Source organism: Oncorhynchus masou, chromosome 30 (genome assembly GCF_036934945.1).
Source record: "Oncorhynchus masou masou isolate Uvic2021 chromosome 30, UVic_Omas_1.1, whole genome shotgun sequence".
Lineage (NCBI taxonomy): Eukaryota > Metazoa > Chordata > Actinopteri > Salmoniformes > Salmonidae > Oncorhynchus > Oncorhynchus masou.
The window spans coordinates 55156540-55280422 of NC_088241.1; the positions used below are offsets into that span (position 1 = coordinate 55156540).

Below are 123883 nucleotides of genomic sequence, written 5' to 3' on the forward strand. Positions count from 1 at the left end.
CAAAATGAGGTTCAGTAGTGTGTGTGGCCTCCACGTGCCTGTATGACCTCCCTCCAACGCCTGGGCATGCTCCTGGTGAGGTGGCGGATGGTCTCCTGAGGGATCTCCTCCCAGACCTGGACTAAAGCATCCGTCAACTCCTGGACAGTCTGTGGTGCAACGTGACGTTGGTGGATGGAGCGAGACATGATGTCCCAAATGTGCTCAATTGGATTCAGGTCTGGGGAACGGGCGGGTCAGTCCATAGCATCAATGCCTTCCTCTTGCAGGAACTGCTGACACACTCCAGCCACATGAGGTCTAGCATTGTCTTGCATTAGGAGGAACCCAGGGCCAACCGCACCAGCATATGGTCTCACAAGGGGTTTGAGGATCTCATCTCGGTACCTAATGGCAGTCAGGCTACCTCTGGCAAGCACATGGAGGGCTGTGCGGCCCCCCAAAGAAATGCCACCCCACACCATGACTGACCCACTGCCAAACCGGTCATGCTAGAGGATGTTGCAGGCAACAGAACGGTCTCCACGGCATCTCCAGACTCTGTCACGTGCTCAGTGTGAACCTGCTTTCATCTGTGAAGAGCACAGGGCGCCAGTGGCAAATTTACCAATCTTGGTGTTCTCTGGCAAATGCCAAACATCCTGCACGGTGTTGGGCTGTAAGCACAACCCCCACCTGTGGACGTCGGGCCCTCATACCACCCTCATGGAGTCTGTTTCTGACTGTTTGAGCAGACACATGCACATTTGTGGCCTGCTGGAGGTCATTTTGCAGGGCTCTGGCATGCTCCTCCTTGCACAAAGGCGGAGGTAGCGGTCCTGCTGCTGGGTTGTTGCCCTCCTACGGCCTCCTCCACGTCTCCTGATGTACTGGCCTGTTTCCTGGTAGCGCCTCCATGCTCTGGACACTACGCTGACAGACACAGCAAACCTTCTTGCCACAGCTCGCATTGATGTGCCATCCTGGATGAGCTCCACCACAGCCACTTGTGTGGGTTGTAGACTCCATCTGATGTTACCACTAGAGTGACAGCACCGCCAGCATTCAAAATTGACCAAAACATCAGCCAGGAAGCATAGGAACTGAGAAGTGGTCTGTGGTCATCCCCTGCAGAACCACTCCTTTATTGGAGGTGTCTTGCTAATTGCCTATAATTTCCACCTGTTGTCCATTCCATTTGCACAACAGCATGTGAAACTTATTGTCAATCAGTGTTGCTTCCTAAGTGGACAGTTTGATTTCACAGAAGTGTGATTGACTTGGAGTTACATTGTGTTGTTTAAGTGTTCCCTTTATTTTTTTGAGCAGTGTATTTGGCTAAGGTGTATGTAAACTGTACATTACTTTTAGTGACTGAAATTTTGTAGTTGAGCGGAATGCACGTAGCAATACTAGTTTAACCAGCAGCACCAGACACAATTTACTGTCACTCTTACACTAACATACATGACTGCATCTGATCTCTGTGTTCACTACTACTATTGTTGGTACGGCACACCAAACTATCAACGTATCATACACTAGCAGCAATCTCTTGATTACACATACAGAACATGCAGAGAAGACTGACATCTACTGAATCACACACAGTCACGACATTCACCGTTTTGTTTTGTTGCTTTATTTCGTTTTACACATTTTATTCTTTGGGACTCAAACACTTATCCTATTTTTATTTAACTAGGCAAGTCAGTTTAAGAATAAATTCTTATTTACAATGATGGCCTAACCCGGACGACGCTGCTGCCAATTGTGCACCGCCCTATGCAACTCTTAATCACGACCGGTTGTGATACAGCCTGGATGAGCAGTGGAAAGGAGAGGACAAGAGAGCCCACCTCTTACACACGTACAAGACTACACCACGTAAATCACTATCATAAGAAAAACAACAAACAACCAGCCCAGGCGATGTCCACATCACACACCTGCAATAAATAGTCACTCTGCTTAAGTATTTCATGTTAATCTTCTGTACAGATAGAGGGGGTATTGAACTATGATTACATCAACTGACATCGTCAGGTGCACAGCTAGGGCCAGAGACCATGTGCAAAACAAACGGGGAGGGATGGGCAGTGCAGGGGTTAAGAGTGAGATGAAATGTCTCACACACAAAGACATGTAAACATACACATGAAGGTAATGGGGCAGATCTTTGACCATGCTGGGGAAAAGACATGGAGGCAACATAATACAAGAACACAGTACATTTCCTTCCATTTTTGCCCACACAGACGCACATTGTGTAAACTAATGGCAGGTTGGGTGTAAACACAAGGAAATGGAATGTGAGGCTGCAGTGGAGGTATCTGCAGAGAGAGGGGGGGGGGCAGACATGCACTGCCCCTGGGATGAGGGGTCGGGGGCTCAGTCCTCCAGGCTGCGGAAGGAGTTCTGCATGTCCTCCAGCAGCTGGGCGTAGTCAGCCTTGATCTTGGTCTCTCCCTCCTTCACTGGGTCCTATAACAGACCAGAAACAGTAACACAGAGGCTGGGTTCTATAACAGACCAGAAACATATAGGACCCAGCCTCTGTGTTACTCTTAACAGACCAGACATACACTACCGGTCAAATTTTTTAGAACACCTACTCATTCAAGGGTTTTTCTTTATTTTTACTATTTTCTACATTGTAGAATAATAGTGAAGACATCAAAACTACGAAATAACATATGTATTCATGTAGTAACCAACAACAACAAAAAAAGTGTTAAACAAATCTAAATATATTTTATATTTGAGATTCTTCAAATAGCCACCCTTTGCCTTGATGGCAGCTTTGTAGACTCTTGGCATTCTCTCAACCAGCTTCACCTGGAATGCTGTGGTTGAATCTGTCTTTGAAATGCACTTCTCGGCTGAGGGACATTACAGGTAATTGTATATTTGGGCTACAGAGACATGGTAGTCATTCAGAAATCATGTTAAACACAGTCTATGCAACTTATTATATGACTTGTTAAGCATATTAGTACTCCTGAACTTATGTTGAGCACTAGTTGGCTGCTTTTCCTTCACTCTGCGGTCCGACTAATCGCAAGCCATCTCAATTTGGTTGAGGTCGGGTTTGTTGTCGAGGTCAGGTCATTCGATGCAGCACTCCATTACTATCCTTCTTGGGAAATAGCCCTTACACAGGCTGGAGGTGTGTTGGGTCATTGTCCTGTTGGAAAAACAAATTATAGTCCCACTAAGCGCAAACCAGATGGGATGGTGTATCGCTGCAGAATGCTGTGGTAGCCATGCTGGTTAAGAGTGCCTTGAATTCTAAATAAATCACAGACAGTGCTTCATGCTTTACGGTGGGAAATACACATGCAGAGATCATCCGTTCACCCACACCACGTCTCACAAAGACATGGCGGTTGGAACCAAAAATCTCCAATTTGAACTCTAGACAAAAAGGACACATTTCCACTGGTCTAATGTCAATTGCTCATGGTTCTTGACCCAAGCAAGTCTCATCTCTTCTTATTGGTGTCCTTTAGTAGTGGTTTATTTGCAGCAATTTGACCACGAAGGCCTGATTCACACAGTTTCCTCTGAACAGTTGATGTTGAGATGTGTCTGTTACTTGAACTGTGAAGCATTTATTTGGGCTGCAATTTCTGAGGCTGGTAACCATAATGAACTTACCCTCAGCAGAGGTAACTCTGGGTCTTCCCATTGGCAAATCTGGTGCAATCCATGAGGAGATGCATAGCAGTACTTAATGCAGCTGGTGGCCACACCAGATACTGACATTCTTTTGATTTTGACCCCCCCCCCCCCCTTATTCAGGGACACATTATTCCATGTCTGTGGAAATTGTTCCGTTTATGTCTCAGTTGTTGAATCTTATGTTCATACAAATATTTACACATGTTAAGTTTGCTGAAAATAAACAGTTGACAGTGAGAGGACGTTTCTTTTTTCCTGAGTTTACATGATTCCATATGTGTTATTTCATAATTTTGATGTCTTCAGTATTGAAAATAGTACAAATAAAGACAACCCTTGAAAGAGTAGGTGTTCTAAACATTTTGACTGGTTGTGTATTGAGTAACACAGAGGCTGGGTCCTATAACAGGCCAGACATACAGAGTAACACAGAGGATGGGTCCTATAACAGGCCAGACATACAGAGTAACACAGAGGATGGGTCCTATAACAGGCCAGACATACAGAGTAACACAGAGGATGGGTCCTATAACAGGCCAGACATACAGAGTAACACAGAGGATGGATCCTATAACAGGCCAGACATACAGAGTAACACAGAGGATGAGTCCTATAACAGGCCAGACATACAGAGTAACACAGAGGCTGAGAAACAGAGACAACACCACAAAGAGACCAAAATACCGATAAACAGCTAGAGAAACACTCAGATGGAGATTACATAGAAAGACAGACAGATCCAGGGAAAAACAGACATGTACAAGGAGGGAAGATAAAACAAGTAGAAAGAAAGACAAAGAACACACACAAAGATGGAGAAACTGTCAGACTGCTGCTGTACCTTGAACTTCATGGAGCTGAGTCTGTAGAGGATCTCTCCCAGGTGTTCTCTGATCATGGACCAGGTGATCTTGTTGTCGCTCTGAGCCGTGGTCTCCACTGCGTGCCGTGCCATGTCATAGAAGGCTATTATGTTGGACAGGATGCCAACAGTCTTATAGAAGGGACAGAACCTGCAGGGAGTTTAAAGGGCAGAGAGTTACAGTTGTAGTCTTTCGGTATTTGCCGGAAATATTTGAGTATGTCAGACAGTGACACTGTGTGTTACCGGTCATAGGGGGTGTAACCGTTCTGTTGCAGGAAGTCATCCTTGAGGAGCTTGGCCACCTCCAGGGTGATCTTATCAGTTTCGGCCAGTGAGGCCTGTCACCAAGACAGCAAGGACAATATTAAGTTCCATCCCCCCTTCAAATTACACAGAACTCAAAACGCTGGGCAACTGGAAATTCATACATATTCTCCATGTTTCTTTCATCTACTCAGGGAGAAAAGACTTCACAGCAAAAGAGAGCACAATGTTATCCCCATAGAAATAGGAATGAATAGAGCAATGATGGCATAATGGGTGGACTGGCGGCCATTGGTTACCCCTGCCTTCTCTTTCTTCACCATGCCCTTCGTTCCCCCTCACCTTGCCGACCAGCTGTACGATCTCAGCCAGGTCCTCCTCCTCTTGCAGAATCTCCTTGGCCTTGGTGCGCAGCGGGACGAACTCAGGGAAGTGCTTGTCGTAGTACTCGTCCAGCGCCCGCGTGTACTTACTGTAGCTGATCAGCCAGTTGACTGACGGAAAGTGCTTCCTCTGGGCCAGCTTCTTATCCAGACCCCAGAACACCTGAGAGTGAGTGAGTGAGTGAGTGAGTGAGTGAGTGAGTGAGTGAGTGAGTGAGAAACGATCGAGGCAGGTAGAGGTAGAGAAAAAGAGGATGAAGATAAGGATTGATAATCCCTAAAGCTGATCTTTATTTCTTTGCTCCATATGTATGAGTGTGGTCTATCAGAGCCAGATAGAAACAGGCTGTATTCATACCTGCACGATACCCAGGGTAGCCGATGTCACAGGATCAGAGAAGTCACCACCAGGGGGAGACACACTGAAGGGGGACAGAATAACAGTAACATGTGGTTATAGCGAGAGAAGAAGCACTCCACTTCTGTCTATTCCAGCGTGGATAGATTGTGTTGGTGGGTTAACTGTACTCACGCCCCCACGATACTGACGCTGCCCTCTCTCTCTGGGTTGCCCAGACACTTCACCCTGCCAGCACGCTCGTAGAATGACGCTAGACGGGCACCCAGGTAGGCAGGATAACCACTGTCTGTGGACATACACAAAATGTGTCTTCTTTATGACCAGCTGATTTAGACCTAGTTCACCACTAGCCTTAAAAGTTGTCCTTTACATTGCTTTATACATTGTATTTGGGTGTTACCAGCAGCTACTCACCAGCGGGCATCTCAGCCAGTCGACCAGAGATCTCCCTGAGAGCCTCGGCCCATCGAGAGGTGGAGTCAGCCATCATGCTCACGTTGTAGCCCATGTCCCTGAAGTACTCTGACAGTGTGATCCCTACAGGTACACACAGCAGATAAGTAGGTGATTGGTTAGGGGGTGTGCTCCATGTTTTGGTCTCAGGCCTGCTATTGGCTGGGAGGTGTGCCGTGTTGTGTTCTAGGCCCTGTGATGGGTTCTTACCGGTGTAGATGGAGGCCTCTCTGGCAGCCACAGGCATGTTGGAGGTGTTGGCCACCAGCGCTGTTCTCTTCATGATGCTCTCAGTCTTCCCATCCACCTCCATGGTCAGCTATTGGACAGACATTGTCAATCATCCTTATATCCAATTGGAAACAGGCTAAGGGTAATAGTGATGATCATGATAATCCAATAACATAACACCACCAACCTCGGGGAAATCTCGCAATACTTCTGACATCTCGTTCCCGCGCTCCCCGCAGCCTACGTAGACGATGACGTCACTGTTGGAGTACTTGGACAGGGACTGGGAGATGACAGTTTTACCACAGCCAAAAGCTCCGGGGATGGCTGTGGTCCCTCCCTGGACACACCTGGACACAGAGACAGACAAGTAGACAAGCAGAACAGACCAGGGGCAGGGAGATGGAAGCAGTGGTTGAGTATATTGGCAGAAACAGTTCAGAAGTAGTAATGGAGTTTCCTTGAAGCAGAATAGCAAATACAGATAAGAAAGGACATTCTGATAGTGTTCTTGAAGCAGAGATGGAGAACGAGGGAAAGGTGGAGAGGGAGAGTGGTAAGAGAGTTTCCCAGAAGCAGAGATGGAGAACGAGGAAAAGGTGGAGAGGGAGAGCGGTAAGAGTTTCCCAGAAGCAGAGATGGAGAACAAGGAAAAGGTGGAGAGGGAGAGTGGTAAGAGTTTCCCAGAAGCAGAGATGGAGAACGAGGAAAAGGTGGAGAGGGAGAGTGGTAAGAGTTTCCCAGAAGCAGAGATGGAGAACGAGGAAAAGGTGGAGAGGGAGAGTGGTAAGAGTTTCCCAGAAGCAGAGATGGAGAACAAGGAAAAGGTGGAGAGGGAGAGTGGTAAGAGTTTCCCAGAAGCAGAGATGGAGAACGAGGAAAAGGTGGAGAGTGAGAGTGGTAAGAGTTTCCCAGAAGCAGAGATGGAGAAAGGTGACAGAAAAAGAGGGAAAGGTGGAGTAAGAGAGAGGGGACTCACGGGAAGAGGGCGTCCAGTACTCTCTGTCCGGTCAGCAGTGGGTGATTGGCCGGTAACTTCTCTGTGACCGGGCGAATCTGTCGCACTGGCCAGACCTGGACCATGGTGAACTTCTCCTTCATACCCTCAAACTCCAGCTCCAACACCACGTCCTGAAACACACACCAGACCCTCAGTCCAAATACATCAATTTCCACACATGCATTACTATGGATTGATACTAGGGAGGTGGGACTAACCGAGACGTCATAGTTTCCGGGGGGAGCCACATAGGTGACGGTTCCTCTGTTCCTCGGGGGCAGCATGATCTTGTGCTTGATAAGGGAGTTCTCAAACACCATCCCGTAGATATCACCCCCTGTGATGTGACTGCCCACCTAAGAAAGAGAGAGCAGTGAGGAGGGGTTAATGCTGAACAAGTCAATGTTTTTGTTGTTCAGCATGGGCTCTAAGGCAGAGTTTCCCCAAACTCGGGTCAGGGGGTCCCGTGTGGGTGCACATTTTGGTTTTCGCCCTAGCACGACACAGTGGATTCAAATAATCAATCAAAGCTTGATGATGAGTTGGTTATTTGAATCAGCGGTGTAGTGCTAGGGCAAAAACCTAAATGTGAACCCAGGTGGGCCCCAGAACTAAGTTTGGGAAACTCTGCTCTAGGGTCACTTCAAACTTTGTATAATGTAAACCACGCAACACTTTTATTAAAACATTGACAGAGTAGGAGGACACACCCACCCGTAAGCTCTTGACGGGGGAGAACTCCCATTTCAGGTCTCGGTTGAGGGCTCCGATGTTGACTCCGCGGGGGATGTAGATGCTCTGTGTTAGGTCGTTGATGTCCTTTAGGGGGCGCTGGATACCGTCAAAGATGGAGCCCATGATGCCTGGGCCCAGCTCCACAGACAGAGGCTTTCCAGTGCGCAGCACTGGGTCCCCAACAGACACGCCCGCTGTGACAACGCTCAGGAACACACCATGTGTTAATGGATCAAGCCTGGTCAAGCATTCTGATCTCGTTCTCAATGATCAGTGCTTTATTTTTACATTGCTGTCCAGTGGATCTGAATTTGCCATGCACCTGACTCAACATTTTTCTGTGCATTAGCCTTCTGATTTGAACATTTGAAAAGTGTTGATGTGTGTACTATGCTATTTGATTGAATTTGTGTTACAGCATTTTGGTTTCACTAATAAATAAGTTGAAATGGAACCAAATTATCTATTTGTGTCTTCAGCCCTTTTCAAATAGGATAGATGGGCTATATAGTCTACAGTATAGGTTGAATGTGATGTTCTGCCTATAACCAGCCTGAGTAGGCTTATAACTCCATTCATATTCATAGATTAAAGAAATGAATTAAATTGGTAATGAGATATTTTTCAGACTACTTAATGCGATGCATGTCTGTTGAATTTGGAAGAATCCTCCTGCACTCGGCCCCCCAATCTACTCAGCCAATCAGGAGCCGCTACTGCGTTGCAGCCATGGCATACTGCATACTTTTAACTAAACGGTATGTGCTAAATAGTATGCAACAATGAGTAAATAGTATGCAGTTTAAGTATGTAGTACACTATTATGGGTATCTGGACATGACCCGCGTGTACAGTGGCTTGCGAAAGTATTCACCCCCTTGGCATAAATATTTTTATTGTGAAACAAGACAAAAAATAAATAAACTTCAGCGTGCATAACTATTCACCCCCCAAAATCAATCATTTGTAGAGCCAACTTTTGCAGCAATTACAGCTTCAAGTCTCTTGGGGTATGTTTCCATAAGCTTGGCACATGTAGCCACTGGGATTTTTGCCCATTCTTCAAGGCAAAACTGCTCCAGCTCCTTCAATTTGGATGGGTTCCGCTGGTGTACAGCGATCTTTAAGCATACCACAGATTGTCAATTGGATTGAGGTCTGGGCTTTGACTAGGCCATTCCAAGACATTTAAATGTTTCCCTTAAACCACTTGAGCGTTGCTTTAGCAGTATGCTTAGGGTCATTGTCCTGCTGGAAGGTGAACCTCTGTCCCAGTCTCAAATCTCTGGAAGACAAAGGTTTTCCTCAAGACTTATCCCTGTATTTAGTGCCATCTATCATTCCTTCAATCCTGACCAGTTTCCCAGTTACTGCTGATAAAAACATCCCCACAGCATGATGCTGCCACCACCATGCTTCACTGTGGGAATGGTGTTCTAGGGGTGATGAGCGGTGTTGGGTTTGCACCAGACATAGAGTTTTCCTTGATGGTCAAAAAGCTTCATTTGTGTCTCATCTGACCAGAGTACCATCTCCCATATACTTGGGGAGTCTCCCACATGCCTTCTGGCGGACCCCAAATGTGTTTGCTTATTTTCTTCTTTAAGCAATGGCTTTTTTTCTGGCCACTGGTGCCATATTCTTTCCATTTTTTAATAATGAATTTAATTGTCCTCCGTGAGATGTTCAAAGTTTCAGATATTTTTTTATAACCCAACCCTGATCCGTACTTCTCCCCAAATTTGTCCCTGACCTGTTTGGGGAGCTCCTTGGTCTTCATGGTGCAGCTTGCTTGGTGGTGTTGCAGACTCTGGGGTCTTTCAGAACAGGTGTGTGTGATTATATATATATATATCATACACACACACACAGATCAAGTCCACCTGTGTGCAATTTAACTAATTATGCAACTTCTGAAGGTAATTGGATGCACCAGATCTTTTTCAGGGGCTTCATAGCAAGGGGGTGAATACATATGCACCACTTCTGTTTTTTACTATTTAGAAACACGTTGTTTTTTTCATTTCACTTCACCAATTTGGACTATTTTGTGTGTGTCCATTACATGAAATGCAAATAAAAATATATTTAAATTACAGGTTGTAATGCAACAAAATAGGAAAAACACTAAGGGGGACGAATACTTTTGCAAGGAATTGTATGTACCAGAGAAATAGTTTCAGTAATGAACACATGGGTGTACACACACCCCTACCTATCTAAAGGGAGTATATAGACAGTCAGGTACAGTAAAACATTTTTATCCCAAATGACCCCTGCTCCTTTTACAGAACACTTTTACAGTAGTGCACTACGTACGGAATAGGGTGCCATTTTGGGACACCGCCACAGTCAAGTGCAATAACAGTGCAATATAACCCGTTAGGATACATGTCTCCTCGTAAACCTGGATGGTGGCCATGTCTCCCTCCAGCCTGATGATCTCTCCCACCAGCTCACTGTGGCCCACTCTCACCAGCTCATACATGGCCGCTCCCGCCATGGCAGTGGCCGTCACCACTACAGCACAGCCAGGGCACAACACAGGTCAGAGGTCACACAGCAGGCAAACACATGCGAGACAGATGTGATGTCTAGTCCAAACTTAACCCCCAGATTAGTGTAAGCAATATTGGTGGAAACAGCCTAGCCTACTACAACAGATATAGATGGGGCTCGTCATCAGCTAAAACCTTTGAAGGCTAAACAGAGGTACTGGTGACAGATCCATTTGAGTGATAGTGACCTGGGCCGGATACTCCATGGACGTATCCAAACTCGCTCTCCTTCTCCTCATCACGGATCTTAGGCAGTTTAGACAGGTCCATCCCGACAGGCTAGATCTGCGGGAGAGAGAGAATAATTGAGTGAGCGTGTGAATGAAGGCGATAAAGGAAGATTGTTTTTTTTTCTCTGTCTCACCCTGTTACTTTAATCTGGGAAGAATGGGGCACAGTTGAAGAATGCTTCTGGTTATTTCGAAGACGGAACACCACAGTGCTACTTTTAGAACAATTACACTGTATATACAAGTGTATTGATTTGTGTTTTTATGGTTGACTGCATCCCAGACCATAGTGGGTTACAGTCATGGCTGGGACACTTGACCCAGTCATTAGAAGGTCAACAGGCTTCTCATCCAACTCCCTATACATTCATCTAGTCACGAAACATGACAGTGCCTTCAATTGTGTACTCCATGTACATTTACATAGAAAGAACCTAAACGGCCTTTGTCTGTCACAAAATTATATTTGAAATTGTTACGCAGATTGTCCATGGTGGTGGTCCTTCAGCTGGTTGAAATTTGAGACATAATATCCACAGGAAAGTATTAAACAGACAGACTTCAAACGCAGGTCTGTGTGTTGTGGCTATTAAGGTGTGTCTGCTCATGACCAAAGGCACGTGCACAAGACCGAAGTGCATACTAACAGGCATTTGCATGGTTTTGAGCATGTGCCAGGTGGAACGTTTCTACTTCAGTACCTGAGCTCTTAAGTCAGGTAAACAATACTCTGCCGTGGATTGTCTTCATTTCAGCCTAATGAGTCACCAACCGTACAGACAACCGGCAGAGCAACTGCAAATGTAATTTTATTCAACATTTTGGCTTGTAAGGAAAATGTCCAAGATGTTACAGTGCTTTGTTTGACTGTATATCAATAAATATGACGGCTACTAGGATCATATTCTGTGAAATAACACCAAGTGCATAAATAAGACATATTAGTTAAATAAATATGGAACAGTAAATTAAACTGTTCAATACATCTTTCATTTTGGAGCAAGGTAGGATGTAGCTGACAGCAAAGGTTTCAACTAGAGATGACGTGCAGGGATTTGTAGTCTTGCATGATGTCTACTTTTATGCCAACAACATTTTCAAATCTGAGTAAATAAAACCTAATATACTGATGTCACATTGTCCAAAGAGATGTACAGTTATCAAAACACAGCCCTTATGTTAAGTGTCTCAAATCCACAATGGAGAAAATAAAACAATTGGAACCATTTCAATGTTTGACTGCGAGGTTTTATGACATCCAACATGAGGCTAAATTGGCTGGAAAACAATGCTTCAAGAAGCGTCGTTTCCTCCTCACTACCAGCAACTAAAACCCACACCAACTTGGTTAGGGAGTGAAAATAACCATGAACCAAGTCAAACAGGGAGACAAAATAAAATGCTTTGTATTCACAACCTTAAAGAGCAGCAGTCGAGCTCTTCCAACATCTCTCATGCCAACTGGAGCATTGGCTCTGCAGCTCTAAAATAGGGGTGGATATAATTTGTGGAACGTTCCAACAGGAATCTGTTCCTAAAAGTTTGTAAATAACAAGATTGCCAACAACGCATACAAAGTTGTATAGGGGCTGAATAAGAAATCAAATCAAATGTATTTATATAGCCCTTCTTACATCAGCTGATATATCAAAGTGCTGTACAGAAACCCAGTCGAAAACCCCAAACAGCAAGCAATGCAGGTGGCTAGGAAAAACTCTCTAGAAAGGCCAAAACCTAGGAAGAAACCTAGAGAGGAGCCAGGCCTCTTCTGGCTGTGCCGGGTGGAGATTACAACAGAACATGGCCAAGATGTTCAAATGTTCATAAATAACCAGCATGGTCAAATAATAGTAATCACAGTGAACAGGTCAGGGTTCCATAGCCGCAGGCAGAACAGTTGAAACTGGAGCAGCAGCATGGCCAAGATACCGAGTAGGGAGTTGGCAAATGTCATTAAGTTTTCACTCACCACGTTAATTCCGAAAAAATTCTCTGGTAGCTTATGGACAAACATTAAGAATTAAGCTACGTGGTGAGTTGATGCCTATTCGGCAGCTAGTAAGCTAAGTGAATTGATCATGCACCTTTGTATGTGTTGCTTGTACTTTACAAAAAAAATTGGAAGAAATTCCTGTTGTAACGTTCCACAAATTATACCCACCCTTAAAAATCACCTCGACTAACGAGGTGACGGGTGCAACACATCCTGAGGATGATTCCAATCAGTGCTCTTCCACAACTAAATAGAACCAGCCTCGAAATCAAAAACCAAAGCCTGTAAGAATACACACTACCAGAGTAGGACCATAACTAAACCATATGATTACACACAGAAAAATTCCATACCACACATAGGCTTAAAATTAAGCTTGCTGCAATTGAGAGACTTGCATATATAGCACACAATCAGAACCAGTCTGCACCAGTTTCCCAACCTCGGTCTTCAGGACCCCAACGGGTGCACGTTTTGGTTTTTGCCCTAGTACTACACAGCTGATTCAAATCAGCAAGCTTTAATTTTTTGAATCAGCTGTGTAGTACTAGGGCAAAAACACTGGTCTGCACATACAAATCGCAGTCGGTCTGTTACCATGGCAATAGCACCCCTTACCCGATCTGCAACCATGATGATATCCCAGAGACTACAGCCCAACATGAAGACTCACGATTTACCAGCATCAAAATGAGAAATAGGATACACCTCCCCGCTCCCTCTGGACTTCCACCCTGGTCGATTCTCACCGGGTGTGACGCAGTACGCTAACATTAGAGTGGAGATCCCAGGCAAGCATCACTGAATTTCTGTGCTCTTCTCTACCTTATGTGAAGGCTATGCTTCCCTCTTTCCCACTGTCTGTATGCTTCTCCCTCAAATGCTGCATAATAGCCTATGCTTCCCATTGTCTGTATGCTTCTCCCTCAAATGCTGCATAATAGCCTATGCTTCCCTCTTTCCCACTGTCTGTATGCATCTCCCTCAAATGCTGCATAATAGCCTATGCTTCCCTCTTTCCCACTGTCTGTATGCTTCTCTCTCAAATGCTGCATAATAGCCTATGCTTCCCTCTTTCCCACTGTCTGTATGCATCTCCCTCAAATGCTGCATAATAGCCTATGCTTCCCTCTTTCCCACTGTCTGTATGCTTCTCCCTCAAATGCTGCATAATAGCCTATGCTTCCCTTTGTTGTTTTCACACACACAATCTGTCGTGACTTAATGTCATCTATACAGGCAGGAAACTGCAGGTGCTCTATAACACAGGGGGCTGATGCTTCCTGATACTCCTGCATCTATACAATGGAGATTGAACAACCCCCATCACTCACTCTAGACACCATTCCTGCTTCAGTGCCCTTACCACCCTTTCCTCCTTACCACATATAGGGTATTTTCCTCCATGCTAGATGGGTCATCTGTGTAGAAATAGCCCCCCCAACAGGTCTAGTCTGTAGCTGCAGGATACAGACAACAATGGCTCAGGATGACCTCCAGTTCTCACCAGTGGACAGGACAGACTTAGTAAGCATTTATATGCGTTCTTCAGATGTAAGACCATCTTCTCTTCATCTCTTGATCTTAACTTGAATGTTCAATTCCCTTTGGATTACAAAAGGTTCAAACTTGTCTTGTAAAACAAGCTAAAGAACACAGATACAGAAAAAATAGACTGATTTAATAATTCACCCATCAATCACTTCCATTGTGATTTTGGCATAGAGACTATGAATATATGCATGAGGCATCACATGACTGTGGCACATGACTGGCTAAGTTATATGGGGCCATTTGAGGAAGTGGAAAATCCTAGTGTGGGGAAATATTGGTGTGTGTGTGTGTGTGTCTTGGTGGTTCATATGCTGTGCAAGACATACGGATTCACACACTCAGTCCGGTCTATAAAAAGCTAGATGAGTGAACTTGAATCCCTTGACACAAGTGTACTTGTCTGGTCTTATAGCAGCCACCTACAAAGCTCAAATCTCTGGTATGATGCAGGCAGAAGTTTCCCTTTAAAACAGATCTAGTATCAGCTTCATCTCCCTAAAGTCAAAACCTTTAAGGGGAAAAAGATTAATTTCAGGGGTAGGGGAAGTAGTCAGTGTAAAACCCAGACATGCTTCCAGGTTCTATGGACTCATTTTAAAATCGAGGATACACTCCCATCACGTGGGTACTGCAATGTTAACGTAAACAATCCGTAGTAAGGAAGGTCTTTCTGTGAGTGTAAAGGTAATAAACCACAATGGACCTTTAGCCTACTAAAATTGTTTCCTTAAGCATAATCAGTTTCGTAATGCAACTAGAGCAAGTGGGGGTTCCAAATTGTTGCATAATCCTGCAAATCCAACAGCTCATACTGAACTTCCTGTTTGAGTTTTAAAATGTTACAAAATAGTGCTAATCCACTCAGTGCATCCCTTGTCACAATGGATTCACATATTTACCAACAACTCCCCACAGGCTGAGATCCTTTGCCCCAAAGGGCAAGTCTAGGATCAAGTTCTCTGTTCTCAGTCCTGAATCAACACTTGGGGACAATCGTCCTCTTAACTAGCTGTTCTTTTTAACTATTCTGTTATTTCTTTGTTGTTAAGATAGAATACACAAAGGGTGGATCTCATTCTCAATAGTCCAGAAGCTTCCTTTCCCTTCCTTGTTGCATCTCCTTCCTTTGATACTGCACTAATCTATAGCACTAGACAGGTGAAAGAAAAATCCTCAGTGGGATTCCACAATATTGCTTTAACCTATCCTCACTTCTCAGAAAAGTACATTAGATGGAGGGGGGGATAAAATGGGAACCCACATTAGAATATTGAGATTCACCCAAAGAGGTCATATCCTATGAGCAGACACTTCTGATGAGAAATTCAACATACCACATCTCACATGCAGAGTATCTGGATTTTATAACATTTGTAGTATGCCTAATGGCTTACCTGCACTGCCCCAAAGATGTATGTCAAATATAATCACCTTGTAAACACCTTCGCTCACGCGCTGTAGGTATCGCCGTTCTTTTAGTTAAATGACACGTCTATCCCTGGCCATGTCATAGAAAATAACGCGTTACATTGTAGCTAGTAAAATAATTATCCATTGATCAAATGAAAGACAAATACATTACCTGCTGAGGCACGACTTCTACGCATTTTCTTTTTGCGGAATAACACCCGACATTTGAGAAGCTACTCTGCCAGCGATGCAATTTATTTGATTAATCAACCCAATAATGCAAACATGTTTAATTAATATAATTAGCTGCTGTTGATCCATGTTATTTGTCATTTTGTTCATTTAAATAGGCCTACACTTGAATGAAACACCACGACCAGAAGTATATGTATTTTCCAATTATTAAATTCATATGATAAACAATATCAGACTTAGTGAAATAACATGGTTATTTATGCAGTTTCATGGATAGCCATCGTTGGCTACATTGTAGGCGATTTAAAGCGTAAGTCATCTGTCAAAATCGCTTGCTCTGCCATTTTGATGCATTTCAAAAATGACATTGCATTTAATCTGATATGATGACAATACAATGAGATAGCTACCTTCAGAAATGAAACGGTCCACCGTCTTGATCCTCTGCCTAGAGAAGATGTGAGTGTCGGTCATGCGATAGCAAATGATCAGCTGACTTCATTCAAAGCGCAAAAACTCTATGGCGAGACTCACAACCACTGCAAATGATTCATTCCACTGTGGCTCAATCCGACTGCGCCGCCAAAGAATATAGAGGGAAAGACAATACTTTCTCTCGATATTCGTATATAGTTTGACATTTAAATAAACACCAACAATAGAACAGAACAGCTGATGAGCAGCATCACAGCATTTTATTCAGCAATTAGAAATGAGGCTCCACAATAGACGGAGGGCAGAAAAACAAACAGTAGAATTAAGTGGTCTTTTTTGAGAACATATCTTTGCATTTGAGCCAAAATGGCGGTAGACCCATAATTTTGCTGTTGCGTGTAAAAAAGATGGATTGCACTGTGGGACACTGTAGATTTGCATGACGATAGTTTACAACAATACTATGAATTTAAATGAAATATCAAGTTGCACCACAAATGATCAGAAATGGAATAATGAAAAACATGTGCTAAAATGACATTTAAAAATCTAACAAAAAATGTCAAAGGTCAGTCCATACTTAAAGAACAAACATCCCGAAATGTTTCAATATTTCAAACACAAAACCTGCTTTATAATAAAAACAGTAATATTTATGTAATTTCATCAAACTGACTAATAAAAATAACTGGATTAATAATAATATGTAGCCATATTAACATTCTGCGCATGCGGGGTCAGAGTTGACAGTCTGCCGTGGAGGAGTGCGGTAGCTAAGCTAACAGCTAGCAACACATGTGGAGGGTACAACGGGAGGCAACCCTAACTCTGTCAAAATTCCCACAACCGAAACGTAAACTACTCAGAACTTTAGTCACATCGAATTTAAGGAATAACAGTCGTTTACAATGAAAGGGTGAGTAAAGCCATTTAGAGACATGTCTGTGTTCTTATCACGAGTAAAGTTTTTTTTTTCTTGTCTCTTTTTTTTTTCTTTTTTCTACAGGCGGGGAGGTGGTTGCAATGCTGCTGCTAGCTAAACCCATTGCGCGGTTAGGGGTAAAATAATCTGCCAATGGTGGCACTACAGTGATTTTCGTTTCGCTAACCACCGTTTGCCATTGGCTGGCAATGCTAGCTAGCTAGTTAGCAAATAGCATCGTTAACCTGCTAAGTGTGGCTAGTAGTGCCTGCATTACCCATCAAAGTAACCATGCTTGAACAAAATTCGGACAAGTCCGTAACCTGCCTGTTTGTGACGTGTAGCTAATTAGCTAACCTGAAATTCAATGTCCTACTTTGTCGCTAGCTATAGATAATTACTACTCGGCTACTTTACGCCACTCTCAACTCCAACCTTGTTAAAACAACTAGCTAGCTACTTAACTAGTGAACCACGCGGCTAGGTAGCTAACGCTAACTTAAACATGGAACACATGATAACTGTCACTCCACCAATGCTCCTTCTAGTTGTGGTCACACTACCTAACGTTAGCATAATGTTCACGTTTGTCATCAGTTTATTTGAAGTATGTTGAACTAGCAGGGCAACGTTGATTCGCTAGCTAACTTGGCTAACTAGCTAGCTTATTAGGCAACCTAGCTAAATGATTCAATAACCCAATGGTTCACTGTACTGTTTGGTGCGTAAGCATCAACCATAAAACTAGGTGCTTTGTTCATCTTATGCAATTATCTGTCAAGCCTACAAAATATCAGTTCCCTCATTGCTGCTTTGCAAACACTAGGTACATTCTGCATCCCTTACTAATTCATGTAAGTAACACACAAGTAGCTAGTATAAGTGGAATGGTTAGAATTAGGAATTTAATAGGATCTTTATGGTGGAATGACACAAGGTAGCACATGTTTACTTCTGTATGTAGCCAACTACTTCGGGCATTTCTAGCTCTATTTTAAAGTGTCAACAGGAAAGGAATCAGTGGATCAACAAAGACTGTGTAGATTCGATGTTGAAACATTCAAACCAGTTTGTCAGCTTGATGTTTACTTAATAAGTTTTCCTAACATGACACCATCTTGTCTGCAAAGTCCAATGGGGTCTCATGATGTGGTGTCTCTGGTTTTTTAATTCGCAGAGCAGATGTCTTGGGTTTGAATATCTGCAATGTTGCATGATCTCTGCTGCCGCTCTATTCTGACTGCTGGCGAACACGTGAGCAGCAGCTGTTGTCGGCCTAGAGGTTTTAACATAAGGAGCCGCCCTATAAATACATCTGTGCTCTCCCCGGAGGGAGGTCAATTTGAGGCAAACAGTCAAGACACGAAAACAAACTCTTGGTTGCAGAGATTGACATTTGCATCTTGACTAATCTTAAATGATGCACACAGGAAAGTGTGTATACATAGATTTCTTCTAGTTGCAACTAACATGTCATCCAGGCGCCATTGAATTTATGATTTTACGTTAGGGGAAAGATTTTGTCTGGCGTTGTGGTGTATGCGTGTTGGCCTTTTGGGAGCAGCTGTCAGTGCACCTGGGCTGGTCCTGATGGCTCACAGTGGCAGGAAACTGGCTTCCCTGTCTGCTCCCTAGAAGTGATCAAAGCACAGGCAGGACCATGTCCTCAAGCAAACTGTTAGATATCTCTAAGTTTATCAACATAGTTAATGAGTTGTCTACATAGGCCAATGTATGGGTACGTACTACGCACCTGTGTAGAATTCACTCTGAATAGGAGTGCCACATTATCTATCTTTGTTGCTTGGAGTCCACCCCCACCTGTGTCCCCAGCTGGTTGACCGTTCTGCTCTTGTTCCAGTAGCCGGATCGAGCTGGGGGACGTTACGCCCCACAACATTAAACAGTTGAAACGCCTCAACCAGGTCATCTTCCCCGTCAGCTACAATGACAAGTTCTACAAGGACGTGCTCGAAGTGGGAGAGCTCGCCAAGCTAGGTAAGACGAGACAGGCTTGCCCAACCACAGTCTGATATTGACGCATTTGTTTTGGTAGTGAACTAATGGTGTAATATGAGGAAAAACTGCAGCATGGCACTAATGTAATACGCCTGCCCTCTGATCCCTCTGTTTGCAGCGTACTTCAATGACATTGCAGTGGGGGCAGTGTGCTGCAGAGTGGACCACTCTCAGAACCAGAAGAGACTGTACATCATGACACTGGGCTGCCTAGCGCCCTACCGCAGATTAGGCATAGGTACGGCTCAATCTTTTCTTGATTTCATACACCAGCAATAGCCAGCGTCACACCATTTTTCCTTATATCCTCTTACACTGTTTACACAGTATCAGGTCATGATAACCTGTGTGTATTGCATATTGTCAAACTCCTAGTCTTTTATTGTAACCAGGAACGAAGATGCTGAACCATGTGTTAAACATCTGTGAGAAGGATGGCACTTTTGACAACATTTACCTGTAAGTTTATATTCTCTTTTTTTATGGCTTTCTCTCCTTGTGTCGATGTGCATTGATGTGAAAGATCTGGACAAAGAAAATGCCTGGTATGGGGTGGCAGTGTAGCCTAGTGGTTAGAGCATTGGACTAGTAACCGAAAGGTTGCAAGTTCAAATCCCCCTGACAAGGTACAAAATCTGTCGTTCTGCCCCTGAACAGGCAGTTAACCCACTGTTCCCAGGCCGTCATTGAAAATAAGAATTTGTTCTTAACTGACTTGCCTAGTAAAATAAAGGTAAGTAAAAAATAAATAAAAATACACCATCTTGCTTAGCTCTCACCAGACCTATGTTTTCACATCAGTGCATATCAAGGAGGAAACCTTTTGAGATGGACCCTCAGTGTTCAGTTGAAAATGTCACCCACACATTCCTTCATCCCTGACCTTTAATTCACACGCTCCCTTCCTTCCTCCTGACAGTCATGTGCAGATCAGCAACGAGTCTGCAATCGACTTCTACCAGAAGTTTGGCTTTGAGATCATTGAGACGAAAAAGAACTACTACAAGAGGATAGAACCGGCAGATGCCCACGTGCTTCAAAAGAGCCTGCGCAGCCCTTGTGCGCCCCCTGGGGGAGAGTTGCAGAAGGCAGAGTAGCCTCTGGAAAGAGCATGGTCGTGCCCCGCCTCCCCAAGAAACAGAACTGTGACAGATGCCCATGGGTCGACACATTCACCACTTTCTTCAAAGGACGTTAAAAAGAGAAAACAAATTCAAAGTTTAAAAAACAAAACATGGCTGCATTTTGATTTAGCAACAAAACAAACACATTTTGCATTTTATTTTTACTATTTTTCTTCATTTAGAAATTTGAAAACAAAATAAAGGATTCAGAATCCAAAAGTGCTCAGAAAAGCTGCCGACTTAAGACAGTTTAGATATGGTGGGGGGTTTCTGTGTTTGCAAATCATACTGTTTGAGTTGTTTTAAATGCGGTTTGTGCTAAAAAATAACGATAGAACTGAATAGGGAAAATCTTTTACAGTAAGAGACTATCGTTGACAAAGGAAGTCCAACTGGCAACCATGGAGTGATGCTTCTTGTAATGGTGACACGTTTGGAACACTGAACTCATCCCCTTGTCACCTGAGCCCAGGGACTTATGGGAAGAGTTTTTACTGGTGGGTGAGACTTACTGTTTCTTCTTCTAGCAATATGCAAAGTGTGAGCCTTGCGCTGTGATGCAATGCCCCCTATTGACGTCAAAGCTCTGATGCCAGTCCAGAGGGGGAAAGGAGCACCCCACAGTGCGGGCATGAGGAAGGATGAACGGTTTCAAGTTGTGGGGAGATTTGAGGAAGTGGATTCCACTCTTTGTTTCTGAATGGTTTTGTTTCTCAACCCATCTATTTAATCCCCCCTTTAGATCTTTTTCTTTTCGGCTCTTTTTTAATATATATATATATATATATATTGATGCTGATTGGCTCAGGGCTTCTCCTGGGCTTGCCACAGATGCTGTGAGAGAGTCCAGGAAATCTTCAGAGAGATCAGGGTGTGAGATGGGCAAAGGTGTATGAGATCACAGGAAATAACTGGTTTATTACGATGTTGATGTTTTTGTCGAAGTACAAAGATGTGACAATGAACAAGATGTCAAGCAGGGATCGCTTGAGTACTTGGCCGTTCAGGAACAGGAGGCGGGTCTCTGTTTTAAGGACTAAAGCAGTTCAATTGACTGGATAAGATGGAGTTCTCTCAGCCTGGGTGAAGTGCATGAGTGAGATTGTTGTGGATGCTTCTGTTTAGATTGGCACTTTATAGTTAGCTGGAGTACTGTCTGGTACTGAGGCTAACCTTTATTGGCCCCTGTAGTAGGAAGTAGGAACCCAGCCAACTAGATCTTTCCACATGTATCTAACCTTTTTGTGCGCTTCACTCATGACCATTGTGGGAAGGTTGTGTGTTGGTTTGGTAGTTTCCTCTGTCTGTAGGGCCCCTTACAACAGAACCTGAAGCCCAGGAGAAACCTGATCCACTGCATGCTGGGAGAATACTGCCCTCTCCACTGTAGTAAAAGCATGTTTTGTTTTCTCCTTTTGAAAATGATCTTTTCTGGAGCTCTATATTGTAAGACTTTTTAACCTCTAAATAAAATAAATGCTATTTGCATTGTGGGTTCATTATTTCTATTTCATGATGTAGATCTGACTGTAAATGGTAATGTGTCTGTATATCCGTCATAGTTTACAATCATACATACCTTAAAGCATTCAGATCCCTTGACTTTTACAGCCTTATTCTAAAATGGATTAAATAAAAAATACCCCATAATGACAAAGAGAAAACAGATGTTCAGAATTTCCTTGTGAATTTAGGGGAAGGAAAAAAAACAGAAACCTTATTTATTTACATAAGTATTCAGGCCCTTTGCTATGAGACTCGAAATTGAGCTCAGGTGCATCCTGTTTCCATTGGTCATCCTTGAGATATTTCTCCACCTGTGGTAAATTCAATTGATTGGATATGATTTGGAAGGGCACACTCCTGTCTATATATGGTCCCACAGTTGACGGTGCAAATCAGAAAAAAAAAACAAGCCATGAGGTCAAAATAATTTTCTGTAGAGCTCAGAGACAGGATTGTGTCAAGGTACAACATTTTGCATCATGAAAGGTCCCCAAGAACAGTGTCCTCCATCATTCATAAATGGAATAAGTTTGGAACCACCAAAACTCTTCCAAGAGCTGGCAGCCAGGCCAACCTGAGCAATCGGGGAGAAGGGCCTTGGTCAGGGAGGTGACCAAGAACCCGATGGTCACTTCCAGAGTTCCTCTGTAGAGATCGGGGAACCTTCCAGGAGGATGACCATCTCTGCAGCGCTCCACCAATCAGGTCTTTATGGTAGAGTGGCTAGATGGAATCCACTCTTCCGTAAAAGGCACATGACAGCCCGCTTGTAGTTTGCCAAAAGGCACCTAAAGGACTCACAGAACATAAGAAACAAGATTCTCTGGTCTGATGAAACCAAGATTGAACTCTTTGGCCTAAATGCCCAACGTCACGTCTGGAGGAAACCCGGCACCATACCTACGATGAAGCATGGTGATGGCAGCATCATGCTGTGGGGATGTTTTTCAGCCGCAGGGTAGGGAGACTCGTCAGGATCGAGGGAAATATGAACGAAGCGAGGTACAAGAGAGCCTTGATGAAAATCTGCCCCAGAGTGCTCAGGTTCACCTTCCAACAGAAAAAAGGATTCTGAGCAAGAGTGGCTTCGGGACAAGCTGCTGAATGGCCCGGACTTGAACCCGATTGAACATCTCTGGAGAGACCTGTAAATGGCTATGCAGCAACGCTCCCCATCCAGCCTGACAGCGCTTGAGAGGGTCTGCAGAGAAGAATGGGAGAAACTCCCTAAATACAAGTGTGCCAAGCTTGTATTGTTATCACCAAAAGACGCGATGCTGTAATCGCTGCCAAATTTGCTTCAACAAAGTCCTGAGTGAAGGGTCTGAATACTTATGTAAATGTGATATTTCAGTTTATTTTTAATAAATTTGCAAACATTTCTTAGCCTGTTCTCGCTTTGTCATTGTAGGGTATTGTCTGTAGCTTGTTTTTTTTTGTGTTTTTTTTTTTTGGGGGGGGGGGCGATTTAATCTGTTTTTAAAAATAAGGCTGTAACAACAAAATGTGGGGGAAATCAAGGAGTCTGACTACTTTCCGAAGGGACTTTATACCCGCCATAGTTCACAATGCACGGGCAAAGTACTGGAAGAAGAGGAGACTCAGCATAGAATGTTTATCACTGAGACGCAATTTGCTCTATATAGGAAGTAAAATATATACGAACGACATGGTGTAAAAAAAAATATATAATACAATATTAAACAATGTCATACTTTACTGTTCAATTTGTGTACAATATGGATAAATTCTGCTTGATCCGTCAATCATTCAAATCACAATCCATGACTTCGTCCCAGTACACCTTTTGATTGGATCATAGCTCGAATCCCGATCGTTCGTCTCAGTTTACTTACGCCCCTTTCTCCTTACCACTTGATTTTTGCGTTAGGCTGTGAGTGGAGTTTATTGCCAGAGAACCAAAGTTTTGTCAGGAACGAAGTCCCATGATGGGGAAACTACAGGTAATTTGCTAGCTTATTATCTTTCCCAACTTTTCCAGGGTGTTTCTGTTTGCAATTTTGTTCAGCAAGTCTAGCTAGCAAGCTTGACATGTACCCAAGCTACTACATGGTGATCTAGCTAGCGAGCTAACATCTAGCTGGCTGGGTGGCTGTTTAGCTAGCACAATATGTTTATGTAATATGGTTATACCATCATGTATTGTGAGTGTGAACTGTGTTTTACGTCATTGTCGCTTAAATTCACTACCAAAATAGGGCTTATCTTCTGTGAAACTACTCCAACACCAGGATAGCAGTGCTAATGAGATAGCTACGTAGTTCTCGGCCCCCTAGCTACTACGTCGCTAACGTTACTGGGAAAGTATAGGTTGAAAATGGGGATGTTAGTGGGTTAACTACATTTTAATTGTTTTCCAATAGAACGCTATCCATTGCCCACAATATATTGAGTTCTAAACAATTTGTCCATATTAATTCATTATTTTCAGCTTATGTTTACTAACTGGGAAAACCGATTCACACAGCGTTGGACTAAGCTCATTGTTTACATGAAACTTGGCAAAGGTCTGCGTATCTTGTCCCATATTGTTGTGATGAGTAAAGGCAGCACAACATGAGGCTACTTGAATTTGGAAGTTGTGTTGTTGCTCAACAACCTTGTAATTTATGTTCCGTTACTTATTTGTAATCGATGTTTTTTTTCTATTGTCTAGTCCTCATACCTCCTCACTCATTAGTCTCTTATGACTGTTTGGGTTGCAGGTCGGCCAGGGAAGAGATTTAATGTTTGGCCTGCGAGCGTGGTGACTTGGCAGTACAGGATGCCAGAGATGACAGAGAACCAGACTCCTGGCCATAAACCACGGTAAGGACAAAACACGGATCCTTCTGACCATTGTTACGTCTACGGGAAGGATCCCTTGGCTTATGTATTGTCAGCGCTTTACCACAGAAACGCATACAGTCTTCTGCATTGATATGGGTATTGTTTTCAGACACACAACATTAGCTAACCTCTTCATTTTCTCTTGCAGGAAGAAAAAAAACAAGGAATCTCATAATGCAGGTGAGGTGTTGTTTTAGTGTTTTTCTGTAGTTTCTCAGGATTTTGTGGGAATAACTCGCTAAGGTTTTGTTTTTGTCCTTTAGTTGAGAGACAGCGAAAAGAGAAGATCAACGCTGGAATTAACCGTATTGGGGACCTTCTACCCTGTTCCCAGGCACTGAAGCAGGTAGGCCTAACCCATAGACACACACACACACACACACCTTAGTAAGTTTTTGGACCAAACCATAGAACTTACAGGCTTGGTTTGCTTTTGAAGGAGTAGTATTTATCTTTTGGTCTGAAGCTATTAGTTGGTCTTGTCTGTGAAGATCCTGTTGTTATCCTGCCATCTGTTTTGACTTGTGTTTGTATACATGTAAATCCCATGCTGACATCCTCCCTCCCTGTCTTTAGAGTAAGAACATGATCCTGGACCAGGCCTACCGTTACATAATTGAGCTGCAGAAACAAAATGATGCCATGCTTCTCAAGGGAGGAGACCTAGTACAAGGTGAGATGAGAGTTTGTGTGACATTTACAGGTATGTTTTGACGGTGCAGAAGTATTTAATTCCTTTGGGTGCGTTTTCCTATGTGTTTGCTTGCATTTGACAGTGTTTGTGTGTACTTGTTTGAGAGTCCTGTGTTGATGACCACTAGTCCTTGTTGTCTCCTATCTCTGCAGCTGAGGAGATCCGGCGACTGCGGCATCAGCTGGACGAGCTGCGGAAAGAGAGCGGCCATTACATTGAGCTGCTAAAAGCCCACGACATCAACTTCCTGGACGACCCTACTGTCCACTGGAAGGGCAAGTTGCGCTGTGCAAAGGTTGCCAAAGTAGCGCCCACTCACCAGCTCCCCAAAAGAATTATTGTCTACTCCAATGGAAATGTGATACGCCCAGCAGGAAAGGAACCTAGTCCAGCCTCCGATCAGGGGAAGCAACATGCTGAGGCTGTGATTGTTCAGTCATCTTGTGACCTTACAGCAGGGGTAAGGGTGAACAGGGTTCTTAAGCACGTCAGCGTCCCTTCCTCTGCCCCTCCGCTCCTCCCCGGGGCAACCCTTGCCCCTATAGTGTCTATACCTGGCATCAGGCTGGTGGAACAGTGTGTAGCAGAGGCACCTTCAGCCCCGAAACTGCCACCCTCTGTGTCCTACTTCACCCTCCAGGGTCTCTGCCCTCTCCCGACTGTCACCACCGCCTTGCCACAGCAGCCCCAGCCTGCCACCCCAGCCCCTAGTCTCAACGTCGCAGCCAGTCTGGCCACCCAACTCCCTCTCCAGCCTGTCCCCAGCCTTACAGCCCTTCCCCAGGTTATAACCACCCAGAACGCTGCCAGCAGGACGACTATCCCCAGCAGCTCAACCCTCCTCAGGGCCAGTGCAGCAGGGAGCACACAGACCACCTGGACTACCCTACAGCTGGCTGGGAACACAGTGCAACCTGTCTGCCAGTCTCTCTCCACACAGGAGACTACCACCACTGGGCAGCAGGTGTCTGTATGCCCCATGGGCACTAAACCATCAGTTCAACCTATTCATATTCAAATGAGGCCACAGGTACCCATACAGCTCCAGGCACCCATCACTGCCCATATCCAAGCCCAGCCCTCCATACAGAGGACACCCCAGCTTCGGCCACCTATCCTTGCCCAGCACCAGCCTCAGCCAGTCATGGCCCCCAAGCCACAGTGTGCCATCCTCCCTCAGTCAGCCATAATTCCACAGCCTGCTGTGGTAGCCCACTCAGCTATGATGTCACAACCTCAACCTGCTGTACTACAACCGGGAACAGTACTCCCCCATCCACAGACTGCCCTGATGAGTCAGCCCCAGCCCCAACCCCAGACATCTGTGATGCCCCTCCTCCAGACCATGCAAGTATTGCAAGTAAACCCTGTAGGGACAACAGTTGCTGGGGTAACGGCTCCTCAGAACACTAACAACCCGAATGTTGTCATCCTACAGCAGACCAATCCTTGCTCAGCCCAGTCGGTTGTCAGGGAGGACTTAACCAATCAGACGCCTTGCCAGCACATTGTCATCATCCAGGCCTCCAATCAGCCTCCACCTGCTCCTCCTCAGAACCCTCAGGTTGGCATGGTGCCCACTACAGCACCTGTCATGCCCAATCAGATTGTCGCAACCAGCTGCCCAACTTCCACTACTGGGCAACAGATATTTGGGGGTAAACAGTTGGTCCACATTCTACCCCGTCCTGTCCCTCAAACCCAGGCCCCCCCAGTTCCCCCGACCCCTCAGACCATCACTGTGAACGGCCAGGTGTTTTCCCTGCAGCCTATGAAGACCTCGGATAAGTATGGCTCTCAGGGTGGCCAGAGCAGTCTACAGCTTATCCAGCCCACCACTGTTGAGGAGCCCACCACCAACGTGGCTCTGCACACCCTGGGAGCCCTCAGCAGTCTCAACCAGAGCATCTCACAGGGCATGCCACCATGCATCTCCACCCAGAGTAACGTCCAGCTGACCCTTGCCCCACCATCCTACTCTATAGTGCCACAACAGTCATCTTCTGTCACGGTTTCAGCAGCTCCACACAGTTCCCCTGTCAGTCAGATCTCGATCCCCAGTGTGACTCCACCCAGAACAGGTCTGGCGGTGGGTACAGGGAAGGCCTCGCGGAGACAGCCTGGCACAGCTTCAATGCCCAGAGCTAAGAGAGACCACCAAGAGGACCAAGTTGGTTAGAAAGAAGGAGCCGAAACGGGGGCAGACTAGTCGTACTGTCACCATTGCAGCCAAGCCAGTGGCTGTAACAGGGGACCGTCAGGAACAAGAGGCCACTGTGGTTCAGGGAATCCCACCCTCTGCTGCTGGGACAATACAGCCAAAACCTGGCCCTGTCAGCACCACAGTGAACACCTCATCGGATAGTAGTATTGAGGCTTCCACACAGAGCAGACCTGTGAGTAGTGTTGGCTCTCCACAGTCCACACCTAAAGATGGGCGTGTCAATGCTGCTACACATAGTGGGCCAACTGTCTCCAGTGCATGCACAACACACAGTAGAGCCTCTGTGGCAAATGCCACTAGTGTCACTCCGTGTACATCAACAGTCGGTATCAGCTCCACACAGAGTCAACTCATTATCACTAGTGTTGTGAGTCTATCTGCAGTCACCACTATCACGTGTGCAGCAGATACTCCTACAGTCAGTGCTATTGTTTCTTCCCAGAGTAAACAATCTGCTGTCGCCCCTAGTGACAGCTCCACTCACCTTAGACCTATAGTCACACAGAACAGACAGCCTGTCACTACTACTGTCAACACAATGCAAGCTAGATTAGCTGCCACCAATGGCAGTTCTAGACAGAGCAGATCTATGCTGATCAGTGCCTTTTCCACAGAGACTAGATCCACATCTATAGGTGTGACGTCGTCAGCAGCATGTCGACCCTCAGTCAGCACTGTAAGCTCAATAGAAAGTACACCAATGGTGTCTCTCCAGTCTGCTCAGCTCACCTCATCAACGGGTCAGACCAAGCCAGCCAACAGCCAGGAGTCTCAGCCTACAACCCAGACCCAGTCCCAGCCTGTGGCTTTTCCCTCGGTCCCCTCCACACCAACCCCCTGCTCCGGTGCACTGTCTTTCTCTTCAACCTCTCTAACAGTTCCCATGACCTTGCCATCAGAATACAGGAAGCGGGTCACCTGCAATAGACCCTCAAACCAGCAAATGACCATGCCCACTTCCACCCCCAAACCATCCCATCGTGCTGAGCTGAAAGTGACAGCAGTGTCAGGCAGGGAGAAGGAGCCTCAGGCAGAAGGCCACCCCAGTGCAGCGATGGAGAAAGGGAGTGTGAGGAATAATTCAGCGCCCTCTAGAAAGGACTCCACTCTCCCACAGCAGGTGTACACACTAGACAACGAGGCCCCGGATCAGCCTCAGGCTCCCAGCAGACAGACTGACTCACCCATGTCTGGTGGAGCAGGTGGCGGAATGGGCTTCTCTGTGGCGTCCATGCTTCCTACTGGCCACAGTGTCAGTTCCTCGCCGAGTCATTTTGGACCATTTACTTTTACCACAGAGCAGGCTGATATCCTGGCTATGTTGGAGCAGGACAGTCCTGGGAGGAGGGTGGGGGGCTACACTGTGGACAACCCCACCGGCTCCACAAACAACCCAACGCCTGCATGGGAACCCAACCCCAAGTCCCAGCAAGCCTCCAGCAGCAAAGAGAGGGGGGCTGGACAACAGACGAAGCTCACCAAACAGATGGAAACTCCAGCGGCTAAACCACCATCACAGTTGTCTGTCAGGGGCCAGGCTGGAGAAGTAGCAGGCAGTGCAGCCAGCGGAGTCAGACATCCGCAGAACCTCTCCTACTCCCAGTCCCAACCCCAGAGCCATGCCCAGTCTGGTACTGCCAGCACCCTCAGTGTCAACAACCTGATCCGGCCCAGCTCCCGTCAGCAGCAGGCCTACCCAGGCTCCCCCAGTCTGGCTGGGCAGCAGGGCTCAGTCCCATCCCCTGTGGGGAACTCAGCCCATGTCTCCCAGCCCTCCACCCCTGGCCTTCCTCCCTGCTCGGGCTCAGTCCAACTGAACGAGTACACTCCCCTTAAGAGTGCCCATATGAGGCCCCAGGTGGGGGTGGGTGAGCCACGACACATCAAGGACGTGTCCAAGCGGCCAGCCCAGGACGATGTGATGCTGTCCAGCAGTAACAAGCGACATAAGGCCTGCCCATCGGCCTCCAACGTGGGCTGCATGGAGGTCAAACCCCTGGACCACAGCCAGATGATGGTACCCCAACTTCCCCCTACCTCCTCATCCATCATGACCAGGATCAACCCTGATGGAGTTGGCACCCTGTTCTCAGGCAACACCTTCATGAGTACGGTGCTTAGACCCACCGAGAGCCACTGTACCCCCCAGCTGCCCGTACAGGAACACAACCAACCAGGTGTGCTCCACCTGCCTCAGGGCAACCCCCAGCATGGTGCACCCCAGCTGGGCCAACACCTCGGGGGGAACCCCTACCTGAAGCAGCAGCAGCAGCAACAGGAGCAGCAGAGGCACCACCTGTACCAGCTCCAGCACCACTTGACCCAGCCTGACCCTGCACAGCTCCACAGCCTCCACCAGAGGGCGCTGCAGCAGGAGCAGCACGTCCAGAAGAAGCGGGTGCTGGTTGGAGGGGGTCATGGCGGCCCTCCTGTGGGCCTGCAACAGAAACAACACCACCTGGAGAAGACTGGAGTTCAACAGCAGCAGCATCATCAACAATCACACCAACAACACCAACAACAGTCTCAACAACAGCACCAACAGCAAACACACCAACAGCAGCAGCACCAACAACAGTCACAACATCAACAGTCTCATCACCAACAGCAAACACAACAGCAACACCAACAACAAGCCCAGTCACAGCAACATCATCAACAACACCCTCAACAGCAGAGCTCCCACTCCAGACACCAGCACCTCCAGCAGCAACAGATCCAGCAGCAGCAACAACAGCAGCAGCAGCAGCACTTTGGGTCGCGGCACCAGGAGAAAAGCTGTGAGGGCCAGCCAGGGCCAGTAGGACCCAGAGCTCACCACAGCAGCCACCTGGCCCAGCAGGAACACCTCAAGGTACAGGAACTACTGAGGCTGTCTTGAATGATAGCCATAAAATGATAGGATTACATTTACTTTGAGTATGTACTCTTGCTATTCTATGGTAGTATATTTGTGCTATAAATTGTATGCATATGCATGATAAAGCATGTTTTTGTATTTCATGTGTTATCTAATTAAGCAATAAAGCCTGAGGAGGTGTGGTACATGGCCAATATACCACGGCTAAGGGCTGTTCTTATGCACGATGCAACGGGGAGTCCCTGGACACAGCTCTTAGCCGTGGTATATTGGCCATATACCACAAACCCCTGAGGTGCCTTATTGCTGTTATAAACTGGTTTCCAATGTAATTAGAGAAGTACAAATACATGTTTTGTCATAACCATAGTATACGGTCTGATATACCACAGCTGTCAGCCAATCAGCATTTAGGGCTCAAAACACCCAGTTTATAATATCAAATCATTTATTCTCTCCTATCCCCTCCCTTCAGTCTGGTCAGGACCACAGTACCATGCAGAGGCTGATGAGCTCTAGAAACCTGGAGCAGCAACTGACTTCCCAGCCCAGCAACCCTGTCTCTCGGCCCTCCGACCTGGGCTGTGCCCCCTCGCGCCAGGAGCGCCACCGGGTCTCCAGCTACTCAGCAGAGGCTCTCATTGGGAAGAGTTCCTCCACTGGTGAGCAGCAGCAACAGCAGCGCATGGGGCTCCATCTCCAGGCCACCCGCGGTACTACACAGGAGCAACCAGACCTACGGGGCTACCTGGACACATCCAGAGTGAAGGGCAACGTCGCACATAACCCTCAGAGCAGGCTGCCCCCAGACCACCCTGGTTCTGCAGACGTCCAGAGGATTTCTGAGTGTCCTCCGTTTAAAACGCTGAGCGGTGCAGGAGGGGGGCATCAACTGGGGGGCTTCGAGGTCCAGGTGTCCCGTGGCGGGGACATGACACCTAAATCAGGTCCTTCCTCTCAGAGAGGCCCTCAGGGGCAGCAGGGGGGATTCCGAATGGGACTGGGGCCTCCAGGGGATGGGCGTCCCCGTGGTGGGTACAGTGGACCCCATCCTGGGACACAGGGGGTGCATATTGGTGCTCCAGGGCTTCCTCTGGACCAGGAGGGGTGTCAACAGAGCTTCATGCAGAGTCTCCTGGAGCAGACCAACCACCAGAGGGCAGTCCAGTGCTGTCCTCCGGTCAGTATGGAGTACGGCTGTGTGCCTGGCAGCTCTGCAGGGGACATGCAGGCTAAAGCATCCAGCCCCAGTGTTCCTCCCACACAGAAGGCCTCAGCTATGAGGCTTGGGGAGGGCAACAAGGGCCACATCCCTCAGGGTAGTGGGAACATGGGTGCCCACCCAGGGGTACGGGCAGGCCTCCCCCACCCTCCTACCCCCCACAGCAGCTCCGAGCCAGGCCGCACCCCTGCCCCCTCCAGACCCCCCACCTCAGTCAGCCAGCGCTCCCGCCACATCACCCAGGAGGCCCAGAGCGGGAAGCTGAGGCCTGGGGAGCGACAACGGTCAGGCAGCCTGAGACCTGGGAATCCCTTTGAGCCTGACGTCCACCTGCTGGGTCGACCACAGTCAGGGGGTGAAGCACGGCGCAGCAGTATCGTCCGCTTTATGGCAGACAATGCCCAGGTTGCTGGGGACAACAACCTTGTGCCTGACCAACACCTGGCCCAGAACTTTGGCTTCCCCTTCATCCCGGAAGGAGGGATGAATCCCCCCCTCCTATCAACGCCAACTCTACCTTTATCCCTCCTGTCAGCCAACCCAACTCCTCCCGCCCCTCGGCCCTGCTACCCGTAGAGCCCCAGAACACCTTACCCTCCTTCTACCCCTCCTACCCCTCTGCCGCCCACCCCAGCGACATACCCCTCCAGTACTTCTCCAACCAGATGTTCACCAGCCCCGGCACCGACAAGAGCAGCTCTGCTCCCCTCAACAACCGCTTCGGCTCCATCCTGTCCCCCCCGCGTCCCGTAGGGTTCGCCCAGGCCAGCTTCCCCCTACTCTCAGACATGCCCCCTATGCCCATCAGCAACTCATCTGGCATTACCCCACACCTGTCCAACTTCAGCCTCACCTCGCTGTTCCCAGAGATCGCCACAGCAATGCAGCCTGATGGTTCTGCGATGCCCATGTCCCCCCTGTTGTCCCTCTCCAACACTTCCTCTGCAGACTCGGGCAAACAGCCCAACCGCCCCGCCCACAACATCAGCCATATCCTAGGGCATGATGGGAGCTCTGCCGTGTAGGTGAGAGGACTTGAGGTGCCAACGTGGTAGTCAGGAATGTTCTGTCTCCATTCCATTTCAGTGAGAAATGTGTTCAATTGAATTACGTGAAGAAATGTCATGGCCAATTGAATTGACAGGAGTTCCAACTCTTTTGTGTGGATTGAAGCGGTTGTAAGGGCTGCTGATCAGTTCTGTATGTTAGCTGACTTGGTTGGTATCATGTTATTATTCATGGTTAGTGAACCTACTCTCACATTCAAGTGTTTTCTACTTTGACAGCCTGTCAGTTCAATTGATACCTTAACATGGCATCAGATTCCCGAGTTAGTGAAGTCATAGCATTTCACTGAGCATTCCCCTCCTATACATCTATGATGGGGGAAATAAAGCTTCTAAACCATATGGTTTGCAAATGTGTCTGATGTGATGACATATCTGCTTGTAACATGCTACAAAGAGTTTTGTACTTTCATTGACTGTGACATTAAAATTGCACAACATTCTAAATGTAACTTAATCATGGTGGCTGTACAGAACCCATTTGTGTAGAGCTATTTTGTAAATATATTTCTTATGACAATTGTTAGTATAATATGTATGTATCTGTAAATAAATAAAGTGGATTTATTAACCTTTATTTATTGTTAAACTTGGTTTGTTTCAGAAACAGGATGTCCTCCAGATATCACTAGTTTCCCTTTAACAGTACTTTATGTGCCTTCAGTTGAGTGAGGGACAAATCAAAGCAAGCTATCTGAAATGGCTTCTTGCAAGAATATTTGCGATTATACCTGCTTTATTTCAATTCCCGACAAACCATTTAACAGGGTTAAAAAGTAAACGCGAAAACAAAGGTAATTTCATTATGAGCTTTATTTACATGCAATAGTGCTCCAGCCTGTAACCATGCCAACAGCTACACACACAAAGATGGATTACAGATTGAGGAACTCCTTCATTTTGATCTCTGATGCCTCACAGGGAAGGCTAATACTGATGCACCAATGTGTGAGGGAAGGATAATATTGACACAGCCGTCAAAGATCCTCTCACAAGGCACAGTCATTTGGAGTAGTGACCAGCAGAAACAGACTGTCATTTCAGTCTAAAATGGAAATCTGCTTGGGTGTGGCTAGGTAACAAAACTTCCAGAATCTTTCCCCTCCTAAAAATAAATAACTATACAATATATCTCTTTGTACTCTAAACTACTGAAGGCAGAATGATTTTAAGTTGTATACATTTAATACTTTTGATTAAAAAATCATTTTTCTTTATGAAACGGCGGACACTTGTACCATTATGACAACACTGAACAGAAGAGGGAGTATATACAACACGGGGGGGGGGGGGTATAAAATGCATTTCCATTGAACATAGAGGTAGTGCTCCCTCAAAAAGCTCTACTGAGCAGCACAACCCTGTCCATTTGTCTTTTTTCTGACATGCGACTATCAGGATCGTATAATAACCAGATGTCTGTTTGAAATAAGGGGAACATAGGAGTTCTACAGGGAATGACTTAAAGCAGACTGGTAGATGTGCTGCTGGTGCCTAGTCAGAGGAACAGTGGCATGCCAGTCAGATGAAACCTTCAACAGAATGGGCTAACTGACTTAAATCAGCACCAGGATTGGAATCCCCCTCCTTTCCTCAAGCTATACAGACATGAATATACAATCACATGGCAGGATTACAACATCACAGGAACTGACATACAGATACATGTATTTTTCAATGTGAACATATCCTTATATACAGCATAACAAAACAATGTTTATGTACAAAAGCATAAATATATAAATATCTGTGATACAAAAATAAAGACTTTTTTGTTTTATGTTTTGCTGAGAGTGTTTTTCAAGCATCTGTTGAGTCTGACGTCCCTGTTTCACTCTGGAGTGGAAGTGCATCTTGGGATTCTGGCGTTGTAGCTGTTGATGTTGTCGCCGTGGAGTTCTCCTCCAGTGACAGCAGAGGAGAGGGAGAGCAGGGTAGAAGGTCTACACAGACAGACAGTGGAAGAAAATACATGGTTATTTGACATCTGCAGAGGGCATACACACATTCACAGCTGAAGTGTGAGGTGAATGCATAAGTTTTCCTAATGTTAAAGTTGAGAGAACAGACACGTACCTAGATTGATGTCCCCATTTTGAAAATGGGCATTGCCCGTCAGGTTCTGAGTGCTGATTGGCTGTTCAGAGGTGTTGAGGAGCTGGAGGGTGGAGTCATCGGGCAGACAGCAGTCCTCACCATCTCCAGGCTCACTGAGAGCGAGAGAGAGATGTTTGGGTGAGAATGATTGTATATACACATGTAAACCCAACAGGAGGCTTTGTGACTTTAGGCCGTCATTGTAAATAATAATTTGTTCTTAACTGATTTGCCTAGCTAAATAAAGGTTACATAAATACATATAATTAAAATAAACACAGATGGACTGACAAACTGAGGGTATGTGAGAACAGTACTGTGCCTACCTGTTAGAGTAGTGGTAGCCTGGGGCGTGTCCATTTGACATGGTCTGTGCTAGCAGCGTGTCACACTCCATATCATACTCCACATCCTCCTGCAATAGGAACAAGAGACATCTGTTAGACTTCTGTTACACATGAAAAACAAATGAATAAGGTGCCCAAGGCTAATACGCTCCCAACAGACACTTATTGGGCACAAGACATGACCTTGACATGTTGATGGAACTCACCTGGCATAGTCCTGGCAGACGGTGTGGGGGGTAATGGTGTTTCCCATTGGGTGTGCACTCTCTGTTAGGGGGGTAGATGGCATGCGGTGGGGGCAAATGGGGGTCCAGCGGGCAGTGGCCAACCAGAGCCAGGCCCTGCAGAGGCACCATGGTATACTGGCATGAGGAGACAGGGTGTGCCACGGCTGGGAAACACAGGTCTGATGTTTGCTCTGGAGAGGAGAAAACACAATCACTGTTGTTAGATATGGACAAGACTGACACGCGACAAGAATGTGGATATACATTCGGGCGGCTGGGTAGCCTAGTGGTAAGAGCATTGGAATAGTAACCATAAGGTTGTTCAAATCCCCGAGCTGACAAGATACAAATCTGCCGTTCCGCCCCTGAACAGGCAGTTAACCCACTGTTCCTAGGCCATCATTGAAAATAAGAATTTGTTCTTAACTGACTTGCCTCGTTATATAAAGGTAAAAAAAAAAAATGAATTACTAGTCAATTCAAAATTGCAGGTTGGTCAATTCAGATGGACAACTGTTCTGTAGCGCTGAAGAGCCGCTCAATTGACGATTAAAGGCGATGTTCCCGAGACCACATTCACAGTAAACGCTGCATATGAAGCCTCAATCAGGAATTATCTTTACATTTTAATGTTGATCTTCTGCAATACATTGGCGATACGGATTGAATCCAGCCCAAAATCGTAATTGATCCAACAACTACTACCACTGCCCTCCCATTATCATCATCATCATAACTACTAACTCTGTTTGGCCCAGGCTCTCCACAGGCAGAAGGGGATGAAGGCTACAATGATGAAGACGAGGGCCCCCAGGACCACACCCACTATGAGGTAGGGGAGGTCGCTGGGGCGGGGCACAGGCCCCCCGGGGTGCTCTGGTCTCTGGGATGACGCCTCCGATGGAGAGGGCCGCTGGTTCAGTCGAGCTGGGGGGAGAGAGGGTTTGTTTACTTGATATAACAACATGTATTACAGTCAGGCTATCAAATTAATTATATGAAGAATTGTACTTTTGTTGTTTATTGGATAGGATAGCAAGAGAGACAAGTTAGAGGAGGCTGGTGGGAGGAGCTGTAGGAGGACGGGCTCATTGTAATGGCTGGAACTGAATTGATGGAACGGAGTCAAACATGGTTTCCATGTGTTTGATACTGTTCCATTTATGTCATTCCAGCCATTACAATGAGCCCGTCCTCCTACAGCTCCTCCCACCAGCCACCTCTGGCTGCAGCAGTATGTGTGTTCTGGAGGCTTAGACTGCTGGACCACACTAGCCACGTATGATGTTTTTTAACAAGCATGCTATAGTGTTCCTCGTCCTCACCTCGACCCCCCTCAAAAAATAAAATCTTTAAATCTTGACACATGCCTGTGATTTGTGGTTGTCCCATGAATGTAAGTCTCTCTGGATAAGAGCATCTCCTAAATGTCTAAAATGTACAGTGCCTTGCGAAAGTATTCGGCCCCCTTGAACTTTGCGACCCTTTGCCACATTTCAGGCTTCAAACATAAAGATATAAAACTGTATTTTTTTGTGAAGAATCAACAACAAGTGGGACACAATCATGAAGTGGAACGACATTTATTGGATATTTCAGACTTTTTTAACAAATCAAAAACTGAAAAATTGGGCGTGCAAAATTATTCAGCCCCCTTAAGTTAATACTTTGTAGCGCCACCTTTTGCTGCGATTACAGCTGTAAGTCGCTTGGGGTATGTCTCTCAGTTTTGCACATCGAGAGACTAACATTTTTTCCCATTCCTCCTTGCAAAACAGCTCGAGCTCAGTGAGGTTGGATGGAGAGCATTTGTGAACAGCAGTTTTCAGTTCTTTCCACAGATTCTCGATTGGATTCAGGTCTGGACTTTGACTTGGCCATTCTAACACCTGGATATGTTTATTTTTGAACCATTCCATTGTAGATTTTGCTTTATGTTTTGGATCATTGTCTTGTTGGAAGACAAATCTCCGTCCCAGTCTCAGGTCTTTTGCAGACTCCATCAGGTTTTCTTCCAGAATGGTCCTGTATTTGGCTCCATCCATCTTCCCATCAATTTTAACCATCTTCCCTGTCCCTGCTGAATAAAAGGAGGCTCAAACCATGATGCTGCCACCACCATGTTTGACAGTGGGTATAGTATGTTCAGGGTGATGAGCTGTGTTGCTTTTACGCCAAACATAACATTTTGCATTGTAGCCAAAAAGTTCAATTTTGGTTTCATCTGACCAGAGCACCTTCTTCCACATGTTTGGTGTGTCTCCCAGGTGGCTTGTGGCAAACTTTAAACAACACTTTTTATGGATATCTTTAAGAAATGGCTTTCTTCTTGCCACTCTTCCATAAAGGCCAGATTTGTGCAATATACGACTGATTGTTGTCCTATGGACAGAGTCTCCCACCTCAGCTGTAGATCTCTGCAGTTCATCCAGAGTGATCATGGGCCTCTTGGCTGCATCTCTGATCAGTCTTCTCCTTGTATAAGCTGAAAGTTTAGAGGGACGGCAAGGTCTTGGTAGATTTGCAGTGGTCTGATACTCCTTCCATTGCAATATTATCGCTTGCACAGTGCTCCTTGGGATGTTTAAAGCTTGGGAAATATTTTTGTATCCAAATCCGGCTTTAAACTTCACAACAGTATCTCGGACCTGCCTGGTGTATTCCTTGCTCTTCATGATGCTCTCTGCGCTTTTAACGGACCTCTGAGACTATCACAGTGCAGGTGCATTTATACGGAGACTTGATTACACACAGGTGGATTGTATTTATCATCATTAGTCATTTAGGTCAACATTGGATCATTCAGAGATCCTCACTGAACTTCTGGAGAGAGTTTGCTGCACTGAAAGTAAAGGGGCTGAATAATTTTGCACGCCCAATTTTTCAGTTTTGATTTGTTAATTTTTTTTTAAATATCCAATAAATGTCGTTCCACTTCATGATTGTGTCCAACTTGTTGTTGATTCTTCACAAAAAAATACAGTTTTATATCTTTATGTTTGAAGCCTGAAATGTGGCAAAAGGTCGCAAAGTTCAAGGGGGCCGAATACTTTCGCAAGGCACTGTAAATATAAATGTAAGTCTCTCTGGATAAGAGCGTCTGCTAAATTACTAAATGTTAATGTAAATATATGTCTCTCTGCTAAATTACTAAAATGTTAATATAAATGTAAGTCTCTCTGCTAAATAACTAAATGTTAATATAAATGTAAGTCTCTCTGGATAAGAGCATCTGCTAAATGACTAAATGTTCATATAAATTTAAGTCTCTCTGCTAAATGACTAAAATGTAAATATAAATGTAAGTCTCTCTGTTAAATGACTAAAATGTAAATATAAATGTAAGTCTCTCTGCTAGATGACTAAATGTTAATATAAATGTAAGTCTCTCTGGATAAGAGCATCTGCTAAATGACTCAAATGTTCATATAAATGTAAGTCTCTCTGCGAAATAACTAAATGTTAATATAAATGTAAGTCTCTCTGGATAAGAGCATTTTACAGATAAGAGCATCTGTAAAATGTAAATATAAATGTAAGTCTCTCTGCTAGATGACTAAATGTAAATATAAATGTAAGTCTCTGCTAGATGACTAAATGTTAATATAAATGTAAGTCTATCTGCTAGATGACTAAATGTTAATATAAATGTAAGTCTCTCTGAATAAGAGCGTCTGCTAAATGACTAAAATGTAAATATAAATGTAAGTCTCTCTGCTAAATAACTAAATGTTAATATAAATGTAAGTCCCTCTGCTAAATGACTAAAATGTAAATATAAATGTAAGTCTCTCTGTATAAGAGCATCTGCTAAATAACTAAATGTTAATATAACTGTAAGCGTGTGTCACCAAGATGACTATGAGATCTGCTCACCTTTAGTTTCTAAGATAACCACGTTGCCAAACTCGCTCTCTCCCCCCTCGTTGAAGCTCTGCATCTTGATGTCGTAGGCCGTCTCAGGCTGCAGGTCAGTGATGGAGTGCCAGTAACGGTCCCCCTCCACCACGTCCTTCTTATAGTCACTGTCGTTGTCACTGTCTGTCGGCCGGTAGAAGATGTAGAAACCGTAGACAGGGGTGTTGTTGACGGCAGTGTACTGTGGAGAGAAAAAATATGAACGGTTTAATGTTAGCATAACAACAGTAACAAGAGTTATAGCCATACTTATATCACGATAACACACACACACACACACACACACACACACACACACACACACACACACACACACACACACACTCACCGTCCATTTGAGGATGATGGTGGTCTCGTTGATAGCTTCATTATAAGTGATGTAGGGTCCATCTACAGGGCGTTCGTTGGGCCTGCCACCCCCCACCACCGTGTAGGCCTTAGAGGGGGCACTGGGGGGGCTGGCGCCAATCACATTTACCGCCAACACACGGAACTTATAGGACATGCCTATAGGGAAACAGAAAGCCCACGCGGGTTAAACTAACTAAACACCAGTTACACAGCCTCTCTGTTTCTCCATTCACACTAATGGTTACCATCTGGTCACCATGTTGATTACAGTCATTATTAAAATAGCTAGGATTATGATGATGACTGATCGTGTAATGCCCATGATAATGAGAGTCATGCTAATGATGATGATGCATTTGTCATAATGAGGAATAACATTATGATGGGAACGACGATGATGATGGTGATGAAGCTCACCTTTGTCCAGGCCAGTGATCTCCACAGACAGTCGCTGGGGGGGAATGTTAGTGACGGCCTCCTCCCACTCCCCACCTCCCTTCCCCTTCAGCTTCTTAAACTCCACTCTGAAAGACTGGATGGGGAAACCACGGTTACCGCGGGGGATCCATGTCACGTATGCAGATGTCTCAGTCGCCATGGAGATGGTGGGCTTATCAGGGGCCTCAGGAGCTGTGGGAAAGTGAGAGCGGTTAAACGGATATCAAATCTAATATTGTTCCCATATTAAGGCACACATGAACAGACACTCTCAGAAACACAAAAGCCCAAACATGAACAGACACGAACAGGTACAGTAACAAACTTACTAAGACTTACTGTGAGCTCATCCTTGAGTGTTAAAAGTGAAAGAGAGATCAAGACAGGTCACATGTTAGTACAGTGTAGAAATGTGGGGGGTTAACAGCTAGTCAAACAGCTTGATAAGGGCTTGGTCAGGATGTTAGAGATCTAACTGTGTGTCATCTATGGAACAACCACACTGGTTAGTTAGAGTGACAGTAGGTGAGGGGCAGGGGACTTACGAGAGAGGCGAGGTGATGGTACTGGAGGAGTTTTAGGGAGCTCGTTCTGACCTCCTGGACCCCTACGACCTGTTGGCACGGGGGAAAAAGAGTGTTTGCAAAAAGACACAAATACGGTAGTGGGATATATGATAATCATTGTGATGATAGATAAATTAATGGATGTACCTTTGCCTGTCCTGAAGGTCATCATGGCGGGTTGTCCCAGGCCAGCACAGTTCTTAGCAGACATCTCTACCTCGTACAGACTGGCTGGCTGCAGCTTGGCCAGGGTCAGCTTGTGGAGAAACCCAGAGATACTGCTGCTGGTCCACTCACCTGGAGGGTCCTCTATCTGTGTGTGTGTGTGTGTGTGTGTGTGTGTGTGTGTGTGTGTGTGTGTGTGTGTGTGTGTGTGTGTGTGTGTGTGTGTGTGTGTGTGTGTGTGTGTGTGTGTGTGTGAGAGAGAGAGAGAGAAAGAAAGATCAGTCAGTGTGTGAGGATGATGTAAGAATGAGTCATGTCTGTAGTTGTAGACAAATATCAATCTACACTGAATGAGTGTAACATTGTGTGTAGAATACGTGTGTGTCCATGAGTTAACTCGCCTGTACCTTTCTGTACTTGACGATGTACTCCATCACAGGAGAGCCTCCATCGTGTCGAGGTTTCCAGGTCAGATCATAGAAGTCAGCCTTGACGGTCCTGGGCTGGCTGAGGATGACAGGGGCCTCTGCCACAGAGATCTGCCCAGTCAGCTCAGAGCAGTCCAGGGTCAGCACGCTCCCCGTGGCCCCGGGCTTCACTGGGACCTGCTCCCGCAGCACCTTGTCTGGGCTCAGTGGACGCAGAATGGAGGGCAGCTTCCCTGACCGAGACGGAACACCGGTTGGCAGGGTGACCAGCCTGGCGGCAGCCTGCGAGCTACCCACACCGTTCTCAGCCATGCACTGGTACAAGCCGTTGTCCTGCGGGCCCACGTTGATGACACGCAGCACGCGGGCAGACAGGCGGTGGCGTGGTGACGAGGCCAGGGGGCGGGCGTTGTGGAGCCATACCACAGATGGGGTGGGTTTACCCCTGGCCAGGCAGCTGAAGCGCACACTCTCCCCCCACGACACCTCCTGCTGCTGGAGCTCCATGGTTACCTGGGGAGGCTCTGCAGAGAGAGAATGGAGAGGGAGAGTTAGTCTGTGTGTGTGTCGGTGAGTGAGTACACTGTAAGGTAATGTCTAGCATATAAGCTTGAGTAATGGTTGATTGTGAGTGATGGCTGGTTGTGTGGGAGTGAGCTTGATTAAGTATGTCTGTATCGGTGTGCGTGCCAGCATGTGTATGTGTGTGTGTGGGGCTGTGCCGTGCGGAGACAGGCCAGTCAGTTGATGGTTGGCTGGTCGTGACAAGCCAGAGCTCATTAACGCTACAGCAGCACACACTTTAATTAGAGGCTGCTGCTGAGAGGAGACTCACTGGAAAAACAGTCATCCATAACGGAGTCCTGCTCTATAAAGTCCTCCACACACACTCTAAAATAACCCTCTATACTATATATATACCAACAGGGCTCTGCCAAGCTCACACACACACACACACACACACACACACACACACACACACACACACACACACACACACACACACACACACACACACACACACACACACACACACACACACACACACACTTCTCTCGCTCCACCAAACGTGAGTCAGTCTAATCATCAAGTCTATGATGCAGACAAAACCCAAAAATCCCCTAAAATGGAGCAACTCCATAAGTTTCAAATCCTTTCAGAACTCTTAATTTTGTACCCATCATACAGGAGTGTTAGCACAGTGTTTCTCCAACCTCTCCCCCGGGACTTCCAGCCGTTCCATGTATTTCATCTATTCCACAGCTAGCACACCTGATTCAACTTGTCAACTAATCATCAAGCCCTTGACTAGGTGAACCAGGTGAGCTAGTTCAGAGTTAAAACAAAATGGTGAAATGTCTGTCGGTCCCCGAGGAGAAGTTAGAAGACCACTGTTTTAGAGGAACAGAAACATGCATAACACCTCATCCTAGTATCATCCTACTGAACACATATCATCCTACTGAACCCAACCTAGTATCATCCTACTGAACCCATATCATCCTACTGAACCATCCTAGTATAATCCTACTGAACACAACCTGGTATCATCCTACTGAACCTATATCATCCTACTGGACCCCTCCTAGTATTATCCTACTCAACCCATCCTAGTATCATCCTACTGAACCCATATCATCCTACTGAACCCCTCCTAGTATCATCCTACTGAACCCCTCCCAGTATCATCCTACTGAACCCAACCTAGTATCATCCTACTGAACCCATATCATCCTACTGAACTGCCCTAGTATTATCCTACTCAACCCATCCTAGTATCATCCTACTGAACCCACATCTTCCTACTGAACCCCTCCTAGTATCATCCTACTGAACCCCTCCCAGTATCATCCTACTGAACCCCTCCCAGTATCATCCTACTGAACCCCTCCCAGTATCATCCTACTGAACCCACATCTTCCTACTGAACCCCTCCTAGTATTATCCTACTCAACCCATCCTAGTATCATCCTACTGAACCCATATCATCCTACTGAACCCCTCCTAGTATCATCCTACTGAACCCCTCCCAGTATCATCCTACTGAACCCATATCATCCTACTGAACTGCCCTAGTATTATCCTACTCAACCCATCCTAGTATCATCCTACTGAACCCATATCATCCTACTGAACCCCTCCTAGTATTATCCTACTCAACCCATAAGTGAGGACCAAAGTTTGGGGATATATATACACTTTTTTACACTCACAGGTTGGCACTACTCACCGAACACCTGCACATCGTAGAGCACAGTAGCGGCGCTCTCTGATCCGATGCCGTTGTCAGCGTGACACTTGTACGTCCCTGAGTCGCTCTCGCCCGCCGCGTCGATCAGCAGGTTGCTGAGCAGGAAGCGCGTGTTGTTATGGAAACGCAGGTCCTGACCGTCCTTGGCCCATGTAACCTGTGGGGTCGGGATGCCGCTGGCCACACACTCCAGGACCAGACGCTGTCCCTTAGTGACCATGATGGTGCGAGACACTGGGGGGTAGATGATACGGGCTGCCTCCGACATCGAACCTAGAGAGAGAGATGGAAGGAGGGGGAGAGGAACTGTGTTTATGCAATGGGTTGTTTTTCAGTAAAGCATCTCACTGGCCTTGTTATAATCTTATTAAGAGGTATTTGAAAGTTACAAATCACATTACTTAGAAACAAATCAAATTAGCTAATAAAATGACTCAATTTGCCTGGGGGGTTTCTAAGCTAACATATGGAATTGTTTTAAAATGGTCATACCAAGGATCATTTATCTATTTGATTTAGAATGTTAAGACCTCTTAAGGTATCACATTTATTTATTTATTATTATAGGATGAAACATTTAATTTGGACTTAATGCTATTAGCCAATAGAAACACACTGAATAGCAGATTCAGTACATGGAGCCACAGATAGTAAGAGATTGCTCTTTAGTGTCTGTCTTATATCTTAGAGATAAAAGACAGATCAGGAAATCATATATATATTTTTACATGTATTTATCCCCTTATTTTAGGTACTAAACTATCTCAATATACAGTACCAGTCAAAAGTTTGGACACAACTACTAAGGGTTTTTCTTTATTTTTACTATTTTCTACATTATAGAATAATAGTGGCGACATCAAAACTATGTAGGCCAAGAATTAAATGATCGAAATGACTTAGATCGAAATGAATTAGACATTTACAGAGGTAGGTGTGTATGCTGTATCTTTGACGCTATCATGTTCATGGTCAGTGTTTGATCAGTGTTTGGTCGTGTTTGGTCAGTGTTTGGTCGTGTTTGGTCAGTGGTTGGTCAGTGTTTGGTCAGTGTTTTGTCGTGTTTGGTCAGTGTTTGGTCAGTGTTTAGTCGTGTTTGGTCAGTGTTTGGTCAGTGTCTGGTCAGTGTCTGGTCAGTGTCTGGTCAGTGTTTAGTCGTGTTTGGTCAGTGTTTGGTCATTGTTTGGTCAGTGGTTGGTCAGTGGTTGGTCAGTGGTTGGTCAGTGTTTGGTCATTGTTTTGTCGTGTTTGGTCAGTGTTTAGTCGTGTTTGGTCAGTGTTTGGTCAGTGTTTGGTCGTGTTTGGTCAGTGTTTGGTCAGTGTTTAGTCGTGTTTGGTCGGTGTTTGATCAGTGTTTGGTCAGTGTTTGGTCAGTGTTTGGTCAGTGTCTGGTGTGTCTGGTCAGTGTTTGGTCAGTGTTTGGTCAGTGTTTAGTCGTGTTTGGTCAGTGTTTGGTCAGTGTTTGGTCAGTGTTTGGTCAGTGTTTGGTCAGTGTTTGGTCAGTGTTTGGTCGTGTTTGGTCAGTGTTTGGTCAGTGTTTGGTCAGTGTTTAGTCTTGTTTGGTCAGTGTTTGGTCGTGTTTGGTCAGTGTTTAGTCTTGTTTGGTCAGTGTTTGGTCGTGTTTGGTCAGTGTTTAGTCTTGTTTGGTCAGTGTTTGGTCAGTGTTTAGTCTTGTTTGGTCAGTGTTTGGTCAGTGTTTGGTCAGTGTTTGGTCAGTGTTTAGTCGTGTTTGGTCAATGTTTGGTCAGTGTTTGGTCATGATGCGCTCACTCACGGCGTATGCGCAGGCGGTCAGTGGAGGTGGAGGTCTTGACCTCCTGTGTGACAGGGTTGTAAGCAGCACACTTGTAGGGCCCCTCGTCGTCCAGAGTGGCGTTGGCTATCTGCAGGTTCCCTGATGGCATGATCAGGTAGTTCCCTGTTGACACAGACAGACAGTAGGTGGCTTTAATCATCGAGACTGGGCTGGCTGGGTATTGGTACTGGTCATTAGAATTGATCCGAGAGACAATTCTGTGGTTGTTATCCTTGGGCATGGACATGTATATAATATAAAATAGTTTTTAAAGTCCCAGATCAGTTTTTTTAGTAAAGATAGTAAGTTGAGTAACCTGAGCAGGCTTTAGCATTAGGCCTACGACAGTCTCTTTCACCAGCAGAGTGCACTGTTAGCACCAGCCACATGGAGGCGCCCTGGAGTTTTACTGAGAGCCAGCCAGTGAACTCTCCTCAATGTGGTTATCATTTCCCGCTCTCTGATAAGCCACACAGCCCTGCCTACAGCCCTACATACAACCCTACCTACAGCCCAACATACAGCCCTACCTACAGCCCCACATACAGCCCTACCTACAGGCCAACATACAGCCCTACCTACAGCCCCACATACAGCCCTACCCACAGCCCCACATACAGCCCTACCTACAGCCCTACCTACAGCCCAACATACAGCCCTACCTACAGCCCCACATACAGCCCCACCTACAGCCCTACCTACAGCCCTACCTACAGCCCAACATACAGCCCAACATACAGCCCTACCTACAGCCCTACCTACAGCCCAACATAGCCCTACCTACAGCCCTACCTACAGCCCCACATACAGCCCTACATACAGCCCTACATACAGCCCTACCTACAGCTCAACATACAGCCCTACCTACAGCCCTACATACAGCTTCCAGCAATCTATATACCAGCCACAGAGGAGTGGGGATTTTTTTCTCAAAAAGAGCTCAAGAAATAAATGGTTGCAAAACAAACAAGAGTATTCCCATGTTTCAACATTCCCCAGATAGAGCTGCCTTATCTGCAGTTGTATGATGGGCCAGATAGCAGGATAGATACAGCATTCCAGGAATCCAGGGAAAGAGATAGTAAAAGAGCGAGAGAGATAGCGAGAGAGAAATTACTAATGAGAAGGACAGAGGAAGAAAGGGGGGGAGCGAAAGAGAAAGAATGACAGAGAGAGAGAGAAAGTACTAATGACAATATCAGAGAGAGTAAGAGGAGAGAGAGGGATAGAGAGGGATAGAATGCTAATTGAGGGGTAGAGAACATAGGCCTGTAACAGAATGATAGATCCATACCTTTGGAGGTCTCGAGCCACTCCTGTTTGACACTGTAGCGAACCTGTGCCTTGGGCTGGCTCTCAGGGAGGTGACACTGGATCACAGCCGTGTTCCCCTCATCCACCTCAATGTCCTGCTGGTTGTCTTGCTCAAAGTCTCGCAGCTCTAAGGTACACAGAGAGAGAGAGAGAGGAGGTCAGGACAGACATTAATACACGCAGATACTGGGGCGGCAGGGTAGCCTAGTGGTTAGAGCATAACCGGAAGGTTGCAAGTTCAAACCCCCGAGCTGACAAGGTACAAATCTGTCGTTCTGCCCCTGAACAGGCAGTTAACCCACTGTTCCTAGGCCGTCATTTAAAATAAGAATTTGTATATAAATATAAATAATACAAAAATTAACATGCAACCAACAGATTGGTTAGTGGTTGGTTACTGTGTTAGTGGTTGGTTACTGTGTTAGTGGTTGGTTACTGTGGGACAGAGACTGAGGGCCTGACTGGTTAGTGGTTGGTTACTGTGGGACAGAGACTGAGGGCCTGACTGGTTAGTGGTTGGTTACTGTGTTAGTGGTTGGTTACTGTGTTAGTGGTTGGTTACTGTGGGACAGAGACTGAGGGCCTGACTGGTTAGTGGTTGGTTACTGTGTTAGTGGTTGGTTACTGTGTTAGTGGTTGGTTACTGTGTTAGTGGTTGGTTACTGTGTTAGTGGTTGGTTACTGTGGGATAGAGACTGAGGGCCTGACTGTTTAGTGGTTGGTTACTGTGTTAGTGGTTGGTTACTGTGTTAGTGGTTGGTTACTGTGGGACAGAGACTGAGGGCCTGACTGTTTAGTGGTTGGTTACTGTGTTAGTGGTTGGTTACTGTGGGACAGAGACTGAGGGCCTGACTGGTTAGTGGTTGGTTACTGTGTTAGTGGTTGGTTACTGTGGGATAGAGACTGAGGGCCTGACTGGTTAGTGGTTGGCCTGACTGGTTAGTGGTTGGTTACTGTGTTAGTGGTTGGTTACTGTGGGACAGAGACTGAGGGCCTGACTGTTTAGTGGTTGGTTACTGTGTTAGTGGTTGGTTACTGTGGGACAGAGACTGAGGGCCTGACTGTTTAGTGGCTGGTTACTGTGGGACAGAGACTGAGGGCCTGACTGGTTAGTGGTTGGTTACTGTGGGACAGAGACTGAGGGCCTGACTGTTTAGTGGTTGGTTACTGTGTTAGTGGTTGGTTACTGTGTTAGTGGTTGGTTACTGTGGGACAGAGACTGAGGGCCTGACTGGTTAGTAGTTGGTTACTGTGTTAGTGGTTGGTTACTGTGGGACAGAGACTGAGGGCCTGACTGTTTAGTGGTTGGTTACTGTGTGGGACAGGACAGTGGAGTTACTGTGGGACAGAGACTGAGGGCCTGACTGTTTAGTGGTTGGTTACTGTGGGACAGAGACTGAGGGCCTGACTGTTTAGTGGTTGGTTACTGTGTTAGTGGTTGGTTACTGTGTTAGTGGTTGGTTACTGTTGGGGACAGAGACTGAGGGCCTGACTGTTTAGTGGTTGGTTACTGTGTTAGTGGTTGGTTACAGAGACTGAGGGCTGACTGTTTAGTGGTTGGTTGAGTTAGTGGTTGGTTACTGTTTAGTGGTTGGACAGAGACTGAGGGCCTGACTGGTTAGTGGTTGGTTACTGTGTTAGTGGTTGGTTACTGTGGGACAGAGACTGAGGGCCTGACTGGTTAGTGGTTGGTTACTGTGTTAGTGGTTGGTTACTGTGGGACAGAGACTGAGGGCCTGACTGGTTAGTAGTTGGTTAGTTAGACTGGTTGGTTACTGTGGGACCTGACTGAGGGCCTGACTGGTTAGTGGTTGGTTACTGTGTTAGTGGTTGGTTACTGTGGGACAGAGACTGAGGACCTGACTGGTTAGTGGTTGGTTACTGTGTTAGTGGTTGGTTACTGTGTTAGTGGTTGGTTACTGTGGGACAGAGACTGAGGGCCTGACTGGTTAGTGGTTGGTTACTGTGGGAAAATGGAGAGGGATTACTGGAGGGCCATGTGCTCCCACTCTGTTCCGCACACAGTCTGCACAGAACAGACACTGGGCTGACCCCTGACCTCTCCTCCCCCTCCGAGGGGGCTACATGGGCTGGGCCAGGGTTAGAGGTGCCTCTAGAGTTTCAAGGAAAGAACAACCAGCGTGGATTGGGAGGAAATAGCATTGCTAGACTTTAGAACGCTAAGTGGGGGAGTAGAGTAAAGGACATTAAGGTTTAGGGGGGAGGGGGGGTAGAGAGAGAGAGGGGGTAGAGAAAGAGAGGGGGGGAGTAGAGAGCGAGAGAGACAAATAAGGTAGAGAAAGAACGCTTAAAAAGAAAGTGAGAGAGAAAAAGAGAAAACCCAAAAGACAGAGGGGGGAAAGGGGGAACATTCAACATAACAAATGATCAGAGCTGTAGTGTATGCTGGAGGCAGGGAGTCCATCAGTGAAATGAAACACAAATACAACTCCCTAACCTAATTAAATGTCTACCAGTCTCTGTTGATTTATTATGTTTCACAAAGATGGCGGCACTCCATTATTTTCAGAGGTGCACGGCTGGCTGTTATTCTAGGACCGCTCGACTCTTTGGCAAAACAGACGTAACCAAGCCACTCATACACAATGAACTGACTAGACAACCAGATACGTTATATACATTTCTAAGTAGATGCTTTGAAGTGTATATTCACTTTAGATGCTGAACATACCAACTTTACCATGGGTGACAGACAGTGTTGGAGGTTTTTCATATCTGATCTATTCCCCCAGCAGGCAGTGTGGGCTGTCTGGGGAAGTTTTAATGGGAGAGGGGAGCGACAGGGGGCCTTGACAGGTGCCCCCCCACCTCCATCCGACCTGCTACCAACCCCTATACCAAGAGATATGAGAGACACAAGACATGTCATGCTGGGTAGTGTGTGTGTGTGTGTGTGTGTCTGGACAAGGGGGAGGAGTCTCGAAGAGACACTGTGTGATGCTCCATTTGCTAAATCAATCAGGCCCTGTTTTTACAGCTACCCCCTCCCTCCCTCCCTACTCCCCCTCTTCCCCACACCTCTACCCTTGCATTCTTCCACTGAAAAGCCCCCTATGTGCCTCTCAGGTGTGTGACAGAAAGAAGAAATACAAAGAAAGAGAAACAACTATATAGGAATAACTATCCAACAACTATATGGGAATAACTGTAGAACAACTATATAGGAATAACTGTAGAACAACTATATAGGAATAACTGTAGAACAACTATATAGGAATAACTGTAGAACAACTATATAGGAATAATTGTAGAACAACTATATAGGAATAACTGTAGAACAACTATATAGGAATAACTGTAGAACAACTATATAGGAATAACTGTAGAACAACTATATAGGAATAACTGTAGAACAACTATATAGGAATAACTGTAGAACAACTATATAGGAATAACTGTAGAACAACTATATGGGAATAACTGTAGAACAACTATATAGGAATAAATGTAGAACAACTATATAGGAATAACTGTAGAACAACTATATAGGAATAACTGTAGAACAACTATATAGGAATAACTGTAGAACAACTATATAGGAATAACTGTAGAGCAACTATATATGTGTTGGTGCGTGACCATAAGGTGGGTTGGTGGTCAGTGTCAGAGAGAATCTGTGTGAGTGCAGTCTCAGCACAGTCATCATTTGTTTAGGTTAAGTGTGTTCACATGAATGTATGTTTGTATGGGTTACTGTTTGGGTGTGTGTATGTGTCTGTGCTCTTCCTGTATATGTACACACGTGTTCCCGCATGCTTGTGCATGTGTACTGCTGTCCCTGTGTGAGTGGGATGCTGCCACCACAACACTATATAAAGAGACACCAACACAACACTATATAAAGAGACACCACCACAACACTACATAAAGAGAGACACCACCACAACACTACATAAATAGACACCACCACAACACTACATAAAGAGACACCACCACAACACTACATAAAGAGAGACACCACAACACTACATAAAGAGAGACACCACCACAACACTACATAAAGAGACACCACCACAACACTACATAAAGAGAGACACCACAACACTACATAGAGAGACACCACCACAACACTACATAAAGAGACACCACCACAACACTACATAAAGAGAGACACCACAACACTACATAAAGAGACACCACCACAACACTACATAAAGAGACACCACCACAACACTACATAAAGAGACACCACCACAACACTACATAAAGAGACACCACCACAACACTACATAAAGAGACACCACCACAACACTACATAAAGAGAGACACCACAACACTACATAAAGAGAGACACCACAACACTACATAAAAGAGACACCACAACACTACAGACACCACAACACTACATAAAGAGAGACACCACCACAACACTACATAAAGAGAGACACCACCACAACACTACATAAAGAGAGACACCACAACACTACATAAAGAGAGACACCACAACACTACATAAAGAGACACCACCACAACACTACATAAAGAGACACCACCACAACACTACATAAAGAGAGACACCACCACAACACTACATAAAGAGAGACACCACAACACTACATAAAGAGACACCACCACAACACTACATAGAGAGAGACACCACCACAACACTACATAAAGAGAGACACCACCACAACATTACATAAAGAGAGACACCACCACACTACATAAAGAGACACCACCACAACACTACATAAAGAGACACCACCACAACACTACATAAAGAGACACCAACACAACAACACCATAAAGAGAGACACCACCACAACACTACACAAATAGACACCACCACAACACTACATAAAGAGACACCACCACAACACTACATAAAGAGACACCACCACAACACTACATAAAGAGACACCACCACAATACTACATAAAGAGACACCAACACAACAACACCATAGACACCACCACAACACTACACAAATAGACACCACCACAACACTACATAAAGAGACACCACCACAACACTACATAAAGAGACACCACCACAACACTACATAAAGAGAGACACCACAACACTACATAAAGAGACATCACCACAACACTACATAAAGAGACACCACCACAACACTACACAAAGAGAAACCACCACAACACTACATAAAGAGAGAGCTAAGACAACAACACAGCATGGCTGTGTGTTCTAGGGAACTGTCCGTCTGTCTGTTAGGAGGAGGTTGGTTGTCTACTAAGGAATTCAAACAGGGACTTTTAAATAATGTGAAAACAGCTTGGTTCCAGTGGGAGAGAGCTCAGAAAGACTCTTCAGAGTGAGATAGCAGGAGGGCCAGAGCCCAAACACACACCAGGAGGAAGAGCTATGGACTGCAAGGATGGAGCCATGAGACAATGTTTTCCTTCCTACACACACACACACACGCACACACACACACAAAAGACAGCGTCTGTCTGTCTGGCTCCACAAGAACATACATCCTTATGACTCACACAATACACATTAATCAATGACATGTAATGCTGCATGGAGGAAGTTTGAGCATGAAGTTACACACACACACACACACAGCCCCCCCCCCCCCACACACACACACACAGTCCCCCCCCCCCACACACACAAACACATAGTTGCACATGCACACACAGAAACACAGAGACACACTGATATACACTGCCTGATATCCAACAATGAGAATGAGAACAAATAAAATAATAGAGGGGACAAGAGGAAGTGAGAGAATGAGAGAATGAGAGGATGAAGAGAGACAGAATGAAAGAGAGACAGAATGTAAGGATGGTGAGTGAGGTGGAGAGAGGGAGACTGTGACATCATGTCTCATCTTGTGAGGGGATTCTGTCTCAACTGGCCTAAAAACACCTCCTGTTTCTCAACAGCTACACTACACTAAAACATCTCCTGTTTCTCAACAGCTACACTACACTAAAACACCTCCTGTTTCTCAACAGCTACACTACACTCTAAAACACCTCCTGTTTCTCAACAGCTACACTACACTCTAAAAACACCTCCTGTTTCCCAACAGCTACACTACACTAAAACACCTCCTGTTTCTCAACAGCTACACTACACTAAAACACCTCCTGTTTCTCAACAGCTACACTACTCTAAAACACCTCCTGTTTCTCAACAGCTACACTACACTCTAAAACACCTCCTGTTTCTCAACACAGCTACACTACACTCTAAAAACACCTCCTGTTTCTCAACACAGCTACACTACACTCTAAAAACACCTCCTGTTTCTCAACAGTTACACTACACTCTAAAAACACCTCCTGTTTCTCAACAGCTACACTACACTAAAACACCTCCTGTTTCTCAACAGCTACACTGCACTCTAAAACACCTCCTGTTTCTCAACAGCTACACTACACTCTAAAACACCTCCTGTTTCTCAACAGCTACACTACACTAAAACACCTCCTGTTTCTCAACACAGTTACACTACACTCTAAAAACACCTCCTGTTTCTCAACAGCTACACTACACTCTAAAAACACCTCCTGTTTCTCAACAGCTACACTACACACCTCCTGTTTCTCAACACAGTTACACTACACTCTAAAAACACCTCCTGTTTCTCAACAGCTACACTACACTCTAAAACACCTCCTGTTTCTCAACAGCTACACTACACTAAAACACCTCCTGTTTCTCAACAGCTACACTACACTAAAACACCTCCTGTTTCTCAACAGCTACACTACACTCTAAAACACCTCCTGTTTCTCAACAGCTACACTACACTAAAACACCTCCTGTTTCTCAACAGCTACACTACACTCTAAAACACCTCCTGTTTCTCAACAGTTACACTACACTAAAACACCTCCTGTTTCTCAACAGCTACACTACACTCTAAAACACCTCCTGTTTCTCAACAGCTACACTACACTCTAAAACACCTCCTGTTTCTCAACAGCTACACTACACTCTAAAACACCCCCTGTTTCTCAACAGCTACACTACACTCTAAAACACCTCCTGTTTCTCAACAGCTACACTACACTCTAAAACACCCCCTGTTTCTCAACAGCTACACTACACTCTAAAACACCTCTTGTTTCTCAACACAGCTACACTACACTCTAAAACACCTCCTGTTTCTCAACACAGCTACACTACACTCTAAAACACCCCCTGTTTCTCAACAGCTACACTACACTCTAAAACACCTCCTGTTTCTCAACAGTTACACTACACTCTAAAAACACCTCCTGTTTCTCAACACAGCTACACTACACTAAAACACCTCCTGTTTCTCAACAGCTACACTACACTCTAAAACACCTCCTGTTTCTCAACAGCTACACTACACTCTAAAACACCTCCTGTTTCTCAACAGCTACACTACACTCTAAAACACCTCCTGTTTCTCAACAGCTACACTACACTCTAAAACACCTCCTGTTTCTCAACAGTTACACTACACTCTAAAAACACCTCCTGTTTCTCAACAGTTACACTACACTCTAAAACACCTCCTGTTTCTCAACAGCTACACTACACTCTAAAACACCTCCTGTTTCTCAACAGCTACACTACACTCTAAAACACCTCCTGTTTCTCAACAGCTACACTACACTCTAAAACACCTCCTGTTTCTCAACAGCTACACTACACTCTAAAACACCTCCTGTTTCTCAACAGCTACACTACACTCTAAAACACCTTCTGTTTCTCAACAGTTACACTACACTCTAAAAACACCTGTTTCTCAACACAGCTACACTACACTCTAAAACACCTCCTGTTTCTCAACAGTTACACTACACTCTAAAACACCTCCTGTTTCTCAACAGCTACACTACACTCTAAAAACACCTCCTGTTTCTCAACAGCTACACTACACTCTAAAAACACCTCCTGTTTCTCAACACAGCTACACTACACTCTAAAACACCTCCTGTTTCTCAACAGTTACACTACACTCTAAAACACCTCCTGTTTCTCAACAGCTACACTACACTCTAAAACACCTCCTGTTTCTCAACACAGCTACACTACACTCTAAAACACCTCCTGTTTCTCAACAGCTACACTACACTCTAAAAACACCTCCTGTTTCTCAACAGCTACACTACACTCTAAAACACCTCCTGTTTCTCAACACAGCTACACTACACTAAAACACCTCCTGTTTCTCAGCACAGCTACACTACACTCTAAAAACACCTCCTGTTTCTCAACACAGCTACACTACACTCTAAAACACCTCCTGTTTCTCAACAGCTACACTACACTCTAAAACACCTCCTGTTTCTCAACAGCTACACTACACTCTAAAACACCTCCTGTTTCTCAACACAGCTACACTACACTCTAAAACACCTCCTGTTTCTCAACACAGCTACACTACACTCTAAAAACACCTCCTGTTTCTCAACACAGCTACACTACACTCTAAAAACACCTCCTGTTTCTCAACACAGCTACACTACACTCTAAAGACACTACACACCCCCTAAAAACACTACACACACTCTCTGAAACACTACACACACACACTCTCTAAAGACACTACACCCTCTCTAAAATCACTACACACACGCTCTCTCTAAAAACACTACACACACACTCTAAAAACACTACACTCTCTCTAAAAACACTACACTCTCTCTAAAAACACTACACACAAGCTCTCTCTAAAAACACTACACACACACACTCTCTAAAAACACTACAACACTTTAACAACACTACACACACTTTAAAAACACTACAACACTTTAACAACACTACACACTCTCTAAAAACACTACACCCACACACTCTGTAAAACACTACACACACACACGCTGTAAAACACTACACACACACACTCTCTCTACAAACACTACACACACACACACTCTGTAAAAACACTACACACACACTCTCTCTACAAACACTACACACAATACAGTCTCTGTAAATACACTACACACCCTCTAAAGACACTACACCCACACACACTTTAAAACACTACACACACACACTCTCTCTAAAAACACAACACACACACTCTCTCTAAAAACACTACACACACACACACTCTAAAAACACTACACACACACACACACTCTCTAAAAACACTACACACACACTCTCTAAAAACACTACACACACACTCTCAAAACACTACACACACACACTCTCTAAAAACACTACACACACACACTCTCTCTAAAAACACTACACACACACACACACACACACACTCTAAAAACACAATACAGTCTCTGTAAAGACACTACACCCACACACACTTTAAAACACTACACACACACACTCTCTCTAAAACACTACAACACACACTAAAAACACACACACACTCTAAAAAAAAACACTAAAAACACTACACACACACTCTCTAAAAACACTACACACACACACTCTGAAACACTACACACACACTCTGAAACACTACACACACACTAAAAAACACACACACACACTCTAAAAACACTACACACACACACTCTAAAAACACTACACACACACACTCTCTAAAAACACTACACACACACACACTCTAAAAACTTTACACACACACACTCTCTAAAAACACTACACACACTCTCTCTAAAAACACTACACACACACACTCTAAAAACACTACACACACACTCTCTAAAAACACTACACACACACTCTAAAACACTACACACACACACACTAAAACACTACACACACACTCTGAAACACTACACACACACTCTGAAACACTACACACACACTCTGAAACACTACACACACACTCTGAAACACCACACACACACTCTGAAACACCACACACACACACTCTAAAAACACTACACACACACACTCTCTAAAACACTACACACACACTCTGAAACACTACACACACACACTCTGAAACACTACACACACACTCTGAAACACTACACACACACACTCTAAAAACACTACACACACACACTCTCTAAAACACTACACACACACACACTCTCTAAAACACTACACACACACACACTCTAAAACACTACATACACACACTCTCTAAAAACACTACACACATACTCTAAAAACACTACACACACACTCTAAAAACACTACACACACACTCTCTCTAAAACACTACACACACACACACACACACACACACTAAAACACTACACACACACACACACTAAAACACTACACACACACACTCTCTAAAACACTACACACACACACTCTCTAAAACACTACACACACACACTCTCTAAAAACACTACACACATACTCTAAAAACACTACACACACACTCTCTCTAAAACACTACACACACACACACACACACTAAAACACTACACACACACACTAAAACACTACACACACACTCTAAAACACTACACACACACACTCTAAAACACCACACACACACACTCTAAAAACACAATACACTCTAAAAACACTACACACACAGTCACACACTTACAAAATACCAGAGACAACGTCACAAAACATCACACACAGATACAAACACAGGCCTAACACACAACCTCACACACAATCACACAACCATCACACACCCTCACAAAAACGCAGCCCTCTCCCTAAATTACGGAGCCATAACTCCCCCGTTAGAGGAATGTGGTGGGGGGAGGTGGGGAGCACTGAGATATAACAGACCTAGAGAATGTGTCCAAGATGTCCAACCTTTGTTTTCAATCTAATCTACTCACGTTCGCGTACGGCAATTCATGGACCGTCTATATTTTTGGGTTGCTCCCGGTTTACATGTTTTTTATTTCACCTTTATTTAACCAGGTAGGCTAGTTGAGAACAAGTTCTCATTTACAACTGCAACCTGGCCAAGATAAAGCATAGCAGTGTGACACAGACAACAACAAATAGTTACACATGGAGTAAACAATAAACAAGCCAATAACACAATAAACAAATCAATGACACAGTAGAAAACATAAACTCTATATACAGTGTGTGCGAAAGGCATAAGGAGGTAGGCAATAAATAGGCCAATAGGAGCGAATAGTTACAATTTATCAGATTAACACTGCAGTGATAAATGAGCAGATGATGATGTGCAAGTAGAGATACTGATGTGCAAAAGAGCAGAAAAGGAAATCAAATAAAAACAGTATTGGGATGAGGTAGACAGATTGGGTGAGCAATTTACAGATGGACTATGTACAGCTACAGCGATCGGTTAGCTGCTCAGATAGTTGATGTTTAAAGTTGGTGAGGGAAATAAAAGTCTCCAACTTCAGCGATTTTTGCAGTTCGTTCCAGTCACTGGCAGCAGAGAACTGGAAGGAAAGGCGGCCTCATGAGGTGTTGGTTTTGGGGATGATCAGTGAGATATACCTGCTGGAACGTGTGCTACAGGTGGGTGTTGTTATCGTGACCAGTGAACTGAGATAAGGCGGAGCTTTACCTAGCATAGACTTATAGATGACCTGGAGCCAGTGGGTCTGGCGACGAATATGTAGCGAGGGCCAGATGACTAGAGCATACAGGTCGCAGTGGTGGGTGGTATAAGGTGATTTGGTGACAAAACGGATGGCACTGTGATAGACTGCATCCAGTTTGCTGAGTAGAGTGTTGAAAGCTATTTTGTAGACAACATCGCCAAAGTCGAGGATCGGTAGGATAGTTAGTTTTACTAGGGTAAGTTTGGCGGTGTGAGTGAAGGAGGCTTTGTTGCGAAATAGAAAGCCGATTCTAGATTAGATTTTTGATTGGAGATGTTTAATATGAGTTCGGAAGGAGAGTTTACAGTCTAACCAGACACCTAGGTATTTATAGTTGTCCACATATTCTAGGTCGGAACCGTCCAGGGTGGTGATGCTAGTCGGGCAGACGGGTGAGGGCAGCGAACGGTTGAAAAGCATGCATTTGGTTTTACTAGCGTTTAAGAGCAGTTGGAGGCCACGGAAGGAGTGTTGTATGGCATTGAAGCTTTTTTGGAGGTTAGTTAGCACAGTATCCAAGGAAGGGCCAGAAGTATACAGAATGGTGTTGTCTGCGTAGATGTGGATCAGGGAATCGCCCGCAGCAAGAGCGACATCATTAGAAAAACCAAGGCTATTGAGTCTGCCGATAAGAATACTGTGATTGACAGAGTCAAAAGCCTTGGCCAGGTCGATGAAGACGGCTGCACAGTACTGTCTTTTATTGATGGCGGTTATGATATTGTTTACCTTTGAAGAGGGGGATGACCGCAGCAGCTTTCCAATGTTTAGGGATCTTGGACGATACGAAAGAGAGGCTGAACAGGCTGGTAATAGGGGTTGCAACAATGGCGGCGGATAGTTTTAGAAAGTGATTGGACATGGCAGACATTGGATGAATATAACATGTTAATATCTTCGACGATTCAATGGATGCTTTGTGCACAGAGGTGATGACTAAAGTGTCTTATTACGATTTTTTTTAGATATCGGACTTCTCCATGTCTTTCTGGGCCGGGCGTCAGTTAAACTGCAGTACCGAAGCAGGCCTATAGGAACAGTCAAAACCGTGCTTCTAGACCAGAACCGTGGCCCCTTGTTGGAGAGGTTGTGTCCTGGGGAGCTGGGGAGAAGAGTTGAGAGCCAGGGAGGAGGTCCCATTCACAACGACCCCAGGGTCTCCTTCCCTCCCCTGGCCACCTGGCTTCAGGGTCACATTACACTGCTCCAGGCAGACCCCCTCTCAGTCCCCTGACAGACACTACCACTTCTCTACCATTATAGTACCACTACACCACCAAGCACTACACTACTACACACCACTAGATGGCTAAGCACTACACCTCTACACTAAACTACACCACCACACTACTATTCTACTACACCACACTACTATTCTACAACACTACTACACCACACTACTACACCACACTACTATTCTACTACACTACACTACTATTCTACTACACTACTACACCTCTACACTACACTACTACACCACTACACCACCAAGCACTACACTACTACACACCACTAGATGGTCAAGCACTACACCTCTACACTAAACTACACCACCACACTACTACACCACACTACTACACCACACTACTATTCTACTACACTACACTACTATTCTACTACACTACACTACTATTCTACTACACTACACTACACTACTACACCTCTACACTACACTACTACACCACTACTACACAGCATTATTATTCCCGTGTCCCCACTATGGAGACAGATGACACTACCATACAAAGGTCTTGCTGACTAATCTACATCTACACACTAAACAACACAATGTTCTTTCATAAAAACAGTTTTATTATGACTGATTGTTTGTAAGATACATGATATGCTCACTGTGATAATTGAAAGTGACGCTGTTTTTCCAAAAGGCCTAAAATGAAGAGAAAAAAACACACTTACAGAACACTACCAGACTCACTCACTATTGAAATGAACCAGAAATGCATAAACAGCTACTCACTGGCAGCGGTGACGTTGGCCGGCACACTGGCCAGTCCCCCTGCATTGGTGCTGGCCACACACTGGTACCTGCCCAGGGTGAGGTTGGTGAGGGCTGGGATGAGCAGCGTGCCAGGCTCCAGTACCACCCCCAGGTCCCCACCAGCCCCGGCAACCAGCTCACGCCCGTTCAGCCGCCAGCTGATGTTGGCCGAGGGGGGTCGGGCGCTGCACCTCAGGGTCACGCTACCACCTAACTTCTGCACCACCGACAGAGGCTCCTCTGTGAACACTGCCACTTCATCTGGGAGAAGAGAGGGATGGGAGAGAGGGAGAGATGGGAGAGAGGGATGGGAGAGAGAGATGGAGGGGGAGAGGGAGGGATGGGAGAGAGGGAGGGATGGGGAGAGGGATGGGAGGGAGAGAGGGGGAGAGGGAGGGATAGGAGAGAGGGGGGAGGGATGGGGGAGAGAGAGAGGGAGGGGAGAGAGAGAGGGAGAGAGAGAGGGATGGGAGAGAGAGGGAGGGGAAAGAGAGAGGGAGGGATGGGGAGAGAGAGGGAGGAATGGGAGAGAGAGGGGGAGGGATGGGAGTGAGCGAGGGAGGGAGGGATGGGAGAGAGAGGGAGGGAGGGGAGAGAGGGGGATGGGATGGGAGAGAGGGGGGAGAGAGGGATGGGAGAGAGGGAGGGGGAGAGAGAGAGGGATGGGAGAGAGAGAGGGATGGGGGAGAGAGAGAGGGAGGGGAGAGAGAGAGGGAGGCATAGGAGAGAGGGAGGGAGGGATGGGAGAGTGGGAGGGAGGGGAGAGAGGGAGGGATGGGGAGAGAGAGGGAGGGAGGGATGGGAGAGAGAGAGGGAGGGGAGAGAGGGGGGATGGGAGAGGGGGGAGGGGAGAGAGGGAGGAGGGAGGGGAGGGAGGGAGGGGGAGAGAGGGAGGGATAGGAGAGAGGGAGGGGAGAGAGGGAGAGATGGGAGAGAGGGATGGGAGAGAGAGATGGAGGGGAGAGAGGGAGGGATGGGAGAGAGGGAGGGATGGGGGAGAGGGAGGGATGGGGGAGAGGGAGGGATGGGGAGAGGGAGGGATGGGGGAGAGGGAGGGATGGGGGATGGAGGGATGGAGAGAGGGAGGGAGGGATAGGAGAGAGGGATGGGGAGAGGGAGGGATGGGAGGGAGAGAGGGATGGGATGGGAGAGAGGGAGGGATGGAGAGAGGGAGGGAGGGATGGGAGAGAGAGGGATGGGAGAGGAGGGATGGGGAGAGAGGGATGGGATGAGGGATGAGAGGGATGGGAGAGAGGGATGGGGAGAGGGAGGGATGGGAGAGAGGGATGGGAGGGAGGGATGGGAGAGAGGGAGGGGTGGGAGAGAGGGAGGGGTGGGAGGGAGGGAGAGAGGGATGGGGAGAGAAGGAGGGATGGGAGAGAGGGAGAGATGGGAGGGATGGGAGAGAGAGAGGGATGGAGGGGAGAGAGAGGGAGGGGAGAGAGAGAGGGAGGGGGAGAGAGAGGGAGGGAGAGGGAGGGATGGGAGGGGAGAGAGGGAGGGATGGGAGAGAGAGAGAGGGATGGGAGAGAGGGAGGGAGGGGAGAGAGAGGGGGGGAGAGAGGGAGGGAGGGAGGGGGAGAGGAGGGATGGGAGAGAGAGAGAGGGGGGGAGGGGGAGGGAGGGAGGGAGGGAGGGATGGGGAGAGAGAGGGGAGGGATGGGGAGAGAGGGAGAGATGGGAGAGAGAGAGAGAGATGGGAGAGAGGGATGGATGGATGGAGAGAGGGAGGGATGGGAGGGAGGGGAGGGATGGGAGGAGGGAAGGATGGGATGGGAGGGATGGGAGAGAGGGAAGGATGGGAGAGAGGGAGGGATGGGAGGGGGATGGGAGAGAGGGAGAGGGATGGGAGAGGGAGGGAGGGCGGGAGGGAGGGATGGGAGAGGGGGGGATGGGGAGAGAGGGAGGGATGGGGAGGGAGGGAGGGGGAGGGAGGGATAGGAGAGGGAGGGGAGAGAGGGAGAGATGGGAGGGAGGGAGGGTGGGGAGAGAGGGAGGGGAGAGAGGGAGGGATAGGAGAGGGAGGGAGAGAGAGGTAGGGATGGGAGAGGGAGTGATAAGTCCCACTGCCACTGTGAAGATATCTTATTCTCCTTCCACCCACATAGGGTTGAATCCTTACTCTTGATGTGTGCAAAACAACTTGGCATAAACCTCCATCATTAATAACACATTAGTTGAGATAGATCCCTGTTATCTCAGACATGTTAGTATCTCTATGACTATCCCTGGTTCCCTGTTATCTCAGACATCCCAGTATCTCTATGACTATCCCTGGTTCCCTGTTATCTCAGACATGTTAGTATCTCTATGACTATCCCTGGTTCCCTGTTATCTCAGACATGTTAGTATCTCTATGACTATCCCTGGTTCCCTGTTATCTCAGACATGTTAGTATCTCTATGACTATCCCTGGTTCCCTGTTATCTCAGACATGTTAATATCTCTATGACTATCCCTGGTTCCCTGTTATCTCAGACATGTTAGTATCTCTATGACTATCCCTGGTTCCCTGTTATCTCAGACATGTTAGTATCTCTATGACTATCCCTGGTTCCCTGTTATCTCAGACATGTTAATATCTCTATGACTATCCCTGGTTCCCTGTTATCTCAGACATGTTAGTATCTCTATGACTATCCCTGGTTCCCTGTTATCTCAGACATCCCAGTATCTCTATGACTATCCCTGGTTCCCTGTTATCTCAGACATGTTAGTATCTCTATGACTATCCCTGGTTCCCTGTTATCTCAGACATGTTATCCCTGGTTCCCTGTTATCTCAGACATCCCAGTATCTCTATGACTATCCCTGGTTCCCTGTTATCTCAGACATGTTAATATCTCTATGACTATCCCTGGTTCCCTGTTATCTCAGACATGTTAATATCTCTATGACTATCCCTGGTTCCCTGTTATCTCAGACATGTTAATATCTCTATGACTATCCCTGGTTCCCTGTTATCTCAGACATGTTAATATCTCTATGACTATCCCTGGTTCCCTGTTATCTCAGACATTCTAGTATCTCTATGACTATCCCTGGTTCCCTGTTATCTCAGACATGTTAATCCCTGGTTCCCTGTTATCTCTATGACTATCCCTGGTTCCCTGTTATCTCAGACATGTTAGTATCTCTATGACTATCCCTGGTTCTCTGTTATCTCAGACATGTTATTATCTCTATGACTATCCCTGGTTCCCTGTTATCTCAGACATGTTAATATCTCTATGACTATCCCTGGTTCCCTGTTATCTCAGACATGTTATTATCTCTATGACTATCCCTGGTTCCCTGTTATCTCAGACATCCCAGTATCTCTATGACTATCCCTGGTTCCCAGTTATCTCAGACATGTTAGTATCTCTATGACTATCCCTGGTTCCCTGTTATCTCAGACATGTTAATATCTCTATGACTATCCCTGGTTCCCTGTTATCTCAGACATTCTAGTATCTCTATGACTATCCCTGGTTCCCTGTTATCTCAGACATCCCAGTATCTCTATGACTATCCCTGGTTCCCTGTTATCTCAGACATGTTAATATCTCTATGACTATCCCTGGTTCCCTGTTATCTCAGACATGTTAGTATCTCTATGACTATCCCTGGTTCCCTGTTATCTCAGACATTCTAGTATCTCTATGACTATCCCTGGTTCCCTGTTATCTCAGACATGTTAGTATCTCTATGACTATCCCTGGTTCCCTGTTATCTCAGACATTCTAGTATCTCTATGACTATCCCTGGTTCCCTGTTATCTCAGACATGTTAGTATCTCTATGACTATCCCTGGTTCCCTGTTATCTCAGACATCCCAGTATCTCTATGACTATCCCTGGTTCCCTGTTATCTCAGACATTCTAGTATCTCTATGACTATCCCTGGTTCCGTTATCTCAGACATGTTAGTATCTCTATGACTATCCCTGGTTCCCTGTTATCTCAGACATTCTAGTATCTCTATGACTATCCCTGGTTCCCTGTTATCTCAGACATGTTAGTATCTCTATGACTATCCCTGGTTCCCTGTTATCTCAGACATGTTATTATCTCTATGACTATCCCTGGTTCCCTGTTATCTCAGACATGTTAATATCTCTATGACTATCCCTGGTTCCCTGTTATCTCAGACATGTTATTATCTCTATGACTATCCCTGGTTCCCTGTTATCTCAGACATCCCAGTATCTCTATGACTATCCCTGGTTCCCTGTTATCTCAGACATGTTAATATCTCTATGACTATCCCTGGTTCCCTGTTATCTCAGACATTCTAGTATCTCTATGACTATCCCTGGTTCCCTGTTATCTCAGACATGTTAGTATCTCTATGACTATCCCTGGTTCCCTGTTATCTCAGACATGTTAGTATCTCTATGACTATCCCTGGTTCCCTGTTATCTCAGACATGTTAATATCTCTATGACTATCCCTGGTTCCCTGTTATCTCAGACATGTTAGTATCTCTATGACTATCCCTGGTTCCCTGTTATCTCAGACATGTTAATATCTCTATGACTATCCCTGGTTCCCTGTTATCTCAGACATGTTAGTATCTCTATGACTATCCCTGGTTCCTGTTATCTGTATCTCTATGACTATCCCTGGTTCCCTGTTATCTCAGACATGTTAATATCTCTATGACTATCCCTGGTTCCCTGTTATCTCAGACATGTTAATATCTCTATGACTATCCCTGGTTCCCTGTTATCTCAGACATGTTAATATCTCTATGACTATCCCTGGTTCCCTGTTATCTCAGACATGTTAGTATCTCTATGACTATCCCTGGTTCCCTGTTATCTCAGACATGTTAGTATCTCTATGACTATCCCTGGTTCCCTGTTATCTCAGACATGTTAATATCTCTATGACTATCCCTGGTTCCCTGTTATCTCAGACATGTTATTATCTCTATGACTATCCCTGGTTCCCTGTTATCTCAGACATCCCAGTATCTCTATGACTATCCCTGGTTCCCTGTTATCTCAGACATGTTAGTATCTCTATGACTATCCCTGGTTCCCTGTTATCTCAGACATGTTAATATCTCTATGACTATCCCTGGTTCCCTGTTATCTCAGACATGTTAGTATCTCTATGACTATCCCTGGTTCCCTGTTATCTCAGACATCCCAGTATCTCTATGACTATCCCTGGTTCCCTGTTATCTCAGACATGTTAATATCTCTATGACTATCCCTGGTTCCCTGTTATCTCAGACATGTTAGTATCTCTATGACTATCCCTGGTTCCCTGTTATCTCAGACATGTTAGTATCTCTATGACTATCCCTGGTTCCCTGTTATCTCAGACATGTTAGTATCTCTATGACTATCCCTGGTTCCCTGTTATCTCAGACATCCTAGTATCTCTATGACTATCCCTGGTTCCCTGTTATCTCAGACATGTTAGTATCTCTATGACTATCCCTGGTTCCCTGTTATCTCAGACATCCCAGTATCTCTATGACTATCCCTGGTTCCCTGTTATCTCAGACATTCTAGTATCTCTATGACTATCCCTGGTTCCCTGTTATCTCAGACATGTTAGTATCTCTATGACTATCCCTGGTTCCCTGTTATCTCAGACATTCTAGTATCTCTATGACTATCCCTGGTTCCCTGTTATCTCAGACATGTTAGTATCTCTATGACTATCCCTGGTTCCCTGTTATCTCAGACATCCCAGTATCTCTATGACTATCCCTGGTTCCCTGTTATCTCAGACATGTTAATATCTCTATGACTATCCCTGGTTCCCTGTTATCTCAGACATTCTAGTATCTCTATGACTATCCCTGGTTCCCTGTTATCTCAGACATTCTAGTATCTCTATGACTATCCCTGGTTCCTTGTTATCTCAGACATTCTAGTATCTCTATGACTATCCCTGGTTCCCTGTTATCTCAGACATGTTAGTATCTCTATGACTATCCCTGGTTCCCTGTTATCTCAGACATCCCAGTATCTCTATGACTATCCCTGGTTCCCTGTTATCTCAGACATGTTATTATCTCTATGACTATCCCTGGTTCCCTGTTATCTCAGACATCCCAGTATCTCTATGACTATCCCTGGTTCCCTGTTATCTCAGACATGTTAATATCTCTATGACTATCCCTGGTTCCCTGTTATCTCAAACATGTTAATATCTCTATGACTATCCCTGGTTCCCTGTTATCTCAGACATGTTAATATCTCTATGACTATCCCTGGTTCCCTGTTATCTCAGACATGTTATTATCTCTATGACTATCCCTGGTTCCCTGTTATCTCAGACATGTTAGTATCTCTATGACTATCCCTGGTTCCCTGTTATCTCAGACATGTTAGTATCTCTATGACTATCCCTGGTTCCCTGTTATCTCAGACATGTTAATATCTCTATGACTATCCCTGGTTCCCTGTTATCTCAGACATGTTAGTATCTCTATGACTATCCCTGGTTCCCTGTTATCTCAGACATGTTAATATCTCTATGACTATCCCTGGTTCCCTGTTATCTCAGACATGTTAGTATCTCTATGACTATCCCTGGTTCCCTGTTATCTCAGACATGTTAATATCTCTATGACTATCCCTGGTTCCCTGTTATCTCAGACATGTTAGTATCTCTATGACTATCCCTGGTTCCCTGTTATCTCAGACATGTTAGTATCTCTATGACTATCCCTGGTTCCCTGTTATCTCAGACATGTTAGTATCTCTATGACTATCCCTGGTTCCCTGTTATCTCAGACATGTTAATATCTCTATGACTATCCCTGGTTCCCTGTTATCTCAGACATTTAGTATCTCTATGACTATCCCTGGTTCCCTGTTATCTCAGACATCCCAGTATCTCTATGACTATCCCTGGTTCCCTGTTATCTCAGACATGTTAATATCTCTATGACTATCCCTGGTTCCCTGTTATCTCAGACATTCTAGTATCTCTATGACTATCCCTGGTTCCCTGTTATCTCAGACATTCTAGTATCTCTATGACTATCCCTGGTTCCCTGTTATCTCAGACATCCCAGTATCTCTATGACTATCCCTGGTTCCCTGTTATCTCAGACATGTTAATATCTCTATGACTATCCCTGGTTCCCTGTTATCTCAGACATCCCAGTATCTCTATGACTATCCCTGGTTCCCTGTTATCTCAGACATGTTAATATCTCTATGACTATCCCTGGTTCCCTGTTATCTCAGACATCCCAGTATCTCTATGACTATCCCTGGTTCCCTGTTATCTCAGACATGTTAATATCTCTATGACTATCCCTGGTTCCCTGTTATCTCAGACATGTTAATATCTCTATGACTATCCCTGGTTCCCTGTTATCTCAGACATGTTAATATCTCTATGACTATCCCTGGTTCCCTGTTATCTCAGACATGTTAATATCTCTATGACTATCCCTGGTTCCCTGTTATCTCAGACATCCCAGTATCTCTATGACTATCCCTGGTTCCCTGTTATCTCAGACATGTTAATATCTCTATGACTATCCCTGGTTCCCTGTTATCTCAGACATGTTAGTATCTCTATGACTATCCCTGGTTCTCTGTTATCTCAGACATGTTATTATCTCTATGACTATCCCTGGTTCCCTGTTATCTCAGACATGTTAATATCTCTATGACTATCCCTGGTTCCCTGTTATCTCAGACATGTTATTATCTCTATGACTATCCCTGGTTCCCTGTTATCTCAGACATCCCAGTATCTCTATGACTATCCCTGGTTCCCAGTTATCTCAGACATGTTAGTATCTCTATGACTATCCCTGGTTCCCTGTTATCTCAGACATGTTAGTATCTCTATGACTATCCCTGGTTCCCAGTTATCTCAGACATGTTAGTATCTCTATGACTATCCCTGGTTCCCTGTTATCTCAGACATGTTAGTATCTCTATGACTATCCCTGGTTCCCTGTTATCTCAGACATTCTAGTATCTCTATGACTATCCCTGGTTCCCTGTTATCTCAGACATGTTAGTATCTCTATGACTATCCCTGGTTCCCTGTTATCTCAGACATCCCAGTATCTCTATGACTATCCCTGGTTCCCTGTTATCTCAGACATTCTAGTATCTCTATGACTATCCCTGGTTCCCTGTTATCTCAGACATGTTAGTATCTCTATGACTATCCCTGGTTCCCTGTTATCTCAGACATTCTAGTATCTCTATGACTATCCCTGGTTCCCTGTTATCTCAGACATGTTATTATCTCTATGACTATCCCTGGTTCCCTGTTATCTCAGACATGTTAATATCTCTATGACTATCCCTGGTTCCCTGTTATCTCAGACATGTTATTATCTCTATGACTATCCCTGGTTCCCTGTTATCTCAGACATCCCAGTATCTCTATGACTATCCCTGGTTCCCTGTTATCTCAGACATGTTAGTATCTCTATGACTATCCCTGGTTCCCTGTTATCTCAGACATCCCAGTATCTCTATGACTATCCCTGGTTCCCTGTTATCTCAGACATTCTAGTATCTCTATGACTATCCCTGGTTCCCTGTTATCTCAGACATCCCAGTATCTCTATGACTATCCCTGGTTCCCTGTTATCTCAGACATGTTAGTATCTCTATGACTATCCCTGGTTCCCTGTTATCTCAGACATCCCAGTATCTCTATGACTATCCCTGGTTCCCTGTTATCTCAGACATGTTATTATCTCTATGACTATGACTGTTATCCCTGGTTCCCTGTTATCTCAGACATGTTAGTATCTCTATGACTATCCCTGGTTCCCTGTTATCTCAGACATGTTAATATCTCTATGACTATCCCTGGTTCCCTGTTATCTCAGACATGTTAATATCTCTATGACTATCCCTGGTTCCCTGTTATCTCAGACATGTTAATATCTCTATGACTATCCCTGGTTCCCTGTTATCTCAGACATGTTATTATCTCTATGACTATCCCTGGTTCCCTGTTATCTCAGACATCCCAGTATCTCTATGACTATCCCTGGTTCCCTGTTATCTCAGACATGTTAATATCTCTATGACTATCCCTGGTTCCCTGTTATCTCAGACATCCCAGTATCTCTATGACTATCCCTGGTTCCCTGTTATCTCAGACATGTTAATATCTCTATGACTATCCCTGGTTCCCTGTTATCTCAGACATCCCAGTATCTCTATGACTATCCCTGGTTCCCTGTTATCTCAGACATGTTAATATCTCTATGACTATCCCTGGTTCCCTGTTATCTCAGACATGTTAATATCTCTATGACTATCCCTGGTTCCCTGTTATCTCAGACATGTTAATATCTCTATGACTATCCCTGGTTCCCTGTTATCTCAGACATTCTAGTATCTCTATGACTATCCCTGGTTCCCTGTTATCTCAGACATGTTAATATCTCTATGACTATCCCTGGTTCCCTGTTATCTCAGACATGTTAGTATCTCTATGACTATCCCTGGTTCTCTGTTATCTCAGACATGTTATTATCTCTATGACTATCCCTGGTTCCCTGTTATCTCAGACATGTTAATATCTCTATGACTATCCCTGGTTCCCTGTTATCTCAGACATGTTATTATCTCTATGACTATCCCTGGTTCCCTGTTATCTCAGACATCCCAGTATCTCTATGACTATCCCTGGTTCCCTGTTATCTCAGACATGTTAGTATCTCTATGACTATCCCTGGTTCCCTGTTATCTCAGACATGTTAATATCTCTATGACTATCCCTGGTTCCCTGTTATCTCAGACATTCTAGTATCTCTATGACTATCCCTGGTTCCCTGTTATCTCAGACATCCCAGTATCTCTATGACTATCCCTGGTTCCCTGTTATCTCAGACATGTTAATATCTCTATGACTATCCCTGGTTCCCTGTTATCTCAGACATGTTAGTATCTCTATGACTATCCCTGGTTCCCTGTTATCTCAGACATTCTAGTATCTCTATGACTATCCCTGGTTCCCTGTTATCTCAGACATGTTAGTATCTCTATGACTATCCCTGGTTCCCTGTTATCTCAGACATTCTAGTATCTCTATGACTATCCCTGGTTCCCTGTTATCTCAGACATTCTAGTATCTCTATGACTATCCCTGGTTCCCTGTTATCTCAGACATGTTAGTATCTCTATGACTATCCCTGGTTCCCTGTTATCTCAGACATCCCAGTATCTCTATGACTATCCCTGGTTCCCTGTTATCTCAGACATGTTAATATCTCTATGACTATCCCTGGTTCCCTGTTATCTCAGACATCCCAGTATCTCTATGACTATCCCTGGTTCCCTGTTATCTCAGACATGTTAGTATCTCTATGACTATCCCTGGTTCCCTGTTATCTCAGACATCCCAGTATCTCTATGACTATCCCTGGTTCCCTGTTATCTCAGACATGTTAGTATCTCTATGACTATCCCTGGTTCCCTGTTATCTCAGACATGTTAATATCTCTATGACTATCCCTGGTTCCCTGTTATCTCAGACATCCCAGTATCTCTATGACTATCCCTGGTTCCCTGTTATCTCAGTCATGTTAATATCTCTATGACTATCCCTGGTTCCCTGTTATCTCAGACATGTTATTATCTCTATGACTATCCCTGGTTCCCTGTTATCTCAGACATGTTAATATCTCTATGACTATCCCTGGTTCCCTGTTATCTCAGACATGTTAATATCTCTATGACTATCCCTGGTTCCCTGTTATCTCAGACATGTTAATATCTCTATGACTATCCCTGGTTCCCTGTTATCTCAGACATGTTAATATCTCTATGACTATCCCTGGTTCCCTGTTATCTCAGACATGTTAGTATCTCTATGACTATCCCTGGTTCCCTGTTATCTCAGACATGTTATTATCTCTATGACTATCCCTGGTTCCCTGTTATCTCAGACATGTTAATATCTCTATGACTATCCCTGGTTCCCTGTTATCTCAGACATGTTATTATCTCTATGACTATCCCTGGTTCCCTGTTGGGATGCTGTGACATGACCAGCGCTCTACTCACCAGTGACAGTGGCGCCGCCCTGTAGGCAGCACAGTAGCACAGCACCCAGAGCACACAGCACTCGCGCCCGTCGCTTTTTCATCCACGAAGTCCAGTCTGTTCCAGACATCTTCCATACACTACCCCCTGATGGAGAGAGGGGGTCAAATGTCATACATTACCCCCTGATGGAGAGAGAGAGGGGGTCAAATGTCATACACTACCGCCCGATGGAGAGAGAGAGAGGGGGTCAAATGTCATACACTACCCCCTGATGGAGAGAGAGAGGGGGAGTCAAATGTCATACACTACCCCCTGATGGAGAGAGAGAGGGGGGTCAAATATCATACACTACCCCCTGATGGAGAGAGAGAGGGGGTCAAATGTCATACACTACCCCCTGATGGAGAGAGAGAGAGAGGGGGGTCAAATGTCATACACTACCCCCTGATGGAGAGAGAGAGGGGGGTCAAATATCATACACTACCCCCTGATGGAGAGAGAGGGGGGTCAAATGTCATACACTACCCCCTGATGGAGAGAGAGAGAGGGGGGTCAAATGTCATACACTACCCCCTGATGGAGAGAGAGAGGGGGGGTCAAATATCATACACTACCCCCTGATGGAGAGAGAGAGGGGGTCAAATGTCATACACTACCCCCTGATGGAGAGAGGGGGAAGTCAAATGTCATACACTACCCCCTGATGGAAAGAGAGAGGGGGGGTCAAATATCATACACTACCCCCTGATGGAGAGAGAGAGAGGGGGTCAAATGTCATACACTACCCCCTGATGGAGAGAGAGAGAAGGGGTCAAATGTCATACACTACCCCCTGATGGAGAGAGAGGGGGGTGGTTAAATGTCATACACTGCCCCCTGATGGAGAGAGAGAGGGGGGGTTAAATGTCATACACTACCCCCTGATGGAGAGAGAGAGAAAGGGGGATCAAATGTCATACACTACCCCCTGATGGAAAGAGAGAGAGGGGGGTCAAATGTCATACACTACCCCCTGATGGAGAGAGAGAGAGAGAGGGGAGGTCAAATGTCATACACAGATTTACAACACTCAAAACAAACAATATGAATCCACTCATTCCCACACACATTCTGTCACTAAACCAACAACCACTCTAACTACCATACCACTGACAGATCCCATGGCAACATCATAAACAAATCTCCACACACAGCGGAAAACACTTAGACACATACAAACACCCCACTGAAAGGTAGAGACCAGGTGAGGGTCCTAGTCACAGCAGAGGCCCGCCCTCAGAAACACAACTCCAGCCCAGACACAAACAAAACCTTTATTTTCCATCAGCCCCCATCCTCCTTTCCTCACGCACCCATCAGCCTCTCCCTTCATCATTCTGCGCCTCTCCACCCATTCAGGTGGAGCAGATACAGGTAGAGGAAGGGGATACACAGAGCCTGTATTCACCACTCAGTACAAAGAACAACTGACTACAAGGAGGAGAGGGGGGGGGGGGTTCTAGTAGTGCAGCTGTGGGTGTGTGAGCAGGAGCTCATATGAATATTCGTGTGTAGATTGTGTGTATGAGATATGAGAGAGGGAGAAATAAGGCAAGAAATCAGGGGGGAGAGAGAGAAAAAAAAGAGAGAAAAAGAGATTGGGGTAATGGTCAGTCTATTAACAGTTAATGCCGAGCGGGGAGATTTTCTCTCTCCCTCGTGGCTCTCTGCCAAGTTTCCCAAATTCTTCCCTGTCAGGTTAAACTAACAACTTCCTGTCAGGATGAGGAGGGTGGTCCACACAGCTCCCGGACTGGAAATCTCTCTCTCTCTCTCTCTCTCTCTCTCTCTCTCAGCAAACACACATGCACTCACACAGCAAACTTACATGCACCCACACAGCAAACTTACATGCACTCACGCAGCAAACTTACATGCACCACACAGCAAACACACATGCACCCACACAGCAAACACACATGCACCCACACAGCAAACACACATGCACCCACACAGCAAACACACATGCACCCACACAGCAAACACACATGCACCACACAGAAAAACACATGCACCACACAGAAAACACACATGCACCCAGAGCTGGACAGGGGAAACACACATGGGACCCACTAAGCAAAAATCTTCTGTAGTTGTTCACTATTACTATCCTACCCTTCTCTCTCCACCCAGAACCCCCATGGCCACTTTCCTTATCTCTTACCCTTCTCACCCACCCAGAACCCCTGGCCACTTTCCTTATCTCTTACCCACTCATCCACCCAGAAAACCCCTGGCCATTTCCTTATCTCTTACCCAGAGCTGGACAGGGGAGAACCCCTGGCCTTCTTTGGGAACAGGGTTCTACCCTTCTCTCTCCAGCAAAAGAACCCCTGGCCTTCTTTCCTTATCTGTAGTTGTTCAGAACCCCCTGGCCTTATTCCTTATCTCTACCCTTCTCTCTCCACCCAGAACCCCCTGGCCTTCTTTCCTTATCTCTTACCCTTCTCTCTCCACCCAGAACCCCCTGGCCGTCTTTCCTTATCAATTACCCTTCTCTCTCCACCCAGAACCCCCTGGCCTTCTTTCCTTATCTCTTACCTTTCTCTCCACCCAGAACCCCCTGGCCTTCTTTCCTTATCTCTTACCCTTCTCTCTCCACCCAGAACCCACTTCTTTCCTTATCAATTACCCTTCTCTCTCCACCCAGAACCCCTGGCCTTCTTTCCTTATCTCTTACCCTTCTCTCCACCCAGAACCCCCTGGCCTTCTTTCCTTATCTCTTACCCTTCTCTCTCCACCCAGAACCCCCTGGCCGTCTTTCCTTATCAATTACCCTTCTCTCTCCACCCAGAACCCCTGGCCTTCTTTCCTTATCTCTTACCCTTCTCTCTCCACCCAGAACCCCCTGGCCTTCTTTCCTTATCTCTTACCCTTCTCTCTCCACCCAGAACCCCCTGGCCTTCTTTCCTTATCTCTTACCCTTCTCTCTCCACCCAGAACCCCTGGCCTTCTTTCCTTATCTCTTACCCTTCTCTCTCCACCCAGAACCCCTGGCCTTCTTTCCTTATCTCTTACCCTTCTCTCTCCACCCAGAACCCCCTGGCCTTCTTTCCTTATCTCTTACCCTTCTCTCTCCACCCAGAACCCCCTGGCCTTCTTTCCTTATCTCTTACCCTTCTCTCTCCACCCAGAACCCCCTGGCCTTCTTTCCTTATCTCTTACCCTTCTCTCTCCACCCAGAACCCCCCTGGATTTATTTCTCTCCTCTCTTTGATCTAAATAGGCTGTCTGGATCACATGAGCTCTGTCTACAACATACTGGAACATGCACTTTAACACTGAGTCTGGACACATCAAGAGCTTCCTAACAAACACACACAAAGCACAAGCATACACACCCAGGGGCTAGACAACCAAAACTGGATTTGGCTAACTAAGACTAATACCATAACCACATGGATATAGTTAGGCTACACATTAACCGTTGGACATAGCTAGGCTACACAGTAACCGATGGACATAGCTAGGCTACACAGTAACCGATGGACATAGCTAGGCTACACAGTAACCGATGGACATAGCTAGGCTACACAGTAACTGGTGGACATAGCTAGGCTACACAGTAACTGGTGGACATAGCTAGGATACACAGTAACCGATGGACATAGCTAGGCTACACAGTAACCGATGGACATAGCTAGGCTACACAGTAACCGATGGACATAGCTAGGCTACACAGTAACCGATGGACATAGCTAGGCTACACAGTAACTGGTGGACATAGCTAGGCTACACAGTAACCGTTGGACATAGCTAGGCTACACAGTAACTGGTGGACACAGTAACTGGTGGACATAGCTAGGCTACACAGTAACTGGTGGACATAGCTAGGCTACACAGTAACCGATGGACATAGCTAGGCTACACAGTAACTGATGGACATAGCTAGGCTACACAGTAACCGTTGGACATAGCTAGGCTACACAGTAACTGATGGACATAGCTAGCTACACAGCTGGACACAGTAGGCTACACAGTAACTGATGGACATAGCTAGGCTACACAGTAACCGTTGGACATAGCTAGGCTACACAGTAACTGATGGACATAGCTAGGCTACACAGTAACTGATGGACATAGCTAGGCTACACAGTAACCGATGGACATAGCTAGGCTACACAGTAACCGTTGGACATAGCTAGGATACACAGTAACCGATGGGCAACCACTGTTGGACTACTAACCTAGAACTAACCACTGTTACTACTAACCTAGAACTAACCACTGTTACTACTAACCTAGAACTAACCACTGTTACTACTAACCTAGAACTAACCACTGTTACTACTAACCTAGAACTAACCACTGTTACTACTAACCTAGAACTAACCACTGTTACTACTAACCTAGAACTAACCACTGTTACTACTAAACTAGAACTAACCACTGTTACTACTAACCTAGAACTAACCACTGTTACTACTAACCTAGAACTAACCACTGTTACTACTAACCTAGAACTAACCACTGTTACTACTAACCTAGAACTAACCACTGTTACTACTAACCTAGAACTAACCACTGTTACTACTAACCTAGAACTAACCACTGTTACTACTAACCTAGAACTAACCACTGTTACTACTAACCTAGAACTAACCACTGTTACTACTAACCTAGAAGGGACACCACACGGCTAAGACTGTGGACTTCAGGAGAGAAGTGCAGCTGCCGCACACACACACAAACATACACACGCGCGCACATACACACACACACACACACACACACACACACACACACACACACACACACACACACACACACACACACACACACACACACACACACACACACACACACACACACACACACACACACGGCAAGGAAAGAGACACGCCCCTGTCTCATCTAGTGAACCAACCACCTGTGGGTCCCACTGGGAGGTACGAATCCTCAAACACAAAGTAGTAGAAAGACACACACACACACACAGCAACATGTCCACAACAGACTAACGAAACTCACACTTGTGACTAACAAACTTGTACACACACACACACACACACTCTAGTGTTTCACATGCTTTATCATGGCTTTACAAACACTTGTTATTTCATGAGAACCTCTCCCACGTCAAGCCTCCCTAAACGCAGCCTCATCTTTGGCTCGGTCTCTTCTAGATCCATTAATCAGACTGGATTTGCTTAGCAGATACCCTGCCTCATGATGACAAGCTGGCCTCAACACAACTTTTTCCATCAATCCATTCCAGCAGAGACACAGAGAGAGACAGGGGGAGGAGAGAGAGAGAGAGGGGGGGGAGAGAGAGGGAGAGACAGGGGGAGAGAGAGAGAGAGAGAGACAGGGGGGAGAGAGAGAGAGAGAGGGGAGAGGGAGAGAGAGAGACAGGGGAGAGAGAGAGAGGGGAGAGAGAGAGAGACAGGGGGAGAGAGAGAGACAGGGGGAGGAGAGACGGGGGGAGAGAGAGACGGGGGGAGAGAGAGACGGGGGGAGAGAGAGAGAGGGGGGGAGAGAGAGAGACAGGGGGGAGAGAGAGAGACGGGGGGGAGAGAGAGACGGGGGGGGAGAGGAGAGACGGGGGAGAGAGAGAGACGGGGGGAGAGAGAGAGAGACGGGGGAGAGAGAGAGACGGGGGGAGAGAGAGAGACGGGGGGAGAGAGAGAGAGAGAGGAGACGGGGAGAGAGAGAGAGACGGGGGGAGAGAGAGAGACGGGGGAGAGAGAGACGGGGGGGGAGAGAGAGAGACGGGGGGAGAGAGAGAGACGGGAGAGGGGGAGGGAGAGAGACGGGGGAGAGAGAGAGACGGGGGAGAGAGAGAGACGGGGGAGAGAGAGACGGGGGAGAGAGAGACGGGGGAGAGAGAGAGACGGGGGAGAGAGAGAGACAGGGGAGAGAGAGACGGGGAGAGAGAGACGGGGGGAGGGAGAGACAGGGGGGAGAGAGAGACAGGGGGGAGAGAGACAGGGGAGAGAGAGAGACAGGGGGAGAGAGGAGAGAGACAGGGGGAGAGAGAGAGGGGGAGAGAGAGAGACAGGGGGAGAGAGAGAGACAGAGACAGGGGGAGAGAGAGAGCGAGACAGGGGGAGAGAGAGAGAGAGACAGGGGGAGAGAGAGAGCGAGACAGGAGGAGAGAGAGAGGGGGGGAGAGGGAGAGAGAGAGAGACAGGGGAGAGAGAGAGAGAGGGGAGAGAGAGAGAGAGAGAGAGAGAGGAGAGAGAGAGAGACAGGGGAGAGAGAGAGACAGGGGAGAGAGAGACAGGGGGAGAGAGAGAGACAGGGGGAGAGAGAGAGACAGGGGGGAGAGAGAGACGGGGGACAGAGACAGGGGAGGAGAGAGACAGAGATGGGGAGAGAGAGAGACAGAGACAGGGGGGGGGAGACAGAGACAGGGGGAGAGAGAGAGAGGGGAGAGAGAGAGACAGGGGGAGAGAGAGAGACGGGGGGAGAGAGAGACAGGGAGAGAGAGAGACAGGGAGAGAGAGAGACAGGGGGAGAGAGAGAGAGACAGGGGAGAGAGAGAGAGGGGGGGAGAGAGAGAGACGGGGGAGAGAGACAGACGGGGGAGAGAGAGAGATGGGGGGAGAGAGAGACAGAGACAGGGGGAGAGAGTGAGACAGAGACAGGGGGAGAGAGAGAGAGAGAGAGGGGAGAGAGACAGGGGGAGAGAGAGAGAGCGGGGGGAGAGAGAGAGACAGGGAGAGAGAGAGAGACAGGGGGAGAGAGAGAGACAGGGGGCGAGAGAGAGACAGGGGGAGAGAGAGAGACAGGGGGAGAGAGAGAGACAGGGGGAGAGAGAGAGACAGGGGGGGAGAGACAGACAGGGGGAGAGAGAGAGACAGGGAGAGAGACAGACGGGGGAGAGAGAGAGACAGGGGAGAGAGAGAGACAGGGGGAGAGAGAGAGACAGGGGAGAGAGAGAGACAGGGGAGAGAGAGAGACGGGGGAGAGAGAGAGACAGGGGGAGAGAGAGAGACGGGGGGAGAGAGAGAGACGGGGAGAGAGAGAGACAGGGGGAGAGATACTACTCCATCCTTCTTCTTTCCTCTCTCTCTCCCGTCTCTCTCTCTCTCCCGTCTCTCTCTCCCCCCGTCTCTCTCTCCACCTGTCTCTCTCTCCATCGCATCACAGAGCAGATGGTGGTTGATGAAGAACAGAGACACACAGAGACAGCTCCTCTGATTTAGGACAGACACACAGAGACAGCTCCTCTGATTTAGGACAGACACACAGAGACAGCTCCTCTGATTTAGGACAGAAACACAGAGACAGCTCCTCTGATTTAGGACAGACACACAGAGACAGCTCCTCTGATTTAGGACAGAAACACAGAGACAGCTCCTCTGATTTAGGACAGACACACAGAGACAGCTCCTCTGATTTAGGACAGAAACACAGAGACAGCTCCTCTGATTTAGGACAGACACACAGAGACAGCTCCTCTGATTTAGGACAGACACACAGAGACAGCTCCTCTGATTTAGGACAGACACACAGAGACAGCTCCTCTGATTTAGGACAGAAACACAGAGACAGCTCCTCTGATTTAGGACAGAGATGCAGAGCATGTTTCTCCTCTGATACAGGAGTAATAAAGGCCTAGATCACCCATTTAGTAGAATGACTGTTTTATTTATAAAAACATATAATCAAACTATTTATCAGAGGGGTCCTCTGATTTAGACAAACACAGAGACAGCTCCTCTGATTTAGGACAGACACACTGTAGTTTGTGTGTGTCTATACGCAGACTTGTGAGTACAGAGATGGGTCCTCTGATTTATAATATGTGTACACAGAGATGCATGTGTGTTGGGTGCATGTGTATGACTGAGTATGTTGTTTCCTCTTGATGAGATGGGGAGATTGCAAACAGTATGTATGAGTCTTGGATTTGCATTAGTACTATGGGCATAGACAGTATGGGGTTTAGAGTATGACATGGTGAAAGGTATTAGACAGTACACAGATACAGCTCCTCTTTTGGACAGACAGGCAGGGTTCCTGATTCCCTATTGTCCCCCTGCCTCCCAGGATAAATTCATTTGACAAGCCTGACTGTTTTGGATAAAAACATATATAATCCCTAATAATAACATTCCATCTGCTTTCTGGCATGGATCAGGGGGTGGACACAGGAGGGGTGGGAGAGAGGACATAGGAGGTGTCTATGGGGGTGAGTAGGAGAGAGGGGAGAGAGGACACAGGAGGGGTGGGAGAGAGGACATAGGAGTTGTGGGGGAGAGAGGACACAGGAGGGGTGGGAGAGAGGACACGGGAGGGGTGGGAGAGAGGACACGGGAGGGGTGGGGGAGAGAGGACACGGGAGGGGTGGGAGAGATGGGGGACACAGGATGGGGTGGGAGTTGCATTAGTACTATGGGCAGGACACAGGATGGGGTGGGAGTAGTAGGACATGGGAAAGGTGGGAGAGAGTATGTTGATAAAGCCTCTTTGTGGACACAGGAGGGGTTCCTGGGAGGACTATTGTCCCCCTGTGGCCTCCCAGGATAAGGATTCATGGGACAAGCCACGGGAGGGGTGGATAAAACAGGGGAGCCTCCTGGGGGAGCACTCACATTCCATCGGGAGGGGTGGCATGGAGAGAGGACACAGGAGGGGTGGGAGAGAGAGGAGAGAGAGGACACAGGAGGGGGGTGGGAGAGAGGACACAGGAGGGGTGGGAGAGAGGAGAGGAGAGAGAGGACACAGGAGGGGTGGGAGAGAGGACACGGGAGAGAGAGGACACACGGGAGGGGTGGGAGAGAGGACACGGGAGGGGTGGGAGAGAGGACACGGGAGGGGTGGGGGAGAGAGGACACGGGAGGGGGTGGGGGAGAGGACACGGGAGGGGTGGGGGAGAGAGGACACGGGAGGGGTGGGAGAGAGAGGACACGGGAGGGGTGGGGAGAGAGGACACGGGAGGGGTGGGGGAGAGAGGACACGGGAGGGGTGGGGGGAGAGAGGACACGGGAGGGGTGGGGGAGAGAGGTCACGGGAGGGGTGGGGGGAGAGAGGACACTGGAGGGGTGGGAGAGAGAGAGAGAACACGGGGAGGTGTGGGGAGAGAGGAGAGAGAGGGGTAGGAGGTGTGGGAGGGGTGAGAGAGAGGACACGGGAGGGGTGGGGGGAGAGAGGACACAGGAGGGTGGGGGAGAGAGGAGAGAGAGGAGGAGGTGTGGGAGAGAGGGAGAGAGAGGACACGGGAGGGGTGGGAGAGAGAGAGGACACGGGAGGGGTGGGAGAGAGGACACGGGAGGGGTGGGGGAGAGAGGACACGGGAGGGGTGGGAGAGAGAGGACACAGGAGGGGTGGGAGGGAGAGAGAGGACACGGGAGGGCTGGGAGAGAGAGAGGACACGGGAGGGGTGGGAGAGAGAGGACACGGGAGGGGTGGGGAGAGAGGACACGGGAGGGGGGGGGAGAGAGGACACGGGAGGGGTGGGGGAGAGAGGACACGGGAGGGGTGGGAGAGATAGGACACGGGAGGGTGGGGGAGAGAGGTCACGGGAGGGGTGGGGGAGAGAGGACACGGGAGGGGTGGGAGAGAGAGGACACGGGAGGGGTGGGGGAGAGAGAGGACACTGGAGGGGTGGGAGAGAGGAGAGAGAGGACACGGGAGGGGTGGGAGAGAGGACACGGGAGGGGTGGGGAGAGAGGACACGGGAGGGGTGGGAGAGAGAGGACACGGGAGGGGTGGGGGAGAGAGGACACGGGAGGGGTGGGGGGAGAGAGGACACGGGAGGGGTGGGGGAGAGAGGACACGGGAGGGGTGGGGGAGAGAGGACACGGGAGGGGTGGGGAGAGAGGACACGGGAGGGGTGGGGAGAGAGGACACAGGAGGGTGGGAGAGAGGGAGAGAGAGGACACTGGAGGGGTGGGGAGAGAGGACACTGGAGGGGTGGGAGAGAGAGGACACGGGAGGGGTGGGGGAGAGAGACGGGAGGGGGTGGGAGAGAGAACACAGGAGGGGTGGGAGAGAGGACATAGGAGGTGTGGGAGGAGGGGGAGAGAGAGGACACGGGAGGGGTGGGGAGAGAGGACACGGGAGGGGTGGGGAGAGAGGACACGGGAGGGGTGGGAGAGAGAGGACACAGGAGGGGTGGGAGAGAGGGAGAGAGAGAACACAGGAGGGGTGGGGAGAGAGGAGAGAGAGAACACAGGAGGGGTGGGAGAGAGGAGAGAGAGGACACAGGAGGGTGGGAGAGAGGAGAGAGAGGACACAGGAGGGTGGGAGAGAGGAGAGAGAGGAGGACACAGGAGGGGAGGGAGAGAGGAGAGAGAGGACACAGGAGGGTGGGAGAGAGAGGAGGGTGGGAGAGAGGAGAGAGAGGACACAGGAGGGTTGAGGAAGAGAGGAGAGAGAGGACACAGGAGGGTTGAGGAAGAGAGGAGAGAGAGGACACAGTAGGGTGGGAGAGAGGGGACACAGGAGGGTGGGAGGAGGAGAGAGAGGACAGTAGGGTGGGAGAGAGGGGACACAGGAGGGTGGGAAGAGAGGAGAGAGAGGACACAGGGAGGGTTGAGGGGACAAGGAGGGTGGGAGAGAGGAGAGAGAGGACACAGGAGGGTTGGGAGAGAGGGAGACAGGACGGGAGGGTTGAGGAAGAGAGAAGAGAGAGGACACAGGAGGGTTGAGGGTGGGAGAGAGGGGACACAGGAGGGTGGGAGAGAGGAGAGAGAGGACACAGGAGGGTTGAGGAAGAGAGAGGACACAGGAGGGTTGAGGAAGAGAGGAGAGAAAGGACACAGTAAGGTGGGGGAGAGAGGAGAGGGGCTAGGGTTGTTGGGTAGGCAACTCCTTCTGAGGAGCTGAACTGTTGAATATTCACCCCCCTCCTCGTCCATCTCTCTCTCCCTACCCACCATTTTACGTCCTTCACTACCTCCCCCCCCCCCCATCCAAACATCACAATGGCCCCCCTTTAGATAAACACATGCGGTGTCAAGTGTGAGGAGTACTGGGTTCAACTGCTCTGCTCGGGCCCGCCAGCCCACAATGCCGCGCTGCATAGCTGCCATGCGGGAGGCCGGTTGCCCCTGGCGACGCTAACAGGCAGAACGCACCTTAATAGAGTGGAGAGTCATTGTGAGGCAGTGAGCCGGTGGGCAGACAAAGACCCTGCAGACTCCCAGAGAGAAAGGGGAGATACTACTCTGAAGGGCCCCAGGAAGAGCTGATGATGGGGGCCGCTCAACGGAGGAGAGGAGAAGTGTGTGTGAGAGGGATGGGGGGGTTTGATAGTAGTGTGGAGAGGTGAGTGGGGTGGTGGTGTGGTTCAGTCTTAGATGGGTGAGGGTTGGGGGTGAAGGGGCTGGAGAGGGGTTGACTGAGAAGCAGAATGGGGTCTAAATGAATAGAGGGGATGTCAACTGGCAGGCGAGCAGGAGGACACAGGGTCTTGTCAATGAGAGGGTGTGTGAGTGTGTGAGCGCGTGTGAGAGCGTTGTTTGAATGTGTCCAACATATTTTCCCCTCACTCAGTCAATCTGGTTGCTGGCCCTTTGGTCAGGCTGGGGCTGAGTGGAGAAGACAAGACGAAAACAACAGCTACAGCTCTGCTCTCAAGTGGAAAATGGATCCCATAGTAGTAAAGAATTTGAGATGAATTACTTAGCCCGTTCCCTCAGCTGTTTACCAAAACAAGTGGCGGGGCTGCCGTTTTGTTTTTGTTTTTCATCCTAGACTGTAGCTTTAAAAGCATAGACTTTACCTAAACAACCATAGCTCTAGTCAACAGGAAACAGTTTCTCCCAGGGCCTCAGCATTCTGGAGAGGTCTGGGTCCTGTTCCATGTGCTACAACCAATGTTATAAAACGGTCAGATAGAAATGCATTAGGTACATAGGACACACACAAGTCTATGTCATGTAGATGAGGGAGTCCATATGTTCGCTACACTTTACAAGGCATTTCCATCAGAGCGTTCTGCCTTCCTGAACATGCCCCCCAGCGAGGTCTGAGGTTGGCAGATGATCCCGCTCCAGCAGGTGGAACCCAGCCGGCCACGCCCCATTCATACCCCTCTCTCTGAGCTGAGCACCCACAATCCCCCTCTCAACATCTCTAGACATCAACCGCTCCTATGCCCCAAAAATTACACATCAAAAGCATCCTCTAACGAGGCTGGGACCCCCCCACACCCTTCACAAAGTATTAGTGAGCTACCCCCCCCCCCGCCACAGCCCATCCACGCTAACGAGCACCAGGCCGTCTCGGGGATTAACAAGTGAGATCAAGCCAGGCCCAGGGGGGGCTCTAATCAATTAGGCACCACGGCATTTGCATATTTGATATAACAAGGCAGAATTAACCAGCCAATTCTAATTATGGGGCTACTGCAGCATTCACAATGCCATGGCTAACTAACACATACTGTCACGTCCACTTTCTTCCTGGTCCTGACGGACACTGGATGGATGTCTTCCTGTGTGTCCTCCCAGGCCATGGGAACTAGCACCACCTGACTGAGCCCTACCCACTACCCCCCTGGGCATTACTTCCTCTACAATCAAACACAGTTTATAAGCAGGCAACAGGTTGGGATGAGAGGATGGATGTTTCATAAAGACTTTACTAGGCCGATATATGTTAAAGGGGCAATCTGCAGTTCAAACAACAACGACAATGCCACTGTTTTGGTAAAAAGGGGAGGGAAGGAGCAGGAGAAATGTATCCACTATCAAATCATAAACACAGCCATGGATGTAAGGAGTGACCTTCCATGTTATCAAAATTATACATTTTACCATGTTTTGAGGTTATACAGTGTTTGTTTACTATTACATTTTCTGATGCAATTGGGGCTACCGACTGGCGCAGCGGTCTAAGGCACTGCATCTCAGTGCTTGAGGCGTCACAACAGACACTCGAATCCAGGCTGGATCAAAACCCGCCGTGATTTGGAGTCCCATAGGGCGGTGCACAATTGGCCCAGCGCCGTCCGGGTTAGGGTTTGGTCGGTGTAGGCCGTCATTGTAAATATAGATTTGTTCTTAACCAACTTGAGTGGTTAAATAAAGGTTACATTTAAAAATGTAAGAGCCTTTAATATGTGTGTGTGTGAGAGAATACACCAAACTATTGCCCATTATCAGTCACACACACACTACACTGTTAGAAAAAGTGTACTCACAGAGGCATCAAAAAATTCAAACCCTTGAAGCTAACTCCAGAAATGTTTCCATATAGACTATAAAAACAAGACCACTCCAATCCTCAAAAACTCACCTAACAAACATACAAACGTAGGATCTTAATTTGATCGCTCTTTTGTTGCTGAGCATTTTCATGCACAGCAGGAAATGCAAGCTTATAGTGTATTCAAGGTTTAAAAAGGCTTCTAAAGTTTGTAATTTCCACTTTAAAATGACTAGATTCACCCTAAAGATGAATGCATCAACCCCTACAAAAAATGTCAATTAATTATAATCCACATAATACTAATAATAACACTAATAATAACAATAATAGTAATACTAGTAATTCACATTTCCTGTTCCTGGAGGATTATTTTCCTGCTGTAGGAAATTGGATAAAATAAAGATCCTACATATGTACAGCCATGTACATGGATTATAGGGCTGGGAATTGCCTCACGATACCATATTATCAACATACTTAGGTGCCAATACGATACGTATTGCGATTCTATATGTATTGTGATTCGATACTGTGATTTTATTGTGATTTGATGTTGTTTCAAACATATTGCTCACCATAATATTGCAATAGTCAAAACAATACGAGATATTTTTTTTTTTAAATATCCCGACATCCCCAAATGGATTTCTTTTTATTTATTTTATTTTGTGGGTGGATCGGCTCAATATTGTGGGAAGATTGTTGCTTCCATCAATGTAATTGTCTGTATAATTTCCAATCCCCCATAAATTTTGGGGGTAAATATATATATCCATATACATACATACCCATATATATATAAATATGCTTACATAAACATTCATTCATACATACATACATACATACATACATACATACATACATACATACATACATATACATACTTTTTTAGAATATACCTTTATTATTCCCCACAAGTCTACCACCCTTCCCCCAACTGGAGTAAACTAATAAACAATAACACTTAGGCTTCTACCTTCAGTTTATACATATTACACACATTTTACAATCTATTTTACAATAGTTATATTTTGTTTGTTTTTAGTCCTTCCTTTATTTCTGATGTCCATCCAGTTTGATTTCTATTTGTAACTGTGCTATTTCACAACATTTCTGAACCTATATACATTTTACAGACCCAGTATGTTTTACGTTATTTATCTTGTTATTAGTCCCACCCTTCAGCTCCATTCAACCCCTCCCATCTATCGCTCAACACCATCCATTTTGGATTTCTATTTGCCATATATTTTTCAACTGTGCTGTGATGCTTCACAAAATTGCTATCTGCAGCGTTAGTTCTAGACAAATGTTGCAATTCTTCAGCCATTCCTTGACCTGTGACGAAAAGCGAGCTACTTATGGACAATACTAAAATAAATTATCTAATGACTCTGCCTCCTCACAGCAAAATCTGCAGAGCTGGGAAGATTGTATATATTATAACATTCTATTGGTTGCAAGAATTTTGTATAATAATTTAAATCAAAAAATTCTAAGTATTGACTCCGGCGTTGAGTTGCGTGTCAATTCATAAACCATGTGCCATGGAATCTATATATTGAAAATCTCTTCCCAAACTATTTTTGCAATTTATATGGCACAGCTATCAGTTTTTTGGTCCTTAAATGAAATTGGTATATGTTTTTATTTATCATACTTTTCTTTAACCATTTATGTTCTTTAATACAGGGCCGAAAGACAAGTTCCTTACTTTTTCCCCTTCTACTTGCCTCTTCCATTTTTGTGGTAATGCTGCAATTAATTGGTTGTCATTTTGGGTAGAGCAGACATTTCCATATGTCTGTGTTAGCTGCATGTGTGACATAACTCCACCAGTCCTATTTATGATATAATTTACAAAAATATATATATATTTTTTTACATTTTATCGAAAAATATGTTTTTTTAAATCGATTAGTATATTTCGAGTTCAACCACAATATTTGCTGTATTATTTGTTCTGTCTTTTCAGGTGGATTAAACTGAAATTGCAACCAACTTTCTACGGCTTGTTTTTAAAAAATAACAACATTTTGGAGATGATTTCCTTTTCAAAACAACCGAAAGTGAGCAGGTCTGAATAAAGGGAAAAGGACATTCTTGAACATAGGATGAGACATTCCTACCAATTTACTAGAGAACCAGTTTGGATTTAAGTATAACTTTTGTATAACTGATGCCTTTAGTGAGAGGTCTAATGCTTTAATATTTAATAATTTCTGCCCTCCATATTCATATTCGTTATATAAATAGGCCCTTTTAATTTTGTCTGACTTGCCATTCCAAATCAAATGTAATATTTTTTTGTTCATATAATTTAAAAAGCAGGTCACTATTTGTAGGCAAAACTATGAGCAAATAGGTAAACTGTGATATGACTAAAGAGTTAATCAGGGTGATTTTTCCAGAAATTGACAGGTATTTCCTTTCCATGGTAGCAAGATCTGATATATTTTTGCTAACTTTCTAAAAACATTTATTAGAGTGAGATCATTTCTTTCTTTTGGGATTTGTATACCGAGTATGTCCACATCCCCATCAGACCATTTTATTTGTAAACTACACAGTAATGTAAAAGTTTGATTGTTTTTGTGATCCAATACATAATATTGTACACTTATCATAATTTGGTTTTAATCCAGAGAGGTTAGCAAATGTATCTAGATCCTCTATGAGGCTGTGGAGGGATTCTAAATGTGGTATTAAAAGAAAACATGAATCATCTGTGTACAATGACACCTTTGTTTTTAAGCCACGGATTTCTAATCCCTTAATATTATTGTTGGATCTAATTTTAACAGCTAACATTTCAATGGCAATAATAAATAGATATGCCGATAGTGGACAACCTTGTTTTACTCCTCTTGACAGCTTAAAACTTTCTGAGATGTAGCAGTTATTTACTATTCTACACCTAGGCTTACTATAAATAACTTTAACCCATTTTTTAAGAGATTCTCCAAAGTTCAAATATTCTAAACATTTATATATAAAATCCAGTTGCACTTTATCAAAAGTATTTTCAAAATCAGCTATGAAAACCAGGCTGGTGTCCCCGATATTTCATAGTATTCTATTGTTTCCAGTACTTGTCTTCTATTATCTCCAATGTATTGTCCATGTAAAAAACCTGTCTGATTAGGATGAATAATATCTGACAAAACTTTTTTAATTCTATGTGCCAAGCATTTAGCTAGAATTTCTGGCCTCCAAATTTTTTTAATTGTCTGGATCTTTATATATACACCACTTGGATCCTGTTTCAGTAATAACTTCCTGACTGATGTCTTGAGATGTTGCTTAAATATATCCACGTAATTTTCCTCCCTCATGATGTCATCTATTTTGTGAAGGGCACCAGTCCCTCCTGCAGCAAAGCACCCCCACAACATGACGCTGCCACCCCCGTGCTTCACGGTTGGGATGGTGTTCTTCAGTTTGCAAGCCTCCCCTTTCCCTCCAAACATAACGATGGTCATTATGGCCAAACAGTTCTATTTTTGTTTCATCAGACCAGAGGACATTTCTCCAAAAAGTATGATCCCCTGTGCCGTTGTAAACCGTAGTCTGGCTTTTATAATGGCGGTTTTAGAGCAGTGGCTTCTTCCTTGCTGAGCGGCCTTTCAGGTTATGGTGATCTAGGACTTGTTTTACTGTGAATATAGATACTTTTGTACTTTTGTACCTGTTTCCTCCAGCATCTTCACAAGGTGCTTTACTGTTGTTCTGGGATTGATTTGCACTTTTCGAACCAAAGTACGTTCATCTCTAGGAAACAGAACGCGTCTCCTTCCTGAGCGGTATGACGGCTACCCGGTCCCATGGTGTTTATACGTGCGTACTTTTGTTTGTACAGATGAACATGGTACATTCAGGCGTTTCGAAAATCTCTTCCAAGGATGAACCAGACTTGTGGAGGTCTACAAAAATGTTGGCTGATTTCTTTTGATTTTTCCATGATGTCAAGCAAAGAGGCACTGAGTTTGAATGTAGGCCTTGAAATATATCCACAAGTGCACCTACAATTGACTCAAATGATGTTAATTAGTCTATCAGAAACTTCTAAAGCCATGACATCATTTTCTGGAATTTTTCAAGCTATTTAAAGGCACAGTCAACTTAGTGTATGTAAACTTCTGACCCACTGGAATTGTGATACAGTGAATTATAAGTGAAATAATCTACTTGTGTCATGCACAAAGTAGATGTCCTAACCGATTTGCCAAAACTAAGTTTGTTAACAAGAAATGTGTGGAGTGGTTGAAAAACAAGTTTTAATGACTCCAACCTAAGTGTATGTAAACTTCCGACTTCAACTTTAGCTACGTTCAGTCCGCCATCTTGCCACTTCCGAAAGTTTGTCATTCTTACAGATGTAGGATCTTAATTTGAGACAGTTTGCTACAACAGGAAAAAAATAACCCTGCATCCAAAGGAAATTTGAATTATTACGTGGATTATAATTAACAAACATTTTTGTAGGGGTTGATATAATTTTGTTAGGGCAGGTCAAGTCTGAAAGTTTAAAGTGGAAATGACAAACTGTAGAACATTTTATAAAACTTAAATACACTACAAGTTTGCATTTCCTGCTGTGCAAGGAAATTGTCAGCAACAACAGAGTGATAAAACACATGTGCATACACCCATGTACATTTGCACATACATACAACCTACTCCCTGTGAGTTCTTCCAAGGCTGCAGTGAAGGGAAGGGAGGGAGGGAGGGAGGGAGGGAGGGAGGGAGGGAGGGAGGGAGGGAGGGAGGGAGGGAGGGAGGGAGGGAGGGAGGGGAGAAGACGGATGGGAATGGAAGGGGCCCCTAGCTCCGTTGGCAGCTCATACATCAGAGTGAATAGAACCAATTATAAATCAAGAGACATTTCTCCCTATTATTCAGTAGGAACCAGGAGAGCTCAGCCCAGCCCATCCTGCCTCCTCCTATACTGCTCTCTCTAAGGAGGCAGGGAGACACGACAGAAAAAGACAGAAATTGAGAGAGAGAAAGATACATATAGAACAAGGCAAAATTAAACAGTGCGTCCCCCTTGAACAATCCAGTGCTCCTCTTGGGCCGATCAGGCAATTTTGTAAATGACGCATCTCTATGGCAAGACTCATCATTCACCCAAATCTCATCAAAATCGGGCCAGTGGTGTTTGAGATATAGTCTAGGTTAGCTAGACTCATATCCCTGAGCATGTGTGCCTAATTTCATCAGAGTCAAACAGATCAAGTTATAGCACCACCATGAGGTCAATATGAATGTTCTTGCCTATGTTAAGTCTTGACAGTGTTTGCAACATGCATACCAAATTTAGCTGCATCATTCAACCAAGTTTTGTCAAAATCAGGCCAGTGCTGTCTGAGATATCGCATGTGACTAATGTACGAACAAACATACTAACGGACGGAGACAGATCCACAGTCCCTTCCCTGATTTCATCATGGGGGACAACAAGTGGGCATCTAGCACAGAGGTGATAGAACGGAGATATAAGAAACAGCCTTGGGAAAAATAGGAGAAAATAAAGGAGGGAGAAAATATAGGGCTATGGAATAGAGAAAGGAGCGAGATGTCTAAGAGATAGGGGTCATGTACTATAGAGAACTACTAGAATGCTGTGTGTGTGTGTGTGTGTGTGTGTGTCGCCTTGAGCTCTAACTGCCACAGGAACATATGATGGAGGCTCATTTCAAAAGGAGCGTTGAGTGTCAGAAGCTGGATTACAGCTGTGTGTGTGTGCGCACGCACGTGTGTGTGTTTGAGACTCTCTGACAAACGTTATAGCACGGCCAGAGGAGTTCCATGTGTCCCGTCACTCAAACGATATTGATGTCGTTCCAGACTAAAAGAGAAGCAGGCCAAAACGCAGGACTGCGCATGTGCAGACAGACAATACACAAACCTGTGCCAATTAGCAATAGACAAACGAACACAGGCAGAAACTGGGATAATCTGCACAGGAAGACCTGTGCAGCTCGCTGTCACACCAGGACAAGATAGCATCACAAACTACTGTGCTGCTGTTCTCAGACCAGTTCTTCTGATTTATGAGTGAAGCAACAGAAATAGACTAGTGGTATTATCCCAGGCCAGGGAAAGATGCCATACTCCATCCATCCAGTTAAGAGACAGGTTTCCACATGTCTGGGAATAATGATGACTCGCAGTCCTGAGAAATAGATCAGTTTTATCACCTTTGCCTATGATGGTAGTAGGACCCATATCACCATCACCTTTATTCCTGATACTAACTGAAAAATCAAATCATTATCACCTTTCTTCCTGATACTAACTGAAAAATCATTGAGTGACAAAGTGCACGTCTTTTGAATCAGAGAACAAACTCAACAACCCCGGATCCTGAAATACTACTGCAGGGTTGGTAGGTTACTTTCTAAATGTAATCTGTTACAGTTACTAGTTACCTGTCCAAATTTTTAATTTGTCACATAACGTTTGGATTACCTAAACTTATGAATGTAATCCGATTACTTTCCCCCTAAGAGGCATTAGAAGAAGACAAAAGGGATCCATCAAACACATTTGGTGTGTCATCACAGTGGTCTCTGACTTGTGGTCAGACTCGCTCAGGTGGAACAAACTTAAACTTGCGCCTTTTTTCAATGCTGATTAAATGTCATTGAGAAAATAGAAAAGTGCCATAATGTATTTTTTCACAAGCATCCTTTCTAAATTTGAATGTAATCATCTAGTTTCTCAAAATAATCTGTAATCGGATTACAATATTTTTGCTGGTAACGTAACTGCTAAGTTTTTTTATAATCAGTTACTCCCTTTTCAACTACTGGACAGAGAGAGACTCCTAGCCACAGAAACAACCAGATATGCAAACAATAACCAATGAAAAACTACTTTGAGCGTAACTGAAGAGCAAGACATTGGTTGATCCCTCCCTAGAGCAGACATTCCACTGCCTGTCATAAACAACAGTAACATTCCGAGAACTGTCCCAGAGAGTGATGGATTATTCAGTTAGAACTCAGTCACAACACATTGGCACAAGATGGTGTGCAAGAATGGAGGGAGAATAAATCATTGGGAACCAAAATAAGTTGATGGCTCCGTGGGGTTCTGTTCTCACAAACTGTTCAACAGTGTGTGTGTGTGTGTGTGTGTGTGTGTGTGTGTGTGTGTGTGTGTGTGTGTGTGTGTGTGTGTGTGTGTGTGTGTGTGTGTGTGTGTGTGTGTGTGTGTGTGTGTGTGTGTGTGTGTGTGTGTGTGTGTGTGTGTGAGAAAGAGCAAGGGGGAGAAAGAGAGAGAGCGTGAGGAGAGAGAGTGAGTGAGAGAGAGAGAGAAAGAGCAAGGGGAGAAAGAGAGAGAGCGTGAGGAGAGAGTGAGAGAGAGAAAGAGCAAAGGGGGGAGAGAGAGAGAGAGAGCATGAGGAGAAAGCATGAGGAGAGAGTGAGTGAGAGAGAGAAAGAGCGAAGGGGGGAGAGAGAGAGACAAACAAGACAGAAACAGGGAGAGGGTACTACTGTACTGAGCGGACTAAGCGGTTTCAGTCAGAGTGCTGCCGTGCTAGGTGGTGCTCATGGAGAATGGCCTTTGAGAGGGTGAACAAATATCTACCTAGTCTGTGGAGTTTATCAATGATCTGACAACACTATGCCAGTCTCTCACAAACAGCAGAGTGTGCGTCAACTCGACTAGGGGTCGCTAATGCAGGAGATCACACATGCTGGAGATACACATGCAGGAGATCACACATGCTGGAGATCACACATGCAGGAGATCACACATGCAGGAGGTCACACATGCAGGAGGTCACACATGCAGGAGGTCACACAGGCATTTATTCAAACATACGGGTGACTTCTAGTCAAGTGACTCAGTGCGGTACTGTACTCTCACTGTGACAGGTCTCAAGTAAGAGACATACATTCAACACCTCTAAAAGGCCAAAAGCACATAGCTCCAGACACCGTCTACACCTCTCAAACTATGCTGACTTTTCACTCCTCCGTGGCTACCGCTCTCCTTTATATCTGGCCTCCCCTTTTTAAATGTTTTTTAATGTAATCTTTATTTAACTAGGCAAGTCAGTTAAGAATAAATTCTTATTTACAATGATGGCCTACCGTGGAACAGTGGGTTAACTGTGTTGTTCAGGGGCAGAACTCTGGGATTCAATCCAGCAACCTTTTGATTAGTGGCCCAACTCTATAACCACTAGGCTACATGCCACCCTCCCCTCCCTTTCTCTTTCACCCTTCTACCCGTCTCTCCTCCACATCTATTTCTCCATCCCTTCCTCCTCCATTCCTCTCTCCTCCATCTCCTTTCTCCAACCCTCCCCCACCCCTCCCTCTCTTCTCTCTCCCCTTTTGTCCTGTGTGGGAGAGGCTGTGGATGACTAGTGAGGTATGCAAGGTCTGGCCGGGGAGGCAGGGCGGCTCGGAGCCCCAGGGGAGGGTACTGCACCCTGGCCACCTGCCGCTCCAGGCTGGACACCTAAAACCTTCAGGACAAGAGCAACCTGACCCTACAACCCCTATAACCCTAAAGCACAATATGTCAACTACACAGCCAGAACGCCCTGTATGGAAAACTACAGAGCAATAGGTAGGATCTCTGGGAGAATGTTCAACTACAGCACTCCTTCATTGTTGGCTTTGTGTGTGTATATAATCACTCTATTACACTACAACACTAGTAAAACCAGCTGATATGGATAGACTCCATGTAATGTCAGATACACACACCCTACTACAGCCTAAAGCAGAGATGTGCAACTGGCGGACCCACCAATCAATCCCACCACCAAATTTTTTTTTTAGATCTACATTTTTGGGAACTCAGAGGGAGTCTTACTGTTGAGAGATAGAATGGTAGAACACACAAGGTGAAACGTCTAAATGTGGTTGTGCATCAGACGTTTTTATCTTGTTCTGTCAGTCACTGACAGTCAATGAAATGTAGATTGGTAAATGAGTCTAGCGGGCAGATATCTAAACTTGTAGAAATCATGGTCGAATTATCTACCGTGGGGCCCCCATTGATTTTGTTTATCCTTCTCACCATGTTAAAAACGGCTAAAATGTCTTTCCACCTTACGGCAACATGTAGAATTGCATGAAATTAACTCTAAAACTTCTATTTGGTTATCTCCGCTGTCAAGCGGGGGGGGGCTAAAAAGTTTTGCTCACAATTGGGGGGACCCTCAAAAAAAATTAACTTGGGGCACTGCTTCTGACTCATTCAGATTTTTTTGTGGCCCCTAACTCCATCAATGTGGCCCATCCCTGGCCTAAAGTATCTCTCTTTCACACACTCCACAGTGCACGCTACGAGAAATACACATCCTATCATACACTGTGATCTGACTTCACTGGAACATGCTGGTCATCCTGAGAGGGAAATGTTCAAGACGAGAGTGACAAGCTGCACATTCCTGTGTAAAGACATAATCCTGATTGGAGAACCATCATGCACACACACACACACACACACACACACACACACACACACACACACACACACACACACACACACACACACACACACACACACACAGAGTCAGGCACACACACACACACACAGAGTCAGGCACACACACACACACACACACACACACACACACAGAGTCAGGCACACACACACACACACACACACACAGAGTCAGGCACACACACACACACACAGAGTCAGGCACACACACACACACACAGAGTCAGGCACACACACACACACACACACAGAGTCAGGCACACACACACACAGAGTCAGGCACACACACACACACACACAGAGTCAGGCACACACACACACACACACAGAGTCAGGCACACACACACACACACACAGAGTCAGGCACACACACACACACGCACACAGAGTCAGGCACACACACACACACGCACACAGAGTCAGGCACACACACACACACAGAGTCAGGCACACACACACACAGAGTCAGGCACACACACACACAGAGTCAGGCACACACACACACACACACAGAGTCAGGCACACACACACACACACACAGAGTCAGGCACACACACACACAGAGTCAGGCAAAACACACACACACACACACACAGAGTCAGGCAAACACACACACACACAGAGTCAGGCACACACACACACACGCACACAGAGTCAGGCACACACACACACACACAGAGTCAGGCACACACACACACAGAGTCAGGCAAACACACACACACACAGAGTCAGGCACACACACACACACACACACACAGAGTCAGGCAAACACACACACACGCACACAGAGTCAGGCAAACACACACACACGCACACAGAGTCAGGCACACACACACAGAGTCAGGCAAACACACACACACTCACACAGAGTCAGGCACACACACACACACACAGGCCCGCAGATAGCTGCCTGCTATGACTGCATGATTGTACCCGCTGTAGAACAGATGAAAGCCTACCCTCAGCAGGTTGTCTCCTCTTGTCAATTAACAGAAATGTTACACCCTCTAAGAAAACAATAAACCTTTCCACAGTCAGAACTTCAAAAGTCCCACATCCAGAATAAGAACTATACACCCAGAGTCACAACCAGAACGAAAACTATCCATGGACTCAGTGCCAATCTATATCCATGGCTTCAGAAGCAGAACAAGACACAGCAACCAGAACCTACTCAGTGTAACCACTAACCATGGACTCATAGCCAGAACATAGCCAGTACAAGAGCTCTCCTACCCAGTGTTACTATAGCCAGAACCAGATCTATCCAAGAAGACATACCCAGACAGGGCTAGATCTATCCAATGAGTCCTAGCCAAGCTTCCAATGGACAGATGAAGACAGGGCTAGATCTATCCAATGAGTCCTAGCCAAGCTTCCAATGGACAGATGAAGACATGCCCAGACAGGGCTAGATCTATCCAATGAGTCCTAGCCAAGCTTCCAATGGACAGATGAAGACATACCCAGACAGGGCTAGATCTATCCAATGAGTCCTAGCCAAAGCTTCCAATGGACAGATGAAGACATACCCAGACAGGTCTAGATCTATCCAATGAGTCCTAGCCAAGCTTCCAATGGACAGATGAAGACATACCCAGACAGGGCTAGATCTATCCAATGAGTCCTAGCCAAGCTTCCAATGGACAGATGAAGACATACCCAGACAGGGCTAGATCTATCCAATGAGTCCTAGCCAAGCTTCCAATGGACAGATGAAGACATACCTACTGAGAGTGGACCAAAACAATGTCAAGCACACACCTATGAAGGCAACAAAAAATAAGGACCTGCCATGTGTTTTTAACAACTCACAGTACTTCAAGGCCCGATGTTATCTTTCCAAAATAGGCATATGGACTAACCCTTATCTTTAACCCTGTTGTTACCAACGAGTGGTTAATGTTGGGCTGGCATGGAAATGGAATGGTAAAATGTGTGCGTTCATCAGCGCATAGCTAATGGCTGTTCATAACTGCGCCACCAAATAAGGTCAGAAGACTGGGAAAGGAAAGAAACCCAGGCAGACTGGAATCAATTAGAGAATAGCTTTGATCCACCCGTCCGCCGATGATCAACAACAAACTCTACCGCACCATAGCTACCAAACAAGAGGTTCCTTATATTCAGACAGAGGCACAGCAGCCAACGCCAAACATACATAGCCTCTTTTTAAACCAATTCACTTATTCAGTTTAATTGAAGAGATAACTCTTCTCGACCTTTAATCTAACTAACATCATGGATTGAGCTGAAAGAACCTCTTCTCTCCAATGGACGTGGTCTCTTGTCAGTTTAATCGTGGTGTTTTTTCTATGCGAGTGAGTCAGGCTAAATGTAATCCAAATAACAAAACGACACCTGGAGGTATGAAACCCAACCCCCCCCCCTTGTGAGAATGACACCCATGCGAGGACTCGCCAAGAGCTCATTAGCGCCACTGGATTAGAAAAAAACATTTTCTCATTAAATCATTCCTCAGCTAAGGGATGATATCCCACTTGGCAAAAACTGGTTGAATCAACGTTGTTTCCTTGTCATTTCAACAAAATAATTCAACTGTGATGACGTTGAATCAACGCAGAAAACTTGCAAAAAGTCATCATCGTACGGAAATTTTCTATTTTTTCATGTGGTGGAAGAATTGTCATTCTTGAGTAAATGTATAGAAACCTTAATAGAAAGTTACTCAAGTAAACGTGGAAGTCACCCAGTAAAACACTACTTGAGTAAAAGTCTAAAAGTATTTGATAAATATACTTAAGTATCAAATAGTAAAAGTATAAATAATTTCAAATTCCTTATATTAAGCAAAGCTGACAGCACCATTTATAAAATATGCATTTGTGTTTAGTGAGTCCGCCAGATCAGATGCAGTAGGTGTTCTCTTGATGATGTTCTCTTGATAAGTGTGTGAACGGGACCAGTTTCCTGTCCTGCTAATCATGCAACGAGTACTTTTGGGTGTCAGGGAAAATGAGTAAAAAGTACATTATTTTCCTTAGGAATGTAGTGAAGTAAAAGATGTCCAAAATATAAATAGTAAAGTAAAGATACCCAAAAGAACTACTGAAGTAGTACTTTAAAATATTTTTACTTAAGTAGTTTACACCAGTTTTTTTCATCCAGCTTTTAACCTAAATTCCATGTCATATGTCATATTTTATTTTGATTTCACGTTTGTTGAAAACTCAACCAAATGTTAATCAAAAATAGACGTTGAACTGACATCTATGCCCAGTAGGATGAGACGCCCTTGACAGCTTGCAGCTAAAATACATTCAGGCATTCCACCACATTGATGGTTCAGAAGAGTTGCCCAGCTGGCCATTTATTGTGATAAGGTTATTCTTGCACAGTGGAAGTTTGGTTTAATGATGAGGGGAGTGGGTTATTAAAAGCACGCAATTAGTGATGTTAAAGCTTTGCGTCATGAGAAACAAAATCTGTTCAGGCCATTTTATGGTGAATCAGGCTAATAAATAAGATGTAGGCATGGAACCAATAATATGAGGATGGAATTTGGCAGTGCTTGCGGTGCCTGTTTTCTGTTACTCTCTATGGGAACAACTACAGGCTAAGGCCTGCAAAAATCGACACACTATTGATCTTAAAATGAGAACTTTGAATCACAAATCAAATATATTTATATCACGAACATAATAAAAAAACGTATTCACACACCAAGATGAAAAGTTAGAGAAACGATTTTTGCAAAAAAAGGACGCAATTCCGAAAACTGAGGGCAGAAATGATAGCGCAGCCAAAAGCTACCACCATCACTCAATGAGTACTAAAACTATATTTTACAACCTTTCTAAAATAACATTTCAAAATTCGTATTTTTCATGACCGTTTCGTTCCATATCCCAAATATTACGCGCAGTCTTTGTTTCTATTGAGTTGGCCTGAAATTGAACGCAATTAAATAAAGACATGGAAACAAAACAATTGTTGCTCACTAAGTTAGTAAGGTACCCGCATCCACATAATAATATGGGAAACACTAAACTTACACCAATTATGTTATCACACATACGTGCGTAAAATATGATACCTCGATAGCACCCGTTATTCCACGAATACAAGTATATTGTTAACTTGTAACGCATGTGTTATTACTTCGTGTAGTTGTAGTGCAAAACATGGATCATTTGTAGAGGTAAAAACTTACCAAAACGTGCTTTATTTGGAATTCACTCCTCACGACACCACTTGATTTCCTTCTCCGCTTTTTACTTCAGTAAATTTTCAGGGAAAAAAACACTTTTCACTGTTTCTTTTCCCTCTAAAGCTACTGCTTTGGTAATTTACTGCGATGCCACCGACATTTTCTTCGGCTCCCCAAGTTCTCACATTGAAAGGCCGTTTTTGGATGACTGAGCTTGCAAACAATTCTCTCTTTTGCAACGCCTTTTCGGGTCCTCCCACTTCCCAAGAAGGGGGAGGGATTTGAACAATAGGGACTCGCTCCTAAATCCCAACGTTTGGTAAAGCCGTCTAGTTTCCCCAAGAAACACTAGTTTCACCGCACCGTGGATCTTACCGCCGTGCGCGATGATAAAGTGTTGTTTCAACTCATGTACGTACTTGTGCGTAAAGGAGTTTAGTAAGAGAAGTACATGAGCTAAAAAAAAAAAACAAGTTCACAAAAGTTAAATGTGGTGTGGGGAGAAAAAGACGCCCCCCCCCCCTAGACTGGTGTGTTCCCCTGATTTGGTATGCGTTGTTTCCCAAATAGTTTTTATTGACCCCTGTCCATTGAAGCCCGCAGGCCTCTCTCTCTCTAGCGCAGCTGTGGCGTGTTGTGTGCAGGAGGCAGACGCAGTCAGAGGCATCTCACTACTCTCTCACACTCTCTGTCTCATACCACAGTGATCACAGCAAAGAACCCCCGCGCGCTCGCCTCTGGAATTCTCTACTTCACTTCAATCAGCACACTTTGAAATGAGGGGGCCAAACGGAGCCATTCCTGTCCAGTTCATTAGTAACTGAATATTCTGACTAAGATCACAGGGGTTTGATACGGGCCAGTTGGTGGTGGTGGTGGTGGTGGGGGGGTTGGTTGGTGGGAATCTGGCAACCTTGTCCCCTGGCTGAATGGAGGAACTCCCACCATGTACCTGAGCGGTTATTGCACCACAGCAGGGGTGTCATTGGCATACAAAGCCGTGCTGGTTTGTGACACCTGTTGCTCTTGTTCAGGTGAAGTGTGTGTGTGTGTGTGTGTGTGTGTGTGTGTGTGTCCATGTGTTAGTGCCAGTGTGCGGTTGGTCCAGCCTATCCTTTATGCACCCCCTGCTAGTTAATATCCAAATGCTATTGGTTCCTCTCTAGGTTTCTTCCTCGGTCTTGGCCTTTCTAGGGAGTTTTTCCTAGCCACCGTGCTTCTACACCTGCATTGCTTGCTGTTTGGGGTTTTAGGCTGGTTTTCTGTACAGCACTTTGAGATATCAGCTGATGTACGAAGGGCTATATAAATACATTTGATTTGAGTTGATTTTGATTTATGCATGGGACTGATGATATTATAGGCGAAATGATCACACTCACTGTTCGTTCGACTAATACACTAAGTGCCCATAATTAGACATGCTCACTCATAAAATAAGGATACACCCCCAGCACGCATGGATGTATTGTACACATGCACACGCACACGCACACACGCACACGCACACGCACACACACACACACACACACACACACACACACACACACACACACACACACACACACACACACACACACACACACACACACACACACACACGCACACACAAATCCACCGTTGTACATGTTTTTGAGAGACATAAACACTATTTGAGGGTGTTTTCCAATGCTGCTGCGTGGTTGGCCAGAATTCTGTGTGCTTGGCTAGTGTTTGAGTCTTGTTGTTGTTACTGCTACTTCTGTTTCTGCTCTGGACTCCTCAGTGGCCACCAGGAGCACAGAAAGAGAAAGAAGGAGAGGGTCCCAAACAAACTCTCAACTAACCCCTCCATACTGCTCCTTCCCCCTCCCCTCTCCTCTGCTCTCCTGTGCTCTTCTCTCTGTGCTGGGCAGGCTGAATTAGACCTGGACAAAAGGCTTTGTAGCCCAGCCATGAAAGGCCCATTAACCATGCTGCAGCTCCCAGAGGCCCTGCCTGCAGGAGACCACCTCCCAGAATGCCCCACTCTCAGCAGGCTGCTGTCCCAGCATGCAACGCTTCCTTTCAGCTAGGCTGTCGCTATTCAGGGTCCTTGGTACGTCCCTACCCTAAACCCCTAAACCACACCTTAACCCTTACCCATACCCTAACTTTAACCATAAACCTTACCTAACCCTAACCTTAACCCCTACCGATACCCTAACTTTAACCATAAACCTTACCTAACCCTAACCTTAACCTCTACCAATAACTTAACTTTAACCATAATCCTTACCTAACCCTAACCTTAACCCCTACCCATACCCTAACTTTAACCATAAACCTTACCTAACCCTAAACTTAACTCCTACCCATACCCATACCCTAACTGTAACCATAATCCTTACCTAACCCTAACCTTAACCCCTACCCATACCCTAACTTTAGCCATAAACCTTACCTAACCCTAACCTTAACCCCTACCCATACCCATACCCTAACTTTAACCATAATCCTTACCTAACCCTAACCTTAACCTCTACCAATAACTTAACTTTAACCATAATCCTTACCTAACCCTAACCTTAACCCCTACCCATACCCTAACTTTAACCATAAACCTTACCTAACCCTAACCTTAACTCCTACCCATACCCATACCCTAACTTTAACCATAAACCTTACCCAACCCTAACCTTAACCCCTACCATTTCAAATGTGAACTTCAATGGGGGTATGCACGTCCCAAGGATCCCAGGTAGCATGAATCCTACTAGCCTCACCCCTGTCCACAGCCACCCTATTATAGACCAAGACACAGATTGTCATGTAGATTGTTATGAATGCTGTTATTAGAGTGATAGAGAAGGAGGGAGAAGTTTGGGAAAATAGTGGGAAAGTGGACTGTTTGTATTGAGATGAGTCTGTGTTTTGAATGTTCTATGTGTATGCATACAGAGTGTATAGCCTAAGGTGTATAGGTGGAAGGTACCCATTAACTATGAATGAAAAATATTAGCTAACTGCAGCACAACTACGTCTCATTATATCAATGTTAATCATTGTGTGAGCGTTGAATGTGAGTCAAGTCCTGTGTCTGCAGGTGTGTTTTGGGTACTGCATGCATCAGTGTTGAGTGTGATGTTGGGTGTGGGGTGCTCCTAACCCTGCCCACAGTCTCTTCAGTCTTCACTGAGCACCAATGTTCCCTCAAAAAATATCGGAGCTGAGCAAAATTTCAGGTCTGCTGAGTGCAAACTTGAACTTCCATAGTGAGTTTACTGTGAACACAGAGGCTGTACCTGCTTTAAGTTACAGTTTTACTGTGAACACAGAGGCTGTACCCGCTTTGAGTTACAGTTTTACTGTGAACACTGAGGCTGTACCTGCTTTAAGTTACAGTTTAACTGTGAACACAGAGGCTGTACCAGCTTTAAGTTACAGTTTAACTGTGAACACAGAGGCTGTACCAGCTTTAAGTTACAGTTTAACTGTGAACACAGAGGCTGTACCTGCTTTAAGTTACAGTTTTACTGTGAACACTGAGGCTGTACCTGCTTTAAGTTACAGTTTAACTGTGAACACAGAGGCTGTACCAGCTTTAAGTTACAGTTTAACTGTGAACACAGAGGCTGTATCCGCTTTAAGTTACTGTTTTTTTACTGTGAAGTTACAGTTTAACTGTGAACACAGAGGCTGTACTTTAAGTTACAGTTTAACTGTGAACACAGAGGCTGTATCCGCTTTAAGTTACTGTTTTACTGTGAATACAGAGGCTGTACCCGCTTTAAGTTACAGTTTAACTGTGAACACAGAGGCTGTACCAGCTTTAAGTTACAGTTTAACTGTGAACACAGAGGCTGTATCCGCTTTAAGTTACTGTTTTACTGTGAATACAGAGGCTGTACCCGCTTTAAGTTACAGTTTTACTGTGAATACAGAGGCTGTACCCGCTTTAAGTTACAGTTTTAACTGCTTTAAGTTACAGTTTTACTGTGAACACAGAGGCTGTACCCGCTTTAAGTTACAGTTTAACTGTGAACACAGAGGCTGTACCAGCTTTAAGTTACAGTTTTAGTGTGGCCATGTAGGCTATTGTGGCTATTTGATGATAATGTATACCTACCAGAGTGGCCTACCAGAGTGGCCTACCATCAAAAACAATGGAGAAAATGCATCCCATAACATTTTAACATGGAAATAGCTGTTCTATCATTCAGCCTACAGTATCAGCCAATGTGTGCTGTTCAATGTAGGCCAACATTCCATGAGACTTTTGAAAAAAACATACATGGTGTGACATTAACCTGTTTATCCACTTGTCCTTCAGACAAAGCGGTGACAAAAAATGTTGTGTTGTAAGAAACCAATTTACAAAATAAAATGCATTATTATTCCCATACCCTTATTACAGAGAATCAGACAAATGATGCTACCCTCTGCCTATTGGCTACTTAACTAAGGAAGAATGTGCATTTTATGTCTTATAAAAGTGTTGAATACAAAGTGTTGACAGTGCTGAGTAAGAACTTAAACATGAACTCACTCAAAAAACAGCAGCTCTTTGCTGCATTCGTTGATAGTCTCTCTCTAGTCATGGTTTTAAACTTTTTGAAATCTCACAGTATCAATTTTTCCGTAGCTTTATTTTATGTCTGCTACGTCACTGCAGACTCGGTGAACTGAGCAATCTGATTGGCCCGCGGTAGGCTTATAGTGCACTTGATTTTCTCTCCGGGCCCACCGGGAAGGCAAAATGGTAACAGTTTGCTTACCCGGCGAGCAGGGCAGCTGAATGGGCTGCACCGACCACCAACAGCAGAAGACGAATACAAAAAATAGGAACACAAGGCTTTATCGTTGGGTTTTTTACAGAAATGTTTGGCGATCGACTACAAATACCTTGGATATCGACCAGTCGATCGACTGGTTGGTGACCACTGATCTAGAAAGTTGAGTAATGTTCAATCGAGGGCTTCTCTCTGTGGGCTGATATTTCTTCTGAGCTACAGTCCTGGGTGGAGCTGCACGGTAGTCTCGGGGCTACTGCGAGCTGCCCGCACACAGTTTAGAGGGAACATTGTTGAGCACCCTCCTCTATTATTCCTGTGGGCGCCATGACAACAACCCCCTCACTCGGTGTCTCCTCCTGACCTTAGCAGCTGTGTCATTTCTTCACTGTACGAATCACACACACTTGCTAATGCACGCTTGCACACGATGACACAAACTCTTTAGAACTGAGAACATGTTCGGAACGATGTAAAGATATCAAACTATCTGAAAATGAAAAAAATACCCTTCAGGACTCAGAATACTCAAGTCGCAAATTGCAAAAAAATGTAAAGCACACACACACACGCACACACACACACACACACACACACACACACACACACACACACACACACACACACACACACACACACACACACACACACACACACACACACACACACACACACACACACACGTCAGGACTGCTGTGCCCCTCTCTGCCTCAGGGACTGTTCATTTCCTGGGCTTTTATAGGTCTTTCTCTCTCTCACTGTGCTGGGGCTCACTACGTGTGTGTGTACATGTATTTGCGTGTTTCTTTGTGTGTGATTTCCTGATTGTGTATGTATGTGTATGTATCCATTTGCATGTATGTGTGTGTGTTTCTGTGTGTGTACTAGTGTTTATTTATTATTTTGTGTGTCTGTGCGGGTCTGAGCCAGGGATATGGTGTGTAATGTGCTGTTATTGGTTCTCATTCCTGTGTGATCAAGCCTGTAGCCGGTGGAGCAAAGGATCAGGTGGGCTCGGGGTCAGTTACAGTGTGTCATACACCGTAATGTCTCTCTGTTACGATCTGGCCTTGTTTGCCTGTTGGGAGATGTGTGTTTCTCTACTGTCAGTGTGATGAGTATGAATGTTTTCTATTCTGATGTTTGGGTGGAGTGTGTGATGTGTTTTTATAATTCTTATCATCATTATTTGGTTAGGGCTCATTTGTGTAAGAGTAACTGTATCAAGGAGGGATTTACAGTGCCTTGCGAAAGTATTCGGCCCCCTTGAACTTTGCGACCTTTTGCCACATTTCAGGCTTCAAACATAAAGATATAAAACTGTATTTTTTTGTGAAGAATCAACAACAAGTGGGACACAATCATGAAGTGGAACGACATTTATTGGATATTTCAAACTTTTTTAACAAATCAAAAACTGAAAAATTGGGCGTGCAAAATTATTCAGCCCCTTTTACTTTCAGTGCAGCAAACTCTCTCCAGAAGTTCAGTGAGGATCTCTGAATGATCCAATGTTGATCTAAATGACTAATGATGATAAATACAATCCACCTGTGTGTAATCAAGTCTCCGTATAAATGCACCTGCACTGTAATAGTCTCAGAGGTCCGTTAAAAGCGCAGAGAGCATCATGAAGAACAAGGAACACACCAGGCAGGTCCGAGATACTGTTGTGAAGAAGTCTAAAGCCGGATTTGGATACAAAAAGATTTCCCAAGCTTTAAACATCCCAAGGAGCACTGTGCAAGCGATAATATTGAAATGGAAGGAGTATCAGACCACTGCAAATCTACCAAGACCTGGCCGTCCCTCTAAACCTTCAGCTCATACAAGGAGAAGACTGATCAGAGATGCAGCCAAGAGGCCCATGATCACTCTGGATGAACTGCAGAGATCTACAGCTGAGGTGGGAGACTCTGTCCATAGGACAACAATCAGTTGTATTTTGCACAAATCTGGCCTTTATGGAAGAGTGGCAAGAAGAAAGCCATTTCTTAAAGATATCCATAAAAAGTGTTGTTTAAAGTTTGCCACACGCCACCTGGGAGACACACCAAACATGTGGAAGAAGGTGCTCTGGTCAGATGAAACCAAAATTGAACTTTTTGGCGACAATGCAAAATGTTATGTTTGGCGTAAAAGCAACACAGCTCATCACCCTGAACATACTATACCCACTGTCAAACATGGTGGTGGCAGCATCATGGTTTGGGCCTGCTTTTCTTCAGCAGGGACAGGGAAGATGGTTAAAATTGATGGGAAGATGGATGGAGCCAAATACAGGACCATTCTGGAAGAAAACCTGATGGAGTCTGCAAAAGACCTGAGACTGGGACGGAGATTTGTCTTCCAACAAGACAATGATCAAAAACATAAAGCAAAATCTACAATGGAATGGTTCAAAAATAAACATATCCAGGTGTTAGAATGGCCAAGTCAAAGTCCAGACCTGAATCCAATCGAGAATCTGTGGAAAGAACTGAAAACCACACTGCACACTGCCCTAACCCATCTGGACAAGAGGAATACCTATGTGAGAATGCTGTTCATCGACTACAGCTCGGCATTCAACACCATAGTACCCTCCAAGCTCGTCATCAAGCTCGAGACCCTGGGTCTCGACCCCGCCCTGTGCAACTGGGTACTGGACTTCCTGACGGGCCGCCCCCAGGTGGTGAGGGTAGGTAACAACATCTCCTCCCCGCTGATCCTCAACACTGGGGCCCCACAAGGGTGCGTTCTGAGCCCTCTCCTGTACTCCCTGTTCACCCACGACTGCGTGGCCACGCACGCCTCCAACTCAATCATCAAGTTTGCGGACGACACAACAGTGGTAGGCTTGATTACCAACAACGACGAGACGGCCTACAGGGAGGAGGTGAGGGCCCTCGGAGTGTGGTGTCAGGAAAATAACCTCACACTCAACGTCAACAAAACTAAGGAGATGATTGTGGACTTCAGGAAACAGCAGAGGGAACACCCCCTATCCACATCGATGGAACAGTAGTGAGAGAGTGGCAAGTTTTAAGTTCCTCGGCATACACATCACAGACAAACTGAATTGGTCCACTCACACAGACAGCATCGTGAAGAAGGCGCAGCAGCGCCTCTTCAACCTCAGGAGGCTGAAGAAATTCGGCTTGTCACCAAAAGCACTCACAAACTTCTACAGATGCACAATCGAGAGCATCCTGGCGGGCTGTATCACCGCCTGGTACGGCAACTGCTCCGCCCTCAACCGTAAGGCTCTCCAGAGGGTAGTGAGGTCTGCACAACGCATCACCGGGGGCAAACTACCTGCCCTCCAGGACACCTACACCACCCGATGTTACAGGAAGGCCATAAAGATCATCAAGGACATCAACCACCCGAGCCACTGCCTGTTCACCCCGCTATCATCCAGAAGGCGTGGTCAGTACAGGTGCATCAAAGCTGGGACCGAGAGACTGAAAAACAGCTTCTATCTCAAGGCCATCAGACTGTTAAACAGCCACCACTAACATTGAGTGGCTGCTGCCAACACACTGACACTGACTTAACTCCAGCCACTTTAATAATGGGAATTGATGGGAAATTATGTAAATATATCATTAGCCACTTTAAACAATGCTACCTTATATAATGTTACTTACCCTACATTATTCATCTCATATGCATACGTATATACTGTACTCTATATCATCGACTGCATCCTTATGTAATACATGTATCACTAGCCACTTTAACTATGCCACTTTGTTTACATACTCATCTCATATGTATATACTGTACTTGATACCATCTACTGTATCTTGCCTATGCTGCTCTGTACCATCACTCATTCATATATCCTTATGTACATATTCTTTATCCACTTACACTGTGTATAAGACAGTAGTTTAGGAATTGTTAGTTAGATTACTTGTTGGTTATTACTGCATTGTCGGAACTAGAAGCACAAGCATTTCGCTACACTCGCATTAACATCTGCTAACCATGTGTATGTGACAAATAAAATTAGATTTGATTTGATTTGAAAACTGCTGTTCACAAATGCTCTCCATTCAACCTCACTGATCTCGAGCTGTTTTGCAAGGAGGAATGGGAAAAAATGTCAGTCTCTCGATGTGTAAAACTGATAGAGACATACCCCAAGCGACTTACAGCTGTAATCGCAGCAAAGGTGACGCTACAAAGTATTAACTTAAGGGGGCTGAATAATTTTGCACGCCCAATTTTTCAGTTTTTGAATTGTTAAAAAAGTTTGAAATATCCAATAAATGTCGTTCCACTTCATGATTGTGTCCCACTTGTTGTTTATTCTTCACAAAAAAATACAGTTTTATATATTTATGTTTGAAGCCTGAAATGTGGCAAAAGGTCGCAAAGTTCAAGGGGGCCGAATACTTTCGCAAGGCACTGTATATAGTTGGACCCTCCACCACTAACTATAATGCTGTGGTCTGTGTAAGATGTCCACTAGCGTTGAAAAAGTTGTGACTGACGTTAACTCTATTCTTATTGGCTGTAGTTTGAGTTACAACTCCATTTCTAGAGGGGTGTGGAAGGGTGAGTTGTGACTCTAGTGTAGTTGTAACTCCATTCCTAGAGGGGTGTAGAAGGGTGAGTTGTGACTCTAGTGTAGTTGTAACTCCATTCCTAGAGGGGTGTGGAAGGGTGAGTTGTGACTCTAGTGTAGTTGTAACTCCATTCCTAGAGGGGTGTGGAAGGGTGAGTTGTGACTAGTGTAGTTGTAACTCAATTCCTAGTGGGATGCAGAATGAGTTGGAACTCTATTCCTCGAGGGCTTTAATGTAATTTTTGACAGCAGCTTCAGTTGGACTGTAGTTGTAGTGACTACTATTCTTAGTGGGGTGTAGTGTGGGGAAGTGTAGTGTGGGGCATTGTAGTGTGGGCATTGTAGTGTGGGGCAGTGTAGTATGGGCCAGTGTAGTTTGGGGCAGTGTAGTTTGGGGCAGTGTAGTTTGGACCAGTGTAGTTTGGACCAGTGTAGTGTGGGGCAGTGTAGTTTGGACCAGTGTAGTGTGGGCCAGTGTAGTGTGGGGCAGTGTAGTGTGGGCCAGTGTAGTGTGGGGCAGTGTAGTGTGGGCCAGTGTAGTGTGGGCCAGTGTAGTGTGGGGCAGTGTAGTGTGGGCCAGTGTAGTGTGTGGGCCAGTGTGTGTGGGCCAGTGTAGGGGCAGTGTAGTTTGGGGCAGTGTAGTTTGGACCAGTGTAGTTTGGACCAGTGTAGTGTGGGGCAGTGTAGTTTGGACCAGTGTAGTGTGGGCCAGTGTAGTGTGGGGCAGTGTAGTGTGGGCCAGTGTAGTGTGGGCCAGTGTAGTGTGGGGCAGTGTAGTTTGGGGCAGTGTAGTTTGGACCAGTGTAGTTTGGACCAGTGTAGTGTGGGCCAGTGTAGTGTGGGGCAGTGTAGTGTGGGGCAGTGTAGTTTGGGCCAGTGTTGTGTGGGCCAGTGTAGTGTGGGGCAGTGTAGTGTGGGGCAGTGTAGTGTGGGCCAGTGTAGTGTGGAGCAGTGTAGTGTGGGGCAGTGTAGTGTGGGGCAGTGTAGTTTGGGCCAGTGTAGTGTGGGGCAGTGTAGTGTGGGGCAGTGTAGTGTGGGGCAGTGTAGTGGGCCAGTGTGGGGCAGTGTAGTGTGGGCCAGTGTAGTGTGGGGCAGTGTGTGGGGCAGTGTGTGGGGCCAGTGTAGTGTAGTGTGGGGCAGTGTAGTGTGGGGCAGTGTAGTTTGGGCCAGTGTAGTGTGGGGCAGTGTAGTGTGGGGCAGTGTAGTGTGAGGCAGTGTCGTGTGGGGTGCACTGTAGCCTAATTTTTGCCTCTAACTTTAGTGAGTTGAATGATACATTGTGACTAGTTGTAGTTGTGTGGGCCTGGGGTGTAAGTGTATGTTTTGACCCCAGCTCAGGGTTCCAAAAGGTGGGAATATTATTGGTGACTTTTAAAGTTTACCAGTGATCTACCAGCATTTTAGTAACTTTCAAGAATTTGATGGAATTTTCATCAAATGACATCTATTGGCCTTTTTGGGTACTTCAGATTATCACAGATGTCTGTAATTATCTACACATTTAAAATATATAAAATAATAAAATTAGATTAAAAAAATACAAAAATGGAATGACAAAGCTGTAAAACATAATCCTAAATTGAATCCATCAGTGAATACCATTGGTGTTTAATACGAGGCTTTCAGCATGAAATATCCTAAATATTTTTTACACACTGTTATTTATCTTAATATGTGTTTGTTGTAAATGTTTTGGTCCCAAACTTGTGGCAGTTGTGGGGGAAAAGTCAATAGTTGGAAGAGTTGTAGAATTAATTGAAACTAATACTATTGTTGATTAGATGCTTTTTTCATTAATTAGGCTATTTTCTCTTTAACCATATGGTCTATCTACTACGAACTAATGGATAATGTGAACACGGATATAAACAATTAATACTATATATATACTGTATATGAACACTTTCTAAAAGTTATTAAAGTATAAATTACCAAAGTTACCATAGATTGCCATAGATCTGCTAATTACCAAAATTACAGAACATTCTGGTAACTTTGGTAAATTATCGGTAGTTTTGCAACCCGACTCCAGCTCTAATTGGGTGAATGAAAAGTTGTGAGTCTAGCTCTAGACCAGGTATTCCATTAGCCGGTAAATGCTGGCTTTTGGCCCCCCAAAAAATGAAGAGCCAATAAATAAAATTGTTGCCGGCCAAATTGATTGAAATACCAGCCGGGAAAAAATGCTTTTTATTCATTGATGGAAATACCAGTCGATGTGTTCCAACTTCAAAGGCAAATATACTTCATAGGCTAATAATTCCTGTAGCTGCTTGGAAATTTGTGTCGGGTATTTGTGTTTCTATTATTACTCAAGCAAAAGATGTGAGGTCCTCATAAAGGACTTCAGCTAAATGTACCCTGACTGGGCAAAATTGGCAAAGATTGAGATGATTATCCCCGTTTTCAGTGTGCCCGCAGAGAGGGGATTCTTTCTCCAAAACAGAGTGAACACGTCTTCAAGATCGCTCCTTCTTGATGACAAAGTAACGAGGCTGATGTGCATCAAGCTAATCCAAGGAATTGGACAGTTTTCAATTCCCAACAGCAGCGGCTCAGGTCCGCTGCAAACAAGCAAATTAAAGGCAAATTATTGTGTTTGTCAGGTCCGGTCCTAGCAGTTCTGCTGCTGCCCAAGGCAAGATCAACTGTGCAAGCTAAACATTTTAGCGGCCCCCCTTGTGACGGCAAAGATTATTTTTGTATTTAAAAGAATAAATATACATTATTTCCTGCAATTCTGCACAATTTGCCATGGGCGTAGAGAAAATGTTTACGTTCTAAAGCAATTTTGTAAAATGAAGTCGATTTATTTAGCTTTTTAGCTAACTCTAACAGTTTTCCTAACCGTAACCTAATTCTCCTAACCTGCTATGTTAATTCTCCTAACCTGCTGTGTAAATTCTCCTGACCGGCTACGAAAAGTCAAATCTGACATTAATTTGACAAAAGCTGGATCCCGTCGAGCCATGACCGGCCGGCCATGGTGTTCGTAGACAGTCATGTTTTGTTTTTCTAGGCAAAATGTTTTGGTCTTAAAAAAATATATATTCACTTATGATTTATAGCAGGGATGAAGATGCAACAGGCAATGTTTTGCATTTCTGAGCACCATGGGTGGATGTCCTAATGTATTAAGAACCCAAAGCATATGGATGTCCTAATGTATTAAGAACCCAAAGCATGTGGATGTCCTAATGTATTAAGAACCCAAAGCATATGGATGTCCTAATGTATTAAGAACCCAAAGCATATGGATGTCCTAATGTATTAAGAACCCAAAGCATGTGGATGTCCTAATGTATTAAGAACCCAAAGCATATGGATGTCCTAATGTATTAAGAACCCAAAGCATGTGGATGTCCTAATGTATTAAGAACCCAAAGCATATGGATGTCCTAATGTATTAAGAACCCAAAGCATATGGATGTCCTAATGTATTAAGAACCCAAAGCATATGGATGTCCTAATGTATTAAGAACCCAAAGCATGTGGATGTCCTAATGTATTAAGAACCCAAAGCATATGGATGTCCTAATGTATTAAGAACCCAAAGCATATGGATGTCCTAATGTATTAAGAACCCAAAGCATATGGATGTCCTAATGCATTAAGAACCCAAAGCATATGGATGTCCTAATGTATTAAGAACCCAAAGCATATGGATGTCCTAATGTATTAAGAACCCAAAGCATATGGATGTCCTAATGCATTAAGAACCCAAAGCAGGTGGATGTCCTAATGTATTACGAACCCAAAGAATATGGATGTCCTAATGTATTAAGAACCCAAAGCATATGGATGTCCTAATGTATTAAGAACCCAAAGCATGTGGATGTCCTAATGCATTACGAGCCCAAAGCATATGGATGTCCTAATGTATTAAGAAGCCAAAGCATATGGATGTCCTAATGTATTAAGAACCCAAAGCATGTGGATGTCCTAATGTATTAAGAACCCAAAGCATATGGATGTCCTAATGTATTAAGAACCCAAAGCATATGGATGTCCTAATGCATTAAGAACCCAAAGCATGTGGATGTCCTAATGTATTAAGAACCCAAAGCATATGGATGTCCTAATGTATTAAGAACCCAAAGCATGTGGATGTCCTAATGTATTAAGAACCCAAAGCATATGGATGTCCTAATGTATTAAGAACCCAAAGCATATGGATGTCCTAATGTATTAAGAACCCAAAGCATGTGGATGTCCTAATGTATTAAGAACCCAAATATGGATGTCCTAATGTATTAAGAACCCAAAGCATGTGGATGTCCTAATGTATTAAGAACCCAAAGCATATGGATGTCCTAATGTATTAAGAACCCAAAGCATATGGATGTCCTAATGTATTAAGAACCCAAAGCATATGGATGTCCTAATGTATTAAGAACCCAAAGCATATGGATGTCCTAATGTATTAAGAACCCAAAGCATATGGATGTCCTAATGTATTAAGAACCCAAAGCATATGGATGTCCTAATGTATTAAGAACCCAAAGCATATGGATGTCCTAATGTATTAAGAACCCAAAGCATATGGATGTCCTAATGTATTAAGAACCCAAAGCATATGGATGTCCTAATGCATTAAGAACCCAAAGCAGGTGGATGTCCTAATGTATTAAGAACCCAAAGCATGTGGATGTCCTAATGTATTAAGAACCCAAAGCATGTGGATGTCCTAATGTAAGCAAAGAATATGGATGTCCTAATGTATTAAGAACCCAAAGCATATGGATGTCCTAATGTATTCATGTGGATGTCCTAATGCATTAGAGCCCAAAGCATATGGATGTCCTAATGTATTAAGAAGCCAAAGCATATGGATGTCCTAATGTATTAAGAACCCAAAGCATGTGGATGTCCTAATGTATTAAGAACCCAAAGCATATGGATGTCCTAATGTATTAAGAACCCAAAGCATATGGATGTCCTAATGCATTAAGAACCCAAAGCATGTGGATGTCCTAATGTATTAAGAACCCAAAGCATGTGGATGTCCTAATGTATTAAGAACCCAAAGCATATGGATGTCCTAATGTATTAAGAACCCAACGCATGTGGATGTCCTAATGTATTAAGCAACCAAAGCATATGGATGTCCTAATGTATTAAGAACCCAAAGCATATGGATGTCATAATGTATTAAGAACCCAAAGCATATGGATGTCCTAATGTATTAAGAACCCAAAGCATGTGGATGTCCTAATGTATTAAGAACCCAAAGCATATGGATGTCATAATGTATTAAGAACCCAAAGCATATGGATGTTCTACTACAGCAGTATGGGCCTGGGGTGTAGACAGTGTAAGTTGTGACTCCAGCTATAGACTACAGCAGTATGGGCCTGGGGTGTAGACAGTGTTGTTTGTGACTCCAGCTATAGACTACAGCAGTATGGGCCTGGGGTGTAGACAGTGTAAGTTATGACTCCAGCTATAGACTACAGCAGTATGGGCCTGGGGTGTAGACAGTGTAAGTTATGACTCCAGCTATAGACTACAGCAGTATGGGCCTGGGGTGTAGACAGTGTTGTTTGTGACTCCAGCTATAGACTACAGCAGTATGGGCCTGGGGTGTAGACAGTGTAAGTTAAGAGCGTCTGCTAAATGACTTAAATGTAAATGTAATGACTCCAGCTATAGACTACAGCAGTATGGGCCTGGGGTGTAGACAGTGTAAGTTGTGACTCCAGCTATAGACTACAGCAGTATGGGCCTGGGGTATAGACAGTGTAAGTTATGACTCCAGCTATAGACTACAGCAGTATGGGCCTGGGGTGTAGACAGTGTAAGTTATGACTCCAGCTATAGACTACAGCAGTATGGGCCTGGGGTGTAGACAGTGTAAGTTATGACTCCAGCTATAGACTACAGCAGTATGGGCCTGGGGTGTAGACAGTGTAAGTTGTGACTCCAGCTATAGACTACAGCAGTATGGGCCTGGGGTGTAGACAGTGTAAGTTGTGACTCCAGCTATAGACTACAGCAGTATGGGCCTGGGGTGTAGACAGTGTTGTTTGTGACTCCAGCTATAGACTACAGCAGTATGGGCCTGGGGTGTAGACAGTGTAAGTTATGACTCCAGCTATAGACTACAGCAGTATGGGCCTGGGGTGTAGACAGTGTAAGTTGTGACTCTAGCTATAGACTACAGCAGTATGGGCCTGGGGTGTAGACAGTGTTGTTTGTGACTCCAGCTATAGACTACAGCAGTATGGGCCTGGGGTGTAGACAGTGTAGTTATGACTCCAGCTATAGACTACAAATGGGCCTGGGGTGTAGACAGTGTAAGTTGTGACCCAATTAGCAGTATGGGCCAACATATTTTGACTCCAGCTATAGACTAAAGTATGGGCCTTTGAGTGTTGTTTTGACTCCAGCATAGACTACAGCAGTATGGGCCTTTCAGTTATGACTCCAGCTATAGACTACAGCAGTATGGGCCTGGGGTGTAGACTGTTATGACTCCAGCTATAGACTACAGCAGTATGGGCCTGGGGTGTAGACAGTGTAAGTTATGACTCCAGCTATAGACTACAGCAGTATGGGCCTGGGGTGTAGACAGTGTAAGTTATGACTCCAGCTATAGACTGGCAGTATGGGCCTGGGGTGTAGACATGTTGTTTGTGACTCCAGCTATAGACTACAGCAGTATGGGCCTGGGGTGTAGACAGTGTAAGTTGTGACTCCAGCTATAGACTACAGCAGTATGGGCCTGGGGTGTAGACAGTAGGGTTATTCCAGCTATAGACTACAAATGGGCCTGGGGTTTAGACAGTGTGTTGTGACTCCAGCTATAGACTACAGCAGTATGGGCCTGGGGTGTAGACAGTGTAAGTTATGACTCCAGCTATAGACTACAGCAGTATGGGCCTGGGGTGTAGACAGTGTAAGTTATGACTCCAGCTATAGACTACAGCAGTATGGGCCTGGGGTGTAGACAGTGTAAGTTGTGACTCCAGCTATAGACTACAGCAGTATGGGCCTGGGGTGTAGACAGTGTAAGTTATGACTCCAGCTATAGACTATAGCAGTATGGGCCTGGGGTGTAGACAGTGTTGTTTGTGACTCCATCTCTATGGGTCCAGATGCTGCAGACCCTCCTAATTGGACCTGGAGCCGCTCAAATCCCAGAACAACTCAGCTCAGCCCAGATAGCATTTCAGTCCAGGGCATGACTGGATTGGCCTGTAATGGCCCGATAGCCTGGGTTAAACTACGTGGGCTGTTGTAATTTGAGATCCACACTCACGTAACTTGTATTTCTTGCACAAATCCCCCAATTACATCAACATATTTTGACCCAAAAGTTTGAGTTAAGCATGTATACATTCATTCATATGAAAGGGGAGAGGGGAGACTGATGGCACCGGGCACTAAGATGGAAGACTGAAGTGCTAGAGGAGTAAGACTGCCCTAGACACTGAACTATGGTCAGTTTTGTGTTATTGCACCAAATGGGATTAGGGAATGGTAAATTTATTCTAGATCTGTGCCTGCAGGCAACTTCTACTATGAGTCGTGAGGATATCCATCATATAAAACAGTTGAGATAAGTGAGTGGGTGTACAGTGTATCAGAGAGTTTTGGGGGTGAACTTTAAAGGTATGAGAGGGAGTAGAGGATTGAGAAAGCCTTGAAATGGTAGAACAAATCTGTCGAAAAATGTTGACATTCTCCTTTTATCAAGCACCTGGTTTTATCACGTTACCCTCCCTACATATGTCTCTATTTGGCCTTCTCTTACACCCTCTTCTCTCTCGCTCACTCCCCGTAATTTTCCTCCCCTCATCCATCTCTCGACCTCCCTCCTTTCCTCTCTCTCATTCCTCCTCTCTCCCCCATCTCCTTTTCCTCCCGTCATCCATCTCCCTCCCCTCTCTCTCCCACTCCATTCCTCCCCTCTCTCTCCCACTCCCTTCCCCTCTCTCTCCCAGTCCCTTCCCCTCTCTCTCCCACTCCATTCCTCCCCTCTCTCACGCTTCCTGCTCTCTGCCCTGCCAGACGGTCATAATTAACGGGGGAAACGATAGTCCCCCTGGCCCTCTGGAGCCCACTACACACACACTGCCCTGTGTGTGTGTGTGTGTGTGTGTGTGTGTGTGTGTACCTAAACGCAGGTCTCTATTTCCCTGTACCTCCAGACTTGGCCTATGCTCCCATTCCTCTCAATGCTTCTTTATGCTCAGTGTCAGCACTGATGATCTCACCCGCTCCAAAAAACACACTAAATGACTTACAGAGCACATACACACAACAATAGGTCAACTGGCAGCACCCCTCTGTGAATAAGTCATTCATTCTAAGAGAGTAGATTAGAGTAGATCTGACTGATCTATTGTATATTTAAAATGTTTGTTTATTTGTCTCTTTTAATGTACATTTTAGTGTAGCTTATGTGTTTAACAAAGAGTGTGTATCCATTGCGTGTTTGTTTAGTGTCTCCCATGTGTGTTTTGTATGTGTGTTTGTGTGTGTGTGTGTGTGTGTGTGTGTGTGTGTGTGTGTGTGTGTGTGTGTGTGTGTGTGTGTGTGTGTGTGTGTGTGTGTGTGTGTGCGTGCGTGCATGTTGGTCGAATGCTGTGTGCCACTGAAAGCTCTGTGTTTGTTAGCTAACTGTGTGCTGTATGTTCCTGTGCCCTCTTGCCTTGGCACCATTTACCATGCAATCATAATGACTTCCCTGTCTGCTGAGAGGCAGAACCAGAACACACAGAGAGAGAGGGCTGAGAACACACAGACCATTCCATTCCACAACTATGATAAGGAGCAGAGCTGTTCCTATCTGTCAATCACAGCCAGGGGTGGGGCCAAGGCCAGGGCACAAGCTCTCACAGTCCCACTGCAGCCTCAACACAGAGAGAGAGAGAGAGAGAGAGAGAGAGAGAGGAGAAAAGAGAGAGAGAGAGAGAGAAATTGAAATTGTGTGTATGTGTGTGTGTGTATATGTGTGTGTGTGTGTGTGTGTGTGTGTGTGTGTGTGTGTGTGTGTGTGTGTGTGTGTGTGTGTGTGTGCCTTAGCTGTGGTATAAATATTGTGTTGTGCTCCAGTAACATCTCCAGTAGCAGCACACTCTTGTGTTTATTTTCCTTCCAGACGGACGAGTTCTTATCAAATAAGCAGACACTGCCTCCGGCCCACTGTCCAACCAAACGCTCCCAAAGGATGTCCTGCCTCCGGCCCACTGTCCAACCACACGCTCCCAACCCCCCTCCCAACCATGCTGTCACCCAACTCAGCATCCGGTCACTCACACAGACTGACAGCCTTCATAGCCAGTCAAATCAGCACAAATACATTAATAGGATTACATTTGAGCTACACTGACAGACTTCACAGAGTCAAATCACAACCACTATCTTTCACAAAGAATTCCAAACCATCACAAAATGCAATGCACTAGATTCTAGGGGTTAGGGTTAGAGGATAGGGTTAGAGACTGGGAGCTGTGGTACGTTAGTACTGTAGGACTGGGAGCTGTGTTGTAGAACTGGGAGCTGTGGTATGTTAGTACTGTAGGACTGGGAGCTGTGTTGTAGGACTGGGAGCTGTGGTAAGTTAGTACTGTAGGACTGGGAGCTGTGGTAAGTTAGTACTGTAGGACTGGGAGCTGTGGTAAGTTAGTACTGTAGGACTGGGAGCTGTGGTAAGTTAGTACTGTAGGACTGGGAGCTGTGGTAAGTTAGTACTGTAGGACTGGGAGAGGTGGTATGTTAGTACTGTAGGACTGGGAGCTGTGTTGTAGGACTGGGAGCTGTGGTAAGTTAGTACTGTAGGACTGGGAGCTGTGGTATGTTAGTACTGTAGGACTGGGAGAGGTGGTATGTTAGTACTGTAGGACTGGGAGCTGTGGTATGTTAGTACTGTTGGACTGGGAGCTATGGTAAGTTAGTTCTGTAGGACTGGGAGCTGTGGTAATTTAGTACTGTAGGACTGGGAGCTGTGCTAAGTTAGTACTGTAGGACTGGGAGCTGTGGTATGTTAGTACTGTAGGACTGGGAGCTGTGGTAAATTAGTACTGTAGGACTGGGAGCTGTGGTACATGGCCTAGTTGAAAGGACTGGAAGCTGAGTTGTGATTATTTGTAAACTCAGTAATTCAGGAACTTGACAGATTCTTCCAAGGAGAGGATCAATCTCTGTTGGACTCTTTTTAACTGTCTTCTCTTTGTCCCTCCCTCTCTTTTCACACTCTCCCTCTTCACGTTTCTTGCCCCCCCATTTATCTCTTTGTCTCCTTCCCTCCTCTCTCTCGCCCTCTGTCTTCCAGGTACAGGCCCAAATCAAAAACACCTGGACATTAAGAGCCCCATCCCTCCCATCACCCCTGGAGACCTGTCCATGCTGTGTGTGTGTGTGTGTGTGTGTGTGTGTGTAGTGTGTGTGTGTGTAGTGTGTGTGTGTGTGCGTTTGTGTAGTGAAAGCGAGACAGAGAGAAGAATGAAGAGAGAGATGGACACAGAGTGCGTATCGGAGTGCAACCATGTGTGGCGGAGGGCAAATGTGTGTGAGTGTTTATGTCAGTTTGTAAGCGAGTGTGTGAGAGGAAGTGCATGTGTGTGAGTGTTTGGGTGTGTGTGTATGACAGTGTGTACACAGAGAGTTGTGAGAGTAAATAAACGCTGTGCCGCGGGGACTCACGTGGCGTTATTATCAGAGCTCAGAGAAAATACCAACTGACTTTTCTCTCTGGTTTAATTCACTTCCCCTCCCCTCTTCCAAACCCCCCCCCCCCCCCCGGACTCCAAACACCCCAGTTCCACACATGGCTCCAATAAGAGGGTTATTTTTAGGACTTGAGGAAGACTTTGAATCAGAGAATTGTGTAAGCTCTGCTCTGATAGACTCACTGAGTTTGTTTAGAAACAGTAGGCATCTACGGAGCAGGGCGACGTTTTCCTGAACTGGCCAAGTATACACACATCTCTCTCTCCCCAACGTGACCCCCGCACAGCATCAGAGGAGCGTGACCAGAGAGGGTTTGGGTCATTCCTGGTTTTCCAGACTCCCATCGCTAGATTTCAATCATATCCGAAGCCAAACAGCCTGGTGATTAGGACTCTAAAATGGCCGGCATGAAACGCAAATGCCAACGTTCTGTGGAATCACTTACTTTGATGGTTAAAAAATCCACAAAATAAAGTTTGGTTTGCAGACCAAAGATAAAACACACAATCTGTGGTAGAGTTTTTCTCTTTATACTGTATGTCAGACACACACACACACACACACACACACACACACACACACACACACACACACACACACACACACACACACACACACACACACACACACACACACACACACACACACACACACACACACACACACACACACACACACACACACACACACACACACAGCATTCATTAATCTGGGCAGACTCAGGAAACCGCTCCAGTGAGCTGGCTAGAGTCCCAGAGAGGGAGGGAGGGAGGGAAAGTGAAGAGGACGAGGGGGAGAGGGAGGGAGGGAGGGAAGGAGGGAAAGTGAAGAGGACGAGGGAGGGAGGGAGGGAAAGTGAAGAGGACGAGGGAGGTAGGGAGGGAGGGAGGGAGGGATCAAAGCCACCACGAGAGCAGCGAACTCGCTGAAAAGAAACAGCAGAAGAAGAAAGAAAAGAGAAAAGAACATTTCCTCTGGAGCTCTGAGAGTACAGGAAGGAGAGAGTCTTTTCTCTGGAGCTCTGAGAGTACAGGAAGGAGAGAGTCTTTTCTCTGGAGCTCTGAGAGTACAGGAAGGAGAGAGTCTTTTCTCTGGAGCTCTGAGAGTACAGGAAGGAGAGAGTCTTTTCTCTGGAGCTCTGAGAATACAGGAAGGAGAGAGTCTTTTCTCTGGAGCTCTGAGAATACAGGAAGGAGAGAGTATTTTCTCTGGAGCTCTGAGAATACAGGAAGGAGAGAGGATGAGATCCCCCTCGTTTTAATGAACTGGCACTGACAAGCGTTTATGTGTGTAGAGTTTCATTTACAACTTTGTGTGTCTTTGTGTGTGTATACAGTATGTATGTAGCAGGGTTGCCATTAGCCGGTAATAGCTGGCTTTTGGACTCTAAAAAATTTGAAAAGCCGGTAAATAAAATTGGGGAAAAATAAAAATAATCTCATTGCGAAATAAAGCATTTTAGCCTATTCATCTATGGAAATAGATGTGACTGGTCATGCTTATCAGTCTATAGATTAATTTGCATCATTTAGTGGAATTAAATTGGTGTGTGTGTACAGTATATTCATTATGTATCTTATCACATGCATACAGTGTACAGATACAGAGCTTTTGAGAGGAAAATCTGTCAGACAGCAGGAGAGCTGCTGCTCCAGCACCTCAAACACAAAATACAGTGGGACAAAAAAGTATTTAGTCAGCCACCAATTGTGCAAGTTCTCCCACTTAAAAAGATGAGAGAGGCCTGTAATTTTCATCATAGGTACACTTCAACTATGACAGACAAAATGAGGATAAAACATCCAGAAAATCACATTGTAGGACTCCGGCCGCAAAACCTTAACCTATAGGGGAGGGTCTGGGTGGGCGTCTGTCCGCGGTGGCGGCTCTGGCGCAGGACGCGGACCCCACTTCACCAACATCTTAGTCCGCCTTCTTGTCCGCTTCCGTGGCCTCCTAACCCCGGTGACCCTACTAAATGACCCCACGGGACAGAGGGGCGGAAGCTCTGGACAGAGGGGCTGAGGGGCTCTGGCGCCTCTGGGCTGAGGGGCTCTGGCGCCTCTGGGCTGAGGGGCTCTGGCGCCTCTGGGCTGAGGGGCTCTGGCGCCTCTGGGCTGAGGGGCTCTGGCGGCCCCTGACTGACTGGCGGCACTGGCGGCCCCTGGCTGACTGGCGGCCCCTGGCTGACTGGCGGCCCCTGGCTGACTGGCGGCCCCTGGCTGACTGGCGGCCCCTGGCTGACTGGCGGCACTGGCGGCCCCTGGCTTACTGGTGGGCCCTGGCTGACTGGCGGCACTGGCGGCCCCTGGCTGACTGGCGGCACTGGCGGCTCCTTGCAGACTGGCAGCACTGGCGGCGCTGGGCAGACGGGTGGCTCAGATGGCGCTGGGCAAATGGGTAGCTCAGATGGCGCTGGGCAGACGGGTAGCTCCGGCAACGCTGGAGAGGAAGGCTCTGGCAGTGCTGGACTGAGTAGCTCTAGCGCCTCTGGACTGAGGGGCGGGAGCTCTGGCAGCGCCGAACAGGCAGGAGACTCCGGCAGCGCTGGAGAGGAGGAAGACTCTAGCAGCGCTGGACAGGCAGAAGACTCCGGCAGCGCTGAGGAGGAAGGCTCCGGCAGCGCTGGACAGGCGGGAGCACCTGTAGGGACGAGACGGAGAGACAGCCTGGTGCGGGGGGCTGCCACCGGAGGGCTGGTGCGTGGAGGTGGTACCGGATAGACCGGACCGTGCAGGCGCACTGGAGCTCTTGAGCACCGAGCCTGCCCAACCTTACCCGGTTGAATACTCCCGGTCGCCCTGCCAGTGCGGCGAGGTGGAATAGACCACACTGGGCTATGCAGGCGAACCGGGGACACCGTGCGCAAGGCTGGTGCCATGTAAGCCGGCCCAAGGAGACGCACTGGGGACCAGATGCGTAGAGCCGGCTTCATGGCACTTGGCTCGATGCTCACTCTAGCCCGGCCGATACGCGGAGCTGGTATGTACCGCACCGGGCTATGCATCCGCACTGGGGACACCGTGCGCTCCACCACATAACACGGTGCCTGCCCGGTCTCTCTCGCCCTCCAGTAAGCACAGGAAGTTGGCGCAGGTCTCCTACCTGGCTTCGCCACACATCCTGTGTGCCACCCCCCAATACATTTTTGGGGCTGACTCTCTGGCTTCCTACCGCGCCGCCGTGCTTGTCTCTCCAATTCCATTCTCCTGTAACCCACTTCGCACTGCTCCAGCGAATCCCAGGCGGGCTCCGGCACTCTCCCTGGGTCGACCGCCCACCTGTCTATTTCCTCCCAAGTCGTATACTCCAGACTTCGTAGCTCCTGCTGCCGCTGCCTGTCACCACGCCGCTTGGTCCTGTTGTGGTGGGTGATTCTGTAACGGCTTTCTTTAGGTAAAGGAGAGTCGGACCAAAATGCGGCGTGGTTTCTATTCATGGTTCTTTAATGAATTAAACTATACATGAACAGACTAACAAAAACAAGAACTGTGAAAACCTAAAACAGCCCTATCTGGTGCAAACACAGAGACAGGAACAATCACCCACAAACACACAGTGAAACCCAGGCTACCTAAGTATGATTCTCAATCAGAGACAACTAATGACACCTGACTCTGATTGAGAACCATACTCGGCCGAAACATAGAAATACCCAAATCATAGAAAAACAAACATAGACTGCCCACCCCAACTCACGCCCTGACCATACTAAATAATGACAAAACAAAGGAAATAAAGGTCAGAACGTGACATAATGTGAAGAAATAATCAACATTTTAAGCGAAATGTTCTGATCTGTTGCATCAGACTCATTGCTTTTTGAAGTTTTTTTAATGTAGTCTATGCCTACTGGTTGAATTTGGGATCTATCATCCCACAATTTGTCAGAGTGTTTGGAACAGGCTCTCTTTCTTGACAAGCTGACCAATAGAATAGGTCAACTTCTCTACTATGGGGATAATAGAATGATATAAGCTGGTGGTTTTGCTGTTTGTTACTCGTCTTGTTGAGAATTGTTCTAACATGTTCAAAGTGTACATTAGAATTCAGTAAGAAGGTCTGCACATTGTTGCATCCTCAACTTGCATGTTCTGTTAATATGAATGACCATAATATAATCTAAATGTGATTTCTGTCATTCTGAGCGACGTGGTTGGACGGCCTAATCAGGTTCCGCAGCCAATTCATATGGGTCCGGTCAATTAAAATGCTGCTGGTCAAATGGCCAGAAACCCTGCTATGTACAGTTTACGTGTGTGATGAACAGAAAGCTGAAACTGTTCTTTTTATTTCCTAACGTGACTCTGTGTACAGAACGTGTCACAGAGCAGAGTGTCTGTGGGTTTTCACTCCACCATTGTACTTGATTGATGAATTAAGGTCATTAATTGGGAAGGAACACCCCTCACCTGGTTGTCTAGGTCTTGATTGAAAGGAAGAAACTAAAACCAGCAGACACTCTGCATGGAATGAGTAAACAAAGCCACTGGTCTTTTAAGGACTTTTTAACACCGGTACAAAAGCCCTTACAGATCACGATTGACCTGCCAGCGAACAAATCGCTGCTCCCATGAGTCCTCTAATTACCTTGCTGGTGCTCGCCTACTGGGCGTGGCTTATCTGATAAAGAGAGGAAATCGATACATGGGAGCAGAACAAGCAACAAAGAACTTGTTGCTGTGGAGTGTAAGAAGTCCTACTGTGAGTGTTGATAGTAAAGTCTGTATGCAGGGATTGGTGTTTGTACTCATTTATGTACCTTTGCTTACTCGACTGATCATTCGTTAGCATGACCTGCTGAGGCTACATGGGGGCTGTTCCGTCTGATGCCATTGTCTCACATTTCATTACTTATTGTGCAGATAGTTCATCTTTTACATGGTATAATTGCATGCAACAGTGACGGTGCCTTTCTCACATGGTGGTCATTTCCAGGCCCAGTGCTTTTTCCTAGCCTCATAGCATACCTGACGGCTAACTCTAGCTACCTACCTGGGCCTGCTTACTATATAGACATCCGCGTTCATTGATATGTCAATCAGGCACTGAAATATTATGCATGCTCTCCCACTCACTTACTCTCCCTCATTCATTCACTCACTCACTCTCCCACTCACTCACTCACTCACTCACAAACATACCCTTCACCTGCTCTACAGGGAGGGTCGACAGTCTCCTACTCACTCTCCCATTCACTCACTCACTCACTCACTCTCCCATTCACTCACTCACTCACTCACTCACTCACTCACAAACAAACAAACATACACTCCCCTGCTCTACAGGGAGGGTTGACAGTCTCCCACTCACTCACTCATTCACTCACTCACAAACATACACCCCCTCTGCTCTACAGGGAGGATCGACAGTCCTTAAGAAACTATTCCCCAAAGCAAGCACTAATTAGAAAAACGACAGAGCTCGTTAATAGTTAGTTCTCCCACTCCCCCTTCCCTCCCTCGTCTCCCCGATACCCCCCACACTTCCAATTCCCTCCCTTACCTCCCTGTTCCCTCCCTTGTCTCCCCATTACCTCTGCCGTAAACAAATGCTGTCAGAGAGAGAGAGAGAGAGAGAGAGAGACAAACCATGTCATGTGTCTTCTCAGTCATGTTGACACTGGTCCACTTCCATTGCTTTAATGTATTGTTGTTCTCATAAATATTGTTGTTGTAGTTGTTAATGGTAATCCCATGTCCACTACTACTATTATTATTGCTGTTGGTCCCACCATTTATTTATATATAAATATATTTTGATATGTATACCTTGACAATGTAAGTAATAATAAACTTGCCATGTCAATAAAGTCAATTGAATTGAATTGAATTGAGAGAGACAGAGAGAGAGAGAGAGAGAGAGAGACAGAGAGACAGAGACAGAGATAAACAGAGACAGAGACAAAGACAGAGAGAGAGACAGAGAGAGAGAGAGACAGAGACACAGAGACACAGAGAGAGAGACACAGAG

General features: G+C 45.7%; 4 protein-coding genes across 7 annotated transcripts; 2 read left to right on the forward strand and 2 right to left on the reverse strand.

Annotated features, from left to right (window-relative positions):
* Positions 1 to 1598: 1598 nt before the first annotated feature.
* atp6v1ab (ATPase H+ transporting V1 subunit Ab) lies at positions 1599 to 16458 on the reverse strand. Of its 3 annotated transcripts, none has more exons than XM_064949418.1 (15): positions 16306 to 16458; positions 10702 to 10798; positions 10347 to 10475; positions 7935 to 8149; positions 7439 to 7576; positions 7200 to 7351; positions 6408 to 6570; positions 6200 to 6308; positions 5951 to 6073; positions 5708 to 5822; positions 5534 to 5597; positions 5135 to 5338; positions 4772 to 4866; positions 4505 to 4676; positions 1599 to 2463 (listed from the first exon to the last, which is right to left on the reverse strand). In XM_064949418.1, exons 2-15 carry the CDS (start codon positions 10781 to 10783, stop codon positions 2371 to 2373), a joined length of 1854 nt encoding a protein of 617 aa, XP_064805490.1. In that variant the 5' UTR covers positions 10784 to 10798; positions 16306 to 16458; the 3' UTR covers positions 1599 to 2370. The 3 variants fall into 3 exon arrangements, with proteins under 3 accessions (XP_064805490.1, XP_064805492.1, XP_064805491.1); XM_064949420.1 differs by lacking the exon at positions 16306 to 16458 and adding an exon at positions 14120 to 14141; XM_064949419.1 differs by lacking the exon at positions 16306 to 16458 and adding an exon at positions 13355 to 13459.
* Positions 16459 to 17080: 622 nt separating this feature from the next.
* On the forward strand, positions 17081 to 21883 carry naa50 (N-alpha-acetyltransferase 50, NatE catalytic subunit). Of its 2 annotated transcripts, none has more exons than XM_064949421.1 (5): positions 17081 to 17246; positions 19114 to 19250; positions 19390 to 19509; positions 19664 to 19730; positions 20191 to 21883. In XM_064949421.1, exons 1-5 carry the CDS (start codon positions 17239 to 17241, stop codon positions 20366 to 20368), a joined length of 510 nt encoding a protein of 169 aa, XP_064805493.1. In that variant the 5' UTR covers positions 17081 to 17238; the 3' UTR covers positions 20369 to 21883. The 2 variants fall into 2 exon arrangements, with proteins under 2 accessions (XP_064805493.1, XP_064805494.1); XM_064949422.1 differs by having other exon boundaries at positions 19117 to 19250.
* A 1891-nt stretch (positions 21884 to 23774) lies between these two features.
* On the forward strand, positions 23775 to 33395 carry LOC135522810 (basic helix-loop-helix domain-containing protein USF3). The gene is given in 9 exon segments (XM_064949423.1): positions 23775 to 23865; positions 24628 to 24730; positions 24900 to 24931; positions 25015 to 25097; positions 25328 to 25424; positions 25598 to 27596; positions 27598 to 30523; positions 31005 to 32240; positions 32243 to 33395. Coding segments are annotated over 8 exon segments (6951 nt in total). The 5' UTR covers positions 23775 to 23865; positions 24628 to 24686; the 3' UTR covers positions 32777 to 33395.
* Positions 33396 to 33613: 218 nt separating this feature from the next.
* boc (BOC cell adhesion associated, oncogene regulated) lies at positions 33614 to 98143 on the reverse strand. Its single transcript, XM_064949424.1, has 17 exons — positions 97928 to 98143; positions 71149 to 71274; positions 60120 to 60401; positions 46696 to 46842; positions 45381 to 45524; positions 43586 to 43879; positions 41335 to 41879; positions 40910 to 41075; positions 40742 to 40810; positions 40176 to 40388; positions 39736 to 39914; positions 39366 to 39588; positions 36234 to 36416; positions 35469 to 35680; positions 35242 to 35330; positions 34895 to 35028; positions 33614 to 34761 (listed from the first exon to the last, which is right to left on the reverse strand). The coding sequence occupies exons 2-17, from the start codon at positions 71255 to 71257 to the stop codon at positions 34619 to 34621; spliced, it is 3132 nt and encodes a 1043-aa protein (XP_064805496.1). The 5' UTR covers positions 71258 to 71274; positions 97928 to 98143; the 3' UTR covers positions 33614 to 34618.
* Positions 98144 to 123883: the final 25740 nt, after the last annotated feature.

What these genes read in the sequence shown, in the direction of transcription:
- atp6v1ab (XM_064949418.1), bottom strand. Translation starts at nt 10,783, where the DNA reads ATGGACCTGTCTAAACTGCCTAAGATCCGTGATGAGGAGAAGGAGAGC. An exon ending in TATTGCGAGATTTCCCCGAG is followed by an intron (nt 6,309 to 6,407) that starts GTTGGTGGTGTT and finishes TCTGTCCAATAG; the next exon opens with CTGACCATGGAGGTGGATGG. An exon ending in AGCGTCAGTATCGTGGGGGC is followed by an intron (nt 5,598 to 5,707) that starts GTGAGTACAGTT and finishes GTCCCCCTTCAG; the next exon opens with TGTGTCTCCCCCTGGTGGTG.
- naa50 (XM_064949421.1), top strand. An exon ending in CTACCGCAGATTAGGCATAG is followed by an intron (nt 19,510 to 19,663) that starts GTACGGCTCAAT and finishes TATTGTAACCAG; the next exon opens with GAACGAAGATGCTGAACCAT. An exon ending in ACTTTTGACAACATTTACCT is followed by an intron (nt 19,731 to 20,190) that starts GTAAGTTTATAT and finishes TCCTCCTGACAG; the next exon opens with TCATGTGCAGATCAGCAACG.
- boc (XM_064949424.1), bottom strand. Translation starts at nt 71,257, where the DNA reads ATGTCTGGAACAGACTGGACTTCGTGGATGAAAAAGCGACGGGCGCGA. An exon ending in ACCATCACCTCGCCTCTCTC is followed by an intron (nt 40,389 to 40,741) that starts GTAAGTCCCCTG and finishes ACTTTCCCACAG; the next exon opens with CTCCTGAGGCCCCTGATAAG. An exon ending in GTCTGCCAGGACTATGCCAG is followed by an intron (nt 35,331 to 35,468) that starts GTGAGTTCCATC and finishes TTCCTATTGCAG; the next exon opens with GAGGATGTGGAGTATGATAT.